The 110459-nt window shown below is 41.5% G+C and overlaps 7 protein-coding genes across 8 annotated transcripts; 3 read left to right on the top strand and 4 right to left on the bottom strand.

Annotated features, from left to right (window-relative positions):
* Positions 1-23816: 23816 nt before the first annotated feature.
* wfdc2 (WAP four-disulfide core domain 2) lies at positions 23817-25417 on the top strand. Its single transcript, XM_061074754.1, has 3 exons — positions 23817-23966; positions 24440-24577; positions 24717-25417. The coding sequence occupies exons 1-3, from the start codon at positions 23864-23866 to the stop codon at positions 24848-24850; spliced, it is 375 nt and encodes a 124-aa protein (XP_060930737.1). The 5' UTR covers positions 23817-23863; the 3' UTR covers positions 24851-25417.
* Positions 25418-26058: 641 nt separating this feature from the next.
* On the bottom strand, positions 26059-32992 carry pigt (phosphatidylinositol glycan anchor biosynthesis, class T). Its single transcript, XM_061074477.1, has 11 exons — positions 32578-32992; positions 31609-31786; positions 30449-30576; positions 30164-30267; positions 29866-30022; positions 29666-29763; positions 29273-29429; positions 28781-28981; positions 27733-27898; positions 27527-27610; positions 26059-27409 (listed from the first exon to the last, which is right to left on the bottom strand). The coding sequence occupies exons 1-11, from the start codon at positions 32987-32989 to the stop codon at positions 27160-27162; spliced, it is 1935 nt and encodes a 644-aa protein (XP_060930460.1). The 5' UTR covers positions 32990-32992; the 3' UTR covers positions 26059-27159.
* A 911-nt stretch (positions 32993-33903) lies between these two features.
* phactr3a (phosphatase and actin regulator 3a) lies at positions 33904-71561 on the top strand. The gene is made up of 12 exons (XM_061074630.1): positions 33904-34006; positions 52031-52195; positions 53109-53273; positions 53892-54107; positions 54471-54699; positions 55173-55423; positions 56836-56989; positions 69287-69342; positions 70032-70093; positions 70248-70388; positions 70865-70978; positions 71355-71561. The coding sequence occupies exons 1-12, from the start codon at positions 33904-33906 to the stop codon at positions 71559-71561; spliced, it is 1863 nt and encodes a 620-aa protein (XP_060930613.1).
* Positions 71562-72374: 813 nt separating this feature from the next.
* On the bottom strand, positions 72375-90066 carry sycp2 (synaptonemal complex protein 2). Its single transcript, XM_061074629.1, has 45 exons — positions 90031-90066; positions 89758-89898; positions 89534-89665; positions 89337-89441; positions 89217-89241; positions 88856-88941; positions 88667-88761; positions 88549-88583; positions 88302-88444; positions 88132-88184; positions 87930-87975; positions 87237-87341; positions 87066-87126; positions 86703-86851; positions 86295-86372; positions 85973-86059; positions 84324-84429; positions 83934-83974; positions 83659-83709; positions 83260-83323; positions 83122-83167; positions 82920-82999; positions 82339-82778; positions 82109-82236; positions 81982-82018; positions 81830-81894; positions 81687-81732; positions 81567-81610; positions 81402-81459; positions 81092-81257; positions 80925-80989; positions 80620-80829; positions 79999-80166; positions 79591-79744; positions 78225-78526; positions 77223-77507; positions 77049-77100; positions 76714-76842; positions 75794-75987; positions 75399-75493; positions 74980-75079; positions 74699-74757; positions 73516-73594; positions 73135-73191; positions 72375-72440 (listed from the first exon to the last, which is right to left on the bottom strand). The coding sequence occupies exons 1-45, from the start codon at positions 90064-90066 to the stop codon at positions 72384-72386; spliced, it is 4755 nt and encodes a 1584-aa protein (XP_060930612.1). The 3' UTR covers positions 72375-72383.
* Positions 90067-92734: 2668 nt separating this feature from the next.
* ppp1r3da (protein phosphatase 1, regulatory subunit 3Da) lies at positions 92735-94571 on the bottom strand. The gene is made up of 2 exons (XM_061075419.1): positions 94439-94571; positions 92735-94130 (listed from the first exon to the last, which is right to left on the bottom strand). The coding sequence occupies exon 2, from the start codon at positions 94100-94102 to the stop codon at positions 93182-93184; it is 921 nt and encodes a 306-aa protein (XP_060931402.1). The 5' UTR covers positions 94103-94130; positions 94439-94571; the 3' UTR covers positions 92735-93181.
* Positions 94572-94771: 200 nt separating this feature from the next.
* fam217ba (family with sequence similarity 217 member Ba) lies at positions 94772-98848 on the top strand. Its single transcript, XM_061075415.1, has 4 exons — positions 94772-95410; positions 95495-95594; positions 95905-95969; positions 96073-98848. Exons 1-4 carry the CDS (start codon positions 95304-95306, stop codon positions 97502-97504), a joined length of 1704 nt encoding a protein of 567 aa, XP_060931398.1. The 5' UTR covers positions 94772-95303; the 3' UTR covers positions 97505-98848.
* Positions 98842-104828, bottom strand: ttll9 (tubulin tyrosine ligase-like family, member 9). 2 transcript variants are annotated; one of them, XM_061075417.1, is made up of 16 exons: positions 104791-104828; positions 104483-104559; positions 103997-104101; positions 103523-103569; positions 103351-103443; positions 103156-103267; positions 102844-103029; positions 102701-102769; positions 102520-102610; positions 102307-102347; positions 102124-102211; positions 101867-101925; positions 101555-101751; positions 99775-99888; positions 99427-99551; positions 98842-99246 (listed from the first exon to the last, which is right to left on the bottom strand). In XM_061075417.1, the coding sequence occupies exons 3-16, from the start codon at positions 104009-104011 to the stop codon at positions 99176-99178; spliced, it is 1308 nt and encodes a 435-aa protein (XP_060931400.1). In that variant the 5' UTR covers positions 104012-104101; positions 104483-104559; positions 104791-104828; the 3' UTR covers positions 98842-99175. The 2 variants fall into 2 exon arrangements, with proteins under 2 accessions (XP_060931400.1, XP_060931401.1); XM_061075418.1 differs by lacking the exons at positions 104483-104559; positions 104791-104828 and having other exon boundaries at positions 103997-104117.
* Positions 104829-110459: the final 5631 nt, after the last annotated feature.

Genomic DNA, 110459 nt, shown 5'->3' with positions numbered 1-110459 from the left:
CAAAGTTGATGGAATGCTTGTATTGGCTATTAAAGCATTGGTTGTTTTCTTCTTCTTAAGGATGCCAGTGGAATATCTTCAGAGGCAAGTTCAAAGTCACCTTGTTATCTCTGGATTTTGTCTTGGATACCACTGTAACTCATTATATCAGCAGGCACAAGAGGAGAAGCATATTAGTGCCCTGGTGCTGCTCTGAAATGAGATGCAAAATGTATCACAATATGCAGCAACTTTGATGAAATCGACCTTAGTTTATTTGCTAATGAATGGTCCTGCATAAAGCCTGCACACATGGACACGCGTGCACGGATGCAACGCGGCAGAGATGCACACACCTTGGTCCAAACAAACATAGAAAGGGAAAAAAACATCTAACAAAAGCACGAGAAACCATGAGAAACTGCAGCTCTCCTGACAGCTCTGATCCATCAGCAAACCATAATGCAGAGCAAAGTCAACTGTGTCCTACTTTTCTTTGCATTAGCGGAGCTGGAATCGTTTTCTGATTTTTTTACACACACAGTATTTTAGGCTTGGCTTCTCTCAGCACCGTTGTGAAATAAAATAACTTCGAATTAGAAATGGGTTACAGTCTCTTTCTTTCTTCCTCTCACTCTATCTCAGTTGCACACACACGCGTTTTCACACACACATACACATCATGCTCTGCAGATAGACAGACAAACCCATGTTTAAGCCACCACCATTTTCTCCTTTCCTGCATTTTTTTTCTTAGGATAATGAAAAATGTCTGATATGAAGCTCTGGACTTGCAGCGTGGCACCCAGCTTTCTGCTATTCTTATACAAACACAAAGTGACAAGATGGTTACTCTCTCTGCACACTGACAGTTCATTCCAGACTAGGAAAAATGTCAAAAATGTTTAGTCACGGCTGAGTGGACTTAATTACCGTCCTCTAGGCTGCCACAGAACTCAGTGCCACTAATGGTCCCGGGCTACAGATAAAATTCCATTTGTAAGAATGTTGCAGCCACAAGATCTGATTTGGCCAATATGAAATATTTACTTTGATGTAATTAAAGTGACAATGCTTATCACCCATTCTGGCCTGAAACTAAAAAAAGGGGAATTGCTCTGTTTAGATAAATATGAAAACAATCATTGTTGGCCTTTTAGATCAAGATGAGATGTAAATGTAGTGTTTGTCGTGTCAGGGGGTAATTGGACTGGTGTTATGATAAGTGCTAATTTTGAACTTTTATGAATAAATGCATTTACACCGAGAATTTCGTTCCTAACAAGGTTACGTACAGACACAAAGCACTTAACCCGATTCCCCTGTGATAATTGTAATCTAAATAACTTAATTAGAATAATGACTATTATTGTTTTTTTCCTACTCTGTGAGGTTTTACTTGTAATTATGAGACACAACATTTACAGTTGTCTGTTGTACATTAAAATCTCTGTCCTTTAAAGGCACATCTGATCAAATGCTCACACCATAAACACAAGGATTGAAACAGACAATAATATTAATGTAAAGCAAAATTACAAAACATGTATTTATCTTCACAAAAATTTTCTGATCTGTGGGAAAACACAAAATGCTTATTATAATTCACATTATATATAAGAATACTGTAACTCTATAAATACAGTCAAATAGGTACAGAAAGAGCCTTTGATTTATGATCTTAATGCAGGACATAAAGTGTTTATATTACAAACTGAATATAAGCAGTATTTAATGTGATATGAACTGTCATCATCGTGACCTCCTGAGCTCAGTCAGAAATGGAGGGTCCACCAACCTTGTCACTGACGACGGGCTGATGTGATTTGATTTATTCATGGAAACAGGAAAACTCAATCAAACAACATCAAAGGTTTATGTAAGTCTCTTAACCCAAACAAGACCCTGAGCAGTTTATGGCCGGTTCATCTCTACATATATGCAAATGTGCTGTGGGCTGTATCATGGTGCTGAGGGAAGAAATACTGCAGACTTGTTTTCATTTAAAAGCCTTTTCTGACACAGTGTATGTAAACTTACACTTTCCAGCACAGGAACAGGACATGTTTACCTGCTGGGTTACTCATGACTGCATTGAAATGCTCTTCTATTAAAGAGTTGATTCACGCTGATTATGTCAAACCCCTGCACTGATTCCACAGAGCTGTGTAACTAAGAATATATTTCACTACCCCGGTATAATGGAAGTCAATGGAGTTTTGTTTGTGTCGCTCACATTACATTGCACACATATAAAGACATGAAATTGCAGCATCAATTTGGAGAATATTTTTTTCCCCCAGTGGTTAAATAGTATCATTAGGAGTTATTCTCTTGTCACTATGGATGGCAGGACAAAAATGTTCACCATATCCATGAATTGTTCTATGAAAAATCAAGGGAAATGCTGAAAATCACCTTATTTCGACATTTTGAGAAAGATAGTTTTTGGATAATCATTCTTACAAACAATCAAACGAAACACCCAACAAATGGACAGGAGTGAAAACTTAATTTCCCTGGTGGTAGAAAAGCATCACACCATCAGCATCACAAGCCCCTAACCAGTTCTATCCGGTACTGTTTATATGCATTGAATTTGTGTTTGATGGTAAAACTCACAGAAACCTAGTGTTTTCACTCTAACAAATGAGCTGCTGTGTGAGCCACTGTGCCTGAATCTCCCTGTCCTTCACATCCATCATGAGAAAATGAGTTCATATGCATCACTGCTAACATAATGGTCTTAAGAGGCTGAGGGAACGGCTCACCTAACATACAGGATGGCACAATAAAGAAGAGCCTATTGACATTAATGAAAATGTATACCATTTAAAACCTGTAAGAGCGATGGCTGAGAGGAAGATGAAGCATTATTTATTAATAGTAAATGGCTAAGTGACTGGCTGTTGATTGCATGGGCTGTTTTCATAACCTCCCCATGAACTTGATGTCCTCTCTTTGTTGCCAACAAATTTTTTCTAGAAAAACAATAATATTGTGTTACATTTGGGTAAATACTAAGTAGTTAATGTGCGGAAAACATTACTACAGAGTCTTGATAAGTAAAGAAAAGACCAAAGATAACTAGTAGCTCTTCCAGATTCACAATTAAATATAAAGACAGTTTAGGATCATGTCTGAGAGCACAAGAGATAATACCTAACAATTTTTCAATAAAATGTCAAAAAATGTATAAATTAGTTTTCCGTAACAGAACCTTGAACATTTACCTCTGATGGTTTCACGCACCCCCAAAAAATCTGCTATTAATCAGAAATGTTAATTTTTACGACGCAACCCAACCGTGAGGCAGCGGGGAAAACTTATACTACTTATTCTATCAAAAATGTTTCCAATAATGTTCAAACCAGAAAAATTCACAATTTTACTCAAGAAAACAGGACATTTCAATTTGGTCACCTTTAAATTGCGTCATATCGAATTCACCCAGTGCTAGCCTGGTAGCTAGTCAGCCAGTTAGCTAGTTAGCTGTTTCCTCCTTCAACTGCTTGTAATGGTCACTTGTAATGGATTGCATGAAGTGCACCTGAGTTGGGTGGATTTTCATCTGCAATTGGGCTGAAGGCAACAGCTCTCATGATCCTACGCTGCTTCACGAAATCATCGAACTTGTCTTTTGTTATCGTTTTAAATGATAGACCTCTAGTGGCGGAAGTAATAATATGGGTGAAAAGTATGAAAAATTCACTATAGAATATTGATATCTATATGATAAGAACACTGAGTATATCTTTAAAATTATAATGTTCAAATATATATTTTTTTAATTGTGATCTTTGTGTGTAAGAGCATTTAAAAGATAATACATGAACTCTTGATAGGCCTGCCTGATGAAAGTTTTATGCTAGTTTCAAACCAGTTTTTTTGCTAGTTTAAAACTACTTCATTTCCCCATCCAGTGCCCATGTTGTTAAAATAGAAAATGCACTTGCAGCTATCTGAGCACTCACAGGCCTGTCATAAAATGAGGTGTGGTCAGGCTCAGTGTTCGATACCTAATGTGGATATGAACATGGTCTAAAAGCACTTGCATCATATGATTGTTAAACAGAGCCCACAGAGTGCATTTCTACGTATGTGTGAGGCATCTGCAAGAGCTGTGAAAAAACACACAGAACTATATGCATGGTCAAATTGAGACTAAAATTTTGATTTATTTTTCTATTAGAAAATGTTAAAAGGGTTTATAATAATGACATGACCTCTGTATTGCTGGTGCTGCACGTCTGTGCCTTTTCCTCCATCCTCAGCCACAGCTTCACAAAGTCCACATTTACCTCATTGAGACTAACACGCAACTGCAGCACCCCCACGCCCCCTCCCGCTGTGCACTTTCTTCATCCTCATTCTCCCTCCTTGGCTGCTCTCCCTCTCTCCTCATCTCCCTCAGCTTGTAACCTGAATTCAGTAGAGCAGTGGACCAATCGATCACAGGGAGTCCTTCTTTTTTCATCCCGGCAATTTTCCTCTGAGGAAAGGGGGAATAATGTGAGCTAACAGTGTGGAAAATCAATGCTCCACTGGCATAGAATAACTTGGAGTCTAGCTGGCAGAGCGCACTGGGCTCCATGAGGCCAGTTGGAGAGATAAAGCCACCCCATGCACCAGCTCTCATCCTGCATGATCTGCAGCTTCACCCCAGTGCAGGCGAACACTTCCCCAGCCCCAAACTGTGTCGTTTTATAAGGTGTGTGCTTGTGCTATAAGGCTTCATATGCGTAATGGGTACATGAGTGTACCAGTGATTGCTGTAAATATACAATAGAAATAGTAGTGTGCTGAATCAAGGCCTGCATCACATCACCAAACCAGTGGTGGACTGTAACAATGTGCTTTTACTTAGTTTCTGTACTTAAATGTTTCATGTATCTCTGCTTTACTGAAATAGATCTATTTTCGGGGTACTTTTCACTTTTAACTCAACATATATCAGCAAATATCTGTACTTTCCACTCCAATACATTATTTGAAACGCATTGTGTCACATGTTCACGTTGTGTTTTATTATATTTTTTAAAAGTAATCAATCAGCAGAGGGGAATCAGTCCAGTGATCCAATCAGAGTGAGCAGGTAACATTAGACCCCGCCTCCTCCAGCAGCAGCATCACTGGTCAAAATGGCTTCAGAAGAGACTCATCCATAATGATGTAGAAGAAGTATTTAAAAGCAAGTAGTAAGGCTAATGTGATACTTTCACTTTTACTTGAGTACATTTACTTTTTTTTTTACGTAAAATGTACTTCCTCCATCACTGCATTAACCCAATGTCCCACTGTGCAGCCAAACCTGGTTAAACACGGAGCTTTATTTCGTTTTTTCAAGTTTTCAAAATGCCAGATCGGTCGGCCTTTAAGGGAAGTTGGATAAAGGTATTTTTTATTTAGATGTTTTAGATTTATTAGTATTTGGATATTATTTTTAAATGGATAAGAGAGGCTAAAACAGGCCAGTGCTGTCAGACAGTGAGGGCATTAAAAGACACTTTTCAATCTTACTTAAACTAATAAAGGTTTAGCGATTTGAATGTCTTTAAAGGGATTATCTGTGTTTTTAACTAAGGAAATACATTTCTAACCACCTCAGCATCCATCATCAAGATTGTAGACTGACAACAAGACACTGTTGCTCTACTAGTCACCAGTATGTGTTTGTGTGAGTGTGTACAAGGTTTAGGCACATGCAGCACTGCAGAACAACAGCACTTCAGTGTGTGAAATAGGTTTCATAATCAGCAAGAAAGTGCTTGACAGAGTGTCATCTTTCATAACAGTACTGTCACAGGTACACCACAGAGTCTGTGTGTGTGTGTGTGTGTGTGTGTGTGTGTGTGTGTGTGTGTGTGTGTGTGTGTGTGTGTGTGTGTGTGTGTGCGTGTGTGTATCTGTTTGTGTGCACTTTCAATGGTATGCCATCACTTCTTCAACACCACCCACACTGACCCAGACTGTTTCAAACCTGCTGATGTCGCTTTTGGTGTCTTCAGATGTGCACAGAGGGAGAGAGAGACTTCACACCTGAAGATAGATAGATAGATAGATATATAGATAGATAGATAGATAGATAGATAGATAGATAGATAGATAGATAGATAGATAGATAGATAGATAGATAGATAGATAGATAGATAGATAGATAGATAGATAGATAGATAGATAGATAGATAGATAGATAGATAGATAGATAGATAGATAGATAGATAGATAGATAGATAGATAGATAGATAGATAGATAGATAGATAGATAGATAGATAGATAGATAGATAGATAGATAGATAGATAGATAGATAGATAGATAGATAGATAGATAGATAGATAGATAGATAGATAGATAGATAGATAGATAGATAGATAGATAGATAGATAGATAGATAGATAGATAGATAGATAGATAGATAGATAGATAGATAGATAGATAGATAGATAGATAGATAGATAGATAGATAGATAGATAGATAGATAGATAGATAGATAGATAGATAGATAGATAGATAGATAGATAGATAGATAGATAGATAGATTTGTTTACTTGTTAGTGTGCTGGAAGTCGTACACGTGCAATTTCATATTACAACACAATATAATCAAGCGTCCGTCTTTTTCATTAAGAACTGCATGTTGTGACATAAGCACGGATCCACTTGGGAGACACCAGACTCATCTCATCTTGCCAATTACACTTTGCATGATTCCTCCCCCAAATTAGGATGAGCCAAGATGGAAAATGATTCTTGGCATGTCGTGGGCTCTAATTATCCGTTGAACAAATGGAAATATCACTGGTGTTTTGTTCTTAATCCACCCATAGACAGAGAGCAACAAAGCTCCCTGACAGATTTTTGGCCCGTAAAAACACGAAGTGCAGCGTTTTGTCGCGATCTTCAGCCCGAGCGGTTCAACTCATACCTGGTGTGTAAAAGTTGATCTGTGGCCGAGGCAGGTCGTTAGCCTCATCGTGTCGCTCTGGCAGGATAACACGGTCTGCTGCTGATGAACAATATGACAAAGACATCATGAACGCTAAGCTCCTTGGTGCTAAACATAAAGCACAAATAGCACTTTACCCCTGTAAGTTTTCAGTTGTGTTGCTGCCTTTGAAGAGCACAACTTGAATCATGAGAACATACTTGGGTGTGGATACAGGAAAAGTACAAGCTCTCAAACGCAGACTGGAGGGAGAAAGATATTGCTCATCCACTTTTGCAAGCATCACTTCCATAGGGAGTCACAAACACATCGCTGCAGCTCTACCTTCCAAACGCTGCGCTTGTTATTCACAAATGCACACCACAATAAGACAAATATTATTTTAAAAGAAAGTTTAGATATGTTGTGCATCTGCAAATTTGACTTTATAGGAAAAGCAGTGAAATAACATTACCATAAGCTTGGTGCAATGCATGCATAATAGATTGTTGTTTTCACTCTGCATATGGTAGGAGCTGGATTCTCTTCAAAGTGCACCAAATTTGCATGATTCGATGTGAGGGATTCTGGGATTAGAGAACACCACTTTCTCCCCCCACCCCTCTTTCACTCAGCCATAGAAAGGTATCACATTCCCACAGATGGTGGGGAACATTGTGAGAATATAGCCATTACGATACAAAAGAGTAAGCACGGGAACTGAGGGGAAATGAATGCAGTGAGAATGTTTTTTTTCGAATTTAACATTTTAATTCGGACACTTTCAAAGAAATACACCTACTTCTTTGTGGATTTTTTTAGATTTTGAAATAATATTCCCACGTTTTTAGTTCCTGAAGACTGGGGTCAAACATTTTAAAAAATCCATGTGCTTGATTTTTTGTGATTGAGAGGCAAAGTGACAGCTCTCACATGTGCCGGGAGAGAGCAGCGTCAGTCGTGCAGACGACACACACTCCTGTACAGCTGCTTGTTGCCGACATCCCTCACCCTTGTCTTCTATCACTTAAAACTGACAGAAAACAGAGGGAGAGAGGAGGGAGCCTGTTTGACTGCTGACAAGCCCCAGAGGCTTCTGCTCAACGCTGCCTGGAAAACAAGAGCAAACTGATACACACAACTGTTATCAGCACTCAGAGCTGCGAAAAAGTCAAAGTCAAAAACAAATGGCACAAATGGAGTGATTGTCTCATCTTTAAAAAAATAAAAAAATACGCCCTTGTCTTTACATTTTTTGCCACAGCTGGACTGGAGGCATATGTCACAGGCAGTGGGGGGTTTTCACAGCATTGTGTAGTTTCATGCAAATGACATGCCCATCAATGATGAGCTGTCCCTCTTCACACTGGATATCGTGATTATATTTAGACCAGGATGACCATCTGTTAGGTGAACACCCATGTGTGCATATAGGACGAATCAAGCCGCCTTGAGGTTGTTTTTATGTTTTTTACAGAGTAGCAGTGTCACAGAAGGCAGTCGAAGAGGAGGTTTTGTTTATGCCTGTCTCCTGCTGTTTTCCCTTATATTTATGTTCTGTGGCATTTCAGCCCAGACCCAATGGATCTGAGATGCCATGGGCTGAGAATAGCACAAGCAGGCCTGTACAATCTCCGAGTGGCTGAACGTTAACAAGCCAGACTCCAGTGTGGTTGTGATGGTGAAACGGAGCATGTGTTAGGGAACCAAAATCCCATCTGCTAACAAAACGTCTTTTTGTGTAATTTGGGAGACCTGACTCATTAAATGCTATCTATCTATCTATCTATCTATCTATCTATCTATCTATCTATCTATCTATCTATCTATCTATCTATCTATCTATCTATCTATCTATCTATCTATCTATCTATCTATCTATCTATCTATCTATCTATCTATCTATCTATCTATCTATCTATCTATCTATCTATCTATCTATCTATCTATCTATCTATCTATCCATCCAACCATCCATCCATCCATCCATCCATCCATCTATCCATCTATCTATCTATACATCCATCTATCTATCTATCTATCTATCTATCTATCTATCTATCTATCTATCTATCTATCTATCTATCTATCTATCTATCTATCTATCTATCTATCTATCTATCTATCTATCTATCTATCTATCTATCTATCTATCTATCTATCTATCTATCTATCTATCTATCTATCTATCTATCTATCTATCTATCTATCTTTCTTTCTATCTATCTATCTATCTATCTATCTATCTATCTATCTATCTATCTATCTATCTATCTATCTATCTATCTATCCATCCATCCAACCATCCATCCATCCATCCATCCATCCATCTATCCATCTATCTATCTATACATCCATCTATCTATACATCTATCTATCTATCTATCTATCTATCTATCTATCTATCTATCTATCTATCTATCTATCTATCTATCTATCTATCTATCTATCTATCTATCTATCTATCTATCTATCTATCTATCTATCTATCTATCTATCTATCTATCTATCTATCTATCTATCTATCTATCTATCTATCTATCTATCTATCTATCTATCTATCTATCTATCTATCTATCTATCTATCTATCTATCTATCTATCTATCTATCTATCTATCTATCTGTCTGTCTGTCTGTCTGTCTGTCTGTCTGTCTAAATACTTAACTGCTTTAATGACAGGACAGAGTTTCTTCATCTCTTTTGGATAAAAAAAGTGTTTGATCGGCAAACCAAAGATTTTCCCATTTATATCCACAAGTGACGTCTCCTTCCATCGGCTGCAGGTTTGGATCTGGTTCCCTCCGTGCAGGTGAACAACAGAGTCTGACAGAGGGAAGAGACGAGTGGCTGAAGCGTGCTCCTCTGGCAGGTGGTGGAGGATCAGGTCTTGTGATGTTCCTGACCTAATAGGGTCACGTCTGGACCATCAGCTGAGAATCAGGTGCTGGTGAAATATTTGGGAGGATGAAGACTTCCTGCTGAGCCGAGGCTCTCTTCATAAGGCTGAACCTTCTGTGTCTTTATCTATTTTCTTCCAGTCTGGATCTCACTCTATTTTCTTTTTCCTCATACCCACTCATGCTCGCTCTCTGTCTTTGTGGTGCCTTTAGTATTTTGCTGCTGTGGTCTTCTTCTCTGCGAGTGATTTTATCTACGGCATTCGAGAGATTTTGTGCAGGAACAAAGTATTTAGCGTGGGAGGGAAAAGCTTTTCCTTTTTTTTTCAAGGAAAGGGTTTCAGATTTCCGCGTGTCTTTTAAACTTTTTCAAATGTTGAAGACGAGAGTTGTCTCATTCATCTACATTGTTTAGGTGCTCACCGCCAATAGAGAAATTCTGTTTTGTTTTCATTCAGTAATTTGATCCTGGTAAATGTTTATCCACAGTTATTTGTCCACTTCCTGAGCTGATGGCTTTTGACCTGCACGTAATCCAGAAATGTAAGATTAAGTGGTTTGAACCTGATTAAAAGCTGATGTATTGTTTGTGTAGAGTAAAATGAAATGTGATGATGAGGCCATCTCCAACCTCTCATACTTTAATTGAAGGTATTGTGACGTCTGTTTGCCTTCTCTAAGTCCACACAGTGTGTCGCTGAATCCTCAATGATTAAATTCCACCATAACTGATTACACCTAATGGAACGCAAGCAATTAAAGTAAAAGCCTGATCAAATGCTGGTCTACTGTCACTCATATGCGCTGACATGTAATTGAAATGTCCCCTCTCACTTGCTCTCCCTGTAACGTGAATCCATTTAAACACAGTTCGGGTTTCCGGCGGCGACAGGGGAGAGCGGATGATGCTTCATCAACTAATTGACACAACAAAGACCTTTTCAAATGTGTGCGTTCAATAACATCTGGCCCCTCTTACGTTGAGCGCTAAATTATTCACAACGCGCGACTTTCTGCTACCAAACTTTCAGCGGCTGACAAACACGTCAGGCCGCAAAGGTTGGAGGCTGAGTAAAGTAAACTGGAGTTAAACTGAGCGATTCTGCAGCAGAGGACCAGGAGAGAATCACAACTCCTCTTTGTGAATATGACAATGACGACGCCGGCACCTTCTGACAGAAAAAACCCCACGAAGCCTTAGTTTCATCGATCAGCTATAGCATTAAATGTTATTACTATTCAGGCTTCCCGGATCAAACGCAATTATAAATAATTCACCTTTCCAAAATCCTGTGGCATCGCTCTGCACTACAAAAGCAACAGAGAACATGGCACACAATTTAATGGATTACCATTTTCCCTGTGCTTTATGACACAATGACAAATTACCTTAAAGCTTATTTTCGAGGCGGGAAAAAAGAGGATCTGGTGACAGAAAAATAAGGCAGATAATTTTCTCCCCCCTGTATTTAACTTTGACAAACTTACAGGCTCAAGGCGTCTCCCTTTTTCCTCGTCCTCTCTGTGTCATGCTGCAGAGAGTGAGAAGGGCCCTGTGTACTGTAGCTACAGGTCATTGTTGCCCTACAGATGAACTAAGTGACAATAATTGAGTTAAGAGGGGAAACAAATGATGTCACGAGTGCATGAAGTGGAAAGAGTCGACTGATTTATTTTCCAAAACAATACATGCCAGAGCAAATCAGTTTTATTGGGAGGTGTGGGGGGTTGGGGAGCTGCAGACTGGAGCTGTGGTTCACTAGACTTCACCACGGTGACACAGAGGCTGAGTGTGTGCGTACCAAAGACTAACCGCTCCACAGCTATATGACATCTCACTTTTAATTGTGATTGGTAGAAGAGCAAAGAGTGAGAAGTTAGAGATTGGATGAAGCTGCTATGTGCAGCTATATGAAAAATAACGATACAAACAAAAGGCTGTGATCAAACTTTTCCTTTTCTGCTTTACAATTAGTAGAAAACATCTAGAAGTATATAGCATTTAAGTCCCATATTTCATATCTTTTTATGTTTATTCGCTTTATTTAAATTTACATTTTTAGTCTTAACCCTTAGTAAAGTTTTGAATTTGAATCTCAATGTATTTCTACTTCTCCTTTCTGGGGCCAAACCAACAACAGAAAACAAATTAGCCTTTTGATTCCACTTGGTAAAACTCATCCATGAAGGCAAATGATTTAAGTGGATAAATACAGTATTTGAATTAGCAGAAGACAGAGAGAAGATTTTATAGTAAAGACACAAAAAGCACAAAGTCATGTGACAATGCTGACAATGAGTTTTTATTCTCTGTTTATATATATTAATAATCTTTTATTTTAGATTCAACCCAGTGCAGCCCTTTGAACAGCGAGCTATTAACAAGTTTTAGTGTCTGTGTGTGTGTGTGTGTGTGTTTGTGGGTCAATGAAATACCAAAATATTACACACATTTACTTATAAACATTATTTTACCCAACCACATCTTTTTCATTCTCTGTGTCACTTCCATAAAAAGACATATTACAGAAAATAGTCTCATCCCTAAGAAAATCTGACATTGTGTCAGGTTTGGTTTCATTCCTGTTTTGCTTATGTCGATGTTTTAAAAGCATGGATTCTTCTCTCATTGTAAAGGCTGATTTGTAGCCACTAATCTGTCTGTGCCATTATTGTGATGACTCATATGTTTAAGTGTAATTAAATATTCTACTTTGGTGTTATGAAATGTAACAGGATCTGTGTTGGAGAAACCATTACCATGGCACACATTGGCCTGAACATACAGCGCGGGCTGTCAGTGTGTCAGTATCAGCTCAAAGAAGAGCACTAATGATGTGAAATAGGCCTGAAGGACACTTTGAGTTGTTGACATTCAACTGTAGGGAACTCATTCAGGGCCCGTGTGGAGGGAAAAAAAACAGAAAAATGATTAAAGTGACAAAGGTTCTGTCTGCTCTTGTCTTTTTTTTCTGACTGGCAACTTCACAGAAGAGAGACTAATTGCGCGGGGGATGAAAGTGGCCACAATTATTTCCCTTTAATGGCACAGATGCATCCATTTCAAAGAGACGCTGCAACTTGAGATGAAGTTTCCTTGATTATGCCTGAGTCCGACGAGGATCTTTGTTCCTGCGTGTTTACATATGGGTGTTTGTGCACGTGTGGCGGTGCATGCATCTATTAAGAATAAAGAAATTACTAAATTAATTTATCAATCTGTCTTGAGGCCAGACTGTAAATACGTACAAATGAAATTTCAAAGCACTGCAAGTTTTGAAACAGGTCAAATGCTACATATCAGTTATCATTTCCTCTCTACTCTCTAAAGTCAATTGATCTAATCTTGTCTTTTGAAGACAGAGAAGAAGAGATGTTTCAGTGCAGTCAACAGTCGCAAAGCAATGCTGAGGTGGCAACTTCAGCCTGTGAGAAGTTTTCCTGTCTGTAGGTGTGCGGTGTGAAGCCGGGGCTCTCGTTGTGTTGAGGTAGAATGTGACTCATAATCCCAGATGACTCATGTGCTGCCTTGAAGTCACACTGAGGTTCTCGATATACCCTTAATTTCCATGCTGATGTAGGACGGGCACAGTGTGCACAAGGCTGGAGCTTCCTCTTTTTGTTCTACCTCTTTTTAAACTTCTTCTTTTGGGGGGTGGAGGTTCTTAAACTGTGCTCTGAGACCGGCTTATCTCCGAAAGGCTTGATATGAATAACTACAGTGTGTAGCGGAGACTAGAAAGTCTGTTAAATATGCACTTAACTGCAACAAGAAGTACACTCAGTGAAACTAGCTTAAAGGGATATGGTAGCTGTAGATATCACAGCAAATGATGCGCTGTGAACACAGCTCTCGCCTCAGGCCAACACGGTGACTAATGCATTTAGCTGTGATTAAACAGGCTATATATTTAATGTGAAAACTGCTCATGTTTTATCGAGTATCTGACTTGTTTTGGTGGAATTGCGAGTTATATAAGTTTGTTCCGGCAGATTCCAGCTACAAAATCTTTGCGCGATCCCTTTCAAAGTCTATCATCTCATGCCACTTAAAGACCCAGTGGATGGGGGTGGGGGGGGTGGGGGTATGCAGTATAGAACTGTTTATGTGGTATTGTGGGGAAAGCTTATTCCATTGTTCATCACAATCTAATCATACAGCAGAACAAAAGGATGCCTGCTATAAGAGGTTTGTACTTAGGAAAATGTATGGCCAGAGGAAAACATACCATTAATGTGTGCTGCAGATACACGCACACACACACACACACACACACACACACACACACAGACACACACATATATGCACACAAATGCTCACAACACAATTTAAGTAAATGCAACTGCAAATGGAGTGTCTTTTCAAATACCAGTGGGAAAAAGCAATTTCTGGGTCATGGCAGGGAGAAAAGAGCCGTAGAGAAATGCATTTAATACATTTACCCTTTATGGACACAGGCACACACACTGTGCTACTGTCAGAATGATGCTCAATGAAAAATATCAATTAAATGGAAAGCCCTCTACTTTGGTCTATAAGTGAATTATTAAAAACATGTGACCATTAGAGGTATGTCGCAGCGAAAGATATAGTAACAGTTTAATAAGAACTAGAAATGTGTACTGATGTTACGACGGAGCTTCATTCAAACATGATCTATCTGTGTGGAAACATGGACAGGGTCATATTCCCATGTGCACCAACAGAAATGACATCTGATCTCGGTGTTGACACTGGACTCATTTATTGATGTTCGCTGGCAACATGTACAGGACGGCCGCAGACAATGTTAACGCCATACTTGAAGGAGCTCATTCTGCCCTGTATTTTCAGGTCAGTGGCTTTCATCAGATGTAATGGGTGCACTGTAAATTATGAATGAAGAACCACTCTGTGGATGATGAGGATGATGCAGATTATTCGTCGCCGTTTCCTTCGGTCCTCACTTCTCTGCGGAGGGATTTCACACCAGAGGGATGAGGGCTGTATTACTCAAAAGTGTAAAATAAGGAGATTAGAGGCCGCAGCCTGTGACTGCCATTGCCATCTGGATTAGGGTCCAGATCAGGGGTTCCCAAACTTTTTCTTTTTTTATTTATTTTGCAGTCAGTGTTGATGTTAGCATCACAACAATAATGTCTAGATTCAACCTTTATTTTACTAGTATATTCTGTGACATCAGGATGTTTCTGAGAGTCCAAAATAGGAAACAGACAAAGTGCTGTGGCAGATAATAAGAGGTCAATACTGTCAGAGGACTCACAGCATATTTGTTTAGCTGTGTGAGATGTACACAGTTAAGAAAGTGAAAAAATAAATGAATAATCAAAAAAAAAGGATCGCTGGCATTATTGAGTTCAATTCAGATCGTGGTATAATATCACTGTATCTGCCATCTTGAAATATCACTGGTGGTTGTGCAAATCTTAAAAAAGAAAATGGCAGCAGATCATATAACAAGACGTTATTGATTAACACGAAAAATAACTCAAAGGGCAAAACACAATGAGTAATGATGACTGTGAAAATCTCCAGAAAGTGAAAAAGAATAATATGCTCAGTTTTTTTAAACCCTCTACAACACAATAAAAAGGAAAGGTGCCCAGATGTGAGACACCGTCCTAAGGATGATGAGGATGATGAAGACGAGCAGAAAACAACATGGGACACGACTGTGTCAGAGATGAGATGGTCCTCCTCCCTCCTCACGTCCCCCTGCTCGTCCCGACTGCGACGGAGATCCAGCGAGCTATTTAGCATCAGAATAAATGTTTACTTTTTGAGGCAACACCATGCCTGGGAGTCTGTGGGGCCCCGGGGCTAAGCATTAGCGATGTGGCAGAGAAGAATGATCGCTGTTGAGCGGGCAGCATGCCGGCAGCTGATGACTCTATCGAAGCAGATCAAGTAATAGATGATTAATTTAGACGCTGAATCAATGAGAGCTGTTGGCTTCGTCTAGGCCTTGCTGATCCTACAGGCCTTCATTGGGAAGTGTTATACAACATATGTGAAAGGCTTCCCTGCATCTGAAGTGGTTGGGATAAGAAGCATCGTCACTTTTCACCATCTTTTCTCCTTTTGTTTAGCTTTATTCACCTCATTTGGACTCATAGATCTGAAGTCAATCAATCATTAAATCATTTGCTCAGTCTCTGTAAAAAAATGATTGTGTGTCAGTTACCATTCTGCAAATTCTAGATTCAAAACATATCAGTGAGCTGGGGTCTGATCCCGCACCATTTTCCTCTCTGGTGTAGGAGGAGAGGAGGAGAAAGAGGGAGGGGCGCGGCGAGGAGAAATGAGGTTGAGCTCTGGTGAGGATGAATAGTGGAGAGAGGAAAGAGGAGGGTGGAGTAAAGAGAACGAGGAGGGGGGGTTGGGGGGGAGAAAGGGTGCAGAGAGGGGTCTAACTCTGGCATAAAAGTAAATTCAAATGCATTATTCATGGCTCTCTGTGTCAAAATATCATTTACGTGTGCTGTGTTGACTCATGGCTCGTAAAATGAGAAGGACATGAAAAGAAAGAAAGGAGAGAGGAAATAAACAACTCAGGAGGCTTTTTCTCTATTCTTGGCCCCGAAAAATAAAAAAAGGAGCCCTGGTGTGCTCTCCCTCAACTTATTAGGCATCAATTATTTATTATACTCTCTGTTTACTATTCTTTATTTGTGTAATAAACAGCCGCCTTGTCGAAGAAAGTCTCAAATGGGTCTTCGGAGTTTGCAGGTCTGAGAGGGACCGAGGGGGTTTCTAATGCCAGATGCTAATACTCAAGTGTCCTGAGGTAAAAGACTTGATTCTCTTGTTATTGACCCTAAAAACCTACAACACACAATTTGTGAGGGCGACGGTTTTCACCTCATCAGAAATCCCCCTCTGTCTTCAATTGTCTGCTTCAAATCTGGGCCAAGATAACCAGCTGTTTCCATGGTTTGTTTCCAATTTAATTTTGGGGGGATTTTCTGTATAATGAGCCACTGCCACTACTGTACTATCATCAAGCCTCCAGCTCCTCTGTTTGGGACTGCTCGCCTCACACGGTCCGGCACATTGGCACCACAGCAGCTCCTGCAGGTGCACGGCAGAACTGCCTTCTGCATCGGCTTCAATCTTCTTCTTTTTCTTCTAATTACAGTAACAGTGGTTTCAAAACTGTGGGTCGAGAACCACTCAGTGGGTCGCACGATAAATCTGAGGGGTCAGGAGATGATTAAAAAGATTTCTTAAAAACCTTTGTACTGCATAAAATTATATTATTTCCCATTATCGGAGGTTCCACTTAATCTCAGCTATTCTTGTGAAGTGTTAGATAGTGTTACCGCTCCAGGCCTTTTAAAAGTTAATCAGATAAAATGAGGACACACACATAAAATCTTTTGCTTGACTTGGATTTACCAAAAGACAAATGCAAAGTAGACAACGTTTCATTTTAAGTGGTCGCAGAGTGAAAAGGTTGTAAAAATGCTTTGTTTTTGTAGCTGCAATAACATTTTGTGTCAGGTTTGAGTCAGGTTAGTGTATGGGAATTTTAAATCCAAATTATCAACAAGATATTGTATAAGTGGGCTAAATTATGATCGCATATGTAAAGAGGTTAAACCGTTTTTTCAATTGCATGAAAATATAAACGAATGTGCACGACTCAATCAATGACGGAATGAAGCATGTTGTATTTAGTACACATAGATTCTACATGTTTGCTTCTCGCAGTTTCCTCAGTTTTCCTCTGCTTCACATTTGTATGCATGCATGCATGCATGTGCGTGTATAGGCTACATATATGTGTGTGTGTATGTGTGTGTGTGCGTGTATCTGGTGAGGCTGGGGGCACACATGACCTGCTCTACTTTTATTTTGATTTATAAGGCTGGTGGAGAGCATCATCACAGAATCGCTTCATCTTCTCTCCTTTATTACACCACATTTGTTTTCATTTTACTCCCAAGGCCTGGCTGAATACATTACAGATTTCCCATGGGGCCCCGGGGCCAGCTCCTCTGCCACGGGAGACAATGGGATGACGGGAGGGATTTCTGAGCATGCTTCATCATTAGAGGCATTAGCATTATTTTGACTTCAAAACATTATCACAGGATTATCGTTATTCTAGTTATTAGCAGGATAAGTAGACGCATTTGTGGGAGCATCAGTCAAGCGCTGGAGTAACAGAAGTCATAATTGCTTGAGCCAGTAAGTCATAATTTGAGAAATTAAAAGTGTCATTTTATTTAAATCCACAATTTATTATGTAAAAACAACAATAACGACTTAGTCATACACCCAAACATTTTTTTCCCCTCTCCTCTCCTCTCCTTTCCTCTCCTGATTTAGCTTCTACCTCAAATCCCATTTTGCTGATTTATATGAGAAACCCCCACATCCCTCTCCACCCCCACATCCTCCCACAGACCCTAACAGTCATGTGACACTTTGTGTTTTGCCTGGGGGGTAAAAAGTGGGACACAAAATATGATTCAGTCCCCGGATGATAGCTAAGAGTGGAGCATTATGGTGGAGATAATATGGCAATTGGGTTTAGCATGCAGAGGTCAACGGCAGGTTAATGCAAAATGTAATACGTGATTGACAATGAAACCTGGTGGGGGAGGGGCCTTGGGGTCAGGGGGCGGCGGCCAGACTTGTTTTGGGTCAGTCTGGAAACAATATGAGCACGAGGAAGGGAATTATGTCCATTTATCATGTTTGTCATATGACTTTGGCCTGAAAGGCTCTGGTTATATCTGCAAAGGAATCCATCACATGTGTATCCAAAGCACTGCTTCCAGTTTCATAAAGAGAATTAGGTTTTTAACATTTATTTAATATCTGTAAAATGACAATACCTCATATCCTCAAAAGAATAAGTCTTAAAGACATAGTGTAAGGGGTGAATAGTGAATTTTAGAGTGTCAGCTATATTTTTCCTTTCTGTGGTTCCAGTATGCAGGCAAATCAGATTTTTATATTGTACATCACCATGTGTGTCTTTTTTGGTGAAAATAGAAAAGGTACGGGGAGGCCATAGAAATTGGCAGATTACCTCATTTTTAACTCTCAACGCTCCCTCACAACTCCAGCACCATAACAGTCGAAGCTAATGTTCACTTACAGTCACACTGAGCCATCTTTTCTCCACGCTTCATTCACGTGTTCAACATTCACAGCCACCACTGAAACTGATAGCATCTACATCATTTCAAGGGCATACAATAACAGCCACTATAGCCGAGCCCTGGTACATGAATACATAGAGGAAAGGTTTCCAGCAACATTGCTCCATGATTGAATTCCCAAGGACAAGAGGAAGGAAAAAAGGGGAAACATCGGGGACTTGGAAAGGGAAGGTGAGGGAGCAGGAACAAGGTGTTTCTTCGGTTTGGTGCGGTGAGAATGAAACATAAAAACGCAGTATTACGAAAACACTGCAGCCGTGTGTTTATGTGCACATGTGTTCTTAGCATACATGTGCATGCAAACACAGGCAACACACACCCAGTGCAAGTGTCAGATGTGTCAGTGTATGAGAGTAAATGAGGAAAAACAATAGATCTCAGATGTTGAAAAGCCCACAGCTACTGAGCCTGCTATAAGAAATGTGGGTGGACATGTAAATTGCATGGCCTTTCTGCTCCTTGGGGTAAAATTACTCCTCACTGCTCATGGCCCCCTGTATAATAACCTCCTGGATTCTCTCTGCTTAAGGGTTTGGGGGATACCTGTCAATCAAATCAAACCCAAACAGAATACATTTACATAGTAAGACTGCGCTGCAACATCTGAGAGACACTGAAAGACACGAAATATATGACCTCATCAGATTCTATTATTTCGATCAAATCCCAAATATATAGTTCCAGGAATAAATACCCATTCGGTCATAGTCATTATTTATTATAAAACTTATTTTGCATGAATACTTGTGTACAGATTAGTGGAAGAATAAAAAAAAAACAAACCCAGGCTGCTGAGATCTGTAAGGGGAGACCCCCACCTAGAGGTTGGGAATGATATTGCACCTAAAGCAGGGTATGATGATATCCTTCTGGACTACAGTGTACAGACATTATTTCTGAAATGCATGGTTACAGCTGGCCTGAAGGAACGACCACACTGACGGTCACATACAAGACACATTTATATATATCTTTAGTTCAGAACTAACCACATGATTACTGTGTGGGCCTCACTTGTTCTTCATCGCATGGACTCAGAGCGTCTCTTTGCAGAATCCTCCTTCACTCGGCCTCTGTGTCTCACTGCAGCCTGTTCACTTAAAGGATCACTCCACTCAAAATACACACAAAATCAAACCAGAACCCTGATTGATATCTTGCCATGCACACACTTCAAGTACCAAAAGTTTATATGGTCGTTTGTACAACATTTAAATGCTGCTATTATAACATTACAATATTTGTTATATATATATATATTCCCCTATTTTGCATTAATCCAGGGTATAGATAACATGTCCAAGGGTTAATAACACACGATAATGTTGTTTTATCCAAATATAAGTGTACTATATGTAGGCTGGTGTATCTAGACAGATAATAACATTATAGTGAGACGCTGTTTTACTTTGTGAAATATCTGAATACTTTCATTTTTATATGGTTAATTACTGTACTCACTTATATCAGGTGAATGATTGAAACCAGGATGGCATCTAGTAGAGTTCATACCTCTGCCAAGTTCAATCAAGCTGTACCAAATTCACTCAATGATATCTGCTCTGTGAATATATTATTCAATGGTAAAGAAAGTGAAAGAAATCCTGGATTGGGATCAGCACCAAAATTGAAAGGGTTCTTTCCTGACACACACAGCATCCTACCACCAAGTGTTGTGCAGATCCGTTCTTTTGTTTAATATTGAATTAGCGTTGTCATTAATCAGAATAATCCTCAGACCTCACTGCAAACAGTTTCGAATGGAAGCACTTTTTCCTTTATACATAGTTGTTCTGAAAAGTGAGCGCCCTGTTGTTTGAATCTGCTGCTCTGCTGACATATTGTTTTTTCAGCTGCTCCACTGTAGACTGGCACCACCTTATCCGTATCGAGGGAGTGAATCAGATACACAGTCCAGTCCCACAACAGAGGGAGCCTGGCCACACTGAAATCTAATACATGTAAACCTGCACGCTGTCTCAGGCCGAAGCCAAATGTAATTGTGCAGGCTATCTCATTAATGTGCCCCTATCCCTGCGATCAGGTCTCGTGGATGCAGTGTTGTTGTCTGCTCGGGTTCATAAGGACAGGCGTCAGGTTTTTATCTACAACAAAGAGAAAGGAAAAGACTGAGGGGCAGCAATCAGACATATAACTTATTATCAGAGTCCAGTGGAAACATATTTGAGTGCAGAGACCAGCAGCCCAACATTTTGCTTTATAGTCAAACTGTAGAGACAGGTTCTTTTTTGTAGAAAAATATATGAACCCATTTATCATATAAACACCTAATTCACACAAAGACTAACGGAATATATACACGATGAGACCGGCTCAATGACAGTAGTGGTAGAATTATAGATGACTGCTGACTTATATAATTATATATAAGTATATAAGTTTAGTAAATGTAACCGTAGTAATGGTAAGATTCATAATCATTGAGAACACTTATATTAAAATTGTATTTTTGTAATTTCATGCGTAATATTGTAGTTGCGGCTCCATGTCTCTTTGTCAATCGAAGTTAATTGGTTCCTAACGGCCATTGCAGGACAGCACTGAGTCTCACATGGTGGAGAACGTCAGTGAAGGAGGCCTGGTTATCCCGCGGCTAACGGGGCTCACCTTCTTAATTAAATTTATTTTATTTAAACATCGTGTTTTAATGGCGTGTTATCAAACTTTGATTGTGTGGCGAAAAATCGATCTTTGAGTTAGTTTGTATCTCCATCTTGTTGTGATGACCCTCAATTTGAATCTTGATCTGATGTAAGCCCTGGGACAAGTACCTCAAAGTAAAAATATGGAATATGGCCAAAATGGCCACTAAATGCAAAATTTAGTGGCCGGCGCAGATCGCTTGAATTGAATTGAATTGAATTAATTTGGCCCCAGTTATGACAGGCACTGACAGACAGGGAAATTTATTGAAATTGTGAGGATTATTATTATCATAATATATAATAATGTATTCTTACCAACATGTAAGGGAACATGTTCACATTGACTGATCTTCACAAAAATCTATACACATGTGTACCATGACCAGACAAACAAATAAAGTCTATAGGTGCAATTTGAAAAACGCAACAGGAAGACCGCTTTTTTGCATTTAGTGGCCAATTTGGCCATATTCCACATTTTTACTTTGCGGTACTTGTACCAGGGCTTACATTAGATCTACTTCAAATTGAGATGAGTGTCATCACAACAAGATGGAGATACAAACACAATGTTCAACCCTCATCGAACCGCTTACATGTAGAACCGGAAAAGGCCAGCAGATGGCGACACAGGGCGAGACATAGAACACTAACTGGGGAGATAAAAATAGAAAATAAGACCAGAAATAATTTCTATAGATCAAAGCAAAACAGCACAACACAAGATGAAACGGGGGAAAGTTTTGCCCTGATGAATGTTTTATTATAGTTTCTGGATGTACTGGTATTGCAAATTCAATTATTTTTAATGAAATCATTTTAATTATTTAGATCAAATTGTGTGTCGTGTATATTGTATATCTGTATTCAATTTAAATACAATTTCAAAGAATACAATTCATCACCTCTGTCAGACTCATTCCCAAGGTTTTTTCTATCAATAAAAAACAACATAAAGATGCAAATAAGTTCAATTATAGCAGAAAATTATAATTTTGAAAGAATATTAATAACAGCACCGAAATAAAGTCTAGAAAATTATCCACCACCAGATTGATCATGAATAATCAGGCAGAGTGTGTTCACAAACATTGACATCCTTTTTACATAATCTCTGAAAAGTGTCCACAAGCCTAAAAAAAAACGTTGAAATATGTTACCAATGTGTTCTATTTTTGTTTTGCATTCAGTCAAGAATTTAGTTTTTCTATCACTAATTTACTTTTTACCAACCCAAGATCATAGTTTCAGTACAAGTCAAAATCAAAATAAGTATTTCTATTTGGGCTGGAAAAAGAAGTTTCAACAGTAATGTACTAGTTATGTTACGTTTTCTCGAGGCTTGTGAAAGGAGAACTCAGGCAGCAGCTAATGTCTTATGCAGAAGGTTTTAATGTAGACTTGATGCATCAAGGAGACCAGAAGGTGCAACAACATACAAATGCTAACACAATAACATGAGCAACTGTCACCCCCAATTCTGAAGATGTTTTCCCAGCATCCCCATATATCTCCATCTACTTGCATCACCCATTCTAACAGCACATTCATGAAAGGCTAGAATTGCTGTCGATCTCTATGTTACATGTAGGTGTTTGCATTCTATTCGATAGTTAAGTCTAAAGCATGCATTCCTAAATCACATTTTGTCCTTACATCTTGCCACTGGTGAAATACACAAAAGAGTTAAAGTCGGTGAGAGTTGAAGTTGAGGCCTTTCTGTCTGGGCGCATCTGAGTTAGATATGAAAGTCCCTCAGCGTTGACTCTACAATGCACTGTTGGTTGGTCCTTTATCTATAACCTGACCTTGGGTACTGCTTAGATAGAGAAGGGAGTATCTGTGGTATTTAGACAGACACTATTCTCCTGTACAGATATGATGTGTAATATACAGTATACAGAATATAAAGTAGCCTATACAGTCATTTGTGAGGATGGTCAAACATTCCACATTATCATGACGGATAAAACAATACACCATCCCCACACCAGTCCCATGTGTCAAGCTGCTGGAAGAAGTGGGGCTGCTGTCACATCCAACATCATCACGAGCCCTGAGGTGTGCAGATCATCAGGATGAAACTCAACAGGCACAAGGACCCAGCATCCTGTGACTGTGCTGCTCAGCATACAGGTTGTGTACTGGCTTTAAGTGCACACAGACACACACACACACACAGGAGTTCATTCTTGGGTCCACCAAGGTAACAACATGGGGAAACACTGGCCTGCAGTTTTTACATTGATTTTAGCTCTTGGTGCATATGTGCACTTTGACACCGCTTTTGCTGAAGAGGCTGAATGCAAAACAACAGGTATGTTTGTGTCTGACTCAACTCAATATGTTTGAACTTTTAACGTGTTTTTAATTTGTAACCCTGACAGTGTATGATCAAAAGTCAATGTTTGTTGTTGGACGACCAGGCAGCTTCATTACTGTTTCCACTGTTGATTTTGTTCTCCTTCTCTGATCTTTCCCTGAGCAGCTGACTGCTCACAGTCTGTTGTCCCATCACACAAGGGCATGTGTGTGTGTGATGGAGACCGTTATGCAGACCACAAAAGTTGTGTGTTTGACTTTGGAGCCATTTGTGTTCCTCAGTATGAGCCACACTGTTTAAACCCCATTCTCCGCACTTAAAACCTTCTCAGTGACTGAACTGTCATGGCAATCAAAGCTTGGAGAGTCCACAGCAGAAGGTTCCTCCAAATCAAAAGCTATGATGTCCCAGACTCTCTCTATAAGTCTCACTCTCTCTTCGTATATTTCACTTCTCTTCCCCTCCAGCAAAGCCAGGAATGTGTCCGCAGAGGAAATGGGGCGCAGGGCTTTGTGCTGAGTTCTGCTCCAGTGACAGTGACTGCCCCAACAATGAGAAATGCTGCTCCAATGGATGTGGACATGAGTGCACCGCACCATTCACAGGTTAGATATGAACAAAGTGACAGGAAAACCCAGGAAATGCAGCTTCCTGTGGGGTTTGTGTGATCACATGAATGTGTTGACACTCATGAATACCTGAACACATTGACTGAGTGTGTGTTTCTGTCTTTTGTCCTGTCAGTGAAGCGTGGCCGCTGCGCTCGGCCCCAGGGAACCCCCATGTGTGCTGAGTACTGCTATCATGATGGTCAGTGTCCGGGGGAGCAGAAGTGCTGCAGGACAACCTGCGGTCACGCCTGCAGCGAGCCCTGCTGAGAGGACGGCCACGGACTCAGCTGCATGTGGGCACTTGTCTGGTTTCTTTCACGCAGCCACACAGAAAATTTGCAGAATGTTTCAAACTTCATTTCACTGATATTACTTCTTGGTCAAATATCTGGGCACCACGTTGCACAAAGTTTCATTCTCTGGGATGGGAAAGTAAAGAGTTTCTCTGCACCCGTACTTGAAGTAAACACAAATATCAGAAAGATTTTAACACTTTCTTTATTAAGTGATGAAATCTACACTTGGAAAATCAAAGACTATAAAATAATGTATTGTTTATTACTGTCTTATAGAGAAAAAGGGTTCACTTTCATTTCCTTTCCTGTACTACAAAGTGATTAGTGTGTATTTTGTGCCTTAATCAGTTTACAACTTCTTAATCATCATGTCAATAATATTTTTGTGGATTTCTGTACGATTGGTAGTACTGTATATTCTAAACCTTCTGAATGGATGAAAAATGTACTGCAGTTATTTTGTATTTCCTCGTGGAGTAATGGGATGTTGTCTATTTCCTTGTATCTCAAAAAATAAACATGTTTTCAGCATTCATCACCTTGCCTGTCACAGGTCTCGTGTTTCACGCGTCTGTTTTATGTGCATATTTTAGGCCAGAGCTGATGATGAAATATGCCAAGGACAACAAGCTCTTACTGGCCAAGAACTTCTGGTGCCCAGTTCACACTGCTGCACCCGAATCTCTGCAGCTGAAATAGATTAGTGTATTGTATATACAGCCAAATTTCCCTTTACATTGTATAAAAGTGGGACTAAAGAAGTGTACTTGTCTGAAATCATATGTGCTAAATAAGGTGAAGGAGGTGTCAGAGAATCGTGAGGAGCGACTCTTCACTGAGGGTTTATTCTGCCTGAAAAACACCAGTGTGAAGGCTAAGCCAGTGGAGCTGCGTTCCCTGCCTGACTTATCCCGACTTGTTTGGAGAGAAAACATAGTTTGCAGCAGACCAGATATGAACACCACTTATGTGGAATGCTGCTTATTTCCTTTGTTTTTGTTCCATGCCGTTGCCAAACGTGCTGGGGTGAGAAGCGCTGACCGGCCAAATACAGAGACGACAGTGTTGCTTCTCTCCGGGTCTGCCAGAAGTGGGGCTGAGTTTGTTAACACAAACCCACTCAGTGGGAAGTAATATGGCTCCGGTGCAGTTTGAATCATTAATGTACCTTCTCGAAAATTATGTTTGTCAATTTATTAAAAGGGGATACATGTTTCAGTGTTGCCACACACACACAAACAGTGCAGCTTAAAAGATTCACATTCAATGCACTTCTTCTCTGTAAGGAACAAAACAGACTTTCAGACAGACATAACTTGCATGTCAAGCATTACTTGCTTGTCTGCTGTAAGGTACAATTAAACTGCATTTAATGGTTACAAACTTAAGGCAGTTGATTTGAATGACCTGCAGACATTGTCATTCAACATTCTGGCATGCTTTAAAGAATGAGTGCAAATTAAATCTTTTAATAAGAGGGTGTTTCCTACTTGCAAATAAATAATGTGGTTGCTCATCGACAACTTTTCAGTTGTGTTATATTCTGTAGTATTACAAAACTTGTGTCAAGTAAAATGAACACAACAGGAACTGGAAGTGAGGATATACGTGTCCCATTGTTCCATTGTAATGCTATGTTTAGTTTGCTTGGCAGTGGAAACTGCACACCTAGAATTTTCGTCTTTTGATCTCCTGTCATACCTGAGCTTTGTCAAGATGTAACGTTCTGACTTGATCATTGTATTTTCTTTCCTTACAGAAAGCTGGGAATCCACAGGTCAGGATGGCAGTACGAGACCAAAGGGGATCGTCCTTTTTTCTATCTCTACTCAGAGATATAAGTAGTGCAGTCTCATCATTGTAGAAACATCTTTTTATCAGTTTCGACACAGAAACAAAAAGCCGAAGTGACACTTTGGAGATATATTAAGATGTAGTGGAGTCATGGTTTCTGACATTCATAAAAACACAAACAATCAAAACAGATGCAGTTACCACTGCTGCATAATCCACAGCTTTGGTTCCTTCTCCTTCTCAAACAATAACAAAACTCCACAGTTTTTGTCGTTAGCCGACAGGAAATGATCCTGAATATGTTCATGTTCAAAACTGTTATTCATCCTCTTCCATTCCAAAACAAAAACCTTGAAGTTGACCTTCAGTCAACATTCACACCAGTGCTCGACTCAGTTTTTCCCTGAATGTCACATGTAAGCAGTGGTTTTGCACAGAGCAAAGCTTCCTTTCTGAAAGCAGAGCCAGTTGGCACCGATGTCCAGCTCAGAGAGGCGGCACGCCCCGCATCCTGCGGATGATGTTGGCTAGCCGCATGGCCAATCCTGGGCTGGGCTCTTCTATCTGAAAGCTCCGGGTCAGTAGATTGTAGAGGGAGCCGTAACCCACAGCCACCACAGTGCAGGTCAGGCAGATGACATTATAGGGCATGCTGAAGTCTGGGGTTGGCAGGTTGACCAGCAGAGGCTCCGTGTACACACGCACAAAGTAGCTGGACTCCTCTTTACAGGGAAAACTGGAGGGAGATGGGAAAGTGAATCATTTGCATTTATAGGAACAGGAACTCAAACATAACACGGATAAGAAGCGCCACAAGACATTTTCCTCAGAAAAGAAACAAACTGATACTTACAAGCTGCTGAAAAGGGGGCGTTCCTGAGAGGTGTTTGTATCCATGGCGACAATACTTGGTACAAGAGAGCTGATTACTGAAGACCTACATGTTCAAGAGAGACCGGTTTGCAATTATGAAGGTGTGAGAAAAATCAAAGCTCTTATTATGCTCAAAATCATAGAGTGACACGAATGACAACATGTGCATGTATTTCAGAAACTCACCCGACGTAGAAGCCGTGGTTGGGATCGGGGGTGTACTCAGTCCATTTGAGCAGAGCCCTCTCAAACTGCACGGTGACCTCGGTGACCGAGTTGGGAGGAAGCTGGACAAGCATCTCCAGCAGGTGGGGCCTCAAACGGTCCTTTGATGGCTGGTAGTGGATGTAGCCTGGCACAGGAAGAGAAAGGTGGTAACCAGAGAACTGATTCACTATTGTGGTGTTTATCCACAATACATGTAGGTGCATGCACTGTACATGTGACTATTATGTGACAATGATTTAAAAGAAAAATGACTGGTGTTTGAGAAAAAAAATTAATATCTCCGCAGTTAAAAATGATTTACCAACACACACCTGACAGCTTTGTAACTCATGTTCTCCCCCTTGTGGTGAAAAGAAACAATTGCAAGGAACTACATGTAACAATGTTTTCTGAAGGGAAAGGGAACGACACAACCTGTCAGACGTGTGCAAGTCACACAATCACAAACTGGGTTTGCCACCAGTTAAAAACAAGTTACTAAAGAGTAACTTAAGGTCAAAGCAATGCAAACTAGAACAGCAGTCTTTAGAGTACATTCCTCCACCAAGGTCCAACACTCTTAAATTCGATAAACGCCTATTTTTCATCAAGAACAAACAATTATTCCCCGCATTGTTGTATTTAATTGTTAAAGAATTTTTGAAAAATGAAAAGAAAATACTGCACCAAAATTCCATGGGTTCTTCCCTGATCTATACGAAATCCTTCCACTAAGTTTTGAGGAAATCTGGTGAGTTGTTTTATGTCATCTTTCTATCAAACAAACGGATAGGGGTAACCCTTGAGCTTGATTGTGTTTGGGATGTTTGATAAGACATTTCTCATGATGATAGTTTTATCAACATTTGGGGGAAACTTGTTCTTTGCATATAATTCTGCTGTGCATGGACGGAACAGGTAACATCTTGAGGCACATAATCATCTGAAATGTTACGTTATGTAGTTTCGTGAATATACTTCGTTTAAGGTGTATTTGATTTTTATAAACTTTCTTTGATTGACTCACTGGGCTTGTTGTCCTTTCCCTTGCTGGTGACAGTGAGCGTGTGGATGTAGAGACGGAGATACCAGGGAACTGAGTCCAGCAGCAGCACAGGGAAAGATCTGTACGGGTGATAGTTGTACATCAGGGTGTGAATCTCTCCTGTCTGCAGCCCGTAGCCAGCCACATAGCGCTCGCCGTGGAGAAGAGGACGCAGCATGTCACCTAATGAGGAGAGCACGTGACAAGGGGGAGATTTAACAGACCAACATGTGGGAAACATCACAGCAGAGACAGGAAATATGATAATAAAATGCTGCTGATGTTTAAATTTAGAGGTGGAGCTGGAGATTATGATGCAAAACAGGTAAAGAACCGGACTCCAAGTGAACCAGAAAAAATCATCTTAACTTAAAAGGTTTGACACCAAAGTTTGACAAATTAACATGACCTCTATATAAACCACTTCACTGGAAACAAACAGGTGAAATGTCACCATCCGCAGTCCTCACTCACCTTCACTGGATTTCCAGCGGATCAGCAGGTTGAGGGAGCGCACGGTGCCAAAAGTGATTTGTTGGGTCAGATCGTACACGGAGAAGGTCCGTCGGTCCCCCAGCACCACAGCCTGGCTCAGCAGGGGCGTGGCCGGGCTCAGCTCAAACTGCTCCCCCTGCAAAATGACATCATGTTGGTCTCAAAGCAAAATGTTGGCAGATAATCTGTTAAAAGATTATCAGATATAAAAAATATTGAAATTATAATCAGTTGGATGTATTACAAATATTCTTGAATATTTCCTCATTGATTAAGCTTTGACAGATGAAAAAATCTGATTTTGCTTTCTGTAGAGTTTATATTAAGGAAAATAATCAATTAAGAGGGAAGTGTATATCGGGGAAATCAGACCTGTGGGTTGTCTGTGACATCGATATAGATTTTACTGGAGGAGGCCAGTGGACAAGCTTCTGTCAGGGTCCTAGAGAACATCTTGAACAGAGACCACTCTGAAGGAGCAAACAACTTGAATTAACTAACACCAGGACGATTTTAATCAAACTCTTTAGTCCTACTGATGTAGGAGACACAACACAGCTCGGCTTCCTCACCTCGTTTGCCCTGTCCAGACGTGTGCAGGTCAAAGACCACGTTCAGCGTCTGTCGGAGCTCCCAGGACGTGGGAGACACGGGTCGGATGTGCACTGCCTGGGAATGAAAACTGCTGTGGAAGAGTTTCTCTGACTTCAACAGGACAGCGAGACCGGCCTGCGAACATGGCAACGTAATGAAAGAGAAGAGGAAAGTGAGCCAGCTGACGTGACATTCAAGCTCCTGTGTCATCTATAGATGCACACGCTGACATCTACAGTTATGCCCTCATATATACAGTATATAATACACACTCACCTTGGAGCCACATGGCAAGAGTTTCTTCCATGGTGTCAGATTCTCTGTGCAAACAATCTCTCGTGGGAGGGTGGCATAACGGAGGAAGCGATGGTCTATCACTTCTAGTTCAACCCAAAAAACAAAACACTCAGTTTCTACTAATACAATGTATCATGGGCAGTATCTATAGCACCTGCATTTTACACTTTAAAAGGGCTGATGACCCTCATAAGCTCTTATACAGGTTCATCAATAGAGAGATTAGTCCAATGAGATCCAGAGATTGAAGGAGTCTCAATGTACCGTTGACGATTCCCAGTGGTTTGAAGGAAGCACTGGGCTGGACAGTGTTGGTGGAGTCAATGAAGTTGAGTGAAGCACAGAAAATCCCTGACAAAACATTCGTCAGCTCCTTCCATGTTCCATCCACACTGAAAGGAGCAGAACAAAACCGTATGAAGATGTTCAAAAGACAAAACACACACACCACATAGTTAAGAAGATTGTAGCAAAGAAAGAGTGAGGAAAATGAAATTATGACATTTTTTATTCTGTAATATGTCAGAAATGTGTATGTGTATATGTGTGTATGTGTGTATGTGTGTTCAATGTGTAATTTAAGGTAAACGGCTGCAAAGCCTTGACAGCTTCTTCATGTCCTTGTAAATGAAATTTCAAGTAATCATTTTATCCCATTTTTTATTCCTTTCACGTATTCATCATTAATCAACAGTTTTACTGCATCCTCCATTGAGGTTCTTGTAGTTTATGTTTTCAATGTTAACTTGTTTGTATGATATTTTAATATATCTCTATTTTTTCTCATTTTCACTAACTGCTGGAAAACACTTCACATAAAGAGAAAAATAAACTAATGTTTTCCAGTGCAAACATTGTGATGATTTCCACTCAACACATGCTGTAATGGGTTCTCAATCAGATTAATAGTTGCACAAGAAAAATGTGTCTCTAAAGAAGAGCAAGTTGAAAAAAGAGATTGATTTAGCAGCCAGGGCCACCCTTCTCTTTGTTCATTACTTGTTTACCACCCTAAATGTCTGCTACCGGACATAGTGATGCTACCGGACGTAGTGATGCTACCAGACGTAGTGATGCTACTCGCGTACTTCCTGCCTGCTCTTGGGCGAGAGCTTGTGTGCAGTTCGTGCGAACGTGGCTCGAGAGGAGGAGATCAGAGGACATTTAGGCTAAGAACATGGTTTAAATGACGCCGTTTTGAGTCGAATTTGAAGGAGTCACCATTTACTTCAATTGTATTGGATGTGGCTGTACGCTGTTTACCCCTGAGTCTCCCAAAGTGTTTTGTGGACTCAAACAGTTCACCCACATCTCCATCGGCATAGTGGTGAGTAGATAATAAAGTGAATTGTCATTTTTCTGTGAACTATCCCTTTAAGTCTAACACCAAAACATTTCCCCAGCAGCTGAAGGGTTGAACTCACTCTGTGACAGAGTCCTGGAACCACACCCAGAGTTCGGCTCCAGGAGGAGAAGGCAGATATGGCTGTCCCCACTGCATGGTCCTCCAGTAGCCCTGTGTGAAGGAGATGTGCAGCTCTCGCACTGAAAACTTAGAGATGACCTGGCCCAGAGACTTGGGGAACAACCGGTAGTGGGAGACTGAGGAATATAAATAACATGACAGTTTGTGGTTAGAAAAATCATTGTCCTGTGACTTGTTTGATGTGTACATGAATGAACAATGGAAACACTTGGAGTGTGTATAATTTATGAGCTGTTGATCTCTCGTAATACAAATTGTAAAAAAATTCCTAGAGCTCTTCAACAAAGGTTTAAAGGTCAAACTGTGTCATTCTGAAGAAGACACTACTAGTGATGGCGACATGAAGCTTCATGAAACATTGAAGCTTTCCATCCAATTGGTTCACTCATGGGCCGAAGCTTCATAGTACGCCATCAAGTGGACAATACATGTAAAGCAGGCAGTGATTCTAATGACACCATGGCTTTGGTGTGTGAAGCTTTGAATTGAATAAATGAATGAATGATGTTTGTGATGCCAATACATACATTATGAACTTATTAATATGGTGTCTGTCTTTATGATACAATGGCGGGGTCAAAAGGGAAAGTGGGTCCATTGCGTTTCGCTGCCCCTTATATTTCAATTCGAGAGGCTTTGAATGTCAACACAGACTTCATCAACACAAGCCTCGACCGCGCTTCACAAAACACTTCCTGGATTACTTGACACACCATTAGGCATTACCACAACCTGGCAACCCACACACTGATCTGAATAATTACTGGTGTATAAACGATCTGTTGAGCTTCAGTAAATGATGTGATCGTCACTGATGACGCCAGTGATCGCAGCTAATAAACCTCGTGTTGATAAATGACTCAAATTAAGCAGCGGGTGTAAGAATGCCTGTTAGCAGTTAGCTTGCCTTTGTTTTCCCTGGTGAAGTCAGTTTCCCACAGGGTGCGGAACTGGAAGCTGGCATAGATGTCTCCGGAGTGCAGCGGTCTGATCACCAGCTCCTCCTGGAAGTCGTCTTTGGGCCGGGGCCCGGCGGAGGGGGCCGCGGGCTCAACGGCAGGAGCCTCCTGCTCCTCGGCTGCAGATTCATCCGGAGTCGCCTCTTTCACCTCGGTCGCTTCCCCCCGCTGCCTCTCCTCCTGCGCCGCGGGCTGCCCGGCTGTCTGTCCCGCTGTCTCGGTCACTATGTGCGGACCGTCCGCAGCGGGGGGACCGTGACCCCCCGGTGGTGTCGTCTCTTGACTCCGTGCGACGGTGAACACCGACAAAACACAGAGAAACACCAGCAGAGCCGAGGAGATGCACCTGTGAACCGCCATCTTTCTCTTGCGGCGGAGCAGCACTTCCGTGTTTGTGCGTCACACGGCGGATCAGCCAATGGGCTGCTTCCATATGTCCAGTGGCTTTGACATGAACCTGCTTTGTTTTAGGAGAAATGATTTTTGATTTTATATCAGTGATGAAAATAACACTGAAGCATTGCATCCTATATGTAATGCTTTTAAAATAATTGTATTTAAAAAAATAGACATAGAAATATATAGGACCCAGTGATTTTAATGCACAGCTTGATTTTTGGATTTTGCCTTTTCATTTACATTTGTTATTTTACATAATTTTAATGTATTTGACATATGACATTAGGAGGTGATGTGCAACATGTGTGCACTCATAAATATCTGCAATTAACCCATTAGTCATACATTTCATAAATGCTGGATGAATTTATTGTTATTGCCTCGACACCATCCGGCGATTTTATGACGCGATTGAACCCACGTTATTATAGTAGATTTGAAATAGATGAAATTTAAATAAACGATCACTGTTACACACACAACGCATCAAAATTCAATGGTACATTAAATGCATCAGTGTGTGCAGCATGTTAGGAGCTGTGTTGAATATTTGGTCGTGTTGCTGGACGGGGACGAGCATCACAGGGGGCACATCACCCCTCCCACATCATCCAGACACACACACACATACACACGCACGCACGCACACACACACACACACACACACACACACACACACACACACACACACATACACACACACACGGGATTTCTGCTCAGCCATGGCTCCCTGGTAGATGCTCAGAGCGGCTGTTGTCAGAGCAAATTAAACCTGCACCAGCTCGTTGCTTTTCCTCCTCCTGACCTTGCCCGCCTCCGCGTTGAGGGGGGGTTTTCAATATTTTATCCGGGATTCCTCCGCTGTCTGTCTCCCCATGGCTACATCGGATGGACTAGACGGCTGTCTGCAGCGAGGCAAATCTCAAAGTGACCCGAACCTCCTCACCGAACCGGACCTCGACCTGGCACACGGCACAGGTAGGACGCGTCATGGTCTCGATTGCCTTTATTTGTGCCATAAACCTGTTTTCATAAGGTGCCGTCTATTATTTGGCGATGCAGCGGTTTCCATCCCCTCGCGTCTCCCCCCCACTGGGATATCACAGCACCGTGGGATAACCAGCGAGGACGCTCCCGACCCTGCACGTAGAGACCCGAGACCGCATCTGAATAGTGGAGGTGCAAATTGAAAAATTAATGGACCATAAAGCAGCGTCTGTGAATATAGACGCGTGGCCCCCCCTCCACATTCGTGCGTTGTGTGCCGTGCACGCCTGTAGCCCGATGCATGGGGTTGTTATGGCTGCCAGTGTTTGGGAACCAGCGTGCGGGGCCGTTTAATGTGATAATAAAAAACTATAGTGCCACACTTGCACAGTATCTGTTGATCGGTGCGTCCTGCTGCGTGCTCGGCTCCTCACACACTGGGTGCATGTGTGCATCACGGTGCCAGTGGGAGAGCGTTTGTTGTGTTTGATGCGAGCCACCATTACTCCTCCGTTATTCTGCAGACACATGGGCTTCGACTCTGGGCTGCACTTGTGAAAGAGAAAGCACATGCACATCTCAGTGCATAGACTGATCTCTGGGTGTATTGACTGCTCTGATACCCTCATCCACCCCTCACCACACACACACACACACACACACCCACACACACACACACATACACACACACACACACAAACACACACACACACACACACACACACACACTCACACACTCATACTGATCACTGTGATGTGATCAATGACCCCGGCCTCCCACGTGATGAAGACTATATAGGTGGAAGCACACCAGCCTCAGCAGCACATCCATGCCACTCACACACAGCCAAGCCTTTGACCAATCCGGTGGATCGATCCTGCAGGTGTGCTTCCTAACCTGCTGCCTGTGTTTATTATCTCCCTCTGCTCTGTTAGCTCTCCCTTTGCATTGTGGAATAATGAATTGATCTTTCATTAATGAGAGGAGAGCGCCAGGGAGCAGTCATGTTCTGCACCTCACCAACCGGCAACACACGTCATGTGGCCTTCGTTGTATTGGTTGTGATTTCCTCTCTCCCACAAGCTTACTGTTCCTTCAGTGCGAATGCATGGCTTGATTTGTCCTTTTTTTTTTTTTACGTAAGTGTGGTTATTTATGGTCATATTGTGTGGGCCTGGAAAGAGTCATTGCTTACTCCCACACATAGTGTGTTTTACATACATGGAGAATGCTCGAGTGAATGATTCAGAAAAAAAAGTGTCATTCACCTTTCAACTGCTCCCTAATGAATCCTGCGTTTTTTTTTCTTCTTCTAATCTCTAAAATCGCACCTGTCCTGCTCCCACAGCAGATATTTTAATGGACCCCTGCTGAATTCAGTCCTCTCCTGTGTGGACGATTTAATTCACACATGGGTGGATGTGTTAATGTCACACAGGGTCTTTGACACACCTGAATAAACAACGCAGCAGCTCGGCAGATCAGCGTCACGAGAGCTAAAGCAACCAGGGCTCCAGTGGCCATCAGCCTTTAACACTGGAGAAGTACACACAACCTTGCTACTACTATGTGAATATAACTGTGCAAATGACGGACACAGTAAACACACTTGTCACTGCATGGACAATGTCAGTGTCTGGTGACCCAAAGTACACAACACCACCCACCCCCTCTCTCTGTGTGTGGATCATCACTGCGCTAGCGTCTGGGACACCAGCCTTTGCCAAAGTAATCCTTTGGCAAGGGCCGTCTTTTTCCTCCATCACAGAGGCCCTTGCAGCTGCAGAGGCTGACACTGTATTCATGCACTCGCTCCACACTGGGGAGGAGACTCAATGGAGACGGCAGATACAGCTGACCATCACAGAGAAGCAGAGCAATGTTTTGACTCTTCTTCCTGAATGATGGTGCAGTGATAATCAGGAGCCACAGGACAAGGGGACTGTAAAAGTCTCAATCCATTTGTCCTAACAATCCCCTTTTTAGTAAATGCAAAGAAAAAAACATTTCAAAGTGTTCCTGCTCATTGTTTTCTCCTACTGATGCTGTAACTTTTCACCCTTGTGGAAAAGAATGGAGACCTCCTGCTCCAGCTTTTGATTTACAGGGGTATATTAAAGTTGTTTAGGAGCAGACATCTAGAAACAGGTGCAGGAGAATCAAAAACTTGTTTAGTCAGTTTGTCAAGACGGGCCCTTTTGGATTCTCCCGCTAATAAAATGTCACTTTCACTCAAACTTCCTCTCAGTCATCGCAGACTGTCGACCGAGGTAATGGTGTGGAGAGGACACCTTGAAGCTTAGCGGACAGGAAGCAGGTCCTAGCAGGGCTGTCCCTGTGGCTTCTCTCCATAAATACATCCTTCTGTCCTGCAGAGCGATGGACACAGCCAGAGAAACAGAGCTGTATCAAATGCATATTCGGACAAGTCGAGCGGGAGTATCAGTTTAAGTCACTGTAAATATGGGGCAGATGAAATGTAATATTATGGTTTTATTTTATTAGGAAATATTGCACATGTACAACAGGTCAATAGTGAATTTTGTTATACAAACAATGTCATCAGGGACAATATCATCTGAGTTCTGTCTCTCAGTAGATGCAAAAAATAGATAAATTAATCTGGCCTTAATTTCAGATTCTGAGATTCATAATAGTGAATATTATCGGTGTCAATACTTAACCTGATGAAGTTGGTTTTAAAATAAATGTTTAATGTTGTAGTCTGTGGTGCGATTTTTAGGCCTCACAGGTTCATGGTTCAAATCCCAGTTTACATCTCTGGGTGGAGTATACTGGCTCTGCAGTACACAGTGGACATGTCCAGGGTGTACCCACCTATCGGCCACTGTCAGGTTGGGTCGGCTCCAGTTGCCCCCACGACCCTTACATGACAGGCAGTATAGATTATGGATAGATAGTCTATAAAATTTCACAAGTAAAAAGTGCACATTTCACTTTCCCAGAGTTATAGAGGACGTCTTTAGATTTAAACTAAAACTAAAACATGGTAAAAGAAAAGCATAATTTTCTCCTTGTGGGAATAAGCAGAAGTTTGTCCTGCTGAATAACAAACTGAGAAAACTAATAAAAAGTCAAAGTGATCAATAAACTTTTGTTCATCAACTATTGGAATATTGAACAAAGTATTTCACAATTACTGTTGCTGTTTCTGTGAATGTCTTCTCCTCCTCCTGCAGTAATTCCTGAGGAAAATAATTTTCTCCTTTTTGGGAATCAGATCAATGAAAAGCTTTGTCCCTGGAGCTCACAGGGATCAGTCACCTTGCACATGGCGACTTAAACCCGTGAACAGTTGGACCCACTTTGTCCAGTTACAGAACAGCGTCTCACCACCAGTTACTTCTGATCAGTGGCTCTTTAAGGTCTCATCCTCCTCTGCTGGTCCCACTGATAGCTAGATAATCCTCTCAGATGAGACATCAGAAGGATCTCTGAGGATTGCAGGTATAAGTAAAGCCCCCACCCCACCCCCCCGCTCCCCTTGTCTTACCAAACCCTTGTGAAAGCTGATATGGGGCCGTGACGATGACTCACCCCAAACCGGAGGAGCGTCTTGTGCATAACACTTCGCTCGTATGGGAAATTCTGAGTCAGCCGCTCTTATATAATGTGCTCCCCATTTAACATGGCTTTGTTTAAAATGATGGCGTAAAAATGTACACAAACGGGTTTTAACGCCACAGGAACTCCTTATGTAAGCTCCATGGATTTAAAAGAAATCAGTTTTAACATCTGAATGAGCAACTCTGGCATTCAACAGTGACAAAGATGCAGATATGTACAGAGCAGACCTACATTTATACAAATGACACTGAACCTTCTTGTCCAGTCCCCAACTCTGTCTTTAAGAGATTTGGTGTGGCTCTCTACTTTACCAGCCTTTTAGATTGATTTTCATCTTCTTCTTTAGTTCGGAGACAGGATCTGAACTTGTTGCATTCCTCCAGGGATGTGGTGGGTGAATAAAACAGCGGGAGAACAACGCAGTGAGAAGTTGTTTTTTCGTTCTGTAAACATGAGCGGAAGTGAGAATCAGACACCAGAAAATAACTCCTCTCCTACACTTGAGTCTGTAAATATCTCAGAATGACACCATGCTGCGTGTGTGTGTCCATGTCGTCACTATGACGAAGCAGGAACCCACCTCAACACATTCTAATCAAGTATTAAGTGATTTTCTAAAATACAGTTAAGTTACAATAATGCCTGGATTTACTGTTGTCGCTACAGGAATTGTGCATGGTATTCAGGACAGATACTGATGTTAATATTTAAAATGTCTCCGTTATACACGGGCTTTAGCACTGTTGTAATGTTAAGTGAATTCCCCCTCATTGAAAATGAACTAATTAGTTGATCAGTGGATTAATCAGAAATGAATTGGGTACTTTTTTTGCGGACGGATAAATTGTCAGTGTTTGAGAAATAGTTGCAACTTTTTGATTATTGGAATTTGCTTCATTACTCTTTTGTATCACTGCAAACTGTTGATGTTCTGATATTGATAACAGTATTGGAAATGCCTCAGATCCGGCTAAAAATGCTGGACCAGGCAACAAAGAGTGTGGGAATCTATGTTTCGATTTTGTCTTTTAAGTTTATTCGTTTCACCAAGAGAAAACTGCAACTTCTTTTCCTGGAAATCACTTCTTATTTGCCGCTTCAAAATATCAGTCACGCTGCTCTGCCACAGACGAGTACTGTCTTTAGAGCAGCAAAGAAGAAGTGATATCTGGTAGTTTAGTGTCAGTCAGAGCTGTGTGAAATGTCAGCAATTTGATCATATTTCATGCTGGAAAGTCCCACAAGGAGATTCTAGCAGCTCTAGTGTTGCCAATAACACCATGAGCAATCTCATGAAGAATTTGAAGAACCATTGCATGAAAGAGCTCAAGGACTTTACTAAGGTGAAGGGAAAATGATTTGTGTTCTTTTTTAGTTATAACTGTCAAACTCTATGATAAAAGCAGATATACAGCATTGATTCTTTGTATGTATTTGTTTTTCAAAGGGTTTGACCTGCGCCGGGTAATACAAAAACGATAGCAATCCTCACTTATTCGGGGCTAGTAGGATACAGCTGTTAAAATATGTGATGTAAGTTGTTATTTTTGTTTAATGGACTGTTATCGGATCAGTAATTTGTATCTGCATTGTCCAGGTATCGTATATGGAAGGAAAAAATGTTATCGGAACCTCTCAATTGTAAACTGAGCTCAGGACTGTTGGATTGACAAAACAACACATAATGAAAACATCACCTTTGATTCTACGATGGGCATTTATCAATATTTCATGACCTTGTGCAGACAAAACAATCTGTTTTCCAGGAAAATAAGAACAGCAGAGTATTTAATTTTGAATACAATTATTTGGCACTGTGAAATCTCCATCTCCTGCTTTTGGCTTCTTTTTGTTTTTGATTCAGTTTTTGCTGTCATCGCGGAGAACAGAGTAAAACGCAAGAATGCATCAAGCCACACGCACACAGACAAGATTACAGTTTCATTGTGATAGACAGTGCAGATATACAGGAGCTTGATTCGCTCTTTGGAGGAGCCACCTGCACTGGCATCAAACCTAGCCTAATTAGGTCCTTACTTCCTGTTTTCAGTAAGCGTAGCTGTATCCTCGCCAGTCACGACCTATTCGTCATGGTCAACCCTAAGGGACTGTGAGTCAGTCAAGGCCACCTGTTAGTTTACATGTAGTGGCCACTGGGGAGATATTCATTCCTCTTCCATGATGGACAGAGGTGCCCACAGAGGCCAAGAAGGATGATCAGCCATGGAGAGTCAGAGATAAACCTCCCTGTCGCCTCTGCTCAGCATCGTGGAATCTCTCTATTTATATTGTTGTTTATTATTAATTGATGTAGTCGAGACTGTGGGAAGCAAATCTTCCAACAGGAGTCACACTGCGTTCGTGATGCATATCTGCCAGAACGTTGTCGCAAGCAATGACTCATTCAGTAATTTATACTTACAGCGCTAACTGTATTTGGTAAGAGTGGGCGATGAGAAGAAAGATGCTCAATAAGACATACATACATCTGAATGAATGAGATGAAAACCTGGTAGACGCTTCCACACAGTTTGGATTGTGTCAGTGCTACTCGGGGTAGATACAAATATCAACTATACTGTCCAGCTCTGCTCCACAATGAATTTAGTTTGTGTGTTGATAACGGGATGTAATAACAGCTGAACACCACTGAGCCATTAGCTAATAGGAGTTTCACTTTAAATCAAATGAGGCCACAAAAGAAACCGTCTTGTAAAAACACACTAATGTCTGTCCCTTAACACAACCGGATGATGTTGTGTCACACTGTGGCTCCACGGCCATTGAGTAGCGAGCGGGGATAAGCTGCATCCAGACGCCTCGTTGAGCTCTGCTCTCTGCGGACGCTTCCCCTCTCCTCCAGCCGCCCATGAAAATGGAGCACAAAAATGACGACAACAACAAAAGCCCGACATCATGCCTGCTCCCTGTGGATGCCGGAGCAGATTAGGAGTTTTGACAGTGTTGGAGCCATTTGTTGCTGCAGCTGTGGTTTGCATGCGTGCACCTGTGTGCTTTTTTTGGCGTGTGCATTCATGCGCACATGAATCTGCCGGAGAACTGGCAGGTCTGTGCAGATGTGTGCAATTTCTAAAAAAAAAATGAAATAAGGGAAAAAATCACAGCCGGAATGTGCTCGAAGCTGACTGTCAGGCAGCCGAACAGACAGCTCACAGAGAAGGAAGACCCGAGCAGCCCCGCACACCTGTCAGAGACCCCGGCATAAAGGCAGCATGTAATGGAGCTATTTACCCTCCAAAGGCTGAGGTTAAATGGAGATCAGGAAGTTGCATGCCTGATGGTGTGAAGGGTAAAGAGCTGAGAGAGGTAACTCCTCTGGGCATCGTGTCTGGGAAGCAGTGGAGACACATTTTAGAGGAAAGGAGAAGAAAAGAAGCTGGAGAGAAAAGGTCAGGAGGAGACTGAGTCAGTGAGGCAGAGAGGAGACGGGAGAGAGGAAAACAGAGCACGGAGAGAGAGAGAGAGAGAGACGAGGGGGCAGCGGCCTGTGTTGAAAGATAGCCAAGAAGTTGTCCTAATTGCTAACTGGCTACGTTGAGATGATGGATGGTCTATAGGAGGCCATTAACAAAGAGGCAGGGGCTGTGTGGTCCTGATACGGAAAGTCTCTGCATCAGATCCAGTATCTGGCCACAGATCCTCTAGATTTTAAAGTGACAGTTAAATCAACAATACTGAATTCCTCTTTTTACCTTTTTGTTCTCCTTGGTCAGGTTTTGTTTCACCCTTATTTCTACACTCTCATTCTTGTATCATATGATTGTTTTGTGCACATGATGATAATTCTGTGTGGATTTGATGTTACATGCAACTCAGTCATCCTTAATATGAAAATACTGATTTCAGACATGGCTGTATGACACAAAACAAAACGTATCTGATGAGCGGAACCCAACTAATTTAGCTTTGTGGAGGACAATGGTGATAGTGATATTTTCACCATTAAATATATAGTATTCCTAAGATCCTGTTATCAAACACTACGAAATGTAGTAGAGGTTAAATATTTTACAGTTTTAACTATGAACATTTTCAGAATCGTCTTCATTGGGCACGTATGTGTACGCATACAAGGAATTTGACTCTGGGTTTACATTGATCTTAGTATACTTACATTCTATACGGTACAATATCGTGTGAAAAGAAAGTAGAATTTGCAGAATATTGGAAACATATTGGACCAACACTATAAAATTAAACACCGTGAGAGTATGTCAACAAGTCAGCTGGTTCTTTGTGTTGTCAACAGTACAAGTTGAAATAAATAATAAATACCGTTTATATATACAGACATAATTAACCATAAATACAAAAAATACAATCAAATATATATAGAACTTAAATAAATAATATAGAAAATGTTATATTGTACTATACATTTTTTATGTAAAAAATATAGATGCACATTAATGTCTGGGATGTTAAAAAAATGTGGTTTTCCGATCTTTGAAAGGCTCATATTAGCTGAGTTGTTTCGCTCAATTGATAAATTGACCAGGCTCCATAAGTCAAGAAACCATTCATCATTCATGTTCCCTCCTCTCCAGGGTCAATAAGTTTGTATGAACCACACCGCCCACACTGCCTCCCTCTCCTCGTCCCACACTCACATAGATATATTGTATCTTCACCTGTTTGTAGCTGCAGTGTCCCTCTATCCTCTCAAACCTGCCTGATTCAATAAGGGATAGATGAAAAGGACACAGGGGATTCCCAGGACTTGGAAACTAGGGAGACAAGGAAGGTTAAGGACGGAGTGAGAAATAGAGAGGAGAGAAAACTGAGGCAGGTAAAGCTCAGGGAGCTAAGTTAGGGGAGGAGAGACGTTACAGCAGGCTGACAGGAAGTGGTTTGAGGGAGGCCGTCCATGGAGTGACTGTTTGATAGGCACTTACACCACAGTGTTATCGAGCATCTCCGTCAGGGCCTCTCAGGAGATGGTAAATGAAATGCATAGCCAGATCAGATAACTGCGCTTGAAGGAATACAATTATAAATGGGAAATAAATCGAAGCTTTTTATTTTGTTGAGGGAGCTGTGTGTGAGCTACAAAGAGAATAGAGTCAAATCTACAAGAGCCGAGTCCAGTGATATTTAAAACCTATTGGCACTGACGTGCGTTTGTACAACACTTGGAACAACTTGAACGTAAAATGATCCTATTAACTATTTATTGTCCATTTTGAGTCGTGTGAGTTAAGAGTTTCACTTCTCATCTCCAAAATCTTCCGTCCAAATCATTTGAATATTCATTTTGCTGTCACACAGAAAATTAAGCAGCAGCAGTCGGTTACAACTTATTACAAAAGGATCATCACAATCTCACAATCTCCGCTACCGACTGTTGAAATTTTATTAAATGCTCTTTGACTTACTGTAATTTATTATTCAACTGATAGAAATTCACTTTATAATTGTGATTTGATGATCGATTCATAATTTTTGTCATTAATCAGGGGAAAATGCCAAATAGTTTCTGGTTCAAGCTTCTCTAGTGTGAAGTTCTGCTTCTTTTCTCTACCCATCGTTATTGCAGATTTAATAATGGTGGGATTTGAATAATGGTTTAAGCAATTTGACGACATCACCGTATTTATGATGCATTTTTCTGACCTGTATAAACTAAACAACTATTTGATTAATTGAGAGAATAGACAGCAGATTAATTATAATGAAAAGAGTCATTAATTGCAAGTCTTCCACGCTGCCAGGATAATTGCAGACACATTCTTCTGTTTTTGTGGGAACTCTTCTAAATAGTTTTACAGTAAGAATTTGACCATGCTATAAAAAAAATGGTGCAAAGGAAATGTATTGTATTTGAGTGGGAATAGGGAGTGGGTTTGGACTTGAGTCTTTGTTGGGGAATAGCAGAGTGAGTCTCAGCACCATGGACAGCACCAGCCTTTGCATTGCAGAGCTGTGGTCTGTGTGCTGATGAGTCTGTCCGGGTTTCCTGCTGGGAAACAGGCCCAGTCATCTTTGTATGCTCCTTTTTTTTGTACTGATGACACGTCAATGATGAAAGCACATTGTGCAGATACAGGCACAAATTTCCATTTCATTTGATTATCCCATACATCTTCGTAAGCCAAAAGTCCCAATCCAATCCCTTTTAAACTGTGACTGGAACTGTGGCCAAGCCTGTGGTACAGAGTTTGAGATCGTTATTGATGAGTAAGTGGCTTCTAGCAACTCCTCCATCAACACAGAGTTGTCTGTGTGGCCCAAACCGGCCACCAGATACTGTTTTTTTTCACCGTGGAAACGTCAGCAGGACTGCAGCTTGTGTGGTCGCACAAGAGAATGTGTAGCAGTAACTAGACACTTTCCTGCAGAACCAGACACTTCTTACACCAGACTTTACTGGAGAAGTGACAAAATTTTACTCTATCCTAACCAAAACATTTATCAAAACATTTTTATTTTTATTTTCAGGCAAGATATACAGAAATTAAACTCATCTGCTGTTATGTAGTAACATCGTCATAACACACAAATGTCCTACGTATGTCTTTGTATAGGAAAATACGACCATGCATATAGCGTCTGGACTGTTCAAGTATATCCATGTATCTGTGATGAATGAGGTTGGCGGACAGTTAGTGCACTGACTCGTGTCTGCACAGTCTGGCGTCACAGAACGAGCTGCTGGCCACTGTTCATCCTGGCCCCTGCATGATCTACTTGAGGTCCAACACAGGGGATAAATGCAGCTTTTTAGACAATAAGATGCTTACAAAAATCGTCATGATATTATTTTTAACTCAATTTTTGTGCTTTGCTTGAGGAGTATCAGATTTGCACTCGACTGTGCAACACGGCAAACCTGTTCTAGTTCCACAGCTGCACACTTGAGGGAATCCGCAAGTGGGAGTGAGTAGCATCCTTGCTGTGGGAACCTGTTAGCAGATCACTGAGCTAACAGCAGTGATGTGTGCTGTTCCTCTGTGAACGTACCTCTGTCTCGACTGCTCCTTTCCTCCAGAGTGACTGGAGCCCGGTGGAACTGAGCTACCAGCTGCAGAAGCAAGTGTAGAAACTAGAACATGCACACCGACGCTCACACACATCATGGCTGGAGTGAGTATTTGTCTAATATGCTTCCTCTCTCACTCTCGTGTTACGCTCTGTTTGAATTTTTCAAGCTTTGACCCAATTCAGTGGAAATAACTGGAATAAATAACACACCGTAGCTCACCCACCTGAGTCTTTAACTAGCCTTGTTGACTGAAAACACCCACACTGCGCTGCAGATCCACGGCTAACTCACCTGTGTGTAAACCTAGAGGGGGACTGCTCACATAATTTACATTTGCTATTATCCCAAGCAATTAAAAATGAGTCAGTAGGAGCTCTGGATGAATTAATACAAACACTGACTTATTGGTTCCTGAGAAAGTCTTTTTTAACAATTTTTTTGTCAGCGCTGTCTAAAAGTGTCATTTTATAATTAGAAAAAAGCCTCTCTGTCAAGAGTCGCCTGCATTGCAAGCAGCACTTTTGAATATATGAACGTAACTGAATGTGTCAATATGAATCTCGCAGCTTGTTAGATTAATGTGATAGACAGCGGGAACAGCCTAAGGTATGAAGGCTGAACCAAGACTTCCATTACCTGATTGGAAAGGAGCCTTTTGATGGAATAAAATGAGATCTCTTATAGCAGGAACGTAGCTGAAAGCTTTACTATGGGCGGGCTGTGTTCCTGGACACAGTCGGGATCTTCCTCTTCCTCTAATGGTGATGGTTGTTGTTGGGGGAGCAGGTCGGACTGACATTTTGTTAAGGCTCGCCCTGTGATGGTGACAGGAAAAGCACTTTCAGCAGGGACATTTTGGCCCACTGGGTGGATGTGATGGCTGCAGTGGGAGCTTCACCGTTGGCCTCTTCTTTTTTTCTCAAAAGCAGAGGCAATGAAGAGGGGACAGTGTCTGTCTCTACATGTGTATATTCCCTGTGTGCTCGTGCATGTGTGTGTCTGGAGTTATCATCCATATTTTGAAAACTTTCTGTATAAGCAGTTGTACCTATTTTTAACATTACTTCTTGTTGGGCACTTTGGTGCATTGTTAAGAAAAGAGCTATATAAATAAATAATATTATTATAAATACAACGGATGTTTTTAAGTCATGAATATACATATAGGAAATGATGTTGAGAAAAACAATATTTAAGGGTCTTTAGAGAATGAAAAACAAATTATTATTCATGAACTTCAGTACAACATTATATCAACATCAGGAATATTTCTCAGACATTGAGCTTTGATGTTATTTAGGTATATGAAGAGGCTTTGTCTTTGTTTTAAAGAGGCATTGCAGTGATATAGCACTAAAGTTGTCAGATTTTTGAGAGACAGATAAAAACAAGAAGAATGGTCAGCTATGGAACTGAATATTCCCTACGATAAGATACGCTAGGCTACACCATGCTGAGATATGTTACAATACAATATGATATGCTATGATACATTACTTAGGATACGATATGATACTTACTACACAATGTCATTGATACAATACTTCAGATACGGTACAATATAATCTCCAAAACAATTTGAAACTTCACTTCAGAGTTTGTAAGGCTGTCCGTTCAAATATATCGGTTCTTAGGTGAACCCACAAAACCATGGGGACGTCTTTTTCAAAGATGAAATATATTCTGGAGCTCCCCTTTGGAGCTGAGTCGCACTAACTGATCTTGACTTTTTTACAGTCAGATCTCACAAAGATATTAAAATGCACTCTGCTAGAACAGTCACAGAGATCCTTCCTGCAATCATCGCCACTCGCTGCTACATCGATCTGTCCAGAAAGTGTAAACTCACTATGAAAGCAGTAAGGAAGCCATCCTTGGATCTGGGAGGCTGCAGCAAAGGCTTACACTTGAAGCCACCCACTAGACCTCATTCTCATCACCAACATATGGTAACAAACAAGGGCCTCAGGCACTTCCTATTGGCTGCTGGCCTCAATGACATAATTTCACTGTCTTGATGCCAGTAGCCCACACGCTGGAGTTTCACACTTCGGCGGTATTCACATAGATGATCTGGAGGCTTGACCTTTGCCGACTCATGTGGCCTTACACCATGATATCCTGTCCTCTCAGAAATCAGTTCTCAGACAAATTGCACTACACAACGTCCACGTGCGGATGAGTCACCTGTTTACCTCAGGAACACAGTTACTTGAGGACAGGACTTATTTATTAGGAGCTAATGTAGACTACTCTGTTAAATATTATGTTTTTTCCTTCATTTCTACTAAGTTAATTCAGCGTAGAATGTAAAATGGAAATTTTGTACAATAGACTAGTCTTTCCCCTGCTAATGAAGTATATTGTTGTTGGAAGAATAAATTTGTTAGAAATAGAGCACTTTATATGAGACGGCTTTCAGATATTATTCATTTCCATGTTAAGTGGATTTTGCTCTTGCTCCTGAGCTCCTGAATATTGTCATCTTGTGTACGTGTTCATTATACCGTCTACCCTGCCTTTTATAAAACCACCATAGCTGACCACTTCCATTCTTGATCTCAGCCTCTCCTTCTCATTCCCACTCTTTCTTTTGACACTGCTTCAGCTCGTCTTCAGCTCACTCTCTCCATGAGAGTCGTTAGCTGGGTGTCCTGATTGTGGCTCGGTCCCTGAGGCAGTGGAGCTACGGACAGATGGCAGCACAGTTGTAAAGCCAGAGGGGTAAAGAGGAGAGGGTAGCTGGCGTGGCGGTGGCTAAGGAGGTAGTCCATTCAAGGGCAAATTGTCAGTTGTCCGGGTGGAAGGAGCAGGAGGCTGGAGCAAGGAGCCGAGGATCTACAGGGCCTGCAGAGGTGATGGGTGTCAAGGGTCCGTCTGTTGTTATTTATAGCTGTGATAAGAACTCGGAAGCACACATACAGTGTTTAGAGGCTGTTTCAATATATATTATTTGCTATAGGTTTTGTTTAGAGACGCTTGCAGCAGATACAGAGTCTACAGTCACGCAAGAAGCTGTAAGAGGCTTTGGTACTTTGAGAAAAATGCTAATTCTAGCTAATATCAAGAGTTATGCCAATGTAATTTTCCTCATTAGCTATATATCCATAAATATATATATGTAATGTTAATACATTGTGCAAGTTGGTAAAAAACCTAATTGATCTATTCAAAGATTTGCTGTCTATCAAGTGTTTGTCATCCTTTGCTCATAATGAAGAATTTAAAATCACAACCTTCACTCAGGACCAATTATCTGTATGTAGATAAAATGTTTGGCCATATCACCGAGCCCTACATGCAACAGACGGACAGAAATTTCCTTATTCTAAGCAAGTGCCCAAGGAAAATAGTTCTTACAGCATGAGAGGACAGTTTATTTTAAGCTCAACCAACAGGTCAACAGCAATAGTATTTTATTGTGGAGGAGAGTGCTCCTGACTGTGCTCATTTTAGGTTGTAAATGTTACACTTTAACTTGAAGGACGAATAGTGCTTTTCACTCTAACCTGACAACTGTTCAAGGCCCTTTCAGCTTTCATATTCCTGAGTACTGATTCCTGTGGAGAGGTTTAAACACCTGCTTGTGAAATGAGATGATAAGTACTTAATGTTTGTTGTGGCGACTTGTAATTCTAGTAAATGATGCAACAACAACTGGACAACCACTTTTGTCCCTTACAAGCTCTCTGCTGAAGCAAAGCTAATGATTTTACACATCTCAGTGTGAATCCCTTTCATTAAAAAATCTGAAAAGAAAAACACATTCAGAAATCCAGTATCACAACAGAACAGAAGAGACTCCCTCTAATCCTTTTTCAGGTTAACACGTCACATATAATAAGAGAAAACCCTCTTCCTGTTGGTTAGTTCTCACATTGAGCACTTGGGAGGAGGGATATTGTCGGCGTGAGCATGTGGGGGGGGGAGGTCTTATACTCCTGAATGTGCTGACAAGCTGGTTAAGTGGGGTGTGGTCCCTGGTGGCCCGCTAAAGCGCTCTGATATAGTTTTCTTGCCAAGTTACATTATCATATTGTCGACTTTATTTCCACTCTTTAATCATTCCTGAGCTCACGCTGCACTAATGCCAGATGAAGCTGAGCAGTCGCAGTGTACATTTGCCTGCACTGCTGAGGGTTCACATGACATATATCATTATTTCTCTCTTTAATTTAATCTTTTATTTTGGGTTCAGACCTGACACCAACCAGCGTGTGTGCGTTGGAGAGCAGCAAAACACACTGCATCAGCATGACACACGGATTTAACAAATCCTATTTGCATTGCTATATTAATTAGAATGGCACCTCGTCGCCACATGGTGCATGTCGTCCATTCATCATCTGACACACGTTTCGATACATCCTCATCCAGCGGAGGAATTAAATCTCTGTGTGCATGCATGTGTTTTCACCTAATTCCCGTGCCCTGCTCGGACTCCTGTCATTTACTCTGAACAACCAGCCCTTCTATGAAAAATGAAGTTACTTGATATGCATTATAAATAGCTGCTCCGTGATTGGACGAGCCCAGATTCTCCTGGAACCACTTCCGTATAGCAACAGCCCCCTCCCATCGCTCCTTCTTGCCTCTTTTCCCTGGAATCCCCCCCCCCCTCCTTATCCCCCCTCCTTCCAATCTCCTTCACTCTCTCAGAACGCAGACAGATCTTGTCCTCCATGTGGCTTCACCCCTTACCCACAATGCACTGGGTGCTGCTATGGCTTTAGATGTGGCAGGCAGTGTCTGTGCAGGGGGCTCCTCGCCTCTTTTCTCTCCTCCTTTCCTCCGAGCCACAGACCGGCTTGCTCCTCCCGCTGGCTCCCACTGCTGCGGCAGCATCTGGATGTGGTCGCCATGGCAACAGCAGCGGGCCTGACCCCACCTCCTCTCCCTTTCTCCACATGCACACAATCTCTCTCTCTCTCTCTCTTTCTCATCCTCTCACACAGACGCCTCTCCCCCTCCTGCTCCCCCTCTCCTTCTCTTAAGCTTTTTTTCTCTGTGGGACTGGGTGCGTTTCCTTCCAGCTTGACCTGGATTCTGCGTGAGGCGCCTCGTCCGCCACGCTGAATGTGTGACAGTAGTGATGATGACACAGTGAGTGCATGGTCAACTGACCTGTTTCCAGACACTTGAAGGGTCAAAAACTCAAACTGGAAATTAGCCCTTTTCGTCTCATCCCTTCTTCTTCTCTTGTTTTTTGTCTTATCGTACTTTTTTTTTAATTTCTCTTTCTGTGTCTGCTTTGCAACCCCCCGTTTTCCTTACCCCCATCTTATTCTTCCTCCTCTTTCTTCCCCTGTTACTTTTTATTTTATTGTTATATTTTCCCACGTTCTCCTTGTCTCTTTCTCCTTTCCGCTCCTTTCTCCTCTTCTCTCTTCTTCCCTCCCCTCCTCCAACAATCTCTATCCATGTGCTTCAGGGAAGAAACAAGGGGCTGCACACACACAAAAAAAGAAAAAAATCTTGTGAGGGAGTCAGATGTATCCTCCCCTCCTCCTCCATCATCACTGCACTCCACTTCACACCCTGAGCCACTCGAGGAACCCCTCCTCTTCCTCCCCCCCGTCACAAATCCTCGCCTCCTCCTCGGCTGAATATTTGAACAAAGATTTATCAGTCTCCTGGAGGCAGCTATAGCTCTGTTTTTGTCACATTGACGTATGTAGCTCAAAAAATACACAGCGTTTATTGTGCACTTCCTCTTTCTTGGCTCTCTGTGTGACTATAGATGAGGGCAATCCAGCAGCACTGTGCGCACATGGAGCTCTAGACCCACACTTTGCTTGAGATGAGTCACAGTCAAGTTTTCCTCTAATCAGGGGAAATTGTTCTCTGTGAAGGGAGAGAAGTACAGTAGGTAGTAAAAGCTCAGCTATTATGAACGATAATTTTATATCATGGACCGCACTCTACAGATTATCACATACCTTTTCAATTGTTCTTATTCATTTTATCTGGAATATAGTTTATTTATGAAACAATATGAATCTCAGTGGCTCTGTTTCAGTATTTGTTGAGACCATTGTCTGCATATTTTCTTTTGGGTCTTTTTTTTTACTTGTATCATTATGAACCTTCTTTTACAGTATTTGGTTTCTCAAGCTCTGATGTGCGTATGGTGCTTTTACTGTATATTACCATGCATTTTTATTTTCATTTTATGTGATAGTTCCATCGTGACACGAGATAAGAGATTCAATCCTCTTCAGACATACAAGACATGAGTCAACTTGGCTTTGTGGGAAGAGACAACAAAAATACACTGGATCTGCTCTGAGATTCTGTTCTGCGGCATCATGGGAAGTACTTAAAGATGTTCCTATAACAATAGCCATTTCGGGAGAGTGCAAAAAATGCTGGGTTTGGCATTGGCGAGTATGTCTAATGATCTGATACCATGTCTTTAAAGTAGTTTAACGCTGGAAAATAAAATGCATTTTTCTTTTCGCCGGAAATCACTTCCTTTTATCTTTGCTCTAAAACAAAAGTTGCACTCTACTGTACTGTAAGAGGAAGAAGAGGAGGAAGGGATTTCTGGTAGTGTAGCATTAGCCCAAGCTTGCTAACACGTTAGTAACATTTTTCCATATTTCTCACTGGAAACTCCCACAAGTAAAACAGCAATGTGTGCTGTATGCAATACATCAGTTTTGAGGGGTTGCACTAGGGTAACGGACCTCAAAAGTATCCATCTCATAAAGCATCTGAAAAGCCACTTCCATACAGGGTTAGTAGGATATATCTGCTGAAATACATAATACAAATTTTTATGTAAATGCATTGCCATCAGATTGATACTCTGTATCGGCTGATACGCAAAGTCCAGGTTTTGGAATTGGTATCGGGAAGTGAAAACTATTGTCCCACCCTGGAAACACTGATCACTGAGAAGACACAGTGTGATGAGTAAGCGCTGGGACAGACAATTTAAAAACATGTAACAGTGGAGCATTAGAATATGTTGTGTTGTTTTGCCCGGCAGTAAAGTCTGATGCTGGCACATCTGTCGGTCTCAGAGGAAAACGGCGTCCTCTTAGGGCCTGCCTGTGTCTCTGTGTCCTCTGGTGCTTCCTCCACATGTGGACAGTCAGAGATATTCACTTTGATGCGTATCACTCGGACAGATTCACAGGAGAATTACACCCACGAGAGAGTGTGTCTTGATCAAATGAGTCTTGTCTAATTGAATCTGCTCAAAGCACTTGGAGTCCATCATGACTCAGTCAGTGAGGTGAGCGTACTAATTGTCTTCTGCCTTCTCTCTCCCTCTTCTCCTCTCCCTTAAACTTCTGCATATCTTTCCTTGCACTTGGCCCGTCTCCTGTTCACACCTCCGCCCCATCTCATCCTCGTGCTACACCTTTCTCTGCCCCTCTCCTGGCTTCTCCTCCATCCCCTCTCTCTCCTGAAGTAGAGGTGCTGGACCAGCAGAGGGTGCTGAGGACGGGTTGCCTGGTGAGCAGTGTCCACACTCCACCCATCCGGCGAAACAGCAAACTGGCCACGCTGGGGCGCATCTTCAAGCCCTGGAAGTGGAGAAAAAAGAAAAACGAGAAGCTCAAGCAGAGTTCCACAGGTACGGGCCGCAGGGTGGTGGGTGTGGAGGGGAAGCTGTAGATTGCTTCCATAAACACAAGCACCCACTCACATTACTTCTCATCCCTTCTAATGAATCAGAGAGAGAGATAATGAGAGGGTGTGGTACGAACAGCTGAAGGTATTGCCAGAAGGCCTCTCTAATCATCTGGATAAAATTACATTATGTTTGTTGCAAAATAAAAGAGATTTTACAATGTTTTCAACATGCGGCTGAATTTCCTCTCCAGGAAATGTTAAACGATATATATCCTTGAATAGTAATATTATGTGAAATACAAAATAACAGTATTATAAACTTTATTTATAACATAACAATGAATTTGAATGAATAATTTCTAGGGCTGGGCAAGTTAACTCGTTTTAATCGAGTTAACTCAAGTGATGAGTTAACTTGATTGTTTATCCGCCAATTATTTTCTTTTTTCCTGTTCTGCAGCAGTCAGCAACAGACTTTCACAAAATAAAAGCCTGACTTTCACAATAAAACAATAAATAATCAAACCTGAGTTAATGCGAGATAAAATAATTAATCGAGTTAACTCATCACTTGAGTTAACTCGATTGAAACGAGTTAACTTGCCCAGCCCTAATAATTTCGTAAACTGCCAAAAGCAAAATGTCACTCAGTGGAGTGTGTAACTTAAAACAAAATTTAAATTCATATTCCTGACTCACATCTTTCCAACGAGTGTAAAAGAAATCATAAACCTGCTCACACACAAACAGACAGGGGGTGAAAACATTACCCTCTTGGCAGAAGGAACAAAAGCAGATGCAGCATCATACCAGAAACTATTTCTTTCTATCACTGAAGATAAAGGACATATAATCGTACTGTCCACAGACATTTTAACAGCTGCACACACTTCTCTCCTCTCCTCCTGTCACAGATGTAGCATTAAGTGGCCTTCTATGCCACGACCCCAACTCTCCCACCCGGGGCTGCTGCTCGGAGGGTGCAGTCCTGCTCGGAGGATTCGGGGGGTCTTTGAACTCAAGCCTCGCAGTCAGCAGCGTGGAATACTTGGGTCCCGAGGAGGAGCACCCCCCATCAGGTAGGACAGACAATCTGACAGAATCAACAGAATCATAGAGCCGTTAAAGCAGCAAGTAAGAGATAAGGGGAATTAGATTTGCCGTGGTCGGGTTGGCTCTATAGATAATCAATATGAGACTGTAGAAGATTGCTGTGATCAATTTGATAGAAGTTTGAGTTACGTGAACACAAAGTAATGGAGACGTGTTCTACATATATGCCTGTAGAGGGCAGCAGAGACAAATCAATGAGAATCTCAGCTCTCTCATAGATGTCTTACATGTCCACTTTATGTGTATTTGATACAAATCAAAAAATATAATCAATCAATACTTTGGCGGGTAACACTGTAAGTTTAATAATACTTGTACACGTAAAGTTTCAGAAGTACAGAACATTTAAATTTGTTGGAAAAATTGTAGTTACAACTACTGTTTAAGATTTTTAAATATTTTTATTTCATTGATTCTTCACAGGCTTATGTTCCAGTTATTTTCATTTGTATTTCAGTTTCATTACCTGTTATTATTTTCATTTATAACCTCAGCTGCTTCCACCACTAGTAGTGCCATTTTGTTTGCATTCATTTGCAGCAAAACTCATAAATGCTTTGTTCTTCTTCATGAATGTCCCTCAGTAGCCGCCCCTCTCCAGGACTGTGAACGAGTGGAGGACAATCTACCGCCGTCCGAGGACGAGGGAGACGAGAGTGTGCACCCTACTGGGGATTTACCCGAGGGGCTGCAGGACGAGGAGGACCAGGTGGAAGACACCCCAGAGGAGGAGATTCCTCTGGGAACCTCCCCACCACAAGTTCCTCCCAAACTGTTGCCTCAGCTGAGTGCTGGAGATGGTGAGTTAGAATTATCTAAGCTGAGCCACGTTTTCCAGCAGATTGCAAGAAAACACTTTCTATTATCTCTAATCAGATGTGAAGTCAGGTGGATGCAGAGTCTGAATACCTCTGAGTGAAAACCTTTACGTGTTTTCCAAACTTCAGCTCAGTGACTGAAAATAAACTCTGGCCCCTGTGACCTGCAAACTGTTTTGCAGGAGATGAACAGAAAGAGGGAAAGAGATTGATCTTGTTTACAATGTTTATCTCCTCCTCCTCCTCCTCCTCCTCCTCCTCCTCCTCCTCCTCCTCCTCCTCCTCCTCCTCCTCCTCCTCCTCCTCCTCCTCCTCCTCCTCCTCCTCCTCCTCCCTCTCTTTCAGATTCAGGGCCTGCGTCGCTTCCCGCTCACCTGCCAAACTCCTACCTCCCCAAGGAGCCTCCCCCCAGGGCCACAGAAAGCATGGCGTCGATGACCCTGCCTCTACGAGGGTCAATGGCCAACACCTCAGGGTCACCACATCTAGGCAATATGATCCATCCTCCCATGCCCCCTAGCTGCATTATGGAGGAACTGCAGAGAGCGTTCGCTTCCAAGAACAGGCAGGAAATGTGAGTCCTCAGCTCGACCCCATCCGTTTGTTTGTATGAGCCGCCACATTGAGAAATACTGTAACGGTGATAAGCAAATTAACTGCTTTGTTTAATGTCAATCAATCAAATCAATCAAATTTTATTTGTATAGCACAAACATTTTGAAGGATAACTTCAATACTATATGTCAAGTAGTCCTGCTGCAATCATAGTCTATGTCAGCAGCCAGCAAGATCACGATCCAGCATCAAGATGGGATCCACTATAGTACATGTAGTGTGTAAAAGTTAGAGTATACATGAGTATAGGGTCACTAGAACGAGGCTCACAAATCTCCCATTTCTAACACTATGACCCTTTGTACTGTCCAGGTTTACAAGTAATAATCAATTGCTTTAAATGTAAAATTGTAATAAGTCTATATTTAAAATCCAAAAGTTTCCCTCCACCCACAGCCATGGACAGTAATCTGTCTTTTGTTCTCCCCTCAGCGTCCATCAAGGGTGTGAGCAGGCCTCACCCCCCCGGCTGTGGTGTTCTGACGGGCGGCTCTCTCGCTCCTGCAGCTCTGAGAACCAGCACAAGCTCTCGTTTGTGAGCGGCTACCTGGGCGGCGGAAGGTCCGACTGGCCCAGGAAGGAGGCGGAGGAGAACAAGGAGAACATGCGGCTGGACCAGTGCTTCTCCAACACCTCGGGCCTCCCCAACGACCTGGAAGAATGGAACGACTCCGTCATCTCTGGTATGTTGACGAGTGATAGTGGTACATAATATTGAATTTAAAATTAAATAATTGCTCTGGGGTTAGAGCGACATTTCATTTGAATGTAGATCCATCTGTACTATGATGATAGTTTAACCCTGTAGTTGTCTTCCTGCGCTGACCTGAAATTGACAGTTCTGTCAATAGCCAACATCTTAATTATAGCTTGCATCCTGTCATATCGATTCCATCCCGGATTCTAAATACACCCAGATTTTCTGTTGCCTCTCTAAGCTTGTGCGCTTTAATCAAACTAGCATTTGTTTATAAAGTTGGAAAATTTAAAGCTGCACTAATTTATAGTTTAAAAACAACAGGTCAAGTAACTATGTAATGCGAAAGGGGCCGCTCGTAGACAAGGACCGTGCAGAGGCCTGTCGGGGGGGCAGTTTCCACAGTTGAACAGTTTTCAGCTTAACCTGTTGAATTATAGCAGCCTTTATTCAATTAGAATGAAGCCTGGCATCTTACAACAAACCACATCATAATATAAACTATACCGAAAAGCAGAGTTTCTCACACTGAGCTCAGAGGGTAAGTTATGTTATGTAAGTACAGATGTGATGTGAACAACAGCAACCAGATAATTTTATTAACACCGAAATTATTATCAGTTGTGAAATATCCTTGTTTTTAAGGTCTTTGCAAATAAAAGCCCTGACAAATGGGCACATGGGGGCAAATTTGTAGCAGCCACAGGTTTGATTCCAGCCCGGCCCTTTGCAGCGTGACTTCCCTGCTCCTTCTGCTCATGTCAGACATATTCCACACACCAAATGTCAAACAAACATCTGGAAAATGAATAAATAGGTGAGTTTGAAGAGCACAACCCTGAAGCCCTATCTTGACAAGTAAAATCAAATCCTGGATCTCTCCATTTATCCTGATCTAATCCAAAGTATAAAGGCTTCTACTTTGGATCATGCCCCGCCCCTTCACAAAATTTCCTGGAAATCTGTCCTGTGGTTTCTGAGTAATTCTGCTGAAAGTCAGGCAGACACACAGCAATGGAAACACAAGGTTATAAAAGCAGTTCTGTCACAAACTGACAGAGGGAACCTGTGGCGTTTGGGTTCCTTGTTGTTACATATAAATACTGTTTATAATTGTTTTTACAAAAAGGGCTAAATGACGTACATTGATTTGGATCCTGAGGCTGAGAACCTGCACTTTACCAAAATAATTATTGTTTCATTTGATTTCCAATGTGTTGCAGTAAACAATACTTTCAAGCTGCTCTATAAGTAATGCTCAGTATGTGAGGAAACACGTTAATATCAAGCAGAGGGGGACATTGCGGGGATTAAAAGGCTTTACTCATTTACCGTACGCATATTGTTGGGTCCGGAAAAGGGAGAGAATGTGTGTTAATGTGTGTTTGTATGTTGCAGGCACACTTCCTCGCAGGCTGAGGAAGGAGCTGCTGTCTGTAAAGCTACGAAACCGTCCCAGCAAGCAGGAGTTAGAGGACCGGAACATCTTTCCAGTGAGGAGCGACCAGGAGCGGCAGGAAATTCGCCAGCAGATTGAAATGAAACTCGCCAAGTGAGTAATGAAATCGTCTTTACATCGTGATCTGTGAGTTCATGGCAATGGACATGACATTGATTGTTGTTGAACATCAGGCTGGATGATGTATTTTGTCTTGTGGTAGAAATATAAAATGTTTTATTGACATCAGGGACAGATTTTCTCTTTGTCATTGCTTGGATATTTCTCTGGTGACAATCTCTTTCTATCATACTTCTCATCACATACCTCAGATGTGAAAAAACTCCCAATCTCACAATGTTAAAGACATGGACAATGAAATGGGTTCTTTCTTGATCAATCAATCAAATTTAATTTTTTTTGCTCCAGATTCACCAATTTGCCTCAAAGGACAAAGTGTGACATTCTCTGCCCTCGTACATCCTGAAAAAGGGACCAAACTAGGTCTGTTTACGTCCTGGTAATGAATTTGTACATACAACTTGTGCCATCTACTGACCAGTAGAGGTACCTGCATCTAATCCAGCTAGAGCAGGGGTCACTAACAGGCGGACCGCGGTCCACGTCCGGACCCAGAGGCCGTCCCGTACGGACCCGGACCTAGCGCAAACAGAAGGATATGATTTAAAACCTGACTGAGCCGGAGAAAGTGGAGAAACAGGAGTGAGATTGAGAAAGTGGAGAAACAGGAGTGAGACGGAGAAAGTGGAGAAACAGGAGTGAGACGGAGAAAGTGGAGAAACAGGAGTGAGACGGAGAAAGTGGAGAAACAGGAGTGAGACGGAGAAAGTGGAGAAACAGGAGTGAGATGGAGAAAGTGGAGAAACAGGAGTGAGACGGAGAAAGTGGAGAAACAGGAGTGAGACGGAGAAAGTGGAGAAACAGGAGTGAGACTGAGAAAGTGGAGAAACAGGAGTGAGATGGAGAAAGTGGAGAAACAGGAGTGAGATGGAGAAAGGGAGAGAAACAGGAGTGAGATTGAGAAAGTGGAGACACAGGAGTGAGATGGAGAAAGTGGAGAAACAGGAGTGAGATGGAGAAAGGGAGAGAAACAGGAGTGAGATTGAGAAAGTGGAGACACAGGAGTGAGATGGAGAAAGTGGAGACACAGGAGTGAGATGGAGAAAGTGGAGAAACAGGATAGAGATGGAGAAAGTGGAGACACAGGAGTGAGATGGAGAAAGTGGAGACACAGGAGTGAGATGGAGAAAGTGGAGAAACAGGATAGAGATGGAGAAAGTGGAGAAACAGGAGTGAGATGGAGAAGGGGAGAGAAACAGGAGTGAGATTGAGAAAGTGGAGAAACAGGAGTGAGAAAGAGAAAGTGGAGAAACAGGAGTGAGATGGAGAAAGGGAGAGAAACAGGAGTGAGATTGAGAAAGTGGAGAAACAGGAGTGAGATTGAGAAAGTGGAGAAACAGGAGTGAGACTGAGAAAGTGGAGAAACAGGAGTGAGATGGAGAAAGGGAGAGAAACAGGAGTGAGATTGAGAAAGTGGAGACACAGGAGTGAGATGTAGAAAGTGGAGACACAGGAGTGAGATGGAGAAAGTGGAGAAACAGAATAGAGATGGAGAAAGTGGAGAAACAGGAGTGAGACGGAGAAAGTGGAGAAACAGGAGTGAGACGGAGAAAGTGGAGAAACAGGAGTGAGATGGAGAAAGGGAGAGAAACAGGAGTGAGATTGAGAAAGTGGAGAAACAGGAGTGAGACGGAGAAAGTGGAGAAACAGGAGTGAGATGGAGAAAGTGGAGAAACAGGAGTGAGATGGAGAAAGGGAGAGAAACAGGAGTGAGATTGAGAAAGTGGAGAAACAGGAGTGAGACGGAGAAAGTGGAGAAACAGGAGTGAGACGGAGAAAGTGGAGAAACAGGAGTGAGACAGAGAAAGTGGAGAAACAGGATAGAGATGGAGAAAGTGGAGAAACAGGAGTGAGACGGAGAAAGTGGAGAAACAGGAGTGAGACGGAGAAAGTGGAGAAACAGGAGTGAGACGGAGAAAGTGGAGAAACAGGAGTGAGATGGAGAAAGTGGAGAAACAGGAGTGAGATGGAGAAAGGGAGAGAAACAGGAGTGAGATTGAGAAAGTGGAGACACAGGAGTGAGATGGAGAAAGTGGAGAAACAGGAGTGAGATGGAGAAAGGGAGAGAAACAGGAGTGAGATTGAGAAAGTGGAGAAACAGGAGTGAGACGGAGAAAGTGGAGAAACAGGAGTGAGACGGAGAAAGTGGAGAAACAGGAGTGAGACAGAGAAAGTGGAGAAACAGGAGTGAGATGGAGAAAGTGGAGAAACAGGAGTGAGATGGAGAAAGGGAGAGAAACAGGAGTGAGACGGAGAAAGTGGAGAAACAGGAGTGAGATGGAGAAAGGGAGAGAAACAGGAGTGAGACGGAGAAAGTGGAGAAACAGGAGTGAGATGGAGAAAGTGGAGAAACAGGAGTGAGATGGAGAAAGGGAGAGAAACAGGAGTGAGATTGAGAAAGTGGAGAAACAGGAGTGAGACGGAGAAAGTGGAGAAACAGGAGTGAGACGGAGAAAGTGGAGAAACAGGAGTGAGACAGAGAAAGTGGAGAAACAGGATAGAGATGGAGAAAGTGGAGAAACAGGAGTGAGACGGAGAAAGTGGAGAAACAGGAGTGAGACGGAGAAAGTGGAGAAACAGGAGTGAGACGGAGAAAGTGGAGAAACAGGAGTGAGATGGAGAAAGTGGAGAAACAGGAGTGAGATGGAGAAAGGGAGAGAAACAGGAGTGAGATTGAGAAAGTGGAGACACAGGAGTGAGATGGAGAAAGTGGAGAAACAGGAGTGAGATGGAGAAAGTGGAGAAACAGAATAGAGATGGAGAAAGTGGAGAAACAGGAGTGAGACGGAGAAAGTGGAGAAACAGGAGTGAGATGGAGAAAGGGAGAGAAACAGGAGTGAGATTGAGAAAGTGGAGAAACAGGAGTGAGACGGAGAAAGTGGAGAAACAGGAGTGAGATGGAGAAAGTGGAGAAACAGGAGTGAGATGGAGAAAGGGAGAGAAACAGGAGTGAGATTGAGAAAGTGGAGACACAGGAGTGAGATGGAGAAAGTGGAGACACAGGAGTGAGATGGAGAAAGTGGAGAAACAGGATAGAGATGGAGAAAGTGGAGACACAGGAGTGAGATGGAGAAAGTGGAGACACAGGAGTGAGATGGAGAAAGTGGAGAAACAGGAGTGAGATGGAGAAAGGGAGAGAAACAGGAGTGAGATTGAGAAAGTGGAGAAACAGGAGTGAGACGGAGAAAGTGGAGAAACAGGAGTGAGACGGAGAAAGTGGAGAAACAGGAGTGAGACAGAGAAAGTGGAGAAACAGGATAGAGATGGAGAAAGTGGAGAAACAGGAGTGAGACGGAGAAAGTGGAGAAACAGGAGTGAGACGGAGAAAGTGGAGAAACAGGAGTGAGACGGAGAAAGTGGAGAAACAGGAGTGAGATGGAGAAAGTGGAGAAACAGGAGTGAGATGGAGAAAGGGAGAGAAACAGGAGTGAGATTGAGAAAGTGGAGACACAGGAGTGAGATGGAGAAAGTGGAGAAACAGGAGTGAGATGGAGAAAGTGGAGAAACAGAATAGATATGGAGAAAGTGGAGAAACAGGAGTGAGACGGAGAAAGTGGAGAAACAGGAGTGAGATGGAGAAAGGGAGAGAAACAGGAGTGAGATTGAGAAAGTGGAGAAACAGGAGTGAGACGGAGAAAGTGGAGAAACAGGAGTGAGATGGAGAAAGGGAGAGAAACAGGAGTGAGATTGAGAAAGTGGAGAAACAGGAGTGAGACGGAGAAAGTGGAGAAACAGGAGTGAGATGGAGAAAGTGGAGAAACAGGAGTGAGATGGAGAAAGGGAGAGAAACAGGAGTGAGATTGAGAAAGTGGAGAAACAGGAGTGAGACGGAGAAAGTGGAGAAACAGGAGTGAGACGGAGAAAGTGGAGAAACAGGAGTGAGACAGAGAAAGTGGAGAAACAGGATAGAGATGGAGAAAGTGGAGAAACAGGAGTGAGACGGAGAAAGTGGAGAAAGAGGAGTGAGACGGAGAAAGTGGAGAAACAGGAGTGAGACGGAGAAAGTGGAGAAACAGGAGTGAGATGGAGAAAGTGGAGAAACAGGAGTGAGATGGAGAAAGGGAGAGAAACAGGAGTGAGATTGAGAAAGTGGAGACACAGGAGTGAGATGGAGAAAGTGGAGACACAGGAGTGAGATGGAGAAAGTGGAGAAACAGAATAGAGATGGAGAAAGTGGAGAAACAGGAGTGAGACGGAGAAAGTGGAGAAACAGGAGTGAGATGGAGAAAGGGAGAGAAACAGGAGTGAGATTGAGAAAGTGGAGAAACAGGAGTGAGACGGAGAAAGTGGAGAAACAGGAGTGAGATGGAGAAAGTGGAGAAACAGGAGTGAGATGGAGAAAGTGGAGAAACAGGAGTGAGACGGAGAAAGTGGAGAAACAGGAGTGAGATGGAGAAAGGGAGAGAAACAGGAGTGAGATTGAGAAAGTGGAGACACAGGAGTGAGATGGAGAAAGTGGAGAAACAGGAGTGAGATGGAGAAAGGGAGAGAAACAGGAGTGAGATTGAGAAAGTGGAGACACAGGAGTGAGATGGAGAAAGTGGAGAAACAGGAGTGAGATGGAGAAAGGGAGAGAAACAGGAGTGAGATTGAGAAAGTGGAGACACAGGAGTGAGATGGAGAAAGTGGAGACACAGGAGTGAGATGGAGAAAGTGGAGAAACAGGATAGAGATGGAGAAAGTGGAGAAACAGGAGTGAGATGGAGAAAGGGAGAGAAACAGGAGTGAGATTGAGAAAGTGGAGAAACAGGAGTGAGACGGAGAAAGTGGAGAAACAGGAGTGAGATGGAGAAAGGGAGAGAAACAGGAGTGAGATTGAGAAAGTGGAGAAACAGGAGTGAGATTGAGAAAGTGGAGAAACAGGAGTGAGACGGAGAAAGTGGAGAAACAGGAGTGAGATGGAGAAAGGGAGAGAAACAGGAGTGAGATTGAGAAAGTGGAGACACAGGAGTGAGATGGAGAAAGTGGAGACACAGGAGTGAGATGGAGAAAGTGGAGAAACAGAATAGAGATCGAGAAAGTGGAGAAACAGGAGTGAGACGGAGAAAGTGGAGAAACAGGAGTGAGACGGAGAAAGTGGAGAAACAGGAGTGAGATGGAGAAAGGGAGAGAAACAGGAGTGAGATTGAGAAAGTGGAGAAACAGGAGTGAGACGGAGAAAGTGGAGAAACAGGAGTGAGATGGAGAAAGTGGAGAAACAGGATTGAGATGGAGAAAGGGAGAGAAACAGGAGTGAGATTGAGAAAGTGGAGAAACAGGAGTGAGACGGAGAAAGTGGAGAAACAGGAGTGAGACGGAGAAAGTGGAGAAACAGGAGTGAGACAGAGAAAGTGGAGAAACAGGATAGAGATGGAGAAAGTGGAGAAACAGGAGTGAGACGGAGAAAGTGGAGTAACAGGAGTGAGACGGAGAAAGTGGAGAAAACAGGAGTGAGACGGAGAAAGTGGAGAAACAGGAGTGAGATGGAGAAAGTGGAGAAACAGGAGTGAGATGGAGAAAGGGAGAGAAACAGGAGTGAGATTGAGAAAGTGGAGACACAGGAGTGAGATGGAGAAAGTGGAGAAACAGGAGTGAGATGGAGAAAGGGAGAGAAACAGGAGTGAGATTGAGAAAGTGGAGACACAGGAGTGAGATGGAGAAAGTGGAGACACAGGAGTGAGATGGAGAAAGTGGAGAAACAGGATAGAGATGGAGAAAGTGGAGACACAGGAGTGAGACGGAGAAAGGGAGAGAAACAGGAGTGAGATGGAGAAAGTGGAGACACAGGAGTGAGATGGAGAAAGTGGAGACACAGGAGTGAGATGGAGAAAGTGGAGAAACAGGATAGAGACGGAGAAAGTGGAGAAACAGGAGTGAGATGGAGAAAGGGAGAGAAACAGGAGTGAGACGGAGAAAGTGGAGAAACAGGAGTGAGATGGAGAAAGTGGAGAAACAGGATAGAGATGGAGAAAGTGGAGAAACAGGAGTGAGATGGAGAAAGGGAGAGAAACAGGAGTGAGATTGAGAAAGTGGAGAAACAGGAGTGAGACGGAGAAAGTGGAGAAACAGGAGTGAGACGGAGAAAGTGGAGAAACAGGAGTGAGATGGAGAAAGGGAGAGAAACAGGAGTGAGATTGAGAAAGTGGAGAAACAGGAGTGAGACGGAGAAAGTGGAGAAACAGGAGTGAGACGGAGAAAGTGGAGAAACAGGAGTGAGACGGAGAAAGTGGAGAAACAGGAGTGAGACAGAGAAAGTGGAGAAACAGGAGTGAGATGGAGAAAGTGGAGAAACAGGAGTGAGATGGAGAAAGGGAGAGAAACAGGAGTGAGATTGAGAAAGTGGAGACACAAGAGTGAGACGGAGAAAGTGGAGAAACAGGAGTGAGACAGAGAAAGTGGAGAAACAGGATAGAGATGGAGAAAGTGGAGAAACAGGAGTGAGACGGAGAAAGTGGAGAAACAGGAGTGAGATGGAGAAAGTGGAGAAACAGGAGTGAGACGGAGAAAGTGGAGAAACAGGAGGGAGGCGGAGGGCGAGAAACAAACAATCAAGTGGGGGAGTGGAATATAAGAGGGGAAGAAAGTGATTCTAAAACTGTTCAATTGTTAAGATGTGTTGAGATTTATTATCTGTAAAATTGGTGGAGACTTTGGAGTCAAGAACTGAAACAGAAAAATTGAAATTATAGCTTTTGCTCTCTTTATTTTATTTTTCTGAAGTTAAGCCCTTTATTTGAACATGCACAATTTTCACATTTTATTTCTTTTCTCTTATTTTGAAATGCAGCCCTTCTTTTATTTAGTTAATGAGAGAACATTATACATATCTGCAATCATACATATATGTTCAGTTCTACGTTACGTGACAATAAATATTGTCAAAAAGTTTTTGAATCGTATTGATTTAATTTGATTTGACAGTCAGGTAGTGAGTACATGCAGATGTTGATACAACTACTAGGCTACTTGAATATATATCACACTAAATAGTTAGACATTCGACGTTAGACAGAGTCTTAGAGACAATATAAGGGGTGAAATGTTTCTTTTGGTTTTCTTATGACATTAGATAACAGAACACGTTGCCCTTTCTTGGCCCACCTCCTTCCACCAAATGTATAGAAATCTGTTCAGGTTTTTTTTGCGTGATCCTATAAACAAATAAACAAAACATCCAACCAACAAGCAAATAAACAAACATAACCTCCTCACCGCTATTCATGGTGCAACAGTGCAAGCTCATGACAGACCCTGGCTATTCCCTTCTGCAGGGACAGACTGCAGTAAATCCCAAATGACCTCGGTTACATAAACCCTAACGAGGTGAATGGGAGATCAAAAGTGGGATCTGAACAGATGATCTGATCCTGTTGCACAGACTTGCTTTTTGTTGTATAACCACTCAGTGCTCAGAGGAATCTGTTTGGCTGTGATACCTTTCACTCGAGGCCAGTTCCCCATCATTTAAGCCTCTCTGTCATATTCCACCCCCACATGTGACTTCCACTAGTGATCCACTCAAACCAGAGAGCAGCCACATGGAATTTAAGTCTTAGAAAATTACACTCATGCTCAGTGAATTCCTTGATGTTCCAAAAAGAACATTTAGCGGGAAAGCAACAAGTACAGACAGCCCGCCGCTTCTGGGAAATCTCTTTGTACAAAACACCTTGTGCTTCCCTGCCAGGACGCTAATAGAACTGGTATTTGTGATCTAACTGAGAAACATCCTGACGGCGGCATGCTCGTGTGCGAATGTATCACAGTTCTTTAGCACCAGCGCATCAAACAGGGGCACGCCACGGCTTTACATAACCCGCTGTGCGAGAATTCACAGCCGAGCGGAGAGAGCCACCCACACTTTGTGCAGAGCGAGATCTATCGTCTGTCTGTGAGAGGACTAAGAATACCTCCTCCCTCATCTATTCTTAGATCCACTGGAAGAAAATATGTTTTTATTGTAAAAGCAAAAACAAAAGCGTCCGCAGGTTAGCGAGCTCACGGGTTGTGTCAAGTTGGGGATGGAGCATGACTGTGGCTCGGGTTCCAGCCGGCGGGGGTCAGCGCTTTGAAGACGGAGAGGTTCCACTTGTAGCACAGCAGTGACAGGAGCTGCCTGTTCTGCAAAGAGCCGTTCTGGGCGGTTGAAAAGATAAATAGCCGTTTAAATGTCTTTACACGGACAAAATAAATGACTGGACTCAGAGGGATCAGGCAGGAATCCTTAAAGCAGCTTTGTTTTTGTGTGCTGACGCTGCTGAGAGGGGGAAAAAAAAGAACCTAAACCTTTGCTCTGGAACAGCTGTGCAAATGTGATGCAAGGAAAAGCAGCTGTTCTCTTCTGCTGCTAAAGCTAAATAAGATATTTCTTCCATCTTCAGCGTCAAGCATGGGTGCAGAAAAAAAAAAACGCCTTTTCATTCTACTGTACGATGCACCGAAGGCACACTGCACCATTTGTTTGGCTGGTTGGTGTTGGGGGGGGGTTGAGGGTTTTTTGGGGGGGGGGGGGGGATCCATGTTCTAAATATAGCTCAGAGTGGGAAGGAGGAAAGGCAGACGTAGGCTCATTTCCCCCCTGGGCATGCATACTGGATCCCAAAACAATCCATCACACACTGCCGCTGGATTTCTCGTCCATTTTTAGATTCTCTCTTTTTTTTTTCGTTCTCCTTTTTTTTCTCGAAGCTTCACAATGAAAAAGAAACCTGCCGCTGCACCTTCGCTGCTAATCAGGCAGGAGGTAGCATCAGGACTCACGGCAGCGCGTGACACTGTTCAATAATGCATCACCCCCCACCCCCCCCCCCCCCTCTCTCTCTCTCCAAATGTGTTGTCAGGGAGTTAATCAGCAGAAATAATGTGTGTGTTGGTTTGTTAGGGAAGGGGTTGCTGCTCTGGTTTTCATTTCTTATGTTTGGATTTGTCACTCTTGCCTGGGATGCCTCGGTGAGATTTTCTATTGGAACCCATTTTTTGATTGCAGGAGCTCCTGATTGGCTGATGGGAAGCCTGGTGCCAACAGGCGTTAGTGCGTCATAATGATATTCTGGGGATACCTCTAAAAAAGAAAAACAGCCACGGTATCCTGAAGGTGGATGGTGGAGCGTAGTGGGAGAGAAGTGGTGCAGTGAGTCAGTGTGTTGTCCCGTGCACTGGTATTCCCATCACAGGTAGAAACCTTCCTCTGTCCTCTGAAAGCACACGGGGGGGGGGGGGGGGTAAACGTGATTCATTGGGCTCACGACGAGCACAATCGGACTTTGCTACGGGAATATGTTAGTGTTGAGATGGAGCTGGGATTGATTCAGCGAGGAGACAAAGACAGAAACAGAAAAAAGGAGTGGGCAGTGCGTTTCTAAAAATAGCCTCAGAGTCGCTGTGAAGCACATGCAGCTCGGTGTGTGGGAGAGAAATCCCCATTAGCGTGTTGCTAGGGAGAAGCGAGGCATTTCTGCAGGAAGACTCTATTGTCTCGAAGATACCGAGTGTTGTTGCCAGGCAACACAGCGAGCGGGTCAATAATACAGTGGTTCTATTCGCTGGGGCTTTGGAAGTGATTTTTCTGTTTCACCAGTTTAAAACGCAACAGTAGGGAACACTGGGTCCCTCCGTTGGGTTTGTGGAAAAGTCGTGATTCAGAAGAGGGGTCTCTGTCTCTTTGTTGTCCCCCCCCACCTGAGGATGAGATTCTCAGAAATTAGCCGGACACAGTGAAACTACTCTCAACCTGAGAGAAGTTAAAACATAAAGCACAATTCAACAACAGGGCGATTCAAAGTGCACTACATAAAATATGAAAGATGTCGTGACAAATTGTAAACCCAAGATATCTTATGTGGTAAAGGCTGAAGGAAGGCGATAACAGAAACACGTTTTCTTTTTGCTAAATGTCGCACGCAGGAATAAATTGATCGAATAGCTCCATATAGATGATGTGTAAAACACAGAACATTTCCTGGAAGACTTTCTTTAGTGTCACGTTTCATTTTCAGCGTTATTTCTCAGAAAAGAATCCACCAGAGAAGTCCAACTTTTGAATTTGTCCTTGTGCCGCTCCTGGATTTCTAGTCACACACGTGTTAATTGACACAGACTAATTGCCGGCCTGTGCCTCATACACAGCATTGATTACTAACAGTGACGGTGGTGGGTTAAAAATAACATGGGACACTTCATATCTTTCATGTGCCCAGGTCGACTGAAGTAGAACACATGTACAGAACCAGCCTGAGCTGAACGCTTATTATTACATAACCCATCATGGCGCCTTGTGCGTGCAGATGGGAGCGCCTGTTGTTTTGGTAATGTGTTAAGCTGGTTCACAACGGGCTTAAACTGTATTAAGGGAGTTAAGAAGACTATAGGATGCCAGGTCACATGAACTATTGTTCAGGAGAACACTGCCATCATTTCCATTGTCATCTCTGTCAGACATTTTCTTTTGCTTAAACACTTTAAACAGTGATATACCACTTCATTTATGTAAGACACCGTCTTTTCTCAAGAGAGTTTAACATGTTGTTGTTTTGTTGATGTGCTCTGTTACACTCACTCTGAGGTTTCTTCTCCTGTTAAAAGGTTGTTTCTCCCCCCTTGTCGAGTGTTCAGGGCAGAATATGTGTTAGGCTGCAAAAATAAAACGTGATTGATTGTTTGAAAATGAGCTTTTCAGACAAACCTGCACAGCCGACAGCCGCTTTGTGTCTGGGTCTCCGTGCCTGTGACCTAACTTTGATGTTTGTACTGGGCAGAACTATACAGTGTGCTGGGTGGGCCCAGGTGAGGGGGATAAAGGGGGTCCTGCTGGGTAGCCGCCTCCTGCCCTCTCTGTCCTTTTCCACCTCTGGAGATGTGCTGCAGGAGGGGGGGGGGGGGGGGGGGACATGCTGTCTGGAGCTGAGCCCTGTTGTGCAGCTCACATTTATTATTAATTCAAAGAATGAATAGTTCACAAGCACAGGGGTTTCTGGGAGGGGACAGAAACAAACGTTGGATTTCGGAGAGACCTTTCGGACGCCTTGATGGTGAAGGGAATTGACTGGACTAGAATACCACAGTGTTCAAAGTCAACTTTATTGTCAAATCTACCACACGAGCGCAGGACAGATGGGATTCAAATGTGGTTTCTCTCTGATCCCTGTGGTAAACATATACGTAGAAATATAAGTACACAGTATAAAGATAGTATATAGATAGACTGAGCAGTGCAAAATACTATATAGAGGAATGTAAGAGTACACAGGTTGGAGTAGAATAGCACCAGATGTAGTCAAATAGCTGCAATCACAGTAAAAAATGACAGCAATCTGACATGACTACGAAAAGCGAGTGGTGCATTTCGTGTGGTTCTAACCTTTTTTTGTGGTTTTTTTAACAATATTTTTTATTGAAGTTTCAAGTGCATATCAAACTTTATGACGAATTTACAAACATTTTCATTTATATCCCCTCGAACAGCCACTCATTCACACAGACAAAGAAAAATAAATAAACAAAATGGACAATGACAACAGACAATGACAAAAAAAGGCAGGATCATTTCATAACCTGTTATTCAGTCAGTGTTATCTGTTTCATTGGTCAAAAATGACATAAATGATTCCCAAATACAAGCAAGCTCCTCCTGTTTGCATTTAGTGTTTTTAAACGAGTTTTATTATGTGATCAAAATAGATTTTAAGACTAGGACTAAAAGGAGCCGGTGCAGAATCAGCACGGCTGGTGGGACTGTGCCAGCGGCCCAGTGTGTGTGGATCGGGCGGAGGATGGGGAAGCCTCCAGTGAGTGGGAGTCTCTCGAAGCTCCGCCCTCCACAAAAATTATGCATGTAGTAACCAGGGAGACTGAGGGAGTCGCGCCCCATCACGACCCAGCTCAAAAGCGCCTGTGCTCGGTGGAGGATAGTGTAGAGGAGCCGCTGAAGCTGTGGAGAACCACAGCCACACACACACAAGAGAACGTCCTGCCTGGCATGCAGCAGCATCGGACCCGGGCACACTGATCCATCCGGAGGAGGAATCCCGAGAAACACCTCAGAGGAGTCGGAGCTTCTTCTGTGTCCAGATGTGGGGAGCGCCTCTGCCCAAGCACCACAGCCGCGGATCGGATGCGAGATGGAGAAATAGGGGATTCCTGTGGAGGGCGCGCTCGGTGAAGAAGCGAGAGCCGGTTTAAGGAGGACAGGAGAGGACAGGGGGAGGGCAGGGGAGGACAGGGGGAGGGCAGGACAGCAGAGAGGACAGCTTGAGACACAATGGTTCAAAACGTGGTTCTGGTGTTTCTCCGCAGGAGGCTGAGCCAGAGACCGAATGTGGAGGAGCTGGAGAGTCGGAATATCCTCAAACGTGAGTTTTTCAACGCATCTTTTTCTTTTTTACAAAAGTGCAACCTTTTTATTTGAATTTATTTTTTGTAGAAAACACACACTCACTTAGGACTATGCATTTTTGATAGCGCAGCCCGGCCCGGTGCATGGTTGATTATTCAGGAGCAGGAGAACGCATCAGTGCACATCCCCTCCCTCCCTCCACCCTGCTCCCTGTGGAAGGTGCTGGTGGATGGAGTTGTACACAGGAACTTGAAATTACCAGATTTTTTTAAATCAACATACAACCTGCACTGCTCCCAGTTGACCACATGCACCTTATATGGATTTCTCTCTGGTTTCCAATTTATGTAACTGCAATACACATTTTCTATCTGTGCGATGTTAATATCATATATGCTCAATATTGTTTAACTGTTTTGTATACATTTGAATTAAGTCTATATTCCATAGTCCCTTGTGTTTATATTGTATATTTGACCAGTTATTACCTTTAATCTGTTGCTTTATTTCACTGTAGCTTTTTGCCGCTGTAACACAGTAAACTTCCCCATAGTGGGAATAACAAAAGATAATCTTATCAGTTTGATTTCAAAATAATCTAGACTCATTAATCATTTAAATGAAATGACTATATCTAATGTTTTTTTAAACAGTCACTTGTTGATGTTTGGATTAATAATTTATTTGTTGTCTTGTTTTTTCCAGAGAGAAATGACCAGACAGAGCAGGAGGAGAGGAGGGAGATCAAACAGCGGCTCAACAGAAAGGTACAAACTGTGGGACTGTGTATTTATTCCTGATAACAAATCAATACTTATAGATAAATGGACATTGTACACATGAAGCACATGGAGACAGTAGAGTCAAACTTGATAGCAGCCAGTAATAATAGCTCATCTTCCGCTTCCTTGTGTGTTCCAGCTCAACCAGCGGCCCACGGTGGACGAGCTGCGAGACAGAAAGATTCTGATCCGCTTCAGCGACTATGTGGAGGTGGCCAAAGCTCAGGACTACGACAGGAGAGCAGACAAGCCCTGGACCCGGCTCTCGGCAGCGGATAAGGTGTGTGTGTTTGTGTGTGTGTGTGTGTGTGAGACACAGCCAAGACAACTCATGTTTTATTTATTTTTCAACCAAGAAGGTTTTTAAAAACATATTAGTTTCCACTAATCGCTTGGATTCATCACCAAAACAAAATTAAGGCCAATATTATTCCACATATTTCCTAAGATCTCGAGTCGAGCATGATTTCACTCGCGTGACACTCCATGACTTGTGGATGTTTTCACTCTCATCACATCACTGCCCCTGCTCGTTTTCTTTATGGTGTCTCTTCAAATTTGAAACATGACACATAAAACTCAACTCTCCACTCATGCATGTTGCTGCTAATCCTTTGTCGTTTTTTTTGTGTTTCATCACATGGTTCTTCCTCCTGCTGTCATGTTTCTGTTCCCCGAGGTTGCAGGGGCCGGATGGCTTAGGATGCACTTAAGGGATGCACTAATGTTTTTTTCCCTCCTCTCCCCTCCACGCAGGCGGCAATCCGAAAAGAGCTGAACGAATTCAAAAGCACAGAGATGGAAGTGCACTCCTCGAGCAAACACCTGACGAGGTCAGTGTTCTATGGTGCATGTCTGTATAATGTGAACGTAAGGCTCTATTCTGGGGAACAGCGATTCTAAATTTAGCCCTCCTCGCTCATCGTGAGACAGCTGGGAGCTAAAGATAGATGGCAGTGCTTGTGGATGTGGGGGAGGGGGAGGCTGTCCTCTGGTGGGCTCGTACAGTCAGGCAGAGAGATGCCACGGTGTCCTTGGTCGGGTTTGTTTGGAAAGCAGCGGTCCTCGTTGTGAGTTCAGACAGTGTCCCAGAGCGAGGACGGGGGACAGGGTATAGGATTAAGTGTCTGTGCTCAAATAGCCCCACAGACTTGAATAATAGCTGCAATTATAGCTGGGTGCGATGACAAAGGCACCTTCTGCTGTCACGATACGTTACTGATCCTCTCCACGTTTGTCTCACCAGGTTCCACCGGCCATGAAAGTGGGGAGTTTCTTCTGTGAAGAAATGCTGAGCGTAGACATTTTCCTGAGGCTGCTACAAGCTGCTCGGAGGCGGCAGCTCAAAGAGCCTGAAGCTTTTTTCGTCTTCAGCGTGTCTTTAAACAATCTTCCAGCTCCCTCTGACGACCATATCAACCGCCTGAGAGCATCGGTGTGGGAGAAGAGATGACAGTAACGCTAGCGACGGTGGGTCTTGGAGATGATCGGACGTCGCCACATGGAGGCCGGCTGGTAGAAGAGGACTTTGTGTGGAGCCTCCGACTCTCAGAGGGAGAGCGGAGGGGAAAAAAAACAATCTTGTCATTCAGTCAGTGTTGTTTTTTTTGTACTATTACATGGACTCCTTTGACAAGGCAGCAAGAATCTGTGTAGTGGGAAGAAGTTGTGCATGTGACCAGCTTCACCTTTTCTTAACTGATGAATAATGTGTCACTCGGACTGTGTAAAGACTGAGCAGTCTGGGGAGAAGGAGGTGTTGGGACTGAATTTGATATCAACTGTACATACAGTATGTCAATATGAATGGGGCCGTCAATGTCTTCACTGAAAAGAGAAAATACCTTTGTAAGCACTACTTGTCTTCAAAATACAAGGTCTTTTTTAAAGAATGGCTCCTCTCATGTTTTCATCAACCTTTATTTTCAATGAAGAATCAGGATGAGGTTTTAAAAACAACAGTTAAGATTTTAAATGGAACTTTTCAGTACTTAACCAACTTACAATCTATACATATCATCAGTATAAATATCAGAATAAAATTAAAATATGTTTTCAAACAAACATACAAAACAACATATCCAGGTCAGAATAAACCAAATACATTTTTATACAACAAAAGAAGAACATGAACAAATTCAGCCGAACACTTTGGCACCAAATCAGCACAGGTCAACTAACACAGTGCAGAGTGAATTGTGTGGTGAAAAATACACAACCCTGTTTAAAGCAAAGGGACCTGACGGAACGCTGGTCAACTCAAAATCTGGCTCCTTCACGGGAAGAACAAAGCATGCAGACCTTTCTTCACACTCTGGATCTCCCCCACTTGCTACAGAAGGTAAAAAATAACAAAGAAACATTTAGGAAAGAGATAGACACAACAGTTTCCACAAGTTAAATTTAAGACGTTTAAGACCATAATGAAAGAAAGTTCAGTGCATATTAGGTTCAACATAAACGCTTAAACTTCTCCATAATTAAGGATAAGGGGAAATAGCCTAGATGAGAATAACCCTCAAAAAGTAGTAGTAGTGCCTGTAGTCACAAACTACAGGCAGAGACAGTGGGTATCATTGGTCTTTCCTACAGACAACTTGAGTCCACTGAGATCAGCTCTAACCGAGTTTTTGTAGACTATCAAATGTCAGTTCCATGTTGGTCTTGTTTGTAGTTGTTTAATGTTTAATTTAAACAAAAACCCACAACCTCATACTAAAGAAAAGAGGGGGACTAAACAAAGCCCTTGTTTATAGTTTTATTACAGTGTGCAAATGTCTGTATTGTTGAGAAAGAACTAAGACACACAGAGACATTACAAGCTATGCTAAAATTCTGATTGCTGAAATCAACCTTTCTAGAACCAGGAGAAACCCTGACACAAACACCTTCCAGGCCATAAATTCTCTCAAGTCAGTATTCTATGTACTGATGACAGAGTAGAGGACACAAAATGAAAAGACAGACAAAAAAGACAGGTCAATGTTTCGTGTCTAATCCATCAAACCGGTGACTTGTCAACTCACCATCTCACTCAGGAGTCTGTCCTGAACCGACTTCATATCTTTCCTCATCAGACACATCTGAAAACAGCAGGCAGAGCAGCAGGGTTTTAGGGGGGGGACATAGAATGTGACAGTCAGGTCAAGCAGGGCGACAGCTGACACATGAGACAACGAGATAAGCAAAATGCTGCAAAGGCCACTCAGCGAAAGCTGGTCGGACGGACAGATTCACAGACAGAGGTGACATGTTTTATTAAAAAAGTAGAATGTCTGTGAGTTAACATCCTCTCGAAGCTAACTGGGCTCTGGATTTTACAAAGCAAGTGAGAAGTTCATGGCATGAGCGACACATTGAAGCACATATTAGACACTGGCTGTGAAGTTCAGGGCTGAGAGTCAGACCTGGGATGTGAACACGCTCTCCTCGTACTCCAAGCTGTGACACATGTTGCTCTGGAAGGCTTTCTTCAGACTCTCGTTTCTGGGGGAAAGGAGACAAGTGATCACAAAACCGAATGAGAAAGCACAAAAGAAGGTGAGAGAACACACAGGTTTAGTGTAAAGGAGAAATAAATACATTATGTAGTGCTGTGCATGTTGAAGTGGAATACGATACAAACTGATGCACTTTTTCCAATTTGAAAGCTGTCAGGAGGGATTTTCTTGTTACTTGTGGTCAAATTTCGAGTGAAACAATAATGTTGAAATCCTAATTTTAGGACCAGCCACTTGATAACATAAGTCAGCAGATTGAAAACCTTTGCTAAGTCAGTCCCCTTAAATGCAATCAAGATGCACCAAACTCCACACACTAATAGATATCAGGTCCTAAATGTGTCTCATTTTTTTTATCAAGATCCATTAATAATTCTCCCAAAAATCGTGAACATTTTGAAAAAGGCCGTATCTGGACGACGTGAGAGTGGGAACAAATTCCTGGCTCTGCCCCCTAATCCGGATCAGCGCTATGCTAGGTCTCTTCACTGACCAACACCACATCATTCTGCTAAGGTTCTCTGAAATCAGTTCAGTTGATTTTTTGTAATTTAGCTTACATACAAACAAACCAACAAAATATGTACAGGGGTGAAAACATAACCCCCAAAGATGTAAGTCAAGCATGAGGCAGAGGTGAGACTTCTTAAGAAAACCCGAGCACTTTCATGGGCTTCAAGTGATTTTTAAAAGCTTTTCTAATCTAAGTATATTTTTGTCATACTCATTAACTGTGACTGGTTATTCCAGCCAGAACTGTTATTTGCAGTAGCTGCCAACAGTGGATGATAATGGGGCAAAGCTTCCCAAATAAACATCAGTGAACTTGGCTTAGCCATATGAAGAAGCGCTGGATAAAAATAGCTTGTGCTGTGGGGTGCAAATCGAGATTATGATGATAAGCCTGAAGAAAAAAACTTATTTTCCTGTAAAGCTTGTTCCTCGAACTAAAGTGTGCTATTCATCCTTGTACAGACGGGTTTATGCCTGTGGGAAGTGCGTTGATCAGTGTAAGGAACAAAGCATCAAACAAACAACATGAGTCTTTCACTACTCGAAACAAACAGAAACAACAAGTCCCAGGCCTCACCTCCTGGTTTCCTGCTCCTGGTAAGAATGGAAAGCCACAGCCTGTTTTTTCCAGTAAACCTGTGAAAGAACAGAGAACAAACCCTGAATCTGGACGAACCAATTCCAACAACACATCATATTAGTGACAGTCCCTTTTTACAGAAGACTGTACGTGATATATTATCTTTTCGCAATTTTACTTTCCATATTCCCTCTCAACACAGCTAGTGAGCATACGTGTGTGATAGTGTGTGAGAGTGTGTGTGAGTGTGATCACTAGAAAGAGGCAGAGTGACCCACTGTCAGGTCCTTCTCCATGTTCCTGAGTGCTGTGTCATCCTGCTCCAATTTGTGGATCTCTTCCAAAAGGACCTTCTGAACCTGTTCAAGCCTCTGTGTCCTGTGGAGAGAGAATCAGTGTGAGTACAAAATAGAAATGGAAAATAAAGAGAAAATAAGAGGAATACGGAACATTGTAGAGTTGGAAGTAAAAGACAAAACTTGGAACTTCTTTTGGAAATCAACACTAAATTGTACAGTTGTTATCTCAGAATCTGATGCAGTCAACGACGGTAGCGATCGGGGGGGGGCAGTGATATTTTGATGGTGTGCACGCAGTATGTTATCCTGCCAACCTGTTACACAGAGTGCCTGCCTGCTGTTCGTGGAAACACATACATCGAAAACGATATCTACCAATAAAATATTTAACGACTGACCTGTGTTTGGTGACTTGTATGTTGAAGGAGGACACGTGTTGCTGGACAGTCTTCAGCGACTGCTTGTTGTAAACCTCCACCATCTTGCAACGGTTCTGATTATACACAATTGAAACAGTGGTTATAAAGGTCATCATTCAATATGTCAGTGGATCAGGGTTATAGAAAATAAAGCTAAAGAGAAGAGGTGTGATGTGTTCAGGAGAAGGTATTAAGATGAAAAGGTATTCACTGTTTATTAAATACACAGGGCTACATTTCTAAAAACATATTTTAGTGGTGTTAAGAACCGAACATCAAATAACCGAGCTTCAGATAAGAGGAACAGCATGATAAAGTGTCATGAATGCAGGCCCCTTAGAATGTGTGTCACTGTGTACGTGTGTGTGTCCAACCTGGAACTTCTTATTTAGCTCAGAGCTGAATCGCTGGCACACGTTACTCTGGTTAAAAGCAATTCCAGGCAACTCCATATCTTCATCCATGTCCACGTCTCCACTGCCCTCTTCGGCCTCCCATTGAGTGGAGCTCACCGTGTGGGAAGAGGACATGACCTGGCTCACCTCACCTCCAGCAGACAAATCAATGACTGAAGACAAAACACAAAGACACAGATATGTGAGGGTAGAAATTCAATTTCTCATTTGTGTATTGTTTCAAAACTACAAAGAACTAGAAAGCATAGAAAAAAGGCAAATCTTCCAGAAATATCTGATGTTGGTACACACTTTGTACATAACTATATGAAAATAATGTATCTTATTATTCATGTATTAGCTTCCAAAGGAATCATAGTACTTTTTCTGCATTTCTAATGGTGATTTGACACCAGTTACACAAACGATTCTGTTTACAATATATGTATTTTACTAAATTGCCTGACAGTAATTGTGGTGTTGAATAAAAACAAAGGAAAGGACTACCTGTGCTCTGGGTTGTTGTCTTATTCTTAGTAGATTGATATTTTTCCCTATCCTTTTACCTGCTTTCCTGGTTCACTACCTTGAACTGGATGTGTGGATATTAGAGTAAGAATGTCATGTTTTAGTAGGAAAGACCGTATTGAAGCTCCTCTTCATTGTGTTAATATCTTTAAGTGCGTAAATGATGAACTGAGAAGTGACTCATAACTAAAGATGATCCAATCGACCATATTTACAGGACCAAATAAAATGTAAGTTTTTAAAAACCACCATTGGTGACATTAAAAGTGTGAGTTATGCATAGGTTGATATAGATTCTCTACATGATTACATTGATATTAGATATTAGTCCTGTTTAAATTTACCACTAATTCACAAGTAACATGTCTTACTGGACTTGAACAACTTCCTTGGCTTCATCTGAGGACCACGCTGCGCTCTCATCTTGCTTTTCATCTTCTCTTCCTTCTCTTCTTCCTCAGAATTACTGGATTTGGAGACGTGCCGCTTGCGACTGGGTCCTATGAAAATTTTTTAAACTTACAATATATAACCAATTATTTGACAGGTTGTTAACAAATGTACTTGTGATAAAATGTAGTGATTTGACCAAGGATCCCAAGTAGTGGGAACTTGTGCTTAGATTATTTTTCTACCCTAATTGTAAACTAAAATGGAAATGCAGTTTCCGTATAAAAGACCAAGCTGGGCACAAAATGTCTCCTACCTGACATAAGAGGCGGTTCTGGCTCCACATCAGAGTCTGAGAGTGGTGTTTTCTGTCGGGAGAGACAGTAATGCATTATGTAACTCATGAATGTGTTTTCAGTGCCGCTGCTGTTTATGCGATCATTATCGTATAAACATCCTGAAACATAAAGAGTAACAAGTCCATCCATACCTCTGTTTTGTGACACACAGTCAGAGCAGCCCTGGGGCTTTCCTTAACCCTGCCAGTGAGCAATGATGACTTAGTGGACGATTGGCTGAGTGAAACTCTGGATATTGAAGACACTTTACTGATGCCATATAGGTTGCTATTGTTGTCTTCAGGGAAAGGTGACTGTGGAGGAGAGGGCAAGGATGGCTTATCCAGCTCAAAGAATGTAGAAGTCAGCAGGGGTTGAGTGAACACAGGCGAAGGAGACTGAGGTGCTGGTGAGAGACACTGCTGATTTGGACTGATCTGGAGATAGAAAGGGAGATGACATTGAAAGTGATGAGACAATGATGGACAAGAGGAACGGAGCAGCTCATTTGGTGGTGATCTAATCATCAAACTCATCATGGATAAGTAACAGTGAAATGATGAAGACATTTCCACACAGGCAGAGATTAAGCGTTCCGGCACAATTATCTGTTCTGCCTGAAATTAAATTAGTCATTTCATTCATGCTCATTATGTGTAATTTCATCATTTTCAACATAAATACATATTTGTTATTAGGCTAATTTGTATTTCTCTAATGGCCACCTCAGACATGGTACCCAAAATTCACCCCTGACCTAAAAACCTCAAAAATGGTTGTGGAGGGAGCCAAGTTTAACTTCTTCTCTATCTTTGCCTAAATTTCAAATAGCAAGGTTACAAACCAAGTTATATAAATTGTAGGTTATAGTTCATGAAGGTCTGTTGTCATAATTCACACCTCCATTCATTTGACTAGTAGTTATCACATGACTACACAGTGGTGTCAATAATGTTACGACGTCCATGTAGTGTAAAGGTGTGTGATCCACTCAAACGTGTTAAATACCAGGGAACTCCTTACCTCTCACTAGGCTAGTCTAGTGGGAAATGACAAGCACAAGATATTATAAACTGCCCAGTTACACAGTAAAAGTCTTTGACTGTGATTCATACCCTGGAGCTACAGAGGACGACAGGAAGGTGCTGTGTTACCTTTGCTGCACGCGGCCCAATGGGAGGATTGGGTGCAGCGTTTTGATGTCTCCTTGAGATGAGAGAGGCGGCAGACTGGATGGATTGAGTCATGGATGTGCTGCGCTTCTTTTCTCCACTGTAGTGAGAGGTGGGCTTGAAGTTTCCATTACTGCTGACTGTAGAGTAAGGTTTAGGTAGCCGCAGGATTGGCGAGGGGGTGTCCTGGCAGGCAGGGTCAGGGGAGGCAGGGAGTGGAGATCCCCGCGGGCAGACAAGAGGGGAGAAGCTAAAATCCAAGGTTGGGGCTGACCTCTCGCAAGCTGTGAGGGTCCAAAATAAACACAGATGTTCAAACAGCTGGCCACAGGAGGAGGACACAGAGTAGAAGGTCAATATATACATGCTTTTCTACATATCAATTTACAGTTAAGAGGCTGTATAGCAACAGGCTTATTTATGCAAGAGTATAAGGCATAAATACAAAATATCTTTCAACTGAAACTGAAAAGGCTAAAAAATGCTTAACATAACCCCATCATAACCACGCACAGAGCCATACTAAAAGCTGTGTTTTAGTCATGGTGTAATTCATAAACAACATAATAGATAAAACTGGAAACTTAAAACAATAAAATAAATGCTATCCAACAATTAGTGGGAAAATAGATTTAAAAAGACAATGCGGAAAACACCGTTTAGAGTCTTTCATAGAGGTAGAAATTGAGGATGTCAGGTAAACAGGCAGACAGACCAAATCCTGCAATATTGGATGGTAGGTCCAGGTGAGCTGTGCTGGGGGTATGGCAAAGGGCGGTGACTGTTTTGTTGTGATGTAACAAAGTTGCGTTCGTTTTTTTAAGGTACAGTATTTGGGTTCATATAATATGTTCATATTATTCAGCAGCTAGACCTGCTTCGTAATGAAAAGAAGTTATGGATCTCACTTAAGCGGCAATACACATTTCATGTGCATCTGAACGACACAATACAGAGGTCTGCCTGCCTGGTGAGAACTTTATGTCCAGCTCAGGACCACACAAAGCAAAGTGTGAGAGTGTTAGCAGGGCAAAGAGCACAGACCTACAGTAATGTCCTGGCACAAAACACTACTTCTAAGACTTTTTATGGACAATATTAATGAGAAGTGTGAAATAAATGAGATCATAATGAAACTGTGGCAGGACAAATTAGACGATGAAAGGTCTCCACAGTTTGGGCAGAAAGAAACATTAGGGACCGTTCAGTAATGCACTGTATGTGCCCACTGTGATTGAATTAATAAACCAGTTAACCCCATCATGAAACATATAGTAGACATTAGCTGCTGTCAAAGAAGTCAAATGGCTGTTATCAGATGTTGGTGAGTATCTTTCCAGAGTCTTACATCTCATCCTCTCCATGAAAGGAGGCGACTGACAGAAGGAGTCGTGGCGAGCAGCCATCGACTCCTTTAATGTATTCTTCTGTTCTTGAACGGGGTTGGTTTTTTTCTTACTAAACTTTGAAGTGACTTGAAGAACATTCTCAGGCCTCTGCTGCTGAAAAACAAAGTGTGTCTGTTACACATCTGAATCAAGAAACACAATTCTTATTCAAGCCCACAACTTGCTCAGTGACCACATTCAAAAGTTCAGCTCTGAACAGTCAAAAAAAAAAATCAAAAGTTGAACATGCTTTGAGCATGTTGTGATACTGATGTTTTCTGATGAATTAAGATGTACAGATACTTTTTGGGATGTATGGATAATCGTTTCATGAGTATAACATGAAATATGAACTCTATGACCTTTACCTTGGAAGTAGATGGCTGTTCTGACTCGATATCAAAGCGGCTGCTGAGACGACTGTTCTCTCGTTTCAGGGAGCCTTTGGCTGGTTGTTTGGTGGCAGACTTTTTCTTCATCACCTGAGCAGCCTCATGAGTTTTCTCAGTGTTCTCCAGATGGTCAGAGGCACAGTACTATTATTAAAGGACAAAGAAAGTATGATTTGGATCAATTTCCATAATCATAATAATTATCCACTTTGTTATGCTCCTCCTCATGGTACGAGTTGATTCCGAATGTGTTTTCACTTTGGTTGTGGAATGTACCTGACTCAAATATCAAACAGTATATGATTAAATACCTGCGATCAATAACAAGTGTTTTAGGTCCTTGTCTAAATCTTCTGTTCACTTGTTTAAGAGAACATACATGATTTTACATGCTCTTGCTTAAGTCGTTTGCACTGACACTATTTGCTTGTGTTTGAAAACAAGATGCTTCAACATAAGCATTCAGAGCCATGATGTAGCTTAGTAGCTGGTTTTAACGCCTTTGACAACACAAAAGGCCAACAAAATACCAAAATGCTGATTGGTCAGATTTGTGTCACATTTTCTGCAGTGTTTCAAAATATGATAAAAAGAGACAGAAGTTACTCTGAAGTATTTTGCCATATGAGCAAGAGGCTTCTCTGCATCTGACTGGCTGTCGTCAGTATCTGGTTCCCTGTAGCTCTTGGTAGAGGTGGCTGCAGCTCTCTTGGGCCTCCTGCCTGCTGCATGTGGTCTGCTGGGGGCTTCTGCTGCTGGCTTCACCATCTTCTTTGGCTGCTCCACGCTCTCCTTCACGTTGTGCTTCTTCTGCTTAAACAACAGTGACACACAGTGGCTGACTGTGATAGTGCATACAAGTTTAGAGCAAATTTTTTACATAAAAAAAAACACTGCCTTACATTATTTGGTTTGGTGTAACCCTTGACAGGCTTTGGGGAGGGAGGAGGCAAATGTGATGATTCACCTGCTCAAAAAAAGCACATCCTCTTTATGTAAATACTGATTTGATCAACATCCAGTCTAAATGGACGAGTTTCAGAACATAAGCATGAATCTACAAGCTTACATGAAGTTTGAGGTGACTCCGCCCTAGGCTTGATGGGTGCCTGCCTTGAATATTTGGTAACTTTGGGTTTGGGTTTCCTGCTCGACTCCCTCAGCCAGCTGACCTCTGTCATGGCATGGTCTGTGTCTGTGTCACTAAACAAATGCTTTTTCACGTGCTTCTTCTCCTGTAAAGCAATAGGAGATTTAATGAGAGGAAAATAGAGAGAGAAGAGCAATGTCATATTTGTGAGTGCTTTATAACTGAGCACAGCAATTTCAAACTAAAACACACAACCACACACATACACATAGTATAAATGAAATTATACTTTTGTCACAGGTTGTCCTTTCTTGGTTGTGCTGTGGGGTCTTGAGTCAAGGATGTCACTGTCAAATAATATGGGGAATATGAAATTAGACAGATTTTCATACAAACATTTGAGAGAACGTTTCTTTGTTTTAGCCCAAAGGTGATTCTCCACTGTTAGACCTACCTGCTTGATGAAGCATACGTGTTATTGAGTGGTTTTTCCTTTCCCTAAAGAGCAATAAATAAGACTTTAAACACCACAAGACATCAGAGATATAAAATGACCAACAATAGTAACATTTACCCCAATAGTCAATGGTTTATCAAGGTTGAATGCAAAGATGTCCTTTCTGTTCAAAAGAAAAAAGCCATTAGATACATTCAAAATTGCACCAGACTTTAATGACATTTGAATGTACCTGAAAAATTTTAATTGAAATATTTTACCTGGAAGAGTTTGTTGCTCTTTTACTCTGGGATTTCATCATGCTCAAAGCTCCGGATGTGTCTTTCTATTGCAGGTAAAGATCATCTTTAGCAAATCAAGCAGGTAAAAATGTTCTTAAGATACAGCTTGAAATAAATAAAGAATTGCTTACTTTACCAGTTGAATACCAGTTCATATTGAAGATTGGCCTATTACAAAAACACATATGATCACTAAGTTACGCAAGCAGTGACATTTGTTCATGTATAATATAGCCTTGCAATCATCAATGTGCATACCTGTTAACAAGAGGAGGAATCTGGCTCTCTTGGATATTCTCTGCTTTATTTTTGGCTGTGGATTGAGTGTTAGTCTCATAATGGCTAGAGATGAGCTTCACCATGCTTTTTGCAACCTTTGCATCTCTCTGAGTGGTGACAGTAGAGGGTGAGAGAATAACAATATACAGGAAAACATAAAGAATCGTAGAATCAGCATTAATCCCAGCATTATTTCAAAGATGTCATACCTTCTCTTTGCTTGAGAGAGCCCTGTTAGTATCAGCCGTGATGTCGGGTGTTACTCTCTCCTGCAGTGATGTAGTGTTGAGGGCCTCGACTGGAGCTTTGTGTGGAGCAGCATCTGCCTCCAGTGACATCTGGCCTTTAGTCTTGACTTTGCCTGAGCCAGTTCTCTGGGTCTGCTGCACTTGATGAGCACATAAAGTGGAAGAACACTGGTCTGCAGTGCTTCTGCTTTTTGAGTGCCTGTTGAAATCACACATTTTCCCTTGAGGTGCAGCTGCCTCTTGAGGTGCACCATCTTGGAATCTCTCACTGAGGACCTTCTGCAGGCGCTGGGTGAGCTTTGTATGGAGCTGCTTTTGGCTGATTGGGCCTGAGTCTGGTACTGACCCTCTCAGCACTATGGATGAGCGCTCCTGCTGGTGTGACAAACTTGACTGAGGCTCTAAAGAAAAATCATTGAATTTGAAAAGAAGGTTTGATAATAGTTAATTTTACCTGGATATTTTGTGTGTGTATCACTAGATATTACTGTGCAAAACATTTAGTGATATCTTAGAATGAGTTAAAATATTTGATGACTTACCAGGTCTTTGCAGAGTTTTTACTTTCTGTGTGGTCATCGCTAGCATTTCAGAAACAGACCGTCTGCCCCAGTTAGAAGAACTGAGATTTGAACACAGAAGCATGTAAACTTTATGTACACCTGCTGAATAAACAAGAACATCCATTTTACGAAATCAGAGCATTTATCTGCAGTGTGTGTGGTGGTTCTCCGCAGATCTTACATTTGTTTCACATGTGTGGGCTGGGTGTCAGGCACATAATTATCCTCTGTAAGTAAAACAATTACGGATGGATTCAACAGTCAGTGAAAAATACAGATGTTGCTGTATTTGTGGGCAAAGCTTTAGTTAGTACAATACCCAGGGACTGTTCTTCTCGCTGTCCAGTTTGAACTTTATCTACTGCTTTTTCCAAAGGTGTGTTCTGTACAACAAGCAGAAACAAGGAATGTAAGTGTATGATATACTTTGTTTAAATATAACTTTCCTGTCACTATGATAACATGTTAAACACAATGGAGCTCATATTAAATGCAAACTATAGTAGATTTGCAGACAGCTGTGCTGGTTGGTACCAGAAACATAAATCATTGTCTGTACTTGGAGCTCTTCTCTTAATAGTTATGTAAGACAAAATCAATATTACTGAGCATTGGTCAATCGTATCATACTTTCACATTTCAGAAAGACTGTGCAGAAGTAGAAAATGCATAGTACCTTAACTTTTGACATTAAAAAATAATAATTTGATGTTTATACCTTTTTTTGTTTGTCAACATTGGTGTTATCCCCCTTCTTGGAGGCCACGCTCTGTAGAGACACAGAGAGCATGAAACTAAAGAATAATTCCTAAGGCCAAAATCAGAGAACCACATTTTGCATATGTGACAAGGTTTTGGTTTGCTGTTGAAACACCATTCAGAGCTAAAAAAATTAGGATATTTTGAACATTTAGAAACCTGTGTTGTAGTGCTGCTGGGAGTTGTGTAATGACTGCCGGTCAAAAATTCCCCTTGCCTATCAAATGAACGAACTCTCAGCAAAGATGGGTTCCCTTTACCCTTGGATAGAGTGTCTAAGAGGAGGGGAGAAATCAATATTATGCAACAAGAAGACATGGGGGGGTGACCATGAAGATCAGAGTCTGAGTGCAAAACAGGATGATGAATCCAGTGTAATCAGATGCAAGTTGTTGAGTAGTTTATTAACACAAAAATTATCTTTATATGAATAACTGTCACTTTTTAGCAGCATATTTTAGTAAAAAAATAAATAAAGGTGCCCTGTTCAACATTAAATTGAATTCAACATAAAAGCTAATGTGTCAATTTACAGTTAACAATAAGAACAGTTGTTGAAAATCAAATATGACATTAATTAAAAATACATTTCTTGTAATAATGTTTTCTGTAGTGTGCACTTACTTTGCATAACAGCAGAGAGAGAGCCAGCACTGTGCACACTTCCTCCTGCACTGTTGCATATGAAGGTGGTGGACTCTGAAATCTTCATATTGGCAGGGGTCAATATCTGAATGGAAAATCAGAATGGCTGTGCCTGTGAATCATTTGCGTGGCCACATTTATACATGTGTATATAATGTACATACTCAGCTTTTTTTCTTTTCATTTAATTTGTTATCATTATTATTCTGTCGCCTTTCTTTTACATATTTTACATTCTCTTCTTTACCTCATTCTTGCCTGCTGCTTTAACAACTGAATTTCCCCGGTGTGGATCAATAAAGTTTTATCTTATCTTATCTTAATGGTCAATTTAAATGTTATATCCAAATGATCCCATAAAAAAAACTATAAGTTATAATTAGGGTCCGAGCACTGATCAAAGGTCAGGTGAGCCCCTATTGAATAAATTGTAAGGATTATTATTATTATTCAGGCAAATGAATTGGCTTTTTGAGGGCTTTACCATGCTCAAATTCTTATTTTCACCTGAATTTTAATGGCGAAGGATCACAGAAACACAGACATTCTGCTGTCAATAAGGATTCAGTGTTTTGCAGAATAAAAATTGTAACCCTGATATAATTGTTACCGTGCTCTTGTCACCCCCTACTGGATGTTTGAGGGACATACTGTATTAATTTGTTTCATCAAGACAATAAATACAACATGGAATGTAGGAACCACTACTAAGAGTTTGACACTTTAATTATTCTTAACCATCTTTAACATTCATTCTTTCAAACACTTTACACTTTGTAATATTTTGTAGCATTTAAGTGGAGTGTTGCTTGCTGAACTATACACATCAATTCAGTAAAGGATGTTTCATTCTACAATATTAATATTAATTTTACTTGGATAAGAAAGACATTCTCTAAAGCTGGAAACTGTGCAAGGAAAAATCTCACTAACAGCATTATCATACAGCACATCCTTTCAAAGAGCATTTAAATTGTAATTCTTAAGAATAGTCAGTCTGACTTTTGAATTAGAATTAAAAACAGTAAAATATCTTCAATAAATAAAACAAATAATATAAAGCAAACACAACTAAATCAATAAATAAAATAGACTCTTTGGCAGCTTTTAGCTCTGTATCGTATCAGGTTTGTATTCCAGAGTTTCCTCTAGAATTGTGTGTGTGTGTGTGTGTGTGTGTGTGTGTGTGTGTGTTTGTGTGTGTGTGTTTGTGTGTTTTTGTGTGTTTGTCTGCTAGTCTTTGACACTCTACCCAAACAACCTGGCGATCACATTGATCGTTCTGGTAACTTAACCCTGATGTCCTGGCTGTGCGTGTCACATTACATCTTGTGTTATCTGTAGCAGGTGAACTACGTGCACACAAAATGTTGGACTTTTTTTCAATGTGTTTAAGTATGTGTCTCATAAACTCTTGAGCACAAAGTTAACTTCAGCACTGTTCAGAGTTTGTGTTTATTGTTAAAGTGTAAAGTGAGTGGGAAGACACCCAGACAGGAGGTTCTGAAAAGGTACAAACCAACCGCCACTCAGAAATGTAACCAGCAGAAACACTGCATTCATTTATCATTAATACATTTAAATGCTACATAGTATTTGTTTTAATTTAAAATTCAAAAGTCTTCTACCTGTACAGGTGCGGTCGGAGCAGGCAAAAGATAGGGGGCGGTGCTTTTCTGACTTTCACCAAGGGACACCTGGCTCTCTGGGACGACCTACAAGGAGAGTAGCATCCAGTACAAAAAGAAACATATCAACAGTAATTATGGTTGGCAATTTGAAGCTTTTTCAAAATATTTAAAGAAACTTTTAAAATAATATCACATTGATGTAAATCTAATTACAAAGGCCCAGCAACTGCCATATATATCTTTATATTTTGGCATCCGTGATGACCACATTAATCATCATAGCTGTTTGACAGAATTATGTTAACCGACTATACCATACCTGCTGGGAGCTGTTCTCCTCAATGATGATTTTAACTGTAGTCTTCACCACGGATGTGCCCGTCTTCCCTACAAAGCTCTGACAGGAAGAGATGCTTGAGAATGTAAATCCTCTGATTGAAAACGACTCTAGACTTTGCTTGGAGCAAAAGCAGGAATGCTGTGGTTTTTACAAGCCAGGAAGTGTTAAACCACAGAGAAATGTTACAACTAGAAAAATTCATTAAAATTAATTTATAGTCAAAACTTCTTCTCAAAGTATGCCAAGTTCTTCTCAAAGTTATTATTGTATCAATTACATTTACTACGTATGCATTTTGGTGTGAAAAACGAAAACTTTATTAATAAAATTACAAATATGATATGGCATTGTGACCAATATGGACGGTCTGAATGAGCCATGGCCTACTGTGTTTTTGGTTTGTCCATAGATGCTACGAGCAGCCTGCAGGATGTCCAGTGAGGAGCTGAAGTGGATGGTAAGACTTGATCCTTCAACCCCACCAACCATCACCACCTCTGACAGGTTTAACTGCAAGACTTTCCTCTTGCCTTCCTCTGTAGATAAAAGAAAACACAGTATATCAAACTGTACTCTCACCCCCACACATAACAAAATACTAAAGGTGTTTCAAGACACATAAATATAAAGTTCAGATCTGCATCAAAATATCTGTGGTCTAAGTACATGTATTGAATATTTTAATACACAACATAGTGTATACTGTACAGCTGGTTTGGGATAGAATCTGCAGATACAAGCTTTAATTACCTTTAACAGTGTAGCTTTGGAGTTCATTCTCATTGATACAGATCGTATCCCACTGACACTCCTGCATGACAGGAAAACCACTCTATGTTAGACAATGACAGACGTCTTGTGTTATAAATATAGTTATAAGTTACACAGCACTTTGAAAATTGACTATTAATCTTGAAGTACCTCTCCGTCTCCATCGGCCAAAGAGAAGTAAAAGGAGATGCTGTGGCTGCCAAGGTTGAAGTCGATCCAGAATTCCTCCAGTTTCTCATCAGCGGGCATCAGCAGCTGACAACAGAACCACAATAATTTCAACACAGCTACAAACAAACTTATAATTATATTATGGATTGTGACAATCCAATGCAACGGCTCAAAATAACAAGAGGGAAAAGTGTATTGATAAGTTCTATATTATTGTCCTGAATTTCCTGTTAGACTGAGACATACAATCAGCACTCTTTTGCCTAGGGCTGGGCGATAAAACAATAACAATAATAACTGAAATATAATTTTCATCATCAGCAATATAGCAAAACTCCAATGTGTATCAATATAATGCTAATGCATTGTGAAACCACAGTGAGGAGTTAAAACACATAATCGATCGACCTCAGACTTGTAAAGTGTTGCTGTTTATCAAGTGGTCTTCACTTTCTGCTGATAAAGAAAAGTTTAAATCCACAACCTTTATTCTGGAGCAAAAATCACTTTACATTTAAAAGAAATAATGTTTTTTAACAATCATTTAATAATCATGATAACCATTGATATGAACTGACAAAAAATTTCTTGATAAACTTTGATATCATTTTTGGCCATATCGCCCAGCCCTACTTGTTCCTATGTATCTTTGCACATCCTGTTTATACTGACCTCATGCTTGTCCAGATACACTTCCAAACACGGGTAGGAATACACCCTACAGTACAAAGAGAATACTGCCATTTAGTTATGTGCACCTAGGTGTGAACCAGCCATATTCAAATATTCCTATTTTGAATGCCAACTCTAATGACCTCTCATGTTCCATGTCATGCCTTGTGAAGCACAGAGCTTTGGTGTGTATGTATTTTACCTTCTCTTGTCTCCCTGCATCCCATTCACCAAATTCAGAAACTTGCGACAATCCTGAAATCACACACATTTACATTCAATTATATGTTACCTGTTGTCAAATTACTATAATAAATTCTAACAGTAGTGCAAAAAAATGAAATACTGGTGTGATAAATTGGCAAATTTTACCGTCTCAAACTCAGAATCACTGATCTTGGCAAAGGCACTGGCCACATGCTCCATGCTGAACCATCGACTTGCCAGCTCCCTCCTCTGGATAGGAGTGGCCATTCTGCACAATGCCTCGGTCAGGGCTGTCTGCAAGTCGTAATCTGACACAAAACCACTGTACTGTACATTTTTGGTATTCAGATTGTAAGTAAGTATGGTTCTTGGTGAAAAAAAAAAGATATTATAGTACGCATAAAACACCTACCACCACCCTCCAATATCCGACCAGCCAGCTTGACCCTGTTGAAATTTGACATAAGATTGTGTAGTTAAAATAAATTGGTAATAATGACACTAACTCTGAGGAAATTACCAAGACATACATAATATCCGAGGCCTCCTGTGATGTGAGCATCTTCCTCTCTTTCTTGAGCTCCACTGGAATTTTGTCCAGAATTAGATTAAATTTACGGATTGCCTGTAAGAAAACCATTACCATGTTTATCTACGATCAAACGCCTGATTCACTGTTTTTATTGCTGCTCAAAAAAGCTAATAAACTTATTTCAAACCTCCTTCTGGATCAGGATGTAGATTCTGGGGTCAATTCCCAATTGACCAACAGGATACAGGAAGGACTCAGTGATGTTGTATGTTCCTGCAAAAAACATATAGGAATACTACCTTCAATAGAGACTTAGTATATAAAAGGTATTTACAAGCTATGGTTCAGCATTTAAATTTAAGCTCTCAGATGGTCCCTAAATGATTGTCTTCTATTTAAAAGCTCATAAGATTTCTTTTTATTGTATTCTCACAATCTTCCGTTTATAAGTAAGAGTTACCTCATTAAGAGCACTTAATTTAACGGCGTCCTCAAATATTAAACACATACTGAGGTTGAATCACAAATTAAGAAATGTACAAGCGTACCCTCTTTAGATGCTTCATGTACCGCCTATAAAAGAGAGGAAAGAAAACAGTTTTCAGAACAGTTACACTTACATGACTATTTTATTAAATCAAGTGTTTTACTGTTAGACATTAGCTCACCGTTAGGGCATCAAAGAAATCCTCAGAAAGGTTGAACAAAGGCTCATCCCACTGTGGGCCACCCTGGATCCACAGCTGCCTGCATTTCTCAAACCACTGTACCATGTGCATAAAACCAGATTCATTCAACAACTGAAAACATTAACTTATAGAGCCCTCACACACATTTTGCCTTTATATATTAGATGTATACTTATCTTTTTGATAAGGCCTCGACCTATTATCCCACAGAGCCCTTGGCCACCGCCAGGTAGTTTCAGGTTGTCCCCACATTTGGAGATGATAGCCAGAACCAGACTAGCTGATTTGGCATCTTTTTGATCCAAACACTAAACAAACAGTACAGACATGATTTCATTACACCTGCAAACAGTAAATGGCCGTGGCTTGTTAATAGTTAGTGTGATGGGCCATGTCTTACCTTGTGTACAAGTTTATCCAATTTAGTAAGAAAGTGTTGAGAACAGTTAAAAGAGGTGCCTTCTTGTATTTCCCTTTGCAAGAATACATCCAGTGCGCGGGTATCCCCACTCTTCAACACCTCACCAATGACTTTCTCCAACTGCGCAAAAAAAGTGGTTCATCAAACTTGACTTTTCATTGTTACAGTACTTCATCAACTACTATTTATGAAACTTTACATTAAGTGACAGTAATGCTGGTTAGTTAAGCTGTGTAAGTTCTGCATTCCAACCTGTGTGTCCTGACCCGGTGCCATTCTTCTTTCCATGGAATGACTTCACTGCCTGTTGTCCTCTGCCGTCTTCAGAATAACTGTAAAGCAAAACTGCAGTTAAGCTGAAAATCTTAAAGCAACTTGACCATAATTTGTATGTATCTTCACTCTCATTGTGTAATTTATTTTCTACTTTCTATATTGCTTCAATACCTTTTTGTATCTGTATCCAGGCATACAATCTATAGAATCCTGGCTTTATATTTATATATATACTGGCATAGAAAGTTTGTCTGTGCTCACATAGTGTTATTGTTTAAGAGATCTCTAATAAAAACAATAAACTTCAGCAGGAATCAGGTTTGTGTATAGTTGTAAGCCATACTAACATTCCTTGATGAATTGAAAAATTATGAGGCGCTTAATCAAACAACATGAGCAGTTAGCATGATATTACATAACTGACTTAGTGTTTACTGTTAGTGAGGTGTATGCATGTTAACTAGCTAACCACTGACAAGCTAACACTGTCATGTTTATCTATCATCCCTGGTATCACCAACCTTTCTTATGTGCTGATTATAACTGTTGTAAATAAGGTTAGCATGCTAATTCGAGCTAACTGAGGTACAACCTGTCCCATATATGACCTCATCGCTCTTCATCTCAGGGCTACTCAGACAGTGTTAGCTTAAGATACTAGCTGCTAATGCTAGCGGCTAAAAGTTAGCACTCAGAGCAAAGAAACTAATTTCGGGAGACAACGTTGAGTGAACTCAGCACGACTGTGTTTTGGAAACAGCGTGTTGTGTTGCTTGTAACGCTACTCACCGTGTGGGGAAATCCCGGACATTAAACTACTGGTTTTTCATAGTTTACATTTTACACCGTGGGCGACGCGCGAAATCTCGTTCGTCGGGCATGCGCAGAGAAGTTCTCCGCTCGTGCCATGGACTGTCCCACTTACACTCAGCGGGGGTGTTTTCAAAGATGACGTCTCTATCAGCTTTAGCCCTAGAACACTAACGTCGGGGGGAAATCACCTGACGTTAGTGATGAGAGCTAAATATTTTTCGGGTGGATTTTACCCGACGTTAGTGTTTGTGTATTAAATCAGGCGATCTCATTACTTTTCAGGGGTAACAACGTACAGGCCCGCCCGATATCATTCACAGCTGTGTCCTGTCACAGGCCATTTTTTGTTTATCTCTCCCAAAGTTGCCAGTCAGTGGTGCAAGTTCCCAGCTCCATTATTTTTATTTTTAGGAATTTTTTCATTAACGATTCCTTTATTTTTCACAAGTTTCAGAGCCTTTTTATAGGGTCTCCCCCTGATACCTTTTTTTCTTTTTATGAGACCTTGTATAGGGGGAAATAAAATTGCAGTACTTAAATTTGCTGTGTATTGTTGTACTTTAATATATTTTGATGAAAAGGGTTTTTATCGGGTATATTATATCGGGTAAAATACACCTGACGTTAGTGATGGTGTTACTAGCTGTTCGTTAGTGTTCTAGGGTTAATGGAAAAGGTGAAACATGTTTCTCTGGCATCCGGCCAGAGCAGAGCATCCTATGTTCTTCTGTACTGGATAAATCCACTTTAACATGAATAACACTGTAATATTGTTATTCATGTTAAAGTGGATTCAACACTTTCCACCACCCTCGGCAGCCCTGGTCTCCTTACAGTATAATCATCACCTTTAAATGAAGTTTGTCATCATATGTTTGTATCATGGTTGGATGAGGTTGAGATCAACACTTTGGTCAAGTACAGTCTGTGTTTACCTTGTGATCACTGCTGACCAATCACAGCTGCTGTTCATATATGACGTGTTATGAAATTGTTATTGTGACAGGTTATAAAACGTGTCAGTGGTTTCTCCCTCAGGAAACCTCATGATGAACATGCTGACACATGAAGAGCTCTGCTGCAATTATAATGCTGGCATTAAAACAAGTATTTAACAGGCTGACAGTTTTAGATAAAGGGAGACGGGGATTTCCGGTTGAGTGAGAGAGTGCTTTCAAAGATTTAGACCACTCTACTGTCAGTTAATTAAATAATAAGTAATGTTATACTAATTCGTTTTTATGCTACAGTGATTGATATTATTTTTTTTATATATACATATATTGACATAAATATATTACTATGTACAAATCATGGTACAAATATATTATATTACTTTCACAACATACTGTCTATTCCCAAGTTATTACCATTTCGACCTTTGACCTATATAGAAGTGTAAGTAGTGACTAAATAGTACAGTGAATCAGCTGAATTCATGTGTGATTGCATTTGGATTAAACACATTAACATTTTTACATGCTGGCATGCGTGATACATTTTAACAAGTTTTCCCTTGCATCAATACGTGTCTCACTCAGCCAACACAGTTACACTAATGTCAGAGGGTATCAGATGGAGTTGGGGATTTTGTTACTTCACTAATGAGGTCCTCTATGAAAAGAATATCACTTTACTGCAGAGCAGCTTATTTCAATTTAGCTGAAAACATAGATTAAAAAAACACTGAGTCACAGAAGCTAGTGGAGTACGGCTGAGAGGTGGGATGTTCACTAATCCTATATAAATGACAGTGCCGCACATAAATACAAATAATAATACACGCTGGACATTATGTGCAATTGTGCTATTTTATTTAACAAACTCAGCATTGATTTCATTATTTTTTTTAAAACATTAATCATATCTATTGCATGGTTTGTAGATTTGGTTTGACAAGAACCCAAAATATTAAGGAAAAAACTATTACAGGGATTGTTCTGCATTGTATAAAAGTTGTTGTTTTCTTCGTCAAATAACCATAAGTGCTGTCATTTCAGTTCAACTGAATATTCATGAAGCACTCTGTACTCTACTGGATGTTCCCCCAGTAGAGTACAATTTGAGTCTTAATAGCAAGGAATTTTTAGTGCATCAAAAATAGTAAAACAGTGGCAGTAAAGTTACTATCAGGTGTGAGTGCACCAGTGTTTCACCAAGTTTATTTACAGTTAATCTTGCAACTAACTTGACCAAAAGGGATCCTCTACTAGCATTAGCCTAACAAAATGAACATTATGTGACAAAGCAGTTATACATCTGAAACTACTCTTGCTAAAGTGCTTCTAAAAGGTTTCTGTATTGCTTTAGTTGCCTAAATGAAGTGCACCATGCTGTCCTCACATTCTTTCGGCACAGTGAGCTTGTAGCTATGGCAAACTAACTTATAATTCTCGCCATCATTGTTGTCCCAGTATTCCTCCTCACCAACTTTGTACTGAATGGCAAACTCTAACACTGCTCCTGGCTGCAGGAACGGAGGAACAGGAAGGTGGAAACGAAATGTGTCACAACTGAGTTGGCGTCCTCCTTCCCACGCCTTGGTGATGGTGGACACCCACGAGGCCTTCGTTTCTGTGCAGCTCTTCCACTCTGTGAACGAAAAGCGAGCCGTGACATCTTTCTCAAAGTCCAAATTGACGACCTGGGTGATTCCGATGACACCCAGTTCGAAACAGAAAACTCTCTCCAGACACACTTTCTGCTCACAGAGACGTTGCAGGAATACTGGTTGGTCGCCAGGTTGCTCGGAGAAAACCGGCTTCATGTACGGCAAGGAGATCTCCAGGAGCCTTCCGTCCGCCAACTCTGCAGCCATCAGCAACCTAAAGGTGACATGATGCGGCACCGATGGATCCTCTCCAGATCTGAAAAGTCTGATGTCTTCCAGGTCGAGCCCCAAGGAGTCGACGAACCGTACGCCAACATTCCTGCATTGTTTCTTCCCCTCTAAGCTGGATGGCAGGGAGTGGGAGCGTTTTCGGATTATAGGTTTTGGCGTCGGTTCACAGAAGAAGCTGCGGTGGAACTCTTGGTCCCTTAGCAGAGATGACACTCTGGGGCTTGGCGGGCGGATGGGAATCGGCTTCTTCGTTGCATTAGGTCTATCTGCTTGAAGCATCCCAGTCAAGTTGATGGTCATGCAGGGCCTTGAGACACCATTGCAGCTGGACATCTGCGGCTCAGATTTTGTCTGGGGAATCCTCTCACGTCCTATAAACCACCCTCGATCCATGATCTGTGAGACCTGGTGTGCAGCTCACCTATGAAGAAAGTTACAAAAAAAGCACCATTTACTATCACTAAGTCACATCAATCCTCAAAATGTCTTTGAATCAGAGGCATATCGACCCAGCTGTAACTTCACTGTCCTCTTTTTTATTTAGCATAACATGTTGGTGTGCTGCAAATCTGTAAGAACAAACAAAACAGGGTTTGCAGGACGGGGAGTGGGCGTGTACCCTGTGAGTACGTGCCTGCGCGCACACAGCTCATCTCTCTCCCTCTCTGCGCTGTTGCAACATGACAATACAATGCACCTCATTCAAATTAGACACTGACATCACCTCACCATGGAAAGATGCGATGCGTAAAGCTGCAGGATGTAGCCCAGGCGGCCTCCATTTAAAGTTGCTTTTGTGACGGCTGCGCGTTTCTGTGCGTGATGGCGTCTGCGTGCACGTCACTCACCGGATATGTAAACACAGAAATCTGCAACACACATGCACGACAACACAGTGCTGTCGATGGAGATCCGCTAATATCGTAGCAGGAAACTAGTAGGCACGGAGCGGAATATTACTGATGCATCATGGGAAAACCGAGTATAAATAAGACACACTGTTATAACTATACGCATCATCTGTCTTGTGTTGGAGTTGTGAGTCTGGAGTTGTGTGCTCTCCTCGGTTGTATTCACTGTTTATCAGAAGCAAGGGGACTCACCGAGGATCGCTTGCAGGTTTTCTTTTGCCTGAACTCCAACTCCCATGATGCACCCGTGCACGCTCCCTTCACGCCAGCTGCGAGCCAGTGAGCAGCAGGTAAACAAACCAATCTGACAGGGACAGCGAGCCGAGCCGAATCTGCGCTGTTTGATCGTCTTGGATTTTTTTAATCGCGGCGAGGATGACAGTCGAGAAAGAGACTCATCTGCTGTAGACAGTTTATTTGTAAAAAGGAAACGATCGCTGCAGCTGTGACACACACGGCTCCACAATAAACAGCCAGGACGAGATCAACCTGCAGCGGAGAAGCGACCGTCGACATCTGCGCATGATGCACTGCACCACTTTTGAGAAAACCGGTATTTTTAGCCTCGTTCTCCGGATGGAGTATCTGATCCGAGATGTCGGCTGGGTTCTTTAGCCACCGTGTCGTTTGAAATTGCGCTGGACTCCTCACACAACAGCATCCCCACCTGGGGACCTAACACCATGGGGCCCATCATGCAGGAGCACACAGCATCCACCACACTCAAACGCATCGTCGCCAAGGAGAAGATTCGGGTGAAAAACACTGAAAATAGCGGACCAGTCACCAGGTGCTCCTAATTTTCTGCATGCATGCAAATTAGATGTGTCATGTTTTGCCTCGGACTGACAGAGCACTGTCATGTTTTCCACAGTTCCAAGAAAGGTAACAAGATGAAGAAAGCAGTGAGCCAAATGAAAAATGGCCTCCCAGGACCAGGTCAGGATAAGGACACAGTGACAACAGTGCAGAAGGTGAGTGAATTGAAACTTAGAAAATCTAAAGAAACATTAATATTATTAGGGCCCGAGCACTGACAGGCACTGACAAGTGAGGCCCTATTGAAATTGTAAGGATTATTATTATTATTATTATTATTATTATCATTCAGGCAAATTAATTGGCTTTTTGAGGGCTTTACCATGCTGAAATTCTTCCCAAAATTTGCAGAAAGTTAGAAAGTGGTGAAAATGTACGCATTCTGGAGAAATTTTCACATATTTTTGTCTTTTAATAGGAGGAGAAACAATGTCCGAAATTATTTATATAATGTTTATTTTACAGGGTGCACAGTCAAATGGTGGAAGGGTCAAATGTGGCTCCTCACGGAACACAAGCAAACTCTCCAGGTATGTGTGGAAAAGAGTTTACGTTCTGACAATGATTTGCTTCAGGTACACTAGACCCTAAATCACCAACAGGCATTCCTGACACTTCTCTGCCTCTTTGCAGCCCTGAAGACGGAGACTCGAGACCTCCACTCCGCAAACACTCATCTGTGCAGAGGAAGCAGGAGAAACTAGAAAATCAGCGCATGTCACAGTGCGGCAACGAGCTCCAACCGAATCGTGCGGGAATGGGGAAAAACCGGCGAGCCCTCTCCCTGCCCCTCTCCCCGATATCTGGGCTACGACACCTGCCAATGCACCCCCTAACGCACTCCCCAGCCCCCAACCCGGAGGCACTACGGAGGCACTACAACCAGAAGGATGACGACACTGACAGCGCCAGTGATCTGTCAGAGTCCGAGAGGCTACCTGTGCTGCCCTCCCCATGCACCCCCTGTACCCCTCCTCACCTCAACCTGCGAGCAGAGGTCATCAACAGTGATGACTTTCCCCCGGAGATCCCAGGACCCCATGGGACGTTGGGTGATGAAGATGAGAGTGAAACACCCAGCTACAGTTACCAAGAATTCCTGCCTCCTCCTTTCAACAGCTGGAGCCTGAGACAGCTGGCGGTGTTTCTCCATACAGAGGGCCGTGGTGCCCCCCGCCCCAAACCCGTAGGGACCTTGGAGAAGTACCTGGAGAGGCTGCTGCAGCTGGAGTGGCTCCAGATCCAGACGGTGCAAGCCGAGAGCAGTCGTCCACCCGGGACTCGCACCAGGCCACAGAGCTTCCCCTCTGCCACCACAGCTCACCAAACCAGGCCTCACACAGCTCCGCCGTCCCGACTCAACTCCCCTAAAGGGTTGCGGCAAAGCCAGCGCACCTTCCCGTTTGCACCTGTCACCAACCCCCCATCACCTGCCTCAACTCAGCACCAGCTCTCCCGCTTTCCAGTTTGCCCTCACTGTCACGTTCGCTACCCGATGTGCAACGGAAGCTGCTCTGCCTATGCCTACCAGCGGCACTCGCGGCTTAGCCCCCTGCTCGAGCGCAGAGCTGGACCCGGGGCACCGGCGAAGCGGAGCAGCAGCGAAACCCGAGCGCCTTCCAACGACGGCAGGAGCCCAGGAGGACCAGGTGGGGGTGGAGGAGGAGCCCAGACCCCAGTTAGCCCCTCGGCCGCAAAGGGTCATCTCAGGCACATGCAGGCCACGGGCAACGCCCGAAAACAACCCCAGGAATCTGGGACAAACCCAAATTGTAGAGGTCAGGTCAGGAAGAGCCGGGTTAGAGCCAACTCCGAGACAGATGTTAAAAAGATGCCCGGTGACATAAAAGGAGCCAGTGCGGAGAAACGCGTTTCAGCCGCAAGTAAAAGAGAGGTCATCACCTCTAAGAAAGTGGAGAAGGAGTGGCAGAGAGCAGAGGTGGGAGGTCAGGCCACTAAAACATCCATGAAAAGAGCTGCTAAAGAGCCACCATCGCTCTCCAAAGCCCCGCTCAGTAATAAGCAGAATGGAAAAACAAAAAATGTGCACTTTGTTTCAAAGTAACCCGCGTAGATCTTCAGTGTAGTGCTTTTACTCACTAGTTACTTGGTACAGGAGCTTCAATCTATGCTTGCTTTCTGTGTAATCTGTGCAATACTAACATGTTGTAACTGTTGTACAGCAGTCTAAATCAGTCAGTGGTGTGCAGCCTTCAAAAGGTAAAAACTAACCCGGCACAGAGTAGCTAGAATAGAGATAAAATCACATTCATGACACTAGAACAGAAAAGTGTTTATTTTCAAATGTACAGTAATTATATCATCAGGCTGTGTTTTGACACAATGTTCATTATGAACCTTAACACAACTAATGATTCTAAATAGACAGCTCTTGTATAAACTAAACACTGTTGCACTGCATTCATCTCTTAATGTGCTACTGATGTTAAAATAAGCATTAAATAAGCATCTATAATACTGTCGGACAGCTTCCAGCATTGGTAATCCATAGTGAAGTTTCACACAAACCATTACATGTTACTCATTTAAGACGACCGTAGCCGTTGCTAGTGGAGTTTTTTCGATGTTGGAATGTAGTTGTTTTCAAGGCTTTTACATTACTTGATGTTTCAATATTTTCTTTAGTGCCTCATGTTTTAAGACACATTCAGTTAAAGCATCTTTGGCTGAAGAGATGGGGGCACAGTGAGTGGTGTGTACTGCAGTAATGTAGATTGTTTCAGATATATTTGTACGATGGTTTTACATTTTTGGTTACAAGGGCTTTTCATGTTTGAACGGCTTGATAACAAACTGTATTTTGCATAGAGCTGAGCTCTGTATATCATTGAAGAAGATGGTGAAATGTTTGCTACGAATGTAAAAGCATATTTTTCCAAATTTTATATGCCATAGTTATATTTATGAAACGTGTTGTGGTTGACTTGTTTTCATCATGTTCATTCTTTTGTTTACATCATGCACAGAAAGAGAAAAAATATTAAGTAAAAGAGCTGAATGTATATCCTTGTCTACTGATGCTGTAGCATTGGCCATTCTGAGGATTCAGTGAATTAATGTTTTGGCTGGAACAACACTTGAAGTCTTCAGAAAACCATTTTTTAATTAGAGTGTCTCATGTGTTAGTGATTTACCATGTGCAAAAGATCAATTAGAACACTTCGGCAGTGTAAGTGACATCTATCTAGACTGCACCACTTTACTTCACATTCATGTAAAGTATCCAAGCCATAGATCAGGGGCCAGGGGTGGCGCTGTTATTATTGATGTGTACGCTATTGACTCGCACGCAGAAAGATTGTGGTACTTATTTTCTCAATGTTGAATGCAAGTATTTGTAAGGCAAAGAAATAAATGTTTTGCACACAAGGAGCTAAACCATTTACAACTGTCTTTTTATTGACCCAAAGCTACAATCCCAAATATTACAAATCTCGTGGTCATTAAATCAAGCTAATCACTGCATTCACTAGCAAAATATTTTACACCTATAAACTTTTCTTTGAACTCTATAATTAAACGAATTGTGTAGTAGAAGTAGTTTCAACACATGACAATTTTAACCAAGTTTAAAATCTGATCCGATCATCACACTGAACTTGTGTTTTTTTTTGTGTTCACTGAAGGCTTTCTACTCTCAAACACACACACCTAGATGATGCCAAACTTTCATCCCAACTCCTATTATAGCTGGATATAGAAATCATGAGAGTGATCACGTCTTCTTCTGAACTGGAAACGGTTTAAGTAGCTGACGAAGCTGTTTCTCTCTGTCATTCACACACCCTGCAACAAAGAAAAAAATGCAGTATTTAGTAATATTAGTCATGACAAAGGCTTCCCCACATATCCTGTGATCAAACACAATAGTTTTTCTTTTGAACGTAAAATTTTGCTTAATTATATCTCAGGAATGGGGTGCATCACTGCCTCAAAAAGTTTGCATTAGCAGCACAGATCAATTACCTAGGTGTGTGTTGGAAGTGAAACACGAACTCCCAAATGTTTCCGGGTTGGCATCCTCTCTGTAGACAGGGCCATCGTTCCACATGAGATCGTAGCCACCAACCCTTTTCTCCTTGCCCGTCAGCCTAATGAGATAAAAACAGTGTGAACTCAGCAGCAGCAGCGTGGCAGAAAGATAAAATCACCTTATGATCTGTTTATCAATGCCTTATAAAATAAATATCCTCTGTAGTTTAAACCTCAAAATGTTGACAGATATCGATTAAAAGTGTGACTTCTAGAATTAACATAGACACACGTTCTTCCCTGATGATAAAAAGTTAAACATGATGACAGAAAGGCCTTTACCTTTCCTCCATATCAACAACATTCAAAGTGTCTTCCAGTAGCCTGCTCTTCATCTCGTAATCCTCTTGACTGCTGGGGGTGTGTGACGGAGAGGCATTCACCTCAATCAACCACCTGCAAATAGATGGAGGGCGATGAGATTCACAAGAAATTTGCATTACCTTTTGAGCCGATATAGGGCCGAACAGCGAGAGGCAGCAAACAGTTGAATAAAGATTGTTAAATGAGGTTAAAAGCTTTGTCAAAAGTGTCAAATGATTGTCTGTTGTCATCACAGATTTATCTGCAACGGCATTAAAGTGTTCCAGCTCTCTTAGCTCCCAGACTGGATTAGGTTTTCATGCTTCTGGTATTGAAATTCAACTCCTACCAGCTTGATTACATAGTCGTGGACGTGCTCGCATTAATCTAAGTGTTGGGCCCCTTCATGTCTGCCTTGACTCTGGAATACAACTCACTAACCTTTTTTAACTCTCTGCATAACCCAAATCAAATGACGCAAAGTAATATTGTCTGGTCAATGATATGACATGTATATTGCTGTGTCAGAGTGCAATCAATTCCTTTTCAAATAAATCAATCAATTCACTTTATTCAAATACATTACCTGATGGTCAGTGATTTCAAATTAAACTTCTCAAATTAAAAAATAACAGTCATTTTAAAGCTGTTTAGCTAGACCTTTTGTCCATCAATTTGTAGGTCATTAAATATGAGTTAAACAACTGCAAATTTAGGACTAGGATTAAGAATCCAAGAGGTAATAACATTAAATAACTAAATTCAGAAGCTGACCAAAGTGCTTGACTAACATACACACATATGCTGCAGAGATCGAGGCAGAACATTGAGCAAAAAAAAACACATTTTGAAATGACTAATTCAGGAGCTAATATGTAGCTACAGTTGAAAGGCAAAGAGGAGAGGCTGGCCATGAGCTGTGGGGTAGTTTGTCCCACAAACACGCCCACAACTGAGAAAGCCCAGAGCACGAGGGGTGACGAGGAGCAATGAGTGGTTAGAGGGCCTGAGTGACCTCTGTTGGTCGCAGGGAGTTAAAGTTCAGACAGATAGGAACAATCTATCAAGAACAGTTTAAAATGAACACTAAAGCTGACAGGAAGTCAGTGGAGGGAGGAAAATAAAGGGGAATTATGGCACATTCTTTGGGAGATAGTCAGGAACCTCCCAGCTGCACTCTGCACATGCTGCAGGTGTGAGAGGGGAGACTGACTGACTCCCATGTTCGTCCAGTGAGAAAATACTTTATCTACTCTTCTGGGAGGTCTTCTCCCATTCATCTTTGTAACACTGTTTCTCTTCAGCTTAAATTTCTCCTAGATAACAGGTTAGATTGGAGATACCAAGTATGAAGAGGGGAGGGGTGTCAAATGTTGTAAAGATGTATTTTGTAAGGGGGTTGTATTCAGGCCAAGCACACTGAAAGAACAATACAATATTTGCATTAAGGTCATTAGTGTATGCGTGTTATTATTTACAACAGTGTGCAATCACGTATTGCACACCTGTCAGTTTTTCAGATACACTGTTGTGCGTTATGAGGATATTTCTAGAACCCTGGAACACTGGCAGATTTATTGCTTTGTTTTGACTGATCCATGATCTCTAGTCAAAGGTACCATGTTTGCTTGTCATGACATGTGCTTTACTGTGCTTATCTGTGAGCATGCATGCCTGAGCAGCACATGTTTGTGAGTGAAAATATGTAGCGTGTGATGCACTGTGTTGCCGTGCGGACACTGTGTTTAGGACCACTTACGGTTTGAGGTTCTCATCCAGCAGAATGTCGTAGCCGTAAAGCTCAAAGCAGTGTTTGTCATTGATGATGATCTTTTGTACACTCAGGAGACTGCGTACAAAGATGTTATCCATCTCTATGAACAGGGTTTCTATCATCCCTGTGCCGTGCTTTGCAGTCAGGTATCTTCGAAGCTGCTGCATCTGCCACTTACATCCCTACTTAGAGATAGATACAACAATGCAACAATATATAACATAGAATTACTTAAAAGAGAGACATTTTTAACAGGAAATACAACATTAGATCATGTGAGGTTGTTTAACTGCGGACCTTTTCAGGATCGTAGTCAGGTGCTGTTTTTTGAACAGCCACATTGGTGAGATGCATATCTAACGACAGGCATTAAGGAGAATTTGAGAAGTTTGCTGCAGTAACTATCCACGAGGATGAGCCTCAGAAATGATGTCACACTGAGCTTTTCAAAACAAATCCTGCTTGAATATTTCACAAGGCTCACTTTGTGCAGAGAATTGCTGGTATTAAAAAAGAAACTCTTACATGTCATGACACAAACAAATAAAAGATACACTTGTCATCAATGGTCCTCAGAGAGAAGCGGGTGCTTGAGAAGCGAGCAAAGCCATCTCGATACAGCCAGGCCTTCAAGGGAACATACTGAAATATAAAAAGAAGGACACACATTTATTCATGCATTCAGAAAGACTTACGTTTTGTGTAAACGTCTGTGATTTAAAATGCTCAATACATACGGAGGTGACCAGAATGTAGATCCTCAGATCAAATTTCCTGCCTGTGGAGACAAAAAGTATAAAAGAGCTGAAGGGAGAATTTGTTACTCTTCTGTTTTGGTCATGAATCCTCTTGGTCCCAATTTGTCTTTTTGTAAAATTATTTGTTAGAACGTTCAATGATTGTTCAAAAAGCAATTTAAAATAAATTGGATTACTCATCCAGTTTGTTACCATTAATTAGGTAGGGGTTCTCTATGTAGCGTTGGGCCACGTAACTTTCCACTTGGGCTGCATCCTTCTGCTCCTCTGAGCGGGGGCCATCCTGTGTGAGCACAGTGTTATCAGTCTGTAAGCAGTTTGTATTAGCCATTGAACATATTCCCAATTATTCAATAAAATCAGCACACATTACCTTCTTCCAATCCATGATGTCTTTCAGTTTCCTGAACAGAAAAATGCCTTTCCCTTGGGATTTTGCCACCTAAATAAACGAACCAGTTAATTTGAGTGAATTTGTATTGCACTGGATTACATCTGCAGTGTGCCTTCACTAACTGGCTTCATGATCCAGATGTTGCCAGGGATTCTTTTGAACTCCTCCACAAAAAGATGATACTCGCTGGGGAGTGCAAAGGTGCAGGGGAAGAAATCACATTTGGATGCCTCCATGTGGCCAGCATCTCTTTCAAGGTTCTTCTTGTACCTTTTGAGGTTTTTCACCATGAGGTTTTTGCGAGTCAGCTGTAATATAAAACAAAAAAATATATATGTACATAAAGATATGCCACGTCCCTTTTGATTTTACTATTACTGCTAATATATCCAGGTTACAGTTTCGTATAGCAGGCTGGACCGATGCCTCCTCACCTCATAATGGTTGCGAAAGTGGTTAACCCGCACATGCTCCTCCATGTACGTATGATCAAAATTCTCCCTGAGCCAGCCCACGTCACACCAGTTGAAATCCCAATCTCCATCACTGCAAGGAAGTGAAAAGAGAGCAGATATAAACCAGTGAAGGATGCTGGTGTAAAAACGAAAAACAAGAACAACCATACTCACTCTTTGACTTCAATCCAGCCAGGTCTTTGGTGCAGGACGTTCTGTATGGTGTTGAGTAGTCCGCATTTGAAACGCACACAAGTTCTTGGTTCCCTGATGAGACATAAGAACACTGTGTTTGTTGACTGTGGTTCTGAATGAAGGTTCAAAGTAAATGTATAAAAACACCCACCGCTCCTCGACTTTGCCAAAGTTGTATGAACATTTGTATCCAGGCGTCTGCAAAGGTGAAGAAAGCAAACCAAGAATTAAATCCCAACAATCAGAAGTTCAAAATTATTATTATTATTATTATAAGTAGTAGTAGTTGTAGTTGTAGTATTAGTAGTGACATGACGAGTAAAATTGTTATTATTTACTGCACTTTACAGCTGTTAACCATTCGTCAGATAGCAACTGATGAAGTTTACAAGCTAACTCCCAGTTTATGCCTCTTATACCCCTCACCTACTTCCTGGTCATTTGCTATTTCTTTCAAAAAGAGTTTAAACCAACCTCGCCAAGATGTCTCCTTTAACTAGCTTATGAGTTCTCATGACGTTAAACTCAGTTAACACGAGCTACGGTTTGCTACAGCACATCCACATCTATTATCATGTAAATAGAAGAACTACAAACATGTCTGCACGTGGCGCCGTCACTTTACCTTATTCTTTGCCATGGATGTGTGACGTTCTCTATATTGCTGTGCTGCTATTTGAACGCACTTCACAGGAGGTAGGATTGTATGGAGCAGTTGGACTGGTTTATTCTGCAATACATAGGACAAACACACAACCACAGCTGTGAAGTACAGTTGTAAGTTGATTGCGTCTGTTCCCACTCGAACCACAGTGTGAGATTGTTTGCTACTAAGAGATAAGTGATTGTATAGTGCTAACTTTGTTAAGGAAAATAATTCAATTATTTATACTGACAGTATCTAAAATAGCTCATCTTAAATTACACATTGAATAAGCATATTAACACAGGCCAAAGCTCTTTTTTGTATTAACAGCACAGAAATAAAGACAATGCTGCCATCTTGTGGTGACAACTAAATATAACACATCTGAAATGCACATTAACTTCAGCGAGTCTAACTAGCAAGCTACACTTCAATAAAATATTTAACAACTCTTAATAAACATACCTGCAATACATTGGACAAACACACAACCCCAGTTGTGAAATGCACTTGTGAGTTGATCGAGTCTGTTCCCACTCAAACTACAAAGGAGAGTTCAATATTAGTGCACGTACGTGTCACATACACTCCTTTGAACCTTTAGCAGCTAGCTAAACACTGCTCGTTAATATACATTCTTTACAAAGCAATACAACTACGAATTCCACAAGAATTTCACTTAATAGACAATTCAGTGGTAAATGCTGATATATTTTAAACAGCATATGAAACGTAGCTTACAGTAATTAGTTTATGTCAGAGCGGCAACTTACCAATAGTGTGATACAGAAATACGTCGAAGTACGTCACATTTAGTACAACACGAACTTCCTCTGTGGGTTTTCAAAATAAAACCCATACGGTAAAACTATGGTTGCAGTCGCAAGCTTGACAGGAATTTAACAATAAACACAAGTGAATTATTTACACTGTTACAGATGCACGCACCGTGTAACGATAACACGTTACCGTGGTGGTTGTTATTGTAGTTAAACAACAAGATAAGTTGAGTTGAGTAAGGAAAGCTCCGCATCCGTGGCTACGATGCTGCGTAGTGGTGTTTGGCAACAGCCGTTACCGTGGTAACTGCACATGGGACCGTCAGAGGGGAATTGTCCCAGGGTTGTTACCGTAGTGAAGCCTCAAACTTTATTTATAATAAAGGTGAAGACCTAATCCCCCATTAAGCTTGTTACTGTGTGTATGTCTTTGTTTAAAGTGATTTAGAGTAGTTTTGATCGTGTGTGGTAATTTTGGAGAGTGTCTAGGTTGTGGAGCAGTTTACTATTGCATTATGCTAATTTTTTATTTCAACATTATTTGGCTTACCCTCATTTATAATAAAAGTGGAGACTACATCATTTAAATGATGGTCAAATTAAAAACAATTAAAATGTATTACAAATCTATAGAATTTACAAGGTTGTTATTATAAGGCTAAAAATCACACACATTTGAATTCGTATAATTTCCAATATACTGTCTCCATTTTGATTTTAGGTAAGCCTTCTTTCTCTCTTGTTTTTTTTCTTCTGATTAGCTTATACCCATCATCAATCCTCAACTTTACAATCACATCACCACCTTGTGGCCCCAAAACCTTGAAAAGAATGACAATTGCAGCAAATGTGTATTCATTCCCTTTATTGGTACCCAGCAATAAATATATCCAGCACTTAAGATGTCAAATAATTTACCTATGTGTATTGTCTTTGATAGCATCTATCAGTAGATATGTCAAGCTATATTTATATCGCTTAAAGTTTAAATTTAGCCAAAATATGTGTTCACTTTGGAAATGCAAAGTTAAACATAATGTCCAACTTGATCCCTTACTATTTCACCATCTTATCAATGCTATATTCTGACATAAGAAATCAAAACTACGGCATGATAATTAAATTACGCGTAATATTACTTATATTGTATTATCATTTTATAATAATGCTACAATTTGCCCACCAATAGAATAATAAATACTGTTATTTACATAAACAACTCAAATATATATGGATACATTTTTGCACACGCTGAACTTTTCTGTATGATCTTCAGTGACAAAACATGCCTGAGGGACAAATGGCGCAGTGATTGCACATAGTGATTTACCCTGACAAGAAGATTACGAAAGAAAAGTCTGGAGTGGGGAGAGATGGATCATACTTCAAGTCAAGTCAAGTCAGGCAGAACTTTTTATGTCCCCAGAGGGGCAATTGGTTGTGCAACAGTAATAACACAAGATTTTAAAAAAACGCATAAGGCAATTAGAAACATGATACAATATAATAAAAGGTAAAAAAAGAAGAAAGAAAAACAAACAACACCTGAGCAGTCTATGTTTATGTTATACTAATATTAAAAGCAATATTTACCGAAGTCAAGTTGATGTCTTCCTCTACTGGAGTTTAGTATTGAACTGGCTGAGAAGGAGTGTCTGTGTCTGTCGGGTAAATGGAGGCAGACCCTGAAGGCAAAGGTCTGAAACAGACGACGTATGCTGTCAGACAGGATATATTCTGATTCCTTCAACAACTGTTTGTCAGACAACTCAGACACATTTTTCTGTTGAGAGACTATAATACATTTAATGTTTAAGATTGAAGAAAAAAGCAAAAGATTTACTCAGTAAAAGATCAGGGACCTGTTGAACTATTGAAAAAGATTTTTGGTTTTAAAGTCTTTCAAACATTACAGTGCCCAAGTCAAACTCAATGATTTCTAAATCTGGACCATTGATTTTCAAGATGACAGGATGTTGACATAGTCATGACATCTGCAATCAATACGCACACCCTTCGTATTTGTTACACTAAGTTCTAAAAAAGGCTTTTTTGACATAATCCGTAATAGTGAGGGTCTTTTTCGGACACCATCTGCAAACCCCACAATGTGATGGTTTTCAGTCGCACGGTGGCAGCCAATAATGTACAGAGCAATTCGGAGAGGAGGGAGGACAGAGCCCTGGGGGAGAACTTGGTTAATGTTGAAGTTTGTCCAGAAAAACGGTTCATTCATCCTCACTCTCTCAAATCTGTTGGCGAGGAAGATCAAGTTTGAGCCATCAGGCTTTGGTTGTTTTTGTCCCACCAATTTCCAATGGGTATTGCGTTATAACAGCTCGATCTTTACCTTATTCGTGAAAACATTACAATTTATTGCTTTAAACTCCTCTGTGTTATTGCTGTAAGGAGAACGTTCAGAGCCAGATTCCTGTGAAAAGCTACATAAATGGACAGGTCACTGTCTCGTTTCTTCTCAACCACCCACCACTTATCAAACAATCAACCTTACTCTAGACTCTGACATAAATAATTAGAACAGGTTAGAATCAGGAGGACTTAATTAAATATATAGATGTATGGTTTGGCAGGCTACCAAGGTGTACACTACAGTAGAGAACATAGTCCAGGCTTCTCAGCATTGTGTAGGATCCCTCAGCTGAGCCAAAACCCAGCGCCAAAACCTTGTAGCCACGTATACGTTTTATAATCATTACAAAACACAACGTGGTGAGGAAAACCGATTTTCTATCGAGTGCTTAATTATGCTTTTATTTTTAAACAACGGAAGAGATGATGTGTTGTTTATATCATATTTCCAAAACTGCTGGCTATAGCCTAAGATAGCATAATTTTTCTTTTAAATATCATCCACATCATCTGCTTGGGCAAGCCTCAGGCAGAAGAAACAAGTACCCAGGTGTTTCCTTTTGCTGCAGTAGAGATCTACATACTTTAGTTTCCAAAAAAGTGTCAATTAATATTCCCCCACCTCCTCCAGATCAGCTGGAGCTACATGACCTGTCTAATATTAGATGAGGAATGCGATGACTAAAATGACCAAAACATGTAAAAACAGGCAGAAAACTATATATATGTCATATATATATATATTTATATATATATAGGATAATTTTTGTTTTACTACATCCACTTCTGCATGGGCCCTGCCCTCAACTTCTCCCACTCTCTACCTGTATGTGTGTGTCTGTGTGTGTATATGTGTGTGTTAGATTGCCTGCAGGTCCAATCACCTTTTTAACAGAGCAACCACTCACTGGGAGCAGAGTCTATGATCTTGCAGCGCGGAAGGGGCTGAGTATTTGAAGATGTTTGATTTATGGTAATGCGATGGCAGCTGGGTGTTTTGCTCTGACTCCGGCACACCTGCAGACAAACACACTTATTTACTTAAGATATTTCTAGTTTTCAAGGAAATGCATTGCAGCCACCCACATGCTCCCTTACTTTTAATCACAATGTAGACAAATTACTGCATCGTCCCTTCGTGTCTTCCAAAGTTCTCCCTTTGCCAGGAGTTTTCTTCCACCACAGACCGACATACCCTATTTCTGAAGCCTTTATAATCAGTTAAATGACAGGGTTATTTCTCCAGTAGCAGCTGTGCTTATAGCGTGGCTGCCTGTTTATGTTTTTTTGTCTTTGTCAACAACTTTATGATTACCAGTATTTAGGAATGGTATTTGTTTAGATGAACCCATGTTTTTCATGGATCTCAAGTTGAAATCCAACTTTATTGTTAGTTTACGTTGCTTTGTTTGATGGGGTGATGGGCGACAACCAATCAGAGAGGTTGTGTTTATTCATTCACCAAAAATATAATTACATTGAATCAATAAGAATACAGACTAAAGTCCAGCCTGGTCCAATATAGCAGCAATATTAGGGTGAGAACTAATAGCTAATGCAGCATCTGGCAGGAGGTGGGTGTGGTTCGAACTTCTAGGTGTTGCATCCGAACATTATTGCACCTAATTGATAACATCATTAACACTATGTCCCTCAACTGCAACCATGGAGCAGGACGTCTCTGGGATCCAGGGGCATTAGCTGTTCCTCATAAAGGAGGCATCTTGCTGACTTTCTCTGGATATTCCTCATGTTGAAACGATGTAATGCAATCTGTGCACTGAAATTGCCCAGGGAGAAGCAAACTGTGAGATGCGATTGTGACATGACAGATTGTCTCTGTCCTGCATATCCCTGAGCGATATACTCAACTACAAAGAATATTCCACTGATGCCGCCAGGATTTAGACTGCGACTGATCAACAGCCAGGAAATAAAGATTTCATCTCAAGATTATATAGGTGTGTGTGTGCAAAGGTGTTTCTGTCTTTCACTGCTGCATCTCACTAGATATAAAGCGTAATGAAGAGCAGGTAGTGCGGCTTTTGCCTATATTGAAAAAAGTTATCTGCGGCTCTACATCACAGTTGAGATCTTCTTTCTCTCTGTGCTTGATTTCATGCCCTTGTTAGACTCTTTGTTACATCACTGTTCTTCATACTGATAACCACAAACCTGCTTATTTGCAGCCTCTGAGACGGAAATTCCTGTGGTTTATTGTTTCTCTGCTTCCTACTTCAGTAGCTCAACGGCACTGCAGGGGTAGAGAGTGTGCACATCACCAGCTTTTGCACATGAAAATGTTTTCTGATAAAACATGAGGGAAGGCCAAGAAAAACAAAAAAAAGTTGCAGCAGGAATCATCTTGGAATGTATACCATGACCATATGTTTTATTTAAGCCTCTGATGCCTATAGGAAGCCACAGTTAACATGTTACAAGCACATACAAAATGTACATACAAAATCACTGTTTCTTTGGAGGAAGAAAAAAACTGTGAAAGTGTAGAGTTATTAAAAAACTGAGAAAAGTTGCTTGGATGATTTGACTTTTATACTGAATATGAAGTTAAAAATTTAGTACTAAACTGTGTTGCGTAATGCAATAAAAAATAATTAACAGTCTAATCTAATGAGGCCTTCTATTACGTTTTACAGTTTCAATCAATTTTATTACCTTGATCAGCTAAAAGGAAACGCTGTAGTGTATATTTATAGCTCGGATCATATGAAGTCACATTTTAAATCAGATTCACCAGATCAGCTTGTAAGAAAAAAAACAAATAATAACTTGAAAGTGTGCATTCATCATGTTACCACTAAACCACACAGTGCGGTTTAGAGTTCTGTCTCCACAATTCTGGTTACGAGAAAGAAAACAGAATATGGTCTTCATTTATCTGGAATTCTCTTCTTTCTTTTTTTTTCACCTTGGGAATGGTGCCAGAGAAGTGGGGCATGGCAACAAACCCTCTCCTTGGGGAATTTGGGAAGGAACCAGAGGGCAGTCAACACTCAGATAGAATAGGTTCACTTGATGTTTTTAAATGGTAAAAGGATGGTAAATGGATTTGTATTTATATAGCGCTTTTCTAGTCTGATGATGACCACTCAAAGCGCTTTACAGTACAGTTTCACATTCACCCATTCACACACACATTCATACAGTGCATCTACTTGCAGCACTTTGTTATTCTATGGGGGGCCATTCAGGGTTCAGCATCTTGCCCAAGGACACTTCGGCATGCAGATGGTTCAGACTGGGGATCGAACCTCCGACCTTCAGGTTGGAGG

The sequence above is a fragment of the Limanda limanda genome, chromosome 7 (genome assembly GCF_963576545.1).
Source record: "Limanda limanda chromosome 7, fLimLim1.1, whole genome shotgun sequence".
In the NCBI taxonomy this organism is placed as follows: Eukaryota; Metazoa; Chordata; class Actinopteri; order Pleuronectiformes; family Pleuronectidae; genus Limanda; species Limanda limanda.
The sequence above is the reverse complement of the archived record's forward strand: the minus strand, read 5'-3'. Positions and strand labels throughout refer to the sequence as shown.

What these genes read in the sequence shown, in the direction of transcription:
- wfdc2 (XM_061074754.1), top strand. Translation starts at nt 23,864, where the DNA reads ATGGGGAAACACTGGCCTGCAGTTTTTACATTGATTTTAGCTCTTGGT. An exon ending in GGCTGAATGCAAAACAACAG is followed by an intron (nt 23,967 to 24,439) that starts GTATGTTTGTGT and finishes CTTCCCCTCCAG; the next exon opens with CAAAGCCAGGAATGTGTCCG. An exon ending in GTGCACCGCACCATTCACAG is followed by an intron (nt 24,578 to 24,716) that starts GTTAGATATGAA and finishes TTGTCCTGTCAG; the next exon opens with TGAAGCGTGGCCGCTGCGCT.
- pigt (XM_061074477.1), bottom strand. Translation starts at nt 32,989, where the DNA reads ATGGCGGTTCACAGGTGCATCTCCTCGGCTCTGCTGGTGTTTCTCTGT. An exon ending in CTTCACCAGGGAAAACAAAG is followed by an intron (nt 31,787 to 32,577) that starts GCAAGCTAACTG and finishes TATATTCCTCAG; the next exon opens with TCTCCCACTACCGGTTGTTC. An exon ending in CGCCCCCTTTTCAGCAGCTT is followed by an intron (nt 27,410 to 27,526) that starts GTAAGTATCAGT and finishes ATCTCCCTCCAG; the next exon opens with TTTTCCCTGTAAAGAGGAGT.
- phactr3a (XM_061074630.1), top strand. Translation starts at nt 33,904, where the DNA reads ATGGCTACATCGGATGGACTAGACGGCTGTCTGCAGCGAGGCAAATCT. An exon ending in TCAGCTGAGTGCTGGAGATG is followed by an intron (nt 54,108 to 54,470) that starts GTGAGTTAGAAT and finishes CCTCTCTTTCAG; the next exon opens with ATTCAGGGCCTGCGTCGCTT. An exon ending in CATGTCTGTATAATGTGAAC is followed by an intron (nt 70,979 to 71,354) that starts GTAAGGCTCTAT and finishes TTGTCTCACCAG; the next exon opens with GTTCCACCGGCCATGAAAGT.
- sycp2 (XM_061074629.1), bottom strand. Translation starts at nt 90,066, where the DNA reads ATGGAAAGAAGAATGGCACCGGGTCAGGACACACAG. An exon ending in CCAAAGCTACACTGTTAAAG is followed by an intron (nt 86,852 to 87,065) that starts GTAATTAAAGCT and finishes TTTTATCTACAG; the next exon opens with AGGAAGGCAAGAGGAAAGTC. An exon ending in GCGAGAAGAACAGTCCCTGG is followed by an intron (nt 83,168 to 83,259) that starts GTATTGTACTAA and finishes TTTTACTTACAG; the next exon opens with AGGATAATTATGTGCCTGAC.
- ppp1r3da (XM_061075419.1), bottom strand. Translation starts at nt 94,102, where the DNA reads ATGGATCGAGGGTGGTTTATAGGACGTGAGAGGATTCCCCAGACAAAA.
- fam217ba (XM_061075415.1), top strand. Translation starts at nt 95,304, where the DNA reads ATGGGGCCCATCATGCAGGAGCACACAGCATCCACCACACTCAAACGC. An exon ending in AATAGCGGACCAGTCACCAG is followed by an intron (nt 95,411 to 95,494) that starts GTGCTCCTAATT and finishes TGTTTTCCACAG; the next exon opens with TTCCAAGAAAGGTAACAAGA. An exon ending in AACACAAGCAAACTCTCCAG is followed by an intron (nt 95,970 to 96,072) that starts GTATGTGTGGAA and finishes GCCTCTTTGCAG; the next exon opens with CCCTGAAGACGGAGACTCGA.
- ttll9 (XM_061075417.1), bottom strand. An exon ending in GAACCCCTACCTAATTAATG is followed by an intron (nt 102,348 to 102,519) that starts GTAACAAACTGG and finishes TTGTCTCCACAG; the next exon opens with GCAGGAAATTTGATCTGAGG. An exon ending in GTTGTTGATATGGAGGAAAG is followed by an intron (nt 99,552 to 99,774) that starts GTAAAGGCCTTT and finishes TTATCTCATTAG; the next exon opens with GCTGACGGGCAAGGAGAAAA.